The sequence below is a fragment of the Camellia sinensis genome, chromosome 8, assembly GCF_055761805.1.
Source record: "Camellia sinensis isolate YWXY chromosome 8, ASM5576180v1, whole genome shotgun sequence".
Taxonomy (NCBI): domain Eukaryota; kingdom Viridiplantae; phylum Streptophyta; class Magnoliopsida; order Ericales; family Theaceae; genus Camellia; species Camellia sinensis.
The window spans coordinates 127833322-127977500 of NC_138968.1; the positions used below are offsets into that span (position 1 = coordinate 127833322).

General features: G+C 35.6%; 4 protein-coding genes, 1 long non-coding RNA gene and 2 pseudogenes across 25 annotated transcripts; 5 read left to right on the top strand and 2 right to left on the bottom strand.

Moving 5' to 3' along the window:
• Positions 1-16976: 16976 nt before the first annotated feature.
• On the bottom strand, positions 16977-17549 carry LOC145798037 (protein FAR1-RELATED SEQUENCE 6 pseudogene; annotated as a pseudogene).
• A 129-nt stretch (positions 17550-17678) lies between these two features.
• Positions 17679-18521, bottom strand: LOC114293728 (protein FAR-RED IMPAIRED RESPONSE 1-like). The gene is made up of 2 exons (XM_028237851.2): positions 18476-18521; positions 17679-18340 (listed from the first exon to the last, which is right to left on the bottom strand). Exons 1-2 carry the CDS (start codon positions 18519-18521, stop codon positions 17679-17681), a joined length of 708 nt encoding a protein of 235 aa, XP_028093652.2.
• A 28164-nt stretch (positions 18522-46685) lies between these two features.
• LOC145798038 (G-type lectin S-receptor-like serine/threonine-protein kinase At5g35370 pseudogene) lies at positions 46686-51386 on the top strand (annotated as a pseudogene).
• Positions 51387-54018: 2632 nt separating this feature from the next.
• Positions 54019-65999, top strand: LOC114293715 (isopentenyl-diphosphate Delta-isomerase I). The gene is made up of 6 exons (XM_028237840.2): positions 54019-54409; positions 59807-59862; positions 60526-60617; positions 64311-64413; positions 64513-64650; positions 65461-65999. The coding sequence occupies exons 1-6, from the start codon at positions 54162-54164 to the stop codon at positions 65712-65714; spliced, it is 891 nt and encodes a 296-aa protein (XP_028093641.2). The 5' UTR covers positions 54019-54161; the 3' UTR covers positions 65715-65999.
• A 1211-nt stretch (positions 66000-67210) lies between these two features.
• Positions 67211-84992, top strand: ABCI13 (non-intrinsic ABC protein 11). Of its 3 annotated transcripts, none has more exons than XM_028237836.2 (11): positions 67211-67866; positions 68003-68503; positions 71282-71410; positions 72312-72407; positions 72674-72751; positions 72868-72929; positions 73080-73155; positions 73807-73914; positions 83717-83892; positions 83982-84066; positions 84440-84992. In XM_028237836.2, the coding sequence occupies exons 2-11, from the start codon at positions 68300-68302 to the stop codon at positions 84476-84478; spliced, it is 1053 nt and encodes a 350-aa protein (XP_028093637.2). In that variant the 5' UTR covers positions 67211-67866; positions 68003-68299; the 3' UTR covers positions 84479-84992. The 3 variants fall into 3 exon arrangements, with proteins under 3 accessions (XP_028093637.2, XP_028093638.2, XP_028093639.2); XM_028237837.2 differs by having other exon boundaries at positions 67667-67866; positions 68278-68503; XM_028237838.2 differs by having other exon boundaries at positions 67708-67866; positions 68365-68503.
• LOC145797109 (uncharacterized) lies at positions 79656-79978 on the top strand. Its single transcript, XR_014338190.1, has 2 exons — positions 79656-79756; positions 79799-79978. It is a non-coding gene; the product is annotated as an uncharacterized LOC145797109 (long non-coding RNA).
• A 35391-nt stretch (positions 84993-120383) lies between the features above and the next one.
• On the top strand, positions 120384-136118 carry LOC114293717 (protein NARROW LEAF 1). Of its 19 annotated transcripts, none has more exons than XM_082883430.1 (11): positions 122340-123336; positions 123708-123888; positions 124304-124545; positions 128101-128153; positions 128267-128319; positions 129452-129579; positions 130036-130163; positions 130372-130480; positions 134504-134589; positions 134678-134890; positions 135486-136118. In XM_082883430.1, exons 10-11 carry the CDS (start codon positions 134809-134811, stop codon positions 135893-135895), a joined length of 492 nt encoding a protein of 163 aa, XP_082739556.1. In that variant the 5' UTR covers positions 122340-123336; positions 123708-123888; positions 124304-124545; positions 128101-128153; positions 128267-128319; positions 129452-129579; positions 130036-130163; positions 130372-130480; positions 134504-134589; positions 134678-134808; the 3' UTR covers positions 135896-136118. The 19 variants fall into 19 exon arrangements, 18 of the variants coding, with proteins under 18 accessions (XP_082739541.1, XP_082739545.1, XP_082739543.1 ...); XM_082883425.1 differs by having other exon boundaries at positions 122353-123336; positions 135483-136118; XM_082883426.1 differs by lacking the exon at positions 130372-130480 and having other exon boundaries at positions 122353-123336; positions 135483-136118.
• The last annotated feature ends 8061 nt before the right edge of the window (positions 136119-144179 follow it).

Here is a 144179-nt window from a genome sequence, read left to right on the forward strand (position 1 = left end):
ATGCCCTATTAAAAGAAATCCTTTTGCTAAAATAAAAAAGATGTGGGATCCTAAAGATATTTCAACTCTGCCAAATTCTAACTTTTACGGACCCAAGAAAATATGCGTACCAATAGAAAAATCAAATATTTTTAGGTGTGTTTCAAGACGAAATCCAGTAACGATAGATGGTATATCGACAGTGCATGCTCAAGGCACATAATCGGAAATAAAGCTGTGTTCGCCACATTTCAATCAAAGGATGGCGAATATGTAACCTTCGATGACAATAGTAAAGGAAAAATCATTGGTATAAGTAGTATTGGTAAAAATCCTTCTTCTATTATAGAAAATGTTTTACTTGTTGCAGGTTTAAAACATAACTTGCTTAGCATTAGTCAATTATGTGATAACGGTAATAGAATTATTTTTGATAAACTTACTGTACAATTGAGCAAACCAAAGATAATAAAATGTTGTTTGTAGGACATAGATATAAGAATGTATATGTGTTTGATTTGCATAATTTGTCTTCTCATTTTGATGTAAAATGTTTATCTGCAATAAATGAAATTAGTTGGTTATGGCATAGAAGATTAGCACATGCTCATTTAGATTTAATTGCAAAACTTTCAAAAAATGAGTTAGTCATTGATTTGCCTAAAATTAGTATTGAAAAGGACAAACTTTGTGATACCTGCCAACTTGGAAAACAAACTAGAATTTCTTTTAAATCCAAAAATATCGTTTCAACTACTAGATAGCTTCAACTCTTGCATATTGATTTATTCGGACCATCTAGAACATTAGGTTTAGGAGGAAAATCGTATTATCTTATTTGTGTTGATGATTATACTAGATATATATGGGTATTATTTTTAGCACACAAAAATGAAACTTTTTATAATTTCTCAAAACTATGTAAAAAAATTTAAAATGAAAAAACTCTTAATATTTGTAGTATCAGAAATGATCATGGTAGAGAATTTGAAAATGATGATTTTATTATGTTTCGTGATGACTTAGGAATAGATCATAATTTCTAAGCCTGTAACAATCCCGACCTGTGATTAACTATTAAACCATGATTAAGAAAGCTTAATAAGTAATTAAGAGAAAATCATGTGTTAATCGTATGTGTATTGCATTATTTGTGTTTATATCTGTCCGCGTAGTAATATTTGTTTGTGTTTCTGTTTTGTTCTGTGAATTGAAGGCCTTATCGGTATCCGATCACGAAATTGAGTTGGTTTCTGTGTTAGTTAGAATTTTTAAAATTTTATTGTAGGTTTCATTGAAATTCGATACGGAACCAAATAATTATAATAAAGTAATCCCAATTAGTTATTTTTAACTCAAGTTAATTAAGCTTTATTAATTGAGCCTATAAAAGGCATATATATCACTTCAACTCATCTTTTCTTCATCTTTGGGACTCCAAAAACGTGAGTGAGAGAGAGACCAAGAGAGAATTAAGCTCAAGCTATGGGAATTGCTAGGAATTGAGAGATTCAACTTAGAGACTCAAGGATCAAGCCTTTTGAGCCTAAATTGGAGAGCTTAGGTAAGAATCCAACCTTTAAGCTATAGGATTGTGACAAAAAGAACATGGATTCAAGAGAATTGGAAGATTTCATACAAGAATTAAACTTGGATGATAGAATTAAACAAGATTCATACATGCATGCTCATTTTCTTGCATTTTGAGTTTAATTGTTAAGGATTCTCACATGCATGTATCAAGCCTACCTTAGTTTTGAGAATTCATCTTGTTTTCCATCAATTTACCTTATGTGGACATTATTTCGAAGCTTTAAAGTCAATAAATTATATACATTATTTGTTTTCAACATTTTAAGTTTGATTTTGCTCAATTGGCATGCTTTTGGGCCTTGATTTTGGGTAGTGGTTTTGAATTCATGTTATTTTGCAAGTTTACAAATGATGTCCTAAGTGTTTGGCCCAAAAGAACTTGTTTTACAACTTTGAATTTGAGTTTTGAGCTTGGGAGCAAATCTGGAAATTCCAGAATCCTGCTCCTCCACTCGAGCAACAGAACCTGCGCTCGAGCGACCACCCTTTGTTTTGCATTTCCACTCGAGCAACCAAAATTTGGCTCGAGCATAAATTCCATGCTCCTAGAAGTTTTCATGTTTTGCAGGCTGCTCGAGTGACAAGAGTTGCGCTCAAGCAAAGACCTCAGTCCCACACTCGAGCGACCATCGAACGGAAAATTCGCACAACTAGTACTTTTGTAGAGTTTACAGACCGCTTGAGCGAAGAAATTTGCGCTCGAGCAACCACTTATATTTTTTAGCCTCCGCTTGAGCGAAAGAAGTTGCACTCAAGCGAAGGTCCTATTTTCAGCAAATTTTGCTAAGCGTTTCAAAGTGCATTTTGGCATCCTCATTGCATCCTAGGCATTCCTAGGCCATAATTAATACCTATTAATGAGGATAAAACTTAGAAACACACTAAGAACGAAAAGAATTAAGTTCAATGCCTTTCAAGCGCGTATTTTAATGTGTATCTGTTACGTTTGTGTAGGTCATGCGCCATATGCTATTTGATTTGTCTGTTCTATCCGTTCTGCTAGTAGAGCCCTCTGTGAGTAATAACTTTGTAAATCTATGTTTACGTTTACGTATTTTCTTATATGATATGATATGATATGACAATAAATGCTCTGTTTTCTGTCATGTTATGTTCTGAATCATTGAATGATTATTGAAAAGTATTCGTGGCATCCTTAGCACAAGGCCCTTGCTCGGGGATAACAATACCGTGGTCTATGAGCAGAAGGCTCTTGCCTAGGGGTAATAATACCATGTTCTCATGGGCCTTGCCCGAGGGTAACAATACCGTGGCTTAAGCATGTTATCTGTTCCCAGTACCGAAGGTACCGTTATGGAACTAGTCAAGTATGACCCTTAATGCTCTGTATTTGATCTGTTAGCGCTTATGGATGTACTATGTATGATTAAACATGAATTCTGATTTCCATATAAGAATATGTATCTGTTTCTGATATGAACTATGTTTTCTGAATTTGATATAGGACATCATTCTTTTAACCCTTTACTCTGTTATTCTTCACTGGACTTCCGCTCACTATTTATATTATGTATGTAAGTGACCAGGCCTAAGCTGCTGCCAGGAGAGTTTTGGGTCAACCAGCCACTGTGCCTCCTGGGGAGGTTCTAATTTGAAAAGTCAAGTTTTGTGAACCATGTCAAGGATGTTTTGTTATTTTGTTTTTGTTTATCTGTACGCTGGGCTAAGTCCCTTATGATACTACCTGTATAGTGATGCAAGACTTAATGAAGTTTGACGTCACTTATGTATGTATATATTTCAATTTTTTTGAAATTTATGTTCCATGTATGTCTACACAACTCAATGGACTATGTATAATTCATATGTTTGCTTCTGCAGCCCCTTATTATGTCATAATATGTTCAGAGGCCTTTGGTAATCCAAGGATTACTGGCCGGTTATGACGCTAAACCTATAGGGGTGGGTTTGGGTCGTGACAGAGTGGTATCAAAGCACGTGTTCTACCGCACACACAAGTCCATATGAGCTATAGGATGTCCTAGAAAAGAACTAGGGGCATTCCATCTGCATGTGTGAGTGTGTGAACTATGAGAACATACATGAACTAAACTGAACTGATGTGAAAACATATAAAGCAAATTGACACAAAAAACAAGACTATTATGCCTATGTTTATTATTGTCCTGTTTACTTATAGCAATGAAAAATACAAGAAGTGACGATGCAAGTAAATCTTTTGAGGCTCGAATGAGTCGAATAGAACAAATGCTCGCAACCCTAATCTAAGTAATGATACAGTAGCAAAGACAACAACCTCTGTCTCCTCCGCATCCTCCGGTCCAAGTTGAACTGGATAACAATGATATTATAAATGTCACTCAGAAGTTCATAAAGATGAAGCCACTGATTTTCTTGGGTGGTATTGAACCCTTAAAGGCAGAAACATGGTTGCTAGAATGGAGAAACTATTTGAAGTATTTCCTTGCTCCGAAACATAAAAAGTTCTTTTGGCCACCTACACTTTAAAAGATGAAGCACAAAGATAGTGGTTATTAATCTGAAATAACAATGGGAACATGACATGGACTCAATTTAACGAGATCTTCTATGACAAGTACTTTCCTTAGTGCTTCCGGAACCGAAAGGTTTTTGAATTTCATGAACCGAAGTAAGGCAAGATGTCTGTAGCTGAATATGAGGCTAAGTTTACTGAGTTAGCCATATTTGCTCCTCATGTGGTCGATACTGATTATAAAAAGGCTTAGAAATTCGAAGGGGGATTGGATCTAGACGTGTTTAATAGAGTAGGCATTTTGAAATTACCTACATACATAGAGGTACTTGACAGAGCATTGATGACAGAAGCCACTCTAGCAACAATGAAACAAGCCAAAGCACCAACAACAGAATGGAGAAGCAAAAGACTTGGATCTAATTTTCAAAAGGGTCGTTCATCCTTTACAAACAAAAAGCAAAACACTGGATCATCAAGCAATTCAAGTCAAAGTAGTGGATCTATGCTAGTCTATTCTGATTATGGAAGGAGACGTAAAGGCATGTATTACCGTGCCTCAAGTGCATGTTTTCGGTGTGGCAAGACTAGCCACATGATTAGAGATTGTCCAATGAGATCTGACGATGCTAACCGACCTGCGACAATTTCAGTCGGATCCGCTCCTGCACCAAGATCAAATATAAGAACCAATACCGGGAGAGAAACTCTGAAGCAAGGCCGCATGTTTGCATTAGTGCCTAGTGATGTACAGAACACCGAGTCAGTGGTGTCAAGTATGATCTCTATTTGTGCTCAACGTGCCTATGTATTGATAGATTTTGATTCTACGCATTCTTTTGTGTCGCATGCCTTTTCTCGAAAATTAAATCGACCCTTAGAACCATTGAATTATTTGCTATCTGTATCTACACCATTTGGAGGCTGTATGTTATGTGCTTATATGTATCTTGCGTGTGACATTATGGTTGGGGATATGTTATTATATGCTGAGTTGTTACTGTTGGAAATTACTCATTTTGATTGTATTCTAGGTATGGATTGGTTGACAAAATACTTTGCCACCATTGATTGTGTAAGTAAATCTTTCGTGTTTCGACCACTCGGTATGCTTGAGTTTATCTTTATTGGAAATGGGGTAGTTCCTCCGCTGTACTTGATTTCATTTATGAAAGCCAGAAAGATGTTAAGAAAAGGGTGTTGGGGCAACTTATGTTATGTATTGACTATATCTTCGGATAATAGTAATGTGGAAACTATTCCCGTAGTCTGTGAATTTCCTAATGTATTTCCTAATGACCTACCTGGAAAGTTAATTGATAGGGAAATTGAATTCACCATTGATGTAGTATCCGGGACACAACCAATTTCTAAGGCCCCTTACAGAATGTCAATCTCTAAATTGAAAGAATTGAAAGTTCAACTTCAAGAATTGCTAGACAAGAAATTCGTCTGACCAAGCACTTCACTTTAGGGTGCTTCAGTTTTGTTTGTTAAGAAAAAAGATAGGTCCTTAAGGTTATGTATAGATTACCGGGAATTGAATAGAGTAACTATTAAGAATAAATATCCATTTCCTCGAATAGATGATTTGTTTGACCAACTCCAGGGAGCCCAAGTACTTTCCAAAATTGACCTTAGATCGGCCTATCATCAATTGAAGGTTAAGGCAGAAGACATTGAGAAAAACTGTTTTCCAGACTAGATGCGGGCACTATGAATTTTTAGTAATGCTATTTGGGATAACGAATGCACCTGCGGCTTTTATGGACCTAATGAATAGGGTTTTCAAACAATTTCTTGACGAATTTATCGTTGTATTTATTGATGATATACTGATTTACTCCAAAAGCAGGAAAGAACATGAAAATCATCTGAGAATTACCTTACAAATCCTGAGAGAAAAGAAATTGTATGCAAAACTTTCCAATTGTGAATTTTGGCTTGACAGTGTAACATTTTTGGGACATATAATCAACAACAATGGCATATCAGTAGACCCTCAGAACATTGAAGCCATTGTAGATTGGCCAAGACCAACCAATGTGTCAGAAATTAGAAGCTTTTTAGGACTTGTTGGCTACTACCACAGATTTGTGAAAAATTTCTCAAAACTTGCCATGCCATTGACATAGTTGACTCGGAAAAATACACCGTTCGATTAGAATGATCAAAGGGAGTTTGTCTTCCAAGAGTTAAAGACCAAGTTAGTAACTGCACCAATTTTGACTTTGCCAAATGGTACTAATGGGTTTCAAGTTTACAGTGATGCTTCGTACAAAGGTTTGGGGTGTGTGTTGATGCAAAATGGGAAAATGATTGCTTATGCTTCTCGGCAACTTCGACCACATGAAAATAATTATCCAACCCAGGACCTTGAACTTGCAGCTGTGGTTTTTTGCTTTTAAAATCTGGCGTCATTATTTGCATGGTACAACTTGTGAGGTGTATACTAACCATAAGAGTTTGAAATATTTCTTTATGCAGAAAAAATTGAACATGAGACATAGACGGTGGCTTGAATTAATAAAAGACTATGATATGCAGGTTCTATATCATCTAGGAAAGGCAAATACAGTTGCAGATGTTTTGAGCCGAAAATCCATTGCCAATTTGTCATATTTGCTCACCGGACAGAAAGAATTGTTATGTGGCTTGGAAAGAGATGGAATCGAAATTGTGTTGCGTGAACAATGTAGAGTCTTAGCCGCTGTTTCTGCCCAGCTTGCAATTATTAAAGAGATTAGAGAGAAATAACTGCAACATGCATTTCTGAAGAAAATTGTAGATGAAATTGACTCAAAACCGAGGCCGGGATTTGCATTTGACAATAATGTGTTGAAATTTCAGAACCAACTTTGTGTATCAGAATGTTTTGATTTGAGGAAACGAATTATGGCCAAAGCTCACAATTCAAAATTTGTTATGCATCCGGGTAATATGAAAATGTACAAAGATTTAAAGCAAAACTTCTGGTGGCCTGGCATGAAGAAAAGTATTGATGACTATGTGGCTAGATGCTTGCATTGTCAACAAGTTAAAGCAGAACATCAACGACCCGCTGGATTATTTCAGCCACTTCCAATACTGGAATAGAAATGGGAGCATTTTACCAAAGATTTCATCATGGGATTGCCTCGCTCTGCTCGAGGTATGGACTCTATTTGGGTTAAATCTGTACATTTCTTACCTGTCAAGACTTTTTATAATGCGGATAAATTGGCTAACATGTTGAATGAGATTGTGAGATTACACGATGTGCCAGTGTCTATTGCATCTGACAGAGATCCTAAGTTCACTTCAAGATTCTGGCAGAGTCTACAGCAAGCTTTGGAAACTGAGTTAAGACTAAGCAGTGCATATCACCCACAGACAGATGGTCAATCAGAAAGACCAGTACAGACTTTGGAAGATATGCCTAGAATGTATGTCTTAGATTTCTAAGGCAATTGGGAAACCTACTTACCATTGGCCGAATTTGTATATAACAACAACTATCACTCAAGTATTGGGATGGCTCCTTATGAAGCTCTGTATGGTAGAAAATACCGTTCTTCGATCTATTGGGCCAAGGTAGGTGATAGACCTTTGTTGGGATCGGAACTTGTGTAAAAAATAGCAGAAAATATGAAATTGATTCAACAAAAATTAAAAACTGCACAAAGTCGCCAAAAGAGTTATGTAGATGTCCGAAGAAGAGACAGAGAATTTGAAGTCGGGGATCACGTATTTATCAAAGTAACTCCTATGAAAGGGAAAACATGGTTTGGTGTAAAGGTCAAGTTAGCACCGAGATATGTTGGGCCATGTGAAATCCTCGAAAAAATTAACCTGGTGACGTATCGGAGAGCCTTATCACAAGTCATAGAACATATGCGCAATGTTTTCCACGTTTCAATGCTCTGAGACTATTTGAGGGACCCATTGCGTGTTATTGAGCCGACACATGTACTTTTGAAGGATGACAACACGTATGAAGAACAACCAATCCAAATTATTAACCGGAGAATCAAAAGATTGAGAAATAAGGAAATTCCATTGCTGAAGGTTGATTGGCAAAACCACGGAGGGACTTATGCGACTTGGAAGACCGAAGAAGACATGATGAAGAAATATCCTGACCTATTCCCTCTGGACCCGATATTCTTGTAGATGGAAGGTAATTCGAGTTTGGAATGGGGGAAGACTATAACAACCCCGACCTGTGATTAACTGTTAAACCATGATTAAGAAAGCTTAATAAGTAATTAAGAGAAAATCATGTGTTAATCGCATGTGTATTGCATTATTTGTGCTTATATCTGTCCACATAGGAATTTCTGTTTGTATTTCTGTTTTGTTCTGTGAATTGAAGGCCTTATCGGCATTCGATCACGAAATTAAGTTAGTTTCTGTTTTAGTTAGAATTTTTAGAATTTTATGGTAGGTTTCAATGAAATTTGATACGGAACCAAATAATTAGAATAAAATAATCCCAATTAGTTACCTTTAACTCAAGTTAATTACGCTTCATTAATTGAGCCTATATAAGGCATATATATCACTTCAACTCATCTTTTCTTCATCTTTGGGACTCTAAAAATATGAGTGAGACAGAGACCAAGAGAGAATTAAGCTCAAGCTATGAGAATTACTAGGTATTGAGCGATTGAACTTAGAGACTCAAGGATCAAGCCTTTTGAGCCTAAATTGGAGAGCTTAGGCAAGAATCCAACCTTTAAGCTATAGGATTGTGACAAAAAGAACATGGATTCAAGAGAATTGGAAGATTTAATACAAGAATTAAACTTGGATGATAGAATTAAACAAGATTCATGCATGAATGCACATTTTCTTACATTTTGAATTTAATTGTAAAGGATTCTCACATGCATGTATCAATCCTACCTTAGTTTTGAGAATTCATCTTGTTTTCCATCAATTTACCTTATGTGGACATGATTTGGAAGCTTTAAAGTCAAGCAATTATATACATGATTTGTTTTCAACATTTTAAGTTTGATTTTGCTCAATTGGCATGCTTTTGGGCCTTGATTTTGCGAAGTGGTTTTGAATTCATGTTGTTTTGCAAGTTCACAAGTCATGTCTTAAGTGTTTGGCCTAAAAGAACTTGTTTTACAGCTTTGAATTTGAGTTTTGAGCTTTGGAGCAAATCTGAAAATTCTGAAATTTTGCTCTTCCGCTCGAGCGATAGAAGCTGCGCTTGAGTGATCATCATTTGTTTTGCACTTTCGCTCGAGTGACCAAAAGTTGGCTCGTGCGTAAATTGCATGCTTCCAGAAGTTTTCATGTTTTGCAGATCGCTCGAGCAACAAGTGTTGTGCTCGAGCGAAGACATCAATCTTATGCTTAAGCGACCGTTGAACGAAAAATTCACACAACCAGTACTTTTGCAGAGTTTACAGACCATTTGTGCGAAGAAAGTAGCGCTCGAGCGACCACTCATATTTTTGAGCCTCCGCTCAAGCGAAAGAAGTTGCGCTTGAGCGCAGGTCCTGTTTTCAGCAAATTTTGCTTAGTGTTTCAAAGTGTATTTTGGCATCCTCATTGCATCCTAGGCATTCCTAGGCCATAATTAAGACCTATTAATGAGGGTAAAATTTAGAAACACACTACGAACGAAAAGAATTAAGTTCAGTGCCTTCCAAGTGTGTGTTTCAATTTGTATCTGTTATGTTTGTGTAGGTCACATGCCATAAGCTATTTGATTTGTCTGTTTTATCCATTCTGCAAGTGGAGCCCTCTGTGAGTAATATCTTTGTAAAGCTGTGCTTACATTTAAGTATTTTCTTGTATGATATGATATGACAAGAAATGTTCTGTTTTCTGACTTGTTATGTTCTAAATCAACGAATGATTATTGAAAAGTATTCGTGACATCCTTAACACAAGGCCCTTGCACGGGGGTAACAATACCGTAGTCTATGAGCACAAGGCCCTTGCCTAGGGGTAATAATACCATGGTCTCATGGCCCTCGCCTGGGGATAACAATACTGTGGCTTAAGCATGTTATCTGTTCCCGATACCGGAGGTTTTTTTATGGGACATCATTCATTTAACCATTTACTCTGTTATTCTTCACTGGACTTCCGCTCACTATTTATATTATGTATGTAGGTGACCGAGCCTAATCTGCTGCTAGGAGGGTTTTGGGTCAACCAGCCATTGTGCCTCCCAGGGAGGGTTTTGGGTCAACCAGCCACTGTCAATGATGTTTTGTTATTTTATTTTTGTTTATCTGTACGCTGGGCTAAGTCCCTTATGATATTACCTGTATAATGATGCAAGACTTAAGGAAGTTTGTCATTACTTATGTATGTATATATTTCAATTTTTTTGAAATTTCTGTTCCATGTATGTCTACATAGCTCAATGGACTATGTATAATTTACATGTTTGCTTCTGCAGCCCCTTATTATGTTATAATCTGTTTAGAGGCCTTTGGTAATCCAAGGATTACTGGTCGGTTACAACGCTAAACCTATAGAGGCGCGTTTGGGTCGTAACATAGCCCCTAGGATTCCTCAACAAAATGATGCAGTTGAAAGAAAAAATAGAACTCTTGAAGAAATGGCCCGTACTATGCTTTGTGAGAATTATCTACCTAAATGTTTTTGGACTGAAGTCATTTATACTACATGTTATGTTGTAAACCATGCCATGATTAGACTTATTCTTAAGAAAATCCCTTATAAACTTTGGAAAGGTAGAAAATCTAATATTAGTCACTTGCGTGCTTTTGGTTATAAATGCTTTGTATTGAATAACAATAAAGATAACTTAGAAAAATTTGATACTAAATCAGATAAAACTGTATTTTTTGGTTATTCAAATTCTAGTAAAGCTTATAGAGTATTTAATAAAAGAACTTTACTTGTTGAAGAATTTATACACGTTGCCTTTTATGAATCTAACAACTTTGTTTCCAAGAATCTTGTAAGTGGTGATACTGCAGAAACACATCCAAGAATAGAGAGCATTTACATAACAAATAAAGAAAATCCATCTCCTGAACAAAAAGAAGAAATAACAATGAATAATCTTTAAGAGGAATATGCTTGTCCAGAAAACAAATAAAATTTACTAAAGGAGTGGAAGTATGCTCATGGCCACCCTAAAGACTTTATCATAGGTGATACAGCGGAAGGTATAAAAGCTCGTTCCTTTATTAGAAATGTTTGTAGTAATTTAGTATTTGTTTCACAAATTGAACCAAAGTCGTTTTTAGAAGCTGAAAAAGATAAAATTTGAATTTTAGCAATCCAAGAAGAATAAAACCAATTTGAAAGAAATGAAGTTTGGTTTTTAACCTCTTGGCCTAAGAATCATCCAGTTATTGGTACAAAATGGGCTTTTCGAAATAAAATGGATGAATCCAGAGTTGTTACTAGAAATAAAGCTAGATTGGTAGCCCAATGTTATAATCAAGAAGAAGGTATTGATTTTGATGAAACTTTTGCATCGGTTGTTAGACTTGAAACTATTAAAATATTACTTGCTTTTGCATGTTTTAAATATTTTAAATTATATCAAATGGATGTTAAAATTGCTTTTTTAAATAGGTACATTCTGGAGGAAGTTTATGTTGAACAACCTCCCAGTTTTGAAAATCATAAATACCTGAATCATGTTTTCAAACTCTTAAAGGCTTTATATGGTTTAAAACAAGCTCTTAGATTATGGTATGAAAGATTGAGTAATTTTCTACTTGACAAAGGTTTTTTTCAAGGAAAAATAGAAACAACTCTTTTTATAAAAACCAAAAAGAATGATATGCTAATTGTTTAAATTTATGTTGATGATATTATTTTCGGTACTACTAATAAAAATTTGTGCAAATAGTTTGCTAAAGATATGTCGGGTGAATTTGAAATGAGTTTGATGGGGGAGTTAAATTACTTCCTTAGTCTACAAATTAAATAAACCAATGATGGGATCCATTTAAATCAAACAAAATATATTAAGGATCTACTCAAAAGGTTTGAAATGGAATCATCAAAGCCTGCAGCAACTCCAATGAGCATATCAATAAAAATCAACAAAGATGAGCAAAGTAAACCTGTAGATAAAAAAAAATATCAAGGTACGATTGGTTCCTTACTCTATCTTACTACAAATAGACCCGATATAATGTTTAGTGTTTGTATGTGTGCACGTTTTCAATCTGCACCTAAAGAGTCACACATCACCGCAGTGAAATGTATTTTCAAATAGAAAAATGTTTCCCACCCCCTCAAAATAAGACCCCCTCAATCCCCTCTGAGCTGGATAGCACGTGATGGGTCACGTGACATACAAAGCCAACGCCCCTCCTCTTTCAGAATTCAAAAACATTTTTGAACGGGAAAATATAGCTCGATGACAATGGCGATCGAGAGGCAGAATGACTCCTGAACTCGACAGACAGCTCCCCCTCACTCGACGGATAGCTCTAACTCCCAACTCCGAAGGCCGACTCCCTCAGCTCCTCCCTTTCACTCCGATGTCCTTGACTGCGACGCCCGATGCCCGACGCACTCTCTCTCTCCCTCCCTTTCCATCTCATTCGACGGACCCCCTCCTCCCCTTCATGCCCCGACGACAGGTCCTACTCTGTCCTCCCAAGTCCCGACTGCCTCTATTTCAATTTGGTGTATATATATATATATATATGTTGATTTTGCCCTAATTTTGCCAATTTCAAAAATTTCAGAAATTGTTATCCCCAAGTTGAGGCAATATATATGTTGTTGATGCCCTAATTTCTACAGATTTGTTCAGATTTCTGAAATCTGTGTAAAAATCTGTGTAAAATCTGAACATATGGATTGAATTTCTGAAATTGAAAATCTGTGTAAAATCTGAACATATGGATTGATGCTTTGATTAACATATATTTTATTATTCTCAATTCCATATTTTATTATTATGTAAAATCTGTGTAAAAATAAAATTTCTGAAATTGAAATTTGTTGAATCAAATTTCTGAAATTTCTGAAATCAACATCTTCTTAGAGATGTAATGGGTAACATTATAGGCTTCTTCCCAGTGGAGGTATAACTTCTTCCTAGTGGGTTTAATGTTCTTTGAGTCTTACCATGAGTTATTGGGGAGGTATAACTTCTTCTTAGAGCAGCAACATGATGTTTGTTCTCTTGAAAACACAGGAATTTGAGTTATGATTAGAGATGTAATGGGTAGTATTATAGGCTTGAGGTTGCCATTAAGAGAATTTTCATCTTTCTTGGAATGCCTCAAAGAAGCCATATTGCATCTTTCAGTAGAAATATAGAATCATTAAGCCATATTGCATCTTTCAGTAGAAACCTTAAACTCCAAATTGCTCATGGGTATAAGTGCCATCTAAAATGTTAAGAGTGGCAGTGATTCTTAGCAAATAAATGTGTTTTTATTTCAATATGGGTAACTTTCTAGTAGTACTGTACCAAATCTTGTTCTTCTGTCTAAGATAAGACATATAGTCCTAGTTTTGTCTGAGGTCGACATTTCTTTATTACTATACACAAATTTCTTATTTCCATTTTCTGTTGGGTTTGACTTACCCATAATCTCTTAATGAATTGAATTCAGATTTTTGGAAGTTGCAAAGTGATGTGTCAAATGATGGCTGAATTATGTGTCTGTTAAATGCTAAATTATAAATTTTATTCTTATAGTGGTTTAGATATTACGATAATAACTAGTTTTGTTCTGTAAACAAAGTTGTTTAACTCTTCTATTTACTTAATGGAGTTTGACTTGGATTTATGAAATCTGCTAATCGCACACTGAGTTATATGGACTTGGTTTGAAGTATTGGTTGCCAACTTGCCAGTGTGTATATAGCTCACTGTAAGTGAAATGAGTTCAAACAGTGTAAGTGAAATGAGTTCAAATTCAAACTGTACGTGAAATGAGTTTGAACTCATTTGAATTTGGAAAATGAATTTGAACTTGAAATTGAACTCATTTGTCAAATTGAGTTCAAATTCAAACTGACAGTGTTTGAACTCATACAAGGTGTCAATGTTCAAATTTCACTTACAATTCAAAAATGTAACTAGCCCAATGCACATAAAATGTAACTTGTATGAGTTCAAATTCAAACTGACAGTGTTTGAATTTTCACTTTTTGATCCAATTTCAGACTATTCCCATATGAGACTATTGAGTTCACTTTTTGATTCAATTTTCAGTTAATGAGGATAACTTGTTATTACAGATGTCAAATTCAACTGTCAACGCCAGTAGCTCAGATCGGTTGATGTACTTCAACAAAAATTGTCCTACATGTAAGAAAAAGGCCATGATTCAAATTTCTAAGACCGATCGAAACAAAAACGAGCTATTCTACTCTTGTAATGGTTGTGATATTTTCATTGGATGGTGTGCGCCTATGAATTTAGAATGTGGAGATTAAGAAATTCCAAGACAAGTAGAAAGAGAACTGCTAAGATCTATGACGGAACAAGTTCGAGCTATGTGCGAACAACAAAGATCTATGACGGAACAAGTTCGGAACAACTTCGAGCTATGACCGAACAACAAAGATCTATGACGGAACAATTTACCTTTGTTAGTGCAAAGATGCAAAAACTAGAATTTGTGATGTTTTTCTTGCTTGTAATTGGCGTGTTATTACTTATGAAGATGTAATGCTAGGTAGAAGTAGAAGTAGAAGCAGATTGAACTATGTTTTGTTGTGGAATGGAATATGTATTGTTGAATATGTTTTGTGGAATGGAATATGTTTTGTTGTGAATTGTTGAATTTTTTAGTGGAAGGGAAATGACCCACTGAATTGTTGAATTGTCATTGTTGAATTGTTGAATTGTTGAATGAAGATGTGGAATGAAGATGTGGTACTGTGGAATTGTTGTGGAATGAAGATGTGTTATTATGGAATTGTTGTGGAATGAAGATGTGAACCATGAACAGGTTTTAAACCATGAACTGAACCATGACCCATGACAGATTTTAAACCATGTTAGATTTTAAACAGGTTGGTTGTGGAATGAAGATGTTGTGGAATTGTTGTGGAATCAAGATGTTGAGCATGAACCATGACAGATTTTTTACAGATTTGAACCATGATTTGAACCATAAACAGATTTGAACCATGAACAGACATATTTTGGCAACCATGATTTGAACCATAAGCAGACATATTTTGGCAACCATGATTTGAACCATAAACAGATTTTTACAGATTTGAACCATAAACAGATTTTAAACAGCATGAACCATGAACCAGATTTGAGATTTGAGCATGATCCATGAACCATCATTTACAGAACCATGAACCAGATTTGACATTTGAGCATGAACCATGAACCATGAACCAGATTTTTACACAGATTTCAGATTTTACACAGATTTTTACAGATTTGACAAATTTTTTCAGATTTTACACAGATTTTTACAGATTTGAACCATGAACTGAAAAAATGATATTTTGGCTAAAATCATTTTTCTTACAGATTTCTTAAACCATGAACTGTCAACAGAGATTCTGCATGAACTCTCAAAAAATCATGCTCAAACACTAACAAAATGCTCAAACACTGTCAAAATAGCAAAATGAAACAGATTTTTTTACAGAATTTTTTAAACCATCAACTGTGAACTGAAAATGCTGAAAGACAGATTGTCAAAATAAACCATGAACTCAATAACCAATCTTGCAAATTCATACACAACATGCGTTACACATGTAACATGGGACTTAACATAATAAGTTTCAATCTCAAAAACAAAATGTCAATGTTCAATAAACTAGTCAAACATTTTTACAATCTCCATCATTCATTCACACTGTGCAATGTCCATCATTCATTCCCGGTATGCATGCATTAGAACCCGATGGGGTTAGAGATCCAGATCCAAAAAATTGAGTTGGAGCACTCATCAAACTTCTCGGTGTGCCGCTTACAAAGTTCGATGGGATAAGAGATGTGCCTCCAATAGCATTTACGACCTGTCATAATTGAAGTAAAAAAATACATGTTACAAAATATTTGTAAATGAAAATAAAAAATGAATGTAAAGTCGTCTTATGCACACATACCGGTGCATACACACTATTTTTCATGCTAGCCATAAAAGGATAATATGATGTATAAGCTTGAGCTTGAGCTTGAGCTTGAACTTGAGCTTCAACTTCAGCTTGAGCTTGAGCTTCAAATTGAAGAACCTTAGCAGCCTATATTGGTTCAAGAGTTTGTAAAAATGTAGTTGAAAAGAGTTTGTTAAAAAAATAAAAAACAAGTTCAATTTAATATACAAGTTCAATTCAATATACAATTTACCTTTGCTTTTGTTTGTTTTTTTGCCGTTGCCTTGAATCGATTCACTATTTGATCTACTTTGGCAACCTTTCGTTTCGTTACTGGATGGCCCCTTCGCCGAACAACCAAAGGACTAACCACCTTCCTCGTACTAGCACTGGATGTACATCCGGTGGCAATTGGACTTTTTGTAGAAGATGGTATCCTATTAGTAGAAGGTGGTAAATTACTCCCATCACCCGATTCGTCGTGCATGACTCTATCCTTTATTTCATCCAATGCACGGTCTATAATTTTAATTTTCCCTTCCGAATTACTAGCAAGTTGTATAATGGCGATCAATTTCTTGTTCATCCTCTCATAACAACTTGTATTGAAATCATCCACAAAGCCAGTGTACGTGGCTTTGATGCATGTGTACTCTCGAACCAAATCTTTTCTCCAACGTGGCAAAATGTACTTACTTGGCACCTCATTTATGCACCTTCTCACAAGCACCGCGAGTGAGTGAGCACACATAATCCCTCTAAACTGAAACAACCGACACATACACTGAACTTCACATTCAATTGCATTAAAATACACAACAAAGTCTACATGCTTCATCTTGTCACAAACTACCATCGCTTCTTGGACATTATATGTACAAATTGCTCCCTCCTATTTGACAATCAAGGCTTGACAGTACACTAATCTCTTCAACTCTCCTTGAACTTCTTTGAATTTTGCATTGGTGTAGGCTTGTTGAAATTGCTTCTCAAAGCCATATGTAGTTAGACAATCAAACAATTTGTGTCGAGACTTGAAGTCTGATTTCTTCTCTTTCTCTACCTTACTTCTCAACGCATTGTCATATTGTTCAACAAATTGTTTTAATGTAGTCTTCGGGTTGACATATCCATTAAAAAAAGCATTCATGCTTTCACTTCGTTGTGTTGTTGACATGCCAGCCCAAAAAATGTCTTTAACATATACAGGAACCCATCGATGCCGCTCATGATATAGTACCCCCAACCACTCATTATCATAAAGATTGAATTTAGTAAGCATCTCTTCCCATTTTTCCTCAAATTCATCTCTTGTCAAACAATCATAAATTGCATTTTGCATAGCCAACTTCATGGGTTCATACTGAGCATATCCTTTCAACTTCTCTGGTATTTTCTTCATTACATGCCATAAGCACCATCGATGCCGGGCCTGTGGAAAGACAATTTCTATAGCATTTTGCATAGCTCTGCACTGATCAGTTATGATAGCTTTTGGAGGTTTATTTGACATGCAACTTAACCACGACTTGAATAGCCAAACAAATGTGTCGGTGTCTTCACCAGATAACAATCCACAACCAAGCAAAATAGACTATCCATGGTGATTGACTCCTACAAATTGAGCAAATGGCATGTCATATTTGTTCGTCAGATAAGTTGTGTCAAATGAAACAACATCTCCAAATGATTCATACATAGCCCGACTCCTTGCATCAGCCCAAAACAAGTTTCTAATGCGAAACTCCTCATCAACATCGATCACATAAAAGAATTTCTCACTATGTGCTTGCATCCTTATAAAATAACTTTGAAGTGATTCGGCATCACCTTCACCAAGCCTTAATCTTCTAGCTTTATTAATGTAATTCCTTGCATCTCGCTCATCAAATGTCAATGACTCGTATCCCCCCACTTCAACAACCATTGAATGATAGTTCCTAGACACCCCAATCCCTGCTTGATCATTGATTTCTAATCTTCTCTTCATAGGAGTACGAATTTTCTTATTCATTGCAAAATGACGAGAGACGGTGGGAATCAAATCATGATTATGCTCAAGGTTAACTGTGGTTAACATGTATGTCCCATTCTTTTGTAGAGTACCTCGTACCCTTGCTTTGCAACCAATTTTTGTGGACAAAGATGGCTTCAAAGGGTTCACTTCTGATTTCTTTTTTCTCTCCCCCGCTCGAGAACATTCAATTGCAAAGTTTTTTAATTCGCCATCATCTCCAAAATGTTGTGCTCTATGAGCTATAGAAAAGCCAACATGCTTAACATATGTGGCATAAAATGTGTACACTTCTTCCTTTGAGCTAAAACACATACCCTTCTTCGGTTCTTCAACTTGTTTTTGAGGGGGTCAGAAATCAGATTCAACTTGTTCACCCTCATTTACTGAAGGATTGTCACCACCATTTGAATCAACCTCCATTCTACGAGAATCAAAAATGAAATTCAAATAGAATGATTTTAGAATAATAATTTTATAAAATCAAACATCAGCTAATAAACTGTAGAAACTGTTGAAATAAACCATCAAACAAATTCAAACATCTGTGATGTCTAAAACTAATCACAGATGTTTATAAGATAAAACATTAGCTAAAATATTATAAAACTAATAATAAAATTATTAAACTAATCAAACATCTAATAATAAACTTTGTTGAACACATCTGTGATGATTGAAACATTGATCTAATAATAAACTTTCAAACATCTAATCAAACATCTGTGATGATTGAAACTTTGATCTAATAATAAACTTTCAAAATCTTATAATCATCACAGATGTTTGATTATAAAACTAATCAAACATCAGCTAAAATATTATAAAACAAATTGTATTTCAATCAAACATTTGTGAAGACAGACATCTGTTATCAAATACAATGTTTGATTGAAATTATCAAACATCTATTATGAAACTTTGAAGTTTTCCACTGCTTTTTGTCAAACAAAGTTTTCCACTGTTATGAAATTATCAAACAAAGTTTTCCACTGCTTTTTGTCACAATTTCATAGTTTTTTGTCTCTAAGTACTGTTATATGTTTAAAAAGTAGTAGGACCAAGCTTGGTACATTCTAATCTTTCCTACATTATCTCACTCATATAGAAATCTAAAGCTCTCTTTACCTTGACTTTGCAATTATCTCTTTCACTTGAAGGTAAATGAAGAATTTAAAAAGAAAAATTTAACAACCCAAACAAGATTGCACAATCACAAGAACCCTACAAAGAGTAAGTTTCTCTGTTTGTAATTGAAAAGTAAAAAAAATAAAAAAATAAAAATGAAACAAGAATCCTACTCTAAATTATGCATAGATGAAGCTCTGGGCAATATATTTATCAGTAGATTCAAAATTTCTGAGTTATAATCCTAGCATTGATGCTATCATAGATATCATTAGAACTGTCCGTTTTTTCTCTGTATACTTTGCACCTTCTGTAATGTCCAAAAAGTTAATGACTACAGTAAAAAAATTTGATAATCACAAAGAAATTCTCTGTTTCAATGTTTCAATAAATATCGGCCAAAACAAACTGATAACATGCAGGAATGTCATAATTTGGGGTTATGAACAGATTTTATACAGAACTCCAAATTATGAGCATCAACCATGACAGTTTCAGCATAGTTGATGTAGATAGAGAGAGAGAGAGGGAGAATCAGGGGTTTTCGAGTAACATTACCTGACAAAATGCTATGGTCGACGGAGAGCTATGGTCGACGGAGGAGAGCTATGGGGGACGCACGATGGAAGGGAAGAGAGAAGACGTTCCCGCTTTTTTTTTTCTGTTTTTGTTTTCAGTATTTTTCTTGTCTTTCAGGTGCGTATATAACACCTTTTTCATTGTGCAATTCTTCTTCAGATGACTTTATCAGGTGCCACCTCAGAGGGGGTCGAGGGGGTCTTCAATTGAGGGGGTCTGTATCGGAATTGTTTCAAATATCTTGTCAGCACTCCAAATTTGGGATTATGGTATCCTAAGGAAAGTACCTTTAAACTTTTTGATTACTCAAATGCCAACTTTACAGGATGTAAACTTGACCAAAAAAGCACTAGTGGCACTTGTCATTTTCTTGGACACTCTCTCACTTCTTGGTTTTGCAAAAAACAAAACTCAGTGGCTCTGTCAATTGCTGAAGCATAACACATTTTCGTCGCTGGGTGTTGTACACAATTGCTTTGGATGAAATAACAACTTTAAATTTTGGACTTCACTATGATCATATCCAATAAAATGTGATAACACAAGTGCCATTAACTTTTAAAAAAATCCTATTCAGCACTCACACACTAAACACGTTGAAATAATGCATCATTTTCTAAGAGATCATGTACTCAAACGTGACATTGAACTTGAATTTATGCCTACAAATCGTATGTTAAATACTCCTACATAATAATTATATATAATAAATAAATAAAAACTTTTTTTTTTATAAATCCTCCATCTCTTTCTTTGCTCTTCCATTCTTCGTCTTGCTCTCACTCTTGCTCTCTGTTTCTTTCTCTGTTTTCCTATCTCTCTCTCTCTCTCTCATCCTATCTCGCTTTCTCGCATCATCCAACTCCGACTCCATCACCACCATCATCCATCACTTTCATCACCACCATCATCCACCCAAATCCCTTATTGATCCACCAAGATCCATCACTGCTCTACACAAAACCTTCATCACCGATCTTCAACATCATTTTCGATTCATCAAGGTCAATTACCGATCCATCACCGATCTACAAAAATTCATCACCGATCTACAAACATTCATCCCCGATCTTCTCAATTTGTTCTGATCATCAACATCATCGCCGATCAACATGCTAAAATTATTTTTGCACTATGTGATATTTTTTATATGGTTATATGTGCTTCAAACTCTCTTGTATTTAATAACAATTGCTTCTACCTGGTATGAAGAAATTATTTTTATTTGTATTTTCTCTTTTTATGCTAGTGCACTCGGTGTAATTGTTTATGGTTGAATCTTCATGACCCTTGGTATTATAAATTACTAATTTGTTTCTTATAATTTGTGTAATTTTTAGTGCATTAATGTAAAGGGAGACTCATATTATGTAATATTTTGAGATTAAAATAATTATAATAAATAATAAAAAAAAAACACAATCTTAAGAGGGCGTTTGTATATTCTATGCATAATTTTAGGGGGAGTATTTATGGTTATCATCTAATTGTTTCTTACTCCTTATCTGCATTAAAAAAAAATTATATAGAAAAGACAAACAATTTTTTCAAAGAGAAATGCTTACAATTTTATTTCAAAATAAGAAACTATTGCTCTATTACATGTACAGTTCGAGAAGGCTTTACAGTTTTTTTGCATTTCACTTCTCTCAACAACCTTTCATGAGCCTCCTTTACATGCCTCTCTCTATTTTTGACTTCTGTGAGTCTTGACACTATAACCGTTGCATGATATTACATCATATTGTCCAACTGAGAATTTTTCTTCACTAGATCTCTCTTCTCCTGACGATTATTAGCTAGTTGTTGTTTTAAAAAGCTCACATTGTCTTTAAATTGCTGATTCTCTTGTATTCTTTCTTGTAGTCGTCGAGCCATATTGGACACTGTAAGAACTTAAATTTTTAGACAACTAATTAGTTTATTAATAATAATATTAAGTCAATCAATAGTGATTATTGAACTATTAAATTATAATGTTAATAGCACCATAATTAATTCCAATATTAAATTCTTTTAAATAAAATTATTTATCTTACTGTGATTAAATTTCTGTATCAAAATACAATTGTGAAAACTAAATGGATTAAATTAATAAATAAGCTAGTTAGAATTTAGTAGGAAGAAAACCATCTAGTTAAAAATAATAATATAATAATAATAATAATAATAATAATAATAATAATAATAAAAAATAAATAAATAAATAAATAAATAAATAGGGATCAAATTGCAAGAAAAGTAGCTGATTGCCACTTCTTTTCCTCTGCTGCTCTAATGCATGCAAGGCATGCTTGTTTCCCAAGTTCACACCCTACATCCCTAAGAAAACAAGCATGGCATAGGATGGAATTCCAAGCCAATAGAATTTTTTTTGCTAAAGAAAGGAAATAATAAAATAAAACAAAATGATGCTCCCATATTCCCTACATAAGGGACCTCACCATCAGCCATATACACACACACGGCTGTGAGAGAAAAGAAAGAGTGGAGAGGAAAAAGAGAGTAGAAAAGAGAAGAGAAAGAAAGGAAAAAAAAGAAAAGAGAGGGTACTTGGTGAATACCAATTTCAACTTAGTTTGAGAAGTGTTTGCAAAAGCTCTTAAGGTAAGAATACATCACGTCTATCCTCCCTTAGATACATCTAACTGAATTTATATAATTTATATATGCAAGACTAAGCATGGTTAAGTCATATATAGAAAAATAGTACCATGGATGTTTAAAACTTTGATAGGATGAGGGTTTTATTATGTTATAATTTCATATTCCTTCTTGCAAAAATAGATATATGGCCTAGCTACTGTTTTTATGTTCAATATTCTCCATTATTGAAATTATCTTGCAATAGAGTAAAATGAGATGAGAATGGCTTCCCTTAACTTGAAACTTAGATTCTTCCTCACTGTTTCAGACTTTATCGGGTGAAAAGAGGGCTCTAATAAATTAAAAATAATTGATGTTAAAAATTTGTGTATACTGGAAGTATATATAGATGTTATACACTGTGTAAAATTTTTATAAAATCATCGGACACCATTTTCTTACCGAAACAAATATTTTCCCTAAGCGTCGCTTACAACACAGCAGAAGCAGTGGCTTCAAACAGGTCCTATTTTCTTTACAAATGGTGTTTTTCTGCCCGACAACTTGGAATAGTTAGTGTGTGGGTGATTTTCTGACCACACTGCCCAACTCAGTATTCAGCTAGAGAACACTGGCAGAATAGATGACACCTGGCTAACCTGTAACAGAAAGAGAAGACTCCGGCGGTGGTTTGTCCACCCGGGGGCACTCCGACGATCAAGTCAGTATATCTCTCAAAGATAATCAATAGTGCTAATCTCACTAGACAAAATATATATTGCGTACCTTAGACCTACGGGGGTGCCTCTCTTTTATAGCTAACTCAATCCTTGTCCCAACAGGAGCCTAGCTCTAATGGACTTAGGATTACTATCAATCTTGGACTCCCAGTAAGATTAGGATAAAACTCCCTAAGAGTCTTATCCTTTCCCAACTATAGTCTTCCCCTTTTCTAGGACTCTTGTGCATTATCCGCTTATCTCGGATTCCGATATCTTCGGAGGTAACCTCGGCCTCGCCGAGATAACCTCGGCGTCATGTCCAGAACACGTGGCACCTCAGCCAACACGTCGGTGTCACCTTAGCCACGTGTTGGTATTCAGAAAATATATCCCCACAACTGCCCCCTAGGTTCTATTACCTCGGCATTCTGAGGTGATGGAACCTATATCAGTACCTCATGCTAGTACATCGGTTTAATCCGAGATCATTATCATAGGCCGACATGTCTTCTTAGAGATCAAGAATTCCAATGAACTCCTTCACGCGTATGAGCTGTCATACACCACAATTCAACTGTTTCGGCTACGTGTCCTTTTCTTATTAGACCATACTTGGCACGTGCTCCGTAATCGTCTCACACATACGTGCGCCGTCTGACGCTCATGTTGTCCCAGGCGTATTAATTGTCTTCTTTTGCCGCCGTTTCAAGTTTTTGACAAAACTTGTTTCCCTCTTTCGTTTTTTTCACTTTTCATTCGATTCCATTGCTTTTTCTCTCTCTAGCTCTTGAATACGCCATTGTTCCAAACCTTAAGCTCTGCAACTGCCTTCATTCCTCATTCTGGTGAAACTTCCGTCGTTCTGTTACTTCTGTAACTAGTGTCTGACTTCGGCGATCCTTACACCGGCTTCTTTTCTTCAGTGAGTTTACTATTCCTTTCGTTTTCAATTTTTTGATGCTTTCTATCACTTGCTGCCATTACTGCATTTGTTCAAACTTTTAACTTGTGAATCATACATCTGAATGTGTTTTTTCCACGATTTTGCCCTTGCCCATATCTTGAACACACGCACTGTTTCACCACTTCCCTGTACTTTTGCCACTGTTCTTGGCCCTATACTTCTTGTATTCTTTATGCTCTTGATAGACCATCTCTGTTCTTGATTCTGAAACTCGCTCTTGTTTCTGTGTTTTGTGTCTTTTCCAGATTTGTGCCTTCAATCTTTGTTTCCATAGACTTAGGTTTGGGATTTGTCTGTAGAACCTATAATTTAGGAAAAACTGAAACGAGCTCCCTCTAGATCCATACAAAAACCCTTACCAAAGTGTTCTTTTAGGTTTTTGGCCGAGGTCCTTTAAACCTTCAAAAATACTTCTTCCTGAAATCTGATATCCCCATTTAAGCCGACATCATGGGTATGTGGAAACATAGGGTAAACACCCCATCCAAACTAGATTTCTTTGGAAAAGAGTTTGAAATCCCAGCCGACGTCCATCTGAGGTTGCCTGGGGATGATGACTCCATCATGCCTACTGATGACTCCATGCCTTTCCCTGTGGTAGCCTTCATTGAGTGTGGACTTCGGCTCCCACTCAACATCCTTTTCCATGAAATACTTCATTATTACAAGTTAAACCCAATGCAACTTTCCATCAATTCCTATCGAACCATCAATGGTATCATAGCCTTAGCCAAACAAGAAAACGCTAGGATCACATTAGCCGACATCCAATATTGCTATACTATGTGTGGCCTTAAAAAAGACACGGGCTACGTTTACTACCTCAAGCCGAGGTCCACTGAATACAAAATCGTTACCGACCTCCCTGACTCCAACAAGGGAGCTAGGGACGATTATTTCATTACTTCAGGGAACTGGGAGTTCGCCCCAGATGAAGACCTCCATCTCTTCCCTCTCCTTCGATCAGTCTTTGTAGAGAGCAATGGTAAGAGCCCTGCATTCATACCTACTTGTTTTTTAAAGTCTTTTATACTTTATCTATTTCTTAATGTTTGTTTTTCTTACAGCTGTTCCTAAGCCACCAAAAAACTTTCGCCAATCCTTCATTCCCAGCAAGGATTTGAAGAAACTCTTGGACCTGCCTGTCACGCCCCACTTTTTATTACTCGAAGTCATTACCAAGTTCATTAACTTAATTCAATTTCAGAGATAACATGCGAAAATAAACTCAAATGTTCAACTAAAAGGAGTGAACAATAACTCTCTCTTTCGAATACTAATTAGATACAACATGAGAATAATGAATAAATTGCCCTCAGGCTTACAACATTGAATAATCAAATGAAGGGTGCAACCCTTTTTCAAGTATGGCGTTCCGCCTACAACAAAGAGGCCCCGTGGCCAACAAATAAGACGATCCAAATCTTGTAGTACATCCTGCTAAACACCTGAAAAAGATTCAACAACGTGGGATGAACATATAGTCCAGTAGGGATCTCAACATGATCCTCAACAATAACAACTTACAGATAGCTATGATCATGAATGCTCAATCGCATACTAGAATAGTAATGTGACAGTTTATACAAAATATAAATATATATGTTGAACCTTTCTTGAAAACAACCATTTCATTCAATGCTATAAATGATTCATCTTTCTTTTCCTTTCATTAAACCTTGTTCCCAATCTTTCATAACATTAACAATTCCTTAGGGATTAAATTCACTAAGCCCACTACCCTCTTCCATTTTCCACGCATACTATAGATATGCCTTTTCAGAACATGTTTCTAAAGTGTGCGGTCTCCTTCACGTTACCAAAAGACAAAAAGGCATTTTGGTTCATTTCCATTTCAATCATAACTATACATGCATATCTTTGTAAAAATATAAATTTACAACCCACCAACATGTATACAATCAACCAATGGAGTAACTCGGTCCTCCGAACTGTAACCAATCAAATCCACGATATTTTCAGTTACAACGAAACAACATCAATCCCACTTCGCTCTACTAGCTATGTGCGTAGTAAACCAAAGATACACCTTTCACAACAACAAGCCAGTTTACCAGGAGCTAGCTGGAGGGGTATGGTACCTTCGATTATTAGCGCAGACAGTTCTCTAGGCGCTATCTGGAAGGTCACGGTACCTTTGATTATTAGCGCAGGGTATAACACCGCCAACCAAATGCAACAAGGCACAACCAACATGTATAACACGTATACATAAACCATCCAGATGCAAACAATGTGTTAAAGTATATGAACACATACTACCTCTTCCCGAGCAAGCATATATATATAATGTATCTCAACAATTCATCACATACGATGTTCCATTAACAATGGTATAATGCAAACACGACAATTCAACACCACCATGTCATCCTCCACCGATGACCAAGGACAGAACCTCTAGATGCAAATAATTAATACATCTATTAAGGACTCAATTACTATGAGACCACAAACCCAACAACAACATTAACAATAGTAGTTAAAGCTACGATTCCCCACGAGTGTGTGTTCAACACTCAAGATACAACATTTCAATGTTTATACTTATTTCAGAAAATATCTTTCCCATTTCACAAAACGAATTTCCACTTCCTTTTTGCTTTCACAAAACTAACTTCACCTCTTTTGTTTCCACAAAACCGATCTCATTCCTTTTTGTTTTCACAAAACCAAATCCATGGATAATAGAACTATGATTCATTTTAATCCATTACATTTTTTTCCAAAGCCATTCCAAACTAATTACGCAATTTAAGTCGAAATCCTTAAATTAGGGTTTTCCTCCCTCTTTCTCAATATTGACCAAAAAGGCTCAATCAACTACAATTCACAACCATGACCTCATTTAAGACCCAAAATACATATGTGTTTGCCCAAAGATCAAAACCCCTCTTTTTAATTCATTAGGTCTAATAAAAAAAAATGAGGGTTCCCTCTCCTTTCAACAACAACATGCTAATTAACACTCCAATTAGCCCAATCCACAACTAATGATAATAAACCCAAATTCAACAACCAACCCAAGGTACAACCTCATGATTTTCAACAAATCCAGCATGATTTCATTTTCATGCAATACAAAAATTACCACATGTCTATTTATAGACAGAGTATTGAAAAAGCACAAGGAGAATCCCTACCTCAAATGGAGAACTCAAATAGAGAAGATGATCCGAAATCAAAGTGCTCCAAATCTCAAACTTCTTGGATCACAACGAAGTCCTCGACGATCAACACGCTTCTTACAAAGGCCCAAGGTGAGGAAAACACTCTAGCTAGATCAATCCTAAGAGAGAAGTTAGGTTTTAGAGTGAAGTGCTCTCCAATCGAGGTTTTGAAAAAGTAAGAGAGAGAAAGGAAATCAAAAAGTGATCAAAAAAGTGATTTCACGGACTGATATAAAAACAGGTCCGCTCGAGCGTACAACACCCCGCTCGAGTGTCAGACACAGGTTCACGCTCAAGCGTCCAAAGATCCGCTCGAGCGCCGGATGCACTCTCCCAGAATTTTCTACAGACGACCAAGATGCTGAGAGAAGGAAATTCACGCTCGAGCGTCCAAACTGTCGCTCGAGCGGAAAGGCAACAACAAAAGCCCGCTCGAGCGTCAAATCACCGCTCGAACGGAGAGACCAAAACCTGGGCAAAGATTCAAAGCTTTAAAACACAGCCAACTTATTCCCAACTTGCCTAACACAACCCAAGGCTCTACAACAAAGAGTAAGGGATCAAAATGAGGATAAGACATCAACTAATCTACGGAACCAAGTCCGGATTACCGTTTCATAACAACAGGGAATACCGGGATCGCTATACTGCCAGTCCATAAACGAACAGTGCCTCTGTTTCTCAATTTTATTCCAACATACAAATAAGCTCTGCCCAACGTCCCTAGGAGGAAGAAGAAAAGCCTTTCTCCACCCTCTGCCACAACGCCACAAACTGCGTCCATATCTCGGACAGACCAAGGGTCAACCTCTGATCCAGCTGAGCAACCGTCAACCTCGGCTCCATACTTGATTCCAATATCCCAACGAAAACGTCGGCGACGACTTGTTCTTACTGCCGAGATGGGTCGCCCAAAACCAGTTGCTAAAGACCTTCTAGCCAACATTCCAACTGATGTTGATGCTCAATCAACACAAGCCCTGCCTCCACCGAAGCTGAAAAGAATAAAAAAAGCTCAGCCAAAGGCTAAGGTTACTCAAATTGAGTCTGAGGATGCTTTGCCAATCTACAAGTTGGCTGAGAGTAACAAATCTCAACCCTCTACTAGGAAGAGGTGCTCTGAGGCCCAACCATCTGAATCGCCAAAATAAAAAAAGTCGAGGTCATCTTCTACAACGACCTCGGGGTCTAAGAAGCCTGCTGCCCCCTGGGCCCCCGAAATTACTTTGGAAGATAAGCCAGTCATGGCCAATGATAGCGCCGAGGATATCAATGTCGGCGTTGCCCTCAATACTGCTCTACTTCTCCCGGGCGATCTTAACCGAAACGCCGGGTTGAGCGAGTATGAAAATTACGCTCTGATGTTTCAACATCCTGTTCAAGTAAGTGTCTTTCATCTGACACTTTTTTCTTTCTTTCTCATACTTAGAAATTTTCTATTAACTTTTTTTTTTGTTCAATTTCAGGCCATCCAGTATGCCCATTCTTTCTCTGTTCAATCTTTCAAAAATTGAGAGAAGTTGGCCGAGATGAAGAGGGAGTTCTCTTCTCTTCAAAAGGCCAACAAAAGCCTTCAATCGAAAATGAAGAAGTTGGAGGACCAAGCCGAGGCCGCCATCAAGGTCCAAACCGATGTCGAAGAAAAGGCTGAATTTGTAGAGGCCATCAAGAAGGTCTCTGAGGCCCAAAAAAGAGAGGCCGAGAAAAAAATAGAACATGCCCAAAAAGAGCTTCAAGAGGCCTTGGCCATGAAAGAAGCCGAAATCAAGGATGCCGATGAGAAGGCATATGCTCAGGGCATGGCCGACGTTACGGAGGCATACGAAAAGCAAGTGAAGGAGGCATGCAACAAGGGTTTCACCCTTGGTTGGATGTCCCTTCTAAAAAAGCTTAATGTCCCTGAGGATTCGCTTTTGAGAAACGCCGACGCCATTTCTCTTCCATTCCCTCCGACTCTAACTCTTGCTCAATCTAATGATGAATCTGATTCTGAGGATGAGGTCGAGGAGGAAGTTTTAGTGCAGAAGTCCAAAGATGCTGCTGGGGCCAAGTCCCCTCCTCAAAATGAGCAAGTCCTAGACTTGACTCAAGATGAAGAGGGTAATGAGGTCCTCACAGATGCTGCTCCTGAGAGGGTTTCAACCGACGTCCCCCTCGTCGACAAGAGTATTGATGAAACCTTGCAAGAGATTGATGCTGAGCTTGCGGCGGATAAGGCGGCCGAGGTGGCTTCTCAACAGTCTTCCGAGGTCCTAACCCAACTTACTGCCGATGCTGAGGAATCTTAGTTTTCATGTCTTTTTGTTTCTTGTATTTCAAATTTTGTTTTTGAGATAATGTAAGATCTTTGTATGGCCGATGTGCCCTCTTTTTGTTGAATGCTAATACAACTTTCCTTCACTAAGTGCTTGTACCTTTGTCTTCTTTTGACTGTTTTTGCGTGATTCTATAGTTAAAATATTCTGCATGTCTTTAACATACTCTTCCTTCTTTGTGCAATCTTCTTGGGGTGACACATCTTGGATAGACAAACTTCTCGGTTTAACTTAGCTTGTAAACTTTTAACAAGTGTTGAACATCATATTGGTTACACTCAACTTGTAAATTGCTACAAATTTCAACAAGTGTTAAACAATGATTTCGGTTTAACTTCAACTTGTAAATTGTCCACGAATTTCAACAAGTGTTAAAAAATGATCTCGGTTTAACTTCAACTTGTAAATTATCCACAAATTTCAACAAGTGTTAAACAATGATTTCGGTTTAACTTCAACTTGTAAATTGTTCATAAATTTCAACAAGTGTTAAACAATGATTTCGATTTAACTACAACTTGTAAATTGTTCACAAATTTCAAGAAGTGTTAAACAATGATTTCGGTTTAATTTCAACTTGTAAATTGTCCACAAATTTCAACAAGTGTTAAACAATGATCTCAGTTTAACTTCAACTTGTAAATTGTCCACAAATTTCAACAAGTGTTAAACAATGATTTCGCCTCAACAAGTGTTAAACAATGATTTCGCCTCTATCTGCCCCCTCATGTGAACCTGAGTTCCACTTGGGTTCTCATTATTTATGCATTCCAAAAACAACATTATGTATCTTTATCAGTCACAAGTGTTGAAGAATCTTGTTAAAATTTTATTTATGACGTCGGCAAAAAACAAGTCAAATCTCAATGATAGAAAAATTTCAGGTTACAAGTGTTCCAGGGTCTTGGCAATGCTTTGTGTAGACACCCCATTTTTGACTGTCCTCAAGACTTGGACGTAACCATTGGAACACTTGGTGATTACCCTTGTTTGTGTTCAAGACTTGGACGTCACGTGTAGACACCCCATTTGTAGCTTGTTTGCTTTTGTCTAAGTCTTCGGCCTTGTCAAAAATGGGTCGTCTCTGGGCTTTGACACTCACTCTCGTCATTTTTATGACTCTCGAGTTCTGTCAAAGAGGGGCAACTATAAACACCCCATTTTTGACCGTCCTTAAGACTTGGACGTCACCGTTTGAACAACCGGTGATCATCCTTGTTTGTGTTCGTTTGGAGTTCCCGGAGGTCTCAGCTACGCGCCCTACCTCGGGATCTCTCGACTCGACGGTGTTGTGTCTGGTCTTGCACCAAACACTTGTGTTTTGCCTTGGAGGGGCAGGGAATGCCTTGTGAGGCATCTCCACACATCACCGGCCACGGCTTGAGGCCACCGGCCAGTGATTTTATGCCACCGGCAATGTATTTTGCCGGTCGACACTATTGATAGCCGGTCGGCATTGTGTTTGGTCGGCCGGCCACTTTTTTTGATCAATCGACTACTTTTCCTAGCCGAGGCCTTTTCTTGAGGGAGCTTGACCCTTTTGAACCTTTTTAGCTTCTCTAAGAAACTTGACCTTTTTTAGCTTCTCCAAGAAACTTGACCTTTTTGGACCTTTTTTTTAGCTTCTCCAAGAAGCTTGACCTTTTTTAGCTTCTCCAAGAAGCTTGACCTTTTTTAGCTTCTCCAAGAAGTTTGACCTTTTTTAGCTTCTCCAAGAAGCTTGACCCCTTTTTTAAAGCTTCTTGAAGAAGCTTGAACCTCTTGCCCCTTTGCCTAGCTTCTCTAAGAAGCTTGGCCCTTTTGATCCAAGCTTCTAAAAGAAGCTTGGCCCTTTTGCTCAAAGCTTCCAATAGAAGCTTGAACCCTTTGCTCCAAGCTTCTAAGAGAAGCTTGAACCCTTGTCTAGCTTCTCCAAGAAGCTTGACCCCTTTGCCTAGCTTCTCCAAGAAGCTTGGCCCTTTTGCTCCAAGCTTCTAAGAGAAGCTTGACCCCCTTGACCCTTTTTTTTTGCTTAGCTTCTCTTAGAAGCTTCAAGCCTCCATCTTCTCTATAAATAGAGAGCCTATCTTTCCATTCAAGGGGTTGGAGGAATTTGTCTAAGACAAAAACCATACACTTCCCTCCATATCTCTACATCCCAAGCTCCAAACTCCATTGTTCTTGCTCCATTACACACCACCTCCTATCCTAACACCTCCACCACCACCCTAAGGATCTTGGAGGCCATTTTCAGAGGCTAAAGGAGCTGGTTTTGGTCCAAAAAAGAGGCTGTTTTGCTGAGCTACAAGGGTGAGCACACTTTACCCTCTTTTATCCCCGTTTTTGCGCACCATTTTAGCCTATCTTGATTTCGGATTTGGGCTTTGTGTATAACATAAAAAAGTTCTGATTTTTTGTGTTTAAGATACTTCATTAAGACCGCTTTTGTGTTTGGGGTCGTTTACCCCCTCTTAGGCCTTGTTTGGCCCCATTTTGTGCTATTTTTGGTGAGTTTCGGGACCACCTTGTTTGGGCCTCATCACCACTGAAATCTTGAGGGATTTCAGTGGTGAGGATGGTGGTTTAAGGTCCTAAGAAGGAGAGGGCCATCCCCTCTCCTTATTGTCTTCATTACTTGCATTTTTGGCCTTACAAAGGGGCCTATGTTTGCACACTTCTTTGGCTCAGTTCAGGCATTTTTCAGTGGGTTTTAGGACCCTTAGAACTCATTTTCAGAGTTGATTTGGTCTTGCTAAATGTCTATCTTGCATGTGCTTAATAACTCCTTGCATGGCCCTCTAAAGTAACTCATCATTTTTGCATGCCATGGTTGCATATCAGTGGTTATTTGGGCCTATTTTCATATGTTTTATTCACTGATTTTTGATGGTTTGGTGAGATTCCATATGCTTCACATACTTGTCATGTAAACCATGTTTGCTAGCCTATGTTGTATGTTGTTTTTGGCCAAGCATGCTAGATTATTTTGGCTACATTTCATACATGTTTTAGCATTATTTTGGGCTGCATAGGGACTATTCGGGGCTGGTCTCATCATTCGAGCATCGCTTTGCATGTTTATAGTATATTGCATTTCACTAGTTTTAGTGCTTGAGTCCTTAACAATGCATTACATGAGTGTTTGCATGCTTTTGAGTCATTTTGGAGTCATTTGGCAAGCCATTTCAGATCTGGAACATGCACCATCGTATGCCATATTCCCTCTTTGCCATGCTTTGGTAGAGTTGCATTTTTGTGCCTTAAGCTTGGTTAATGCATTGTGCATGTATTCCATGTATTTTGTTGCCTCACTTGCATCATTATGGCCACTGTTTTGGGCCTAGTATAGGGCTGCCCAAATTAGTTTAAGCCCACTCTTTACATGTTGTTACATGTCTTACACTTTGCATGCTTTGATTGTATCATGTCTTGCATGTCCACTAGCTTGCATGCTTGTTCATTGCTTGCTTGTTTGCATTGCCATGTTGCATACTAGCTCACATGCCTAGGATGCATTGCATTGGCATGCATGCTTGGCCTCTTGACTTGAGCATGATAGAGGATTAAGCTCATTGTTTGTTCATGTGCATTTCATTCCACATTGAAAATGCACACTTGGTTTCTTGGGCCATCACGCATTGAAATGCGCGATTGGTGGTCCAAGAATCGAGTACCATCCCCCTTTGAGTCATAAATATGATAAGGGATGTGGTGGTGCACACATTGCTTTGAAAATGCATTGCCATGCCTTGTCTGTCCTCTGCTGCTGTCAAACAGGTTTCTGCAAGAACTTTCTGCCGACCGGCAGTGTTTAGTGCCGACCGGCAAATAGTGTTGGCCGATGAATCAATTTTGTGGCCGGTAATCATTTCCCTTGGCCGGTGGCCATTCCCCTCAGCCGGTGGTGTTCCACAGTGTGCAGAGAGCATATCCTGGGATTTGTACAATTTTCAGAGGAGCAGAGCAGGGAAAACAAAGGCAAACTTGTGCATGGCATTGGATTTCTGAGCAAACCCGAGCACGCGCGCATTGGATCCTCTTCCCGAGGCCTTTACTGCTTTCCATAGTTTAGTTAATTTATTAATTAATTAAGTGGTCTGTAATAATTAATTTGTATATTCTTTTGGTCCCTCCAAGCGAGGGTAAATTTGTAATAAGTGTGGGTGAGTGTGTGCATGTCTTCCAACCCCCACTTCTTTCTCCATTTTACTTACCTGCTTATAATGGTTAATAATAGGTCATGTTTAATTTAGCATACCTTATGCTATGCATGCGTGCATCATTCATCAGTATTGCATGCACCGGGCTCGGTACATCATGCTAACTGCATTTGTACTACAATTCCAAATTGAATACGTGCATCAATTGATTGCATTTCACATGCCATGTTAGCCGAGCCTGCTCCAAATTGCACCCTGTATGTGTTGCATTAGTCAAATTGACATGAACTAGGACCATGCACATTGGCTAATTAGTTTATTGTTTTGGCATGGAGTACTATGTAAGTATTTTAATGCTTTAGCATATCGCATGCGTGTGAATGCTACCATGACAGTATGCTTACCATGTGGCTAGATGCTTATGTGTTAAACTATTTGAATGCCTGTGGGTGAAGGTTGGCTTGTCTGAGTTGGAAAAACTCGTTGAAATCCGTATTCTAGCCTACTTGCGAGTAGCAAATTCCAAAATGTTTTTTCAAAACAAACGGATATGCAATGCTTATTTCCAAATTAGGCAATCTAGTCTATACTTGTCTGCTGTGCGCATAACATAGTAATTCTAGGCTAATAACTGGAATAAGAACACATAACGTTTTCAAAAACGGATATCACGGTTAGTAGAGGCCGATCTTCGGATCGGGTGAGAGGGGGTGCTCATAGCTGACCTTCCCCAATCGTACCCTAGCTCCCGAGCCGAGACAACTCCAGTGATGACGGACATGTGGCCTTCGGCACCGAGTCAGGGTTTCCTAAATTCTCCCATTTTAAAATATTTAGGTGGCGACTCTGTATCTGGCAAAGCAGTCCATGTTTGGCACTTCTTTTCAAAAAATCTGTTTTCTCAAAACGATTTGCCAGATTTGGACTCTTTGGTTCAAGATTAAGAACCGCGACACAAATCGAGTCCGAACTGTAGTAGCGGGGCCCCTCGCGGGCGCGTCTACACTTTGCCCTCATGATCTTCAAGCCGATATGCCCCATTGCCCAATACTGAGGTGATTCGGTAGGGTCCTTCCCAGTTTGGGCCAAGTTTGCCTTCTCTAGGATCCTTCTTGTTACCGACGAATTTCCTTAGGGCTAGGTCGCCGACTTGAAACTCTCTTGGATTAACCTTCTTGTTATAAGCTTTTGCAAGTTGCTGCCGGTATGCTACGAGCTGCATTGCAGCTTTCTCTCTTCTTTCTTCGAAAAGATCCAGATCTCGGGCTAAGAGTACATCATTAGTCCCGTTCTCTACTCCCTGGGTTCTGATCCTAGGGATGTCGATCTCCAGTGAAATGACTGATTCTGTGCCATAAGCCATGGCAGAGGGGGATTCCCCCGTTAATCTTCTCGGCGTAGTCCGATATGCCCAGAGTACATTGGGCAATTCGTCTACCCACTTTCCTTTCGCTACCTGTAGCCTTTTCTTTATCCCATCAAGAATTACTTTGTTAGATGCTTCTGCTTGTCCATTGTTTTGTGGAAAGCTTGGGGTTGAAAAGTAGTTCTTGATCTTGAACTTTGCACAGAAGTTCTTGATTAGCTTACTGTCAAATTGAGTTCCATTGTCTGCAACAATTACTCTTGGAATCCCAAACCTGGTGATAATGTTTTTCCAAATGAAGTTCTTCACGTCCACATCTCGGATCTTGGCAAGAGGTTCAGCTTCTATCCATTTAGTGAAGTAGTCCGTTGCTACCAGCAAGTACTTTCTTTGTCCAATTGCTTGGGGTAATTGCCCAACAAGATCCATGCCCCATTGGACAAATGGCCAAGGACTGGATACAAGGTTCAGGTCAGCAGCTGACTGGTGTATCAAAGGTGCAAACCTTTGGCATTGTTCACACTTCTTTACGTAGGCTTCTGCATCTTTTTGCATGTAAGGCCACCAATACCCCTGGGTAATGGCCCTGTGAGCTAGTGATCTATCCCCAATGTGGCTTCCACAAATTCCTTCATGAATTTCATATAAAAAATCGTCAACCTGCAAAGGGTGTACGCACCTTAAAAGGGATCCGGTGAAGGATCTTCTGTAGAGGTGTCCTTCTGCCGTTAGACTGAATCTTGCCGACTTCAATATGATCTTGTGTACTTCCTTGTGATCGTTTGGCAGCTTTCCTTCTTTCAGGAATGCAACAATTGCGTACATCCAGCTTGGTTCCATGTCCACGCATATTGCTTCATGCTCTATAGATAGTGGCTCGACACTCAGGCCTGACAAATAGTCGATCATTATTGTCCTTACTTTTTCAGGTTGTACTGCACTAGCTAGGTAGGCCAACGCATCGGCGTGGCTGTTATCATCTCGACTTACCTGAAGTAGTCGGCAGTTCTTAAACAAGGCTGACAACTTGATGACCTCCTTTGCGTAGGCCGACATTCGTTCATCTCGGGCTGCAAACTCGCCTGTTGTCTGGTTTACTATCAGTTGTGAATCACAAAAAACGATTATTTCATCTGCTTGTACTGCTGCTGCCAGCTTCAGCCCTACAATGAGTGCTTCGTATTCTGCTTCGTTGTTTGAGGCTTTGAACCCCAAACGATTGGACTGTTCCACTATCTGTCCATCTGGAGATATAAGCACTACTCCTGCCCCGCTCCCTGTCGGTTTGAACTCCCATCAACGAACAGTCGAAAGGAGTCGCCAATATAAATGCTGTAGGGTCTGAGTTTTTCCTTTTTTCCTTGTTCTTTCGCCTTTGACTGAGTTTCTCCTTGCTTGGTTGGACATCGTTCATCCTGGCTCAACGGAGCCCGATGTTCGATGGATTCTGGCGTGAACTCGGCCACGAAGTTGGCTAGAACCTAGCCTTTAATTGCTGCCCTTGGCTTGTACTCCAGGTCATACTGGCCTAGGGTGACTACCCACCTGGCTATTCTTCCTATCAGGTCTCCTTGTTGCAGTAACGATTTCAAGAGGTGCTCTGTTAGCACCACAATTTTATGGGCCTGAAAGTAATGGTTCAACTTCTTTGAAGCCATCACTAAAGTTAGTGCTAATTTCTCTAAGGGTAGATACCTCGTTTCTGCATCGGCTACGGTTTTGCTGACATAGTAAACAACCCTTTGCTCCCCTTTTTCTTCTCGGATTAGTACTGCACTTATCGTATGTTCTGAAACAGCTAAGTACAGGAACAACTCCTCCCCAGGTTCTGGATTTGAAAGAACTGGAGTTGTGGTCAAGTACTTCTTCAGGTCGACCAAAGCAGCTTCGCATTCTTCGGTCCACAGGAAGTCTGTGGCTTTCTTCACCAAGTTGAAGAAAGGTCTACACTTATCTGAGCTTCTGATGATAAAACTGTTTAGGGCTGCGGCCCTTCCAGTTAGCATCTGCACCTGTTTTGCCGACGTCGGGCTCTTCAACTCTAGGATGGCCTTGATCTGGTCTGGGCTGGCCTCGATGCCCCTTCTGGTCACCAGGTATCCTAGAAACTTACCAGATCCAACTCCAAATGCACACTTCGATGCATTAAGTTGGAGCCGACATGCTTTAAGGATTTCAAAGACTGTTTTTAGATTGGTGAGATGACCCTCAGGCTCCTTGGTCTTAACGACCATGTCGTCGATGTAGACTTTTACTGTTCAGCCAATCAGGTGTTTGAACATTTTGGTTACCAGCCTTTGGTAAGTTGCTCCTGTGTTTTTCAACCCGAAAGGCATTACTCTGTAACAGTACAGGCCTTTTGGGGTGATGAGCGCGGTCTTCTCTTCATCTAGGGGGTACATGGCTATCTGGTGGTACCCCCTGTAGGCGTCTAGGAAGCTCATTCTTCCATGCCCTGAAGTGGCATCTATTAGCTGGTCAATCTTGGGTAGAGGAAAGCTGTCTTTGGGACAGGCTTTGTTGAGGCTGGTAAAGTCTACGTAGACCCTCCATTTACCGTTCTTCTTCTTTACCACCACTGTATTGGATAGCCATGTCAGGTAGTGAACTTCTCTAATGGCCCTGGCCTCCAAAAGTCTGTTTATTTCTTCCTCTACTGCTTCAACATGCATCAACGTCAGTCTTCTGGCTCGTTAAATTATAGGTTTGGCCGATCTGTCAACATTCAGTTTGTGGCAAGTGACCTCGGGGTCAATGCCAGGCATTTCGTAAAGTGTCCAAGCAAACACCTCAATATTTGCTTTAAAAAAGTTTCCAACTCTTTTTCCTCTTCTTCGGCTAAGCCCGAGCCAAGAAGAAAGAAGCATTCTTCATCCCCATCCTGGACGAGGATTTTCTTTAGTGCCTCTTCGCTCTTCTCGGCTGGCTCCTTGCCGACGTCTTCTAGGACTTCCACGTCCTCATCTTTAATTTCTACTTTTTCTAGCTCTCGTATGTTGCAGGTAGATTTCATTGCTGCCATGGAGCAATTCTTCGTCTGTAGCTGATCGCTTCTGACTTCCTCTATCCCATGCTCTGTTGGGAATCGCAATAGTTGATGCATTATTGAGGGGACTGCCCCCATTGCATGCAACCAAGGCCTTCCCAAGATGATGTTGTAAGGAGAGGGTGTGTCGATGATGGTGAATTCTGTTTTGATCTTCTTGGTGCCAGCCTGCACCTTCAGGCTTACTGTTCCCAGTGGCCATGTCGGCGTTCCATTGAACCCAACCATTAGGCCATTGGATTGTTCCATATCATCTGGGTGAAGGCCGAGCTCCTTGTAACATCGGACGTACATGATGTCACAAGAGCTGCATTGGTTAATCAAGATGTGTTTCACTTGGCACTCCCCAACCTGGAGGGATACTACCAGGGCATCATTGTGCGGATGCTGGACCATCTCTAGGTCGGCTTCAGTAAAGGTTATCATTGGTCCCTGGCACTCTTCTGCCCGATGTCTTTTCTTCCCGACTTGGTAGACATGTTGTAGGTGTTTTACGTTCTGGGTCTCTCCTTGGATTTCGTTTTCGTTGACCTTCGAGTGGATTAAGTTGATTATCCGAGGTCCTCCTGCCTGCGGCTGCTATGCTGGGGGAGGTGGGGCTACTGGTGCCTGAGGCAATCTTGCCCGTTCTTCCCTTGTCCTGGTCTCATCGACAAGGTCTCCCAGATGTCCTTATCTCACCAGGTCTTCCAAATGTGTTTTTAGGGCTCTACAACCCTGAGTTGTATGCCCATCTTCATTGTGGTAGGCACAATGCCTGCCAATGTTTCTTCCCATGAACTCTCCTGGAGTCCTCTCTGGCGTTCTGAAATAGGGCTAGTTCCGAATTTGATCCAAGACTTTGTGAATTGGGATTCAGAACACAGTTGTTACTGCCTGTGTGGCCCTTAGTTCTACTTCTTGTTTGCTCGATCCATTGTTACCTCAACCTCGCTTCGGCGAGCCATTTCCTTTTTCTTGTTTTATCTCCTTAGCCCCTGACGTGTCTTCTTCGGCTCTAGCTTACTTCTCGATTCTCGCCATGAGCTCTTCCGTACTTTTTGGCAATGTCTTTGCCAAAGACTTTCGTAGTGGATAGTTGTCTTTCAGGCCGTTCTTGAAAGATACGACCGCCACCTCTTGATTACATTCGGGTATTCGATTGAACACCTTATAGTATCTTTTTGCATAGGCCCTAAGGCCTTCATCCTTGCTGATCTTCAGAGCCATCAATGCGTCCACCCTTAATGGCTGCAGTTTGTTTGTCACGAACCTGGCAACAAACATCTCGGCCAGGCCTTTCCAAGTCTTCACGCTTCCCTTCGGTAGTTTGTGGAACCAATCTGATGCAATCTCCCCGAAGGATGAGGGGAACACTTTGCAGAGCAACGGCTCGTTCCCACTATACAATGCCATTGAGTTCAAATATAGACCAACGTGGAAGTTGGGGTCTGACTTACCATCGTATATTCGAAACCTCGGCATACTGAATCGCTTCGGTGCCTCAAATCTGTCTAATTCCACCGAGAATGGTGTCCTCGGCTTATCTGGGGAGGTTACCTTGGCTTCGGCATTCTGTTGCTTCCTCTTAAGATAATCTCTTAAGTCTTCTTTGCTCCGCCCAGGAGCTCGGCTATCTTTCGACTTCAGTCTTTTCGGTACACTACTCTCGGCCTCGTGGTAAGCCCTTTTCGACCCTTCTCCATGAGTTGTGTCGAAGCACAGCGCCTGCCCCTGAACATGTCGATGTCCTTTGGGGTCTGCCTCCTTTGTGCGATGCGTCCTCCGTGATTCATCTCTTCTTGATTCTCTTCGTCCGACCTCCCTAGAAGGTCGGTGAGAGTATCTCTCGCTCCCGTTGTGCTGAGGGGCTACAGGGATCGTTTTCTGCCCTCCCTTCTGGGCATTAGCCGCTGGAATCGGCGTGTCCTGCAGTGGGAACGGTGGCTGCATGACGTTATTTTGCATCATGAAATTCACGACCGACTGCAGGTCTGCCAATTTGTTTGCCATCTCTTTTACCTTTTCGTCCCTTCGCAGGCACCTATCCTTCCAAACCTGGAGGTCGTCCTCGTTGTAGTATCCACTTTGGTTTGGTTTCTATGGTGCGTCGCCAATCTGGCCGACGTTTTTCACTCCGTGATTCTGGTCACGAGTTTTTGCGTTGCATTCATCTCCTGTGATATCAAGGTCAATAGGTCTCCCACTCCCAGTAGAAGTGTCGTCCCCAATCTTTTCCTTATGTCCGTTACTGGCCATCTATTCTACTTTCTTTTCCACAGATGACGCCAAATTGTGTGGGTGATTTTCTGACCACACTGTCCAACTCAGTATTCAGCTGGAGAACACTGGCAGAATAGATGACACTTGGCTAACCTGTAACAGAAAGAGAAGACTCCGGCGGTGGTTCGTCCACCCGGGAGTACTCCGACGATCAAGTCAGTATATCTCTCAAAGATAATCAATAGTGCTAATCTCACTAGACAGAATATATATTGTGTACCTTAGACCCACGGGGGTGCCTCTCTTTTATAGCTAACTCAATCCTTGTCCCAACAAGAGCCTAGCTCTAATGGACTTAGGATTACTATCAATCTTGGACTCCCAGTAGGATTAGGATAAAACTCCCTAAGAGTCTTATCCTTTCCCAACTGTAGTCTTTCCCTTTTCTAGGACTCTTGTGCATTATTCGCTTATCTCGGATTCCGATTTCTACAGAGGTAACCTCGGCCTCGCCGAGATAACCTTGGCGTCATGTCCAGAACACGTGGCACCTCGGCTGACACGTCGGCGTCACCTTAGCCACGTGTTGGTATTGAGAAAATATTTCCCCACAGTTAAATATAAGAGTTATCATTCATTTGCCACCGATTTCACAAAAAATGGATAAGTTTAAAAGGAGAAATTGTAATTTTACTAAAATGCGACCGAATCTGTCCAGTTTTTTAGAAAAATTATTTGACCATCTTCCATTGATTTTCAGTCTTCGAATCCTTCTGGAAATATGTTCTAAACTAAAAAATTTGGCAAATCATTCTAACCATGCCTCTTTTTGACACCGTTTGAGGACCCTTCTTATTTTTCAAACACAGAACACCTGTGCTGGAGGTTAAAGTAACTCATTGTCCAGAAAACCAGTTTTCTTCCAAAAATTATTTCTCTATTTTAAAATCGTTTTTAGCCCTGGTATTCTTCTCAAAATATTTTCCTAACTCGATGAACTAGAACCAGTTAAAATATTATAATGGTTGAACTTCATTTGGTATGGGTTTCATATTTTTTTTGTCTGATCATACAATGTTGAAAGAAGAAGTGTGTGAATTCTTAAGAAATCTTGTGATGATTCCTAAGACATTCTATCACATTTATTTTGGTTGCCATATATAAGTTTTTTGTGCTATATAAATTTTATGTCACTGTGGTTCTCGAACTAAAACTCACACATGCATAAAAATGTGAATTCAACGAAGTAAAGAAACACGAAATTGAACCGATGATACATATAAAATTTAAAAGTGATGGGGTGAGCCCAGTTTAGAATCTTGCGCAAGTGAGTTGCGAACCCTAACATGGCACGGGAAGGTATTTCGGCTCTTATCGGTGTAGGCGATATAAAGTTGGTGGTGCGGGTGTCATAACATAAACCGTTCCCTTGGAGCAGACTGTGATGTCATGACTCAGGTATGTAACCCTGGTGCGTGGGCATCATTGGTAGTTACAGCAAGTAACATTTGAATATTTGACCAAGGGGGAGTCAGAATTGCCCATGGCCATTGCTTGGTGGTTGAGTGGAAATAGTGCTCCGCGGGGAGTTACTTAAACTTATCTAATAAACCAAATCTATGTGAATTTAAAAGAAAAGTTGACATTTTTTTCTTATGATGAAATACTGTTTCCGCTTGCCATTGTTCTTATTATCTATTGTTATTACTTCAACTGATAGCATTCATGTTATACTTATTAAATGTTGCTTGTTATTATGTTAACTACACAGTATTCATTAATTGTGAGTTTTATTATCGGGGTGGATATTTTCGGGTTGTAGTATCTTATTGAGCTCGTCGCTCATTGGCATTCCCATTGCCCTGGCGTTTTATGCTAGGTACCGAAGAAACCGAAGGAAACACCGAAGTGTTTGAAGGCAACATTCAACCCTGGTTAGCTTGAAGCGTGCCAAAATTCCATGAACCATTTTTTTGAGTTTTCTAGTTTTTCTCTTGTCTTTTTATATTTGTGTACTAAGACAAAGTTTTAAGTTTGATAGGAGTTGTAATTTAAGAAATTTTAGTTTCCGTGTTGTTAATTAATGGATGGTGGTAAATTTGGTGGCAACATTGATGAAGATTCTTAATTAAGAAAATTAATTTTAACTTTTAAACCCTATCATGATGTCCTCAAATTTTGGGGCGTCACAGACACTACAGTCATCATTTGTGTACTAAGAGCCATAGTGTTATTAATAACATCGATATCACTACGATTACCAAAAACACTAGGACTCTCATTTACTAGAATCCTGTGCGACTGCACTATAGGTAACCTCTCATTTGCCTGAATTGCAGGCATCTCATGCATGTCTGAACCATTGACAGCTAAGGTAAAGAATGACATGATTACACAAGAAGTATAACAAAATTTTCTCTAACAACAGTTGACGATTTCACATCTCTGTCTATCATCTTCGTCACTTTTTATACACTCTACAAATCTAATACTCAATGCATATCTGCTCAAATATTTTGTTTGTCAACATTTTTGGCGTTGCTGCACCATTTTTCAAGAGAAGCTACAAAATCCCAACAATGTTCACGAAAAAACATAAGAACCATTATTATATTTTTGTCTGATTACACCATGTTTGTTTGATTTTTGTTTCGGTCTCCAAAAATTTTTCTTCTTTATGAACACTTCATTTCTACATATTTTATTTTGATGATGTCAAAGAGGGAGAAAAAATGTGAATTTGAAAATATGAATTTGAATTGTTATGCATGTGCTTTAATTATCCAATATCTTGTTGATTTTAATTTTATGTCAAATACATGCATGTATTGCCATCATAAAAAAAAGGGAGATTGTTAATCATGTTGTTTAATTTTGATGATGTCTAAAATATTAATTGATAAATTATGATTTTTTATACATAGTTTATATTATTTGACACAAAATTTTATCTGTTTAAACTATATGTTATATTTGTTATAAATATTATTTAATTTTACTATTTACATTCTTAAAAATTCAGCTGATCACTATTCATGTTTTGACAAATTTAATATTAATTGGTTGTATTATTTAATATTGATTGATTATATTATTTTGACAAATTTGATGAGTTGTCTTCTTTTGACAATTTTGATATATCCCCATGAAATAGTTGGTTATTTTTATATATTTAAAATGTCTATAACCATTACCAAAATTTTAAAAGGGGTATATATTTTTATGTCTAATATAAATATTTTTTAAAAGAGATTTTACTATACATACAAATATTTTAATATAAAAAAAAAAAATTACTATGCAATCACTGTGAACTTTTTGTTTCTTATGTGAAATGTTTTAAAATCAGCTATTACTATTTATTAATAGCAACTCATAGTCTATTATTCAAACCTAGTTGTGCTTGATTTATTTTTTGAAAATGGAAAAGCACCAACAACCAGCTGCTATTTTTTTTTTTTTTTTTGAAAAGATAAAACCGCATATTGAGCATGCCCCAGCTGTAAACCCACGTGAAGGGACTCCAAAGTCAAAAGAGGAGCATCCCTCTTCCAACAGGTATAGATTTTTGTGTATAAATAGAAGCGTTTTGTGTAGAGAAAAATGGAGAACTTGAAGAGAAAAAATTTTGTTTGATCCAAAATTGTGATTGTATTTTTTACTCTGCTCTTTCACTCTCAGATCTAAGTGTTATCTTTATTATTACACTTTCATATCTATTTCTTTGTGAGAGAATTATTGTAAGAGAGGGTTGAAGTACTTTTTATCTTTATTCATTATTTTGTGAGAGAATTTTGTAAGAGTGAGACTTTTATTGTTGAGTAAAGTTCAACAAATAAGAGTAAGATCTGTGTAAAATCCACAAGCTTGGTGAAACTTTGGTGGTGTATTGATTTATTTTGATAGTAAAAATTTCTCAAGGAAGTTTCTTAGGGAGTGGACGTAGGCCCGGCGTACCGAACCACTATAAATCTCAGCGTTTGATTTTTTCTCCCTAGCTCTCTTACTTTTATATTGATAATTATTGTTCGGTTTTTTATTTTTTAAAATTTGAATATTGTGTTAATTATTTTTTAATATTACAAAAAATATTTTTAACAACCCGATTCACCCCCCTCTTGGGTTGCGTACCTGGGATAACAGGGACTATCGCCATCATGCTTCCACTTATTGTTGTTGAATTTTGACCATTGTCCTTGTTCCACAACATTTTCTTTAACCTACATGATATGGTTTCCCGACTTCTTGTCAAAACCACGATTGTCCTTCTCAATTTTGAGCCGCACTATCAGTTCCTCCAATTTCATCTCCTTACACTTATGTTTCAGATAATTCTTGAATTCTTTCCAAGATGGTGGCAATTTTTCAATAATTGCTGCTACTTGGAAAGATTCACTGAGAATCACCCCTTCCGCATGTATGTCATGGAAAATTAATTGGAGATCTTGAACCTGACTAATAACTGTCTTGGAATCCATTATTTTAAAATCCAAAAAACGCCAACAAATTTCTTTGTACCAGAATCCTCTGTTTTATATTTTAGATCTAGAGATTCCAACAATTCTTTTGCGGTGCTTTTGGCACTATACACATTGTACAGTGTGTTGTTCAACACATTGAGGATACAATTTCGACACAAAAAATCACCATGCTTCCATGCATCAACTGTGGCAACCACTTGCCGGTTAGTTACTCCCTCGTTTAGTGTCGAAGTTTTTTTATGAGTGAAACGAGCCAAATTCAATGTTGTAAGATAAAACATCTTCTTTTGTTGCCATATTTTAAAATCATTTCCATTAAATTTTTCTGCTTTCTCCCCATGATTTACCAGTATTGCCGAAGTCATCACTGGCACAATGAGTATGGGGGTCGGAGTAAGAACAGTCTCAGTACTATTTGTTTTAGTAGTCATATTTCTGACAAAATAATAAAGTACCAATCACAAATTTATACAGAATATAACTTACAAGCAAAATATATAGAAAAATATTTTGTAACAAAATTCCAATGATAAAAATATATGACTACTATGTTATCAAAGAAATAATTAAACAGTATATTACTACTAGTTAAGAAATACTATTTAATTTCCTGAAACAAAATATCCGTCTGTCTAATACACAAATTTAAAAAAAAAAAAAACAGAACTCTACTTTAATATTGTTGTTCCCAGTGGTTGTGTGCCTGTGTAAATGAAACGTATAAATAAAATAAACAACAAAATAAAAATAAATAATCCAAAAAATAATTAACTAGATTAAATTCTGAATTAATTGCTTATAGAAATTTTAAGTCGAGGCTTGTGTTCGATACAATCTCCTTAAAGTAGATTTCACCCTCGCTCTGGTGTTTCAAGAATTACTGGCATCCACTTCCCAGGATGCAATGATTACTACTTGATTTGCAGCACTACAAAATCAAGTCTGGCGAACCAAACAATGTTGTAGCTCTGTCTTTCTTTTTCTAGAAACTAAATGGTAGATAAATATAGGAGCACAGAAGGACGAATAGAAGAGAAAAAAGGAAGAGACCTTTGGAAAATTCGATGAAATGAATTGTAGGAATGGCAGGCTATTTATAGCCAAACATGTACCTGTTCCGATTGGGTTTAGTGGCTGTTCGGAAATGGCCAGAAAGGCGCAACCGGAATAGCACCGTTTCGGAAATGAGGTAACTGGGAATTCAAAATTTGAAAAATCGAATTTAAATTTTGGCACAGAATTTGAATTATTTCCATAAGGAAACAAAATTTCCTGCAAGAATTTTTGAAAAAATTCGAACGAATTTTATCCAAAAAATTAAAGTTAGGACCCAACCCACAATCTACACCCGCACTCGGCCGGACGATGGCTTGCGTGTGGTGGTTTTTGGGCCAAGCCTACTTTGTCCATAACTCCTCTCTTTACAAAAACTTGGGGTGCCCCTTGGGGCCCATCCCAAATATAGCAAGTTAGAGTATATATACTCATATAAATCCTTAAGTCTTTCTTATGTGGGACAAACGCATTTCACAAATGTATAGAAAACCCACTTAAAGCCATTTCCATCAACCCGAAAATGCATGTTGAATTCTCATTCATCCGAAAATAGTTTTGAGCAACCAAATATACGATATTATTCACTACGCAACATTAAACATGAACTCAATTAGAAACGTTAAAAATAACATTTGGATTCCACCTTAATTAGTGTTCAAAATTAGTAAAAAATAAGATATTACAAAGTCATTTTCCAACAATTTCATGACATTTGTACAAAAATAAGAGAGAAAGGGTAAATTGGACTTGTTTGTGATATCGAGTTGATAGAATAACACAATGGACAAGGAGCACTTACATAGAAGACGACTATGGGATTTTTTATGGATTCAAATTTTGATGAATATGGGATTTTTGTATATATTCATAGGGACTTTGCAAGTGCCATTTTATGTTTTAAAGATTTGATGCATTGCATATATTTGTATAGAAAATTGTATTTATAGAGATAGAAGACAATTCTTCACACCTTTTTTAAAAAAAATGTTGTTAAATTTTTTTATCTCCTTATTTTGCCAATATAATCGAACTTTACTTAAATTTTCTTGGTAATTTCTATGAAGTAGGTTGATGAATCAAATGATTATAGAGATCAACAAAGATGTCTCATACATTTAGGGTTTATATGGGCACTGACGGAGTTAGAAATTCAAAAAGTAAGGGGTACACATGAATCAAAATATTAAATTTTATTTTTCCTATAACAAGTAGTAATGGGATATTATTAAACTTATGCACTTTTTATTTATTTTTTGTCAATCGGTAAGATATAATATTATAATTATCATGAGACTTACATCAATATGACGTGATTCATCAATCCATAATCAATAATTAAATTCTATTAACCCAACATTAGGGACAAACAAACAACTAATAAGTTCAACTCTATGAACTCAACTAATAAAAAAGAATAGCCAACTCAACAAATTTTATAATGAAAAATAAATCATCAATTGATTCAACACTTACTTTGACTTGTTAGTTAAAAGTGTACAAAAATGAGGAAGAGAATATAATAAAACATTTTAAAAATTTTAAAAATATAAAAAAATTTACATGATTTAAAGAGAGATATTATTATAATTTTATTAGAGATAAATAATATATAATTTTTATGTATAGAGATAATGGTCAAGTTATCAAAACTTTAAGGGCATGTGCCACTGGCCCTTCGTTGTCTCCACCACTATAGATGAGATACGAACAGGTGGTAAAGAACGAACAAATGATGAGAGAGAGAGAGAGAGAGAGAGAGAGAGAGAGAGAGAATATGAGAGAAAAATGACAAGAGACGTGAGCTTAAGCGGATGAAAGGCAAAATTATCTATACTATATATATTAAGTAAAGAGAAATTTTTAACTCCAAATCTGGTAGGAGTTCTAATTTTTTAATCTAAATTTTTTAATTTTTTTATTTAAAAAAAAAATTTAGCATTTATTAACTTTTCTCAACTCCAAGTTTTACTTTCATAATAGTATTTTAATACAGTAAGAACAAGCATAAAATTTTTTTTGAAATCCAACACATGTGAATTCCTTGAAAAGTCCCAACATATATGATTATTATCTCTCATAATAACACTTTAATGTATTAAGAACAAGCATAAAAAAAAATTTTGAAAAGTCCAACACATATGATTATTATCAAAATATTAAACTTTAATATAATATAATAAAAAAATGACATTTAATTCCTTGAAAAATCTAACACATATGATTATTATCAAAATATTAAATTTTAATATAATATAAAAAATGAAAAAAAGAAGGCATTTAAAAAAAAGATATTTAAAAATCGCAATTCACATATATAGATAATTATAAACACAATCCGTGCATAGCACGGGTGATATGCTAGTAAAAAAGAAAATAAAAGGATCAAAATGATGGATTATGAGGATAAAAAAAAACGGTGGTGCTATATATATTAATTAATGTATTAATTAATAGATCAACGTTAGTTATGATATTATTATTAATCCCATTTATTAATCATATTACAAATATTAAAAACTTCTTAAATTATGTCAAATTATTAATTGGTACACTAATTAGCGCACTAATTAATGCATATAGCATTATTCTAAAAAAAAGAGAAATGTTATGAATCTCAAATATTTTACCAAACCGCTCACAGAATCACCTAAATTCACATGTGTATAGGTCTCACACCTATATAAGAGATTTAATAAAATATTTGATAAAGTATTTATGGTCCATAGCATAATTCTAAAAAAATGTCAAATGAGACGAATCTGCATGTATCACTAAAAAGAGTTGTAGTATGAACGCTTTTTCGTAATTAAAATCTAAAACGTATATCTTTAAAGACGCAATAAATACTTAGGGTCTCGTTTGTTTGGAAAGTTAGAGGGGAGATTGGGATAGGTAGTGAGGTGAGACCCATTAATATTATGTTTGTTTTGAGAGATGGGAAGAGAATTGATAGTGAACTTCGAATTGGGATGGGCCTCCCTAAGGGAATTCGGATGAGCCTCTAGGACTTGGTATTAGAAAAATAATCTGACGGATTAGAAATTTTTTATTTTTATTTTATTTTTTACATGTCGGGCATTTTTTTTTGAACATTAATATTTAATTTTTTGTATTTTTGGTTAAGTAAAAATCATTATTTTATTTGTTTTATTTTTTTTTGAAAATTTTTTATTTTATTTTTATTTTTTAAATTTTTTTTACATGTTGGGTATTTTTTTAAAAACATTAATGTCTAAAGTTTTTGTATTTTTTTATTTGTTTTATTGTTTTATATTTATTTTATATAAAAATAATTTAACAATTCATATACTAACAACTATCATCAAAACAAATATAATTTTACTTAATCTTGTCACTATTAATCTCTTCACTATCAATCCTTTCTATTTTACTTCTGAAAACAAATGGACCCAAGATTGTCTAATTTTGGGGAGGGTAAAGGATAGGGTGACCGACATTGGCTATAGTGGAAGATAGATGGTCGGTGGTGGAGTTAAGGGAGGAGGAAGAGGCTTGCGAAGAGAAGGAGAAAGCGAGATAGGGAGGGGTAAAAATGAAAAAAAAAAATTTAGCCTGCGTTTGGTTGTGTTTTGTAAATGTGATTTGAGAGTATGAGTTGTATTTTGAGTTTGTGTGTTGTAGAATTATGATTTGAGTGTAGAAAATTTGTTTGATAAAGAGTTTTGAAAATAGTTTTGGAAAAGAGGTTTGATTTGAGTGGGGAATTGTTGATGTGACATTTGATATGTGATACAAAAATTTACAACTCATAACTAAACATACAATTCAAAATTATTTTAAAGCACATAAAAAATTTAAAAATTTTCAGAAAATATTTTTCCCGATTATATAAATGAATTGCAAAAAAAAATAAAAAAATCTGTACAGCAGAGGACATCCGGGCGGAAGACCCGATGGACATCCGGACGGTCTTCCCTGAGGCAAAAAAATCACAAAAAAGGCTGCTGATGCACAGGGCTCTCGGCAGAGATTTTGAAAATTGATTCCAAACACTCAATCAAACATCATACTGAAACACACCTGTAGAATTACATTTTCAATTCACAACCAAACAGAGCCTTATAAATTCCTATATTGCAATTAATTCTACAGTTTCTATTGTTATAGTAATTAAAAAATGGGAAAATCGGTCTAAGGTCCCTATCCAACTTTTAGTAATGGATTAGGTCCACAATCTGTTCTTTTGTAGTCTAAGGTCCCTCACCCCATTCCTTCTCTCTTTCTACTCACTTTCTCTCTCTACATGGGCTCTCTGTTTCTGCTTCACATTCAAATAATGGTCAGCAAACAAACTTCTATTTGTGTGTCATTCACATGGCATCCAATGCTATCACTTGGTCTGCTAATCGTGATGCTCCCATTTCGAATTCAGGAAAGATGAGTCTAATCCTTGATGGGATTTCAATTACCGATCAAGATGGCGCTTTTAGATGGTCAACTGCGCCATTGAAGGCGTCGGTGTCCGCTCTTCTTGATTCGAGTATACAGAGCTAAAGGATGCAACTGATAACTTCAACACTCAGATTGGATCAGGTGGGTTTGGTGCAGTATACAAGGGTACTCTCCCAGATAAATCTCTAGTTGCGGTAAAGAAGATCACTAATTTAGGCATTCAAGGGATGAAGGATTTCTGCACTGAGATTGCAATTATAGGAAATATTCATCATGTCAATTTGGTCAAGTTGAGAGGCTTTTGTGCTCAAGGGAGAGAACGATTGTTGGTTTATGAGAATATGAATCGTGGCTCCTTAGACCGAACCCTCTTTGGTAATGGACCAGTTTTAGAATGGCAAGAAAGGGTTGAAATAGCGCTTGGAACTGCACGTGGGCTTGCATACTTGCACAGTGGGTGCCAACAGAAGATCATCCATTGTGATGTCAAGCCGGAGAACATACTCTTGCATGACCAATTCCCGGCAAAAATCTCTGATTTTGGGCTTTCAAAACTTCTAGGCCCTGAACAGTCTGGTCTATTCACAACAATGAGAGGTACTCGTGGCTATCTTGCTCCTGAATGGCTTACTAGCTCTGCAATCTCAGACAAAACCGATGTTTATAGTTTTGGAATGGTATTGCTTGAAATTGTGAGTGGAAGAAAAAACTGCTCAATACGAACACAAAGCCATAGTATTGATGATGATACTAGTGGTGGTGGCTACTCATCATCTTCACCAGGACCGCCACAACTTGTTTATTTCCCACTCTTTGCACTGGAAATGCACGAGCAAGGAAAGTACTTGGAAGTTGCTGATCTGAGGCTAGAGGGGCGGGTCACTAATGAAGAAGTGGAGAAGTTGGTGCGTGTGGCTTTGTGTTGTGTCCACGAAGAGCCAGCACTTAGACCGAATATGGTTAGTGTTGTTGGCATGTTGGAATGTGAGATACCTGTGGGTCAGCCAAGGCTGGAGTCTTTGAACTTTTTGCGCTTTTATGGGCGTCGATTAAGTTTTAAGATGCATGTGGATTTTTTTGTTTTATCTTTACTGTGGTAGTTGCTAATCAAGATGTTAGTGAATTGAACTGAATTTTCTCTGGGTTGATCCAGAGAAATTCTCTGGTTTGAACTGAATTTTCTCTGGGTTGATCCAGAGAAATTCTCTGGTTTGGATTGAACTAGTCCTCAAGTGTTGTCCAGAGAAATTTGGCATTTTCTCTATGAATTTTCTCTGGTTTGGAAATCATGTTTTTTGAATATTTAGTATGTATAAAGGTGTAATGATGTCATGTTGAGAATTGAATTCATTTTATAACCCATAGATTTCTTCTCTCAGTGCTCTAATTCATTTGAATTCTTTTTTCTTTTTTTTTCGTTGATTAAAATTTCTTTACAAAGTTGCTCATTTTATTCCCCCAAAACGAAAACCACATGTGATTTAAGGCAATTATTGACAAGATATTCCAGTGTTTAAATCACCAGAAAATACTCTGATTTGCACCATTTTTGGGAATTGGATGAGACATTTGCAAAACATAGAAAATCAAAAAAATTGAACAAATCAGAGAAATTTCAAATTTCTCTGGATGGAAATTTCTCTGGGTTGAAATTTCTCTGGATAGATTTTCTCTGGACTTGCAGAAATTTTTCAAAAAATATTACAAACCAGAGAAATTCTCAATTGTTATTTTTAATAAACCAAAGAAATTCTCAATTGATATTTCAATAACAAACTAGAGAAATACTCAGATTTTTCAAGAGTTTCTCTGGTTCTGGTAAGTTGCCATTGTTATCCCATTCTAATGTTGCTTACATATTACAATGTGAAATTTTTCCAGTTGAATTCAGTTGAAGAATGTTGCTTACCTAATGAATCACAATGATTTGGATGTGAGTGAGAAGAAAAGTAGAGAAACTTATCCAGAGAAATTTGGTCCAGAGAAATTTCTCTGAGCCAGAATTTCTCTGACCAATTTTCTCTGCACTGAAATTTCTCTGGACCAATTTTCTCTGCACTGAAATTTCTCTGGACCAAATTTCTCTGGACCAATTTTCTCTGGACTGAAATTTCTCTGGACTGAAATTTCTCTGGATCAAGGTTGAGGGACCTTAGATATTATGAAAATATTGTTGAGGGACCTTAGACATTATGAAAATATTTGGTGTCCTTTATGCTATAAAATCATAATACCAGGGACCTTAAAAAAAAAACCCCATAAAAAATATCCATTATTATTATTATTAGGGAAAAAAAAAACACTAGGTTTGATCTTGGAAATAAAATTAACCCTAGAGATTTTAATTTTATTGATTCAAATCATAATTTTTTGATTTGTTTTCAATCTAAATAGTTTGTCTATTTTCGTTAAGTAAAATTATCTGAAAAAGTATTTTAGTCGTTAACTAAAAATGTTATTTTAGCCTTTTTTATGTACAATTGAATTTAATAGCTAAAATATAAATTTTCATTTAATTTTACTTAACAAAAATAGACAAAGAATTTAAATTGAAAACAAACTAAAAGATTATGATTTAAGTTGACAAAATTAAAAATATTACCCAAAAAAAAAATCCTAAGATTTTAATTTTGCCAATTTAAATTTTAATATTTTTGATTTATTTTCAATCTAAATCATTTGGCTATTTTTGTAAACTAAAATTGACAAAAAATAATATTTAGTCATTAAACGTAATGTAAAAATATACAAAATATCTAAATTACCCATTTTCATTGAGTTTAATAATTAAAATATATATTTTTTCATTAATTTTATTTAATAAAAATAGACAAATGGTTCAGATTGAAAATAAATTAAAAATTAAAATTTTAAATTGATAAAATTAAAAATTTAGAATTAATTTTATTGTAAGAGTCAATCCTTTTTATATATATATATATATTAGTTTTTATTCATATTTGTTTTTGTTAACAGAGTCAAATTCTAATTTTTTTGGCTGTAATTTTTCATTACTCCTTATTTTATTTTTCGTTATCCCAAGATATTAGTTTATTTAAAAAAATTAATGACTAAAATAATATGAATTTTTTTTTTTATTTTTCTCTTCTTTTAAATTTATAAAAAAATTATAATTATGACAATTAATATTTTTTTAAAAGGTCAAAGGGTAATTTTAAAAAGTTAGTAATTTTAAAATGTAATAATTATACTATAAAAAAATTGAATTTTTTAAAAAATTAATATTTTTTAAAAAATTGAATTCTCATTTGGGAATTATTCAAAATAATAATAAAAAATTTACGTACAAATCTTAATAAGTAAATTATTGTTCTATAAATCTTGTGAGAATTAATGGTATTTTTTATCAAATACTATTAAAAAAATTTACTAATTATTAATTTTAAACTACTTATAGTTCTATAAATCTTGTGAGAATTAATGGTATTTTTTATCAAATACTATTAAAAAAATTTACTAATTATTAATTTTAAACTATAGTTTAAAATTTTTGTCACAAAACATGATACTAATGATATGTTTTAGCAACAATTTAAAAAAATTATCATAAAAAAATTATTAAGTTTCAACTTTCAATAATAGTTTAAAAAATTTTTACAAAAATATTGCCAATTATAAATTTTAGTGATAATTAATAAAAATTATGACAAAAAAATTATTAATTATTAATGATATATATATAAAAATTATTTTTGTTAATTATTAAGATTTATTTTCAATAGTGTTTCATTAAAAAAAAAAAAATTTGCTAAAATGAGCGAACAAGTATTACAAACAAAAAGAGGAATAAAAGCAAGAGAGAAGAGTTTTGTTGATTTGATGATGGCGGAAAAACCAGTGAAGCTCTTGCCAAAATGTCGTTGTTAAGCTCTCAATTAACTACCCTCTCCACCAGACTCTCCTCCTCCTCCTCTCTCAGATCTCACTTCACTTATTCAACTACTACTACTCTTCTCTCAAACCCTCTCACTCTCAGATTCCGCCGCCGCAGCTTCTCGCTTCGCCGCCGGTATTCCTCCTCTGCCGCCACCACCACCATGGGTGTCGCTGCCACCGATGCAAGCATGGACGCTGTCCAGAGGCGTCTCATGTTTGAAGACGAGTAAGTAACTTCTCTCCGCTCATAGATAAGCGTGATTTGCGAGTGTTGTTTTTCCGATGTGCTTTTGTTCTTTCTATTGTTTGCCTGCTGAGAAAATTCAAGAAACGAAACACAATTCCAATTTCTTAAATTTTTAGTCTGGTTTTTTTGGGTAACGATAAAAGATACTTGTGTCCGTCACGTTTCCTCCTCACCGTCCAAATTTACCACTTTTAGGCCTTGTTTGGATTAGTTATCTAGATTGCCATTTATTATGTATTCATGTTGTGTTTTTTTTCCTTTCATAATTGAAATTATGATCCTGGCCCCTCTCAATGTTAAAAATTGGTCAATTTCGTCAGATATGTCTTCGGTAGTGTAATCTGGTTAATAAAATTTTTGCAATCAAACAAGGGATTGTGAATCTATGGACTAACTATCCCAATCCAATGCTATAATCCTACTAATCAACCATCACCTCAGGGTCGTCTGTTTGATTAGTAGAATTAATAGTGATTAGTAGAATTAATAGTGAGGGGATTAACAATCATGAGATTAGTGTGAGGTTGGTTATTTGGATTAGTGAGATATATAATTTCCTCTTGTCCACGTTTGTTTTGTAGTATATATGAAATATATAATCTCAATTTTTGCGTTAATTAGTTGTATGAATTAAAAAATTTGCCAATTTTGTTGGATAGAATGATTGTTGAAATCTAATCCGAATAATTAAATTTACAACTAAACAATGGAATGTGAGTACCATGAATTAATAATCCCAATTCTATACTATAATCCTTCCAATCAAGCATGTCCATAGAGACAGATTTTTCTCAGCTGTTGGATTGTTGCGGTTATAATTGGTTGAAGAAGAATAACAAGTATGTATATTCTTGCAATTGATTTATATAGAACAATGGTTAAAAAGTGATTTAATTCCTTTACAAGATTGCTAAATTCAGAGTCTCACATGGGTGGGTTCACATTGTGAGAGTCAGATGGGTCCTGCATGTGAATCAAATGTGAATTTGCTTAACATGTTGATTGCTCTAAAAACAAGAGTTTTAAGAAAGAAAGAAGGAAAGAAAAAAAACATTAATTACAAATCTGATGGCCTGAGTTTGTAAGGTCTTCTTTAACAATGAGTTAGTAAACATGGTTTTGGTTTCCTCAAGATGAAAATGGTAAATATTTTGGAGGCGTGTCCCTTTCTTGTGTTTCACCTTCCTCAAACGGAAAGTTAAAATGGTAGTGATTCTACTTCAACTATGATGTGAATTCAAAATAGGAAACTTAACTTTTTTGACTATTAAGGCCTCGTTTGGCAAGTGGTGATTTTAGCTAGAAAGTCAATAAGTCACTAAAAAAATTAAAAAGTGAACAACCTATACCAAAAAGTCAAAGATTCTCTTTTCTCTCTACTTTTTTTGCATATCTTTTTGTAAAAAACCAAAAAAGTCATTCCAAATATACTAATTTTTTATACATCATATTTTAGTCAAAAAGTTACTAAAAAAACATGTTCCCAAACGAGGCCTAAGATTATTATAGACTTAACTTTTTTGACTATTAAGATTATTCTAGACATAATAAAACTCATATATATGCAATGACTTATTTAATGGCTTGACCCAAAATAAAGCCATGGGCGACCCTTATAGCTCGTGTTCAAGAAATTATGAAATTACTAAAACACCATTAACTACTAAAAACACTACCATGGACATTTCTTTTTGGATAAAAAAGGCTTGTTCACGATGGGACTCTTAGACTTTGTTTTGGGCTTCCAAAGCCTATCATACTTGTTTAGCCATCCAATAAATGTTGCGTCAGATGGTGATTATTATGAAATCATGGTATTTGCAATTAGTATTGAATATAGAAATTAGAGTACATAGAATCTTTTTATTTTTAGTATTATGTATATAATCTGTGATTGTGTCAATCACCGATTTAATATTGTTTCCTTATTTATATCGTTTTCTAAATTATATAATGAATCTATTATATATGCATTGCCTCTGCCTTATTTATGGGTAAGTTAAATAATTTTTTTCATTCTTTTTGGTATTAGAGCTGGGTTAAGTGCCTAGTAATTTTGCTAAGATACGGGAGAGGAAAATAAGAGATTTTAATCAAGTAAAGTGCATCAAGCGTGAGGATTCTAAGGTATTGGTGAAGGATGATGAGATTAAGGAAAGATGGAAGAATTATTTTGAGAAACTGTTAAATGAGGAATATGGAAGTACGACAATAGGGGAAGAAATAATCAATAATACGATAAACCAAGACTATAGGTTCTATCGCAGGATTAGGAACTTTGAAGTGGAGATTGCACTTAAGAAGATGAAATCAAATAAGGCTTTAGGACCTGATGATATCCCTATTAAAGTTTGGAAGTGTTTGGGTAAAAAGGGAGTTGCTTGGTTGACTAGGTTGTTTAGCAAAATTTTGTTGACTAGGAACATGCCAGATGAGTGGAGGAAGAGTATTTTAGTGCCAATCTATAAGAATAAAGGTGATGTCCAGAATTGTAACAACTATAGAGGAATTAAGCTAATGTGTCATATAATGAAAGTGTGGGAGAGGGTGATGGAACGCCGATTGTGAGACATAACAGAGGTGTCAGAGAATCAATTTGGGTTTATGCCTGGTAGGTCAACAATGGAAGCGATCTATCTTTTGAGGAGAGTAATAGAAAAGTATAAATAAAAGAAAAGAGACATTCATATGGTGTTTATCGACCTTGAGAAAGCATATGACAGAGTGCCCCGAGATATAATATGGTGGGCGTTAGAGAAAAAAGGGGTGACAAAAGGCTACATTGACGTGATTAGGGACATGTATGAAGGGGTGGTGACCACTATTAGATCGCCAGCTAGAGAAACAAATGAATTTCCTATCACTGTAGGGTTACACCAAGGATCTACCTTAAGTCCTTATCTTTTTGCTTTAGTTATGGACGAGTTGACGATAAATATTCAGGATGACGTGCCATGGTGTATTCTTTTTGCAGACGATATTGTGTTAGTGGATGAGACTAGGGAAGGAGTTAACACAAAGTTGGAGATTTGGAGAAAAACTCTTGAATCTAAAGGATTTCAGATAAGCAGAACTAAGACAGAGTACATGGAGTGTAAATTTAGTAACAGTAACAATGAAAGCAGAGGAGAAGTGAAGATTGAGAACCAAGAACTGCCTAAGAGTGAACATTTTCGTTATTTAGGGTCGATTATCACAACAACGGGAGAGATTGATGCAGATATGGCCTATAGGATTAAGGCTGGATGGTGTAAGTGGAGAAGTGCGTCTGGGGTATTGTGCGATAAACGAATACCCACTAGACTAAAAGGTAAGTTTTATAGAACGGCTATTAGACCAGCTATGTTGTATGTGACGGAGTGTTGGGCAACCAAGAAACAACATGTAGATAAGATGAGTGTGGCTGAGATGAGGATGCTAAGGTGGATGTGTGGTAAGACTAGACAGGATAGGATTAGGAATGAGTGTATTCGGGAATGGGTGGGAGTAGCACTGATAGAAGATAAGTTGAGAGAGAATCGTTTGAGATGGTTTGGTCATATTCAACGGAGACCAACAGAGGCAGTAGTGAAGAGATGCGATGTTGTAACGGTAGATGGAAGTGTTAGGGGACGGGGTAGGCCTAGATTAACGTTGACTAGCGTTATAAATAGAGATATGAATCTACTTAATTTGACTAATGAAATGGCCTTTGATAGGGCCGCGTGGAGAAGAAGGATTCATGTAGCCGACCCCATTTGATGGGACTTAAGGCTTGGTTTGGTTTGGTTTGGTTTGGCGGGCGACAGCCTTGCCTTGGCTGCCCGTTGGACCTCAACTCATTCCACTGTCATATTTTCTTGCAGTATCACTTCGTGGTGATCTTTTCCTCTATCTACTAGTTTATTCCTATCCCAAATATCTCTATCATATTTTTTTTTTTTACTTACAATTCATTTTTTTGTATGTCTCTGTTCTACTTTGTTTTTCCCTCTCTTTTAACCTCAAATAGGTTTATATCTTCAAACTTATTTGAGTTTGAGGGGGGTATTGTACCTATATCATGGTGAGCATGGTGATATACCATGTGAACCACCTAAGCCGCCTCCTCTGGCGCACAACCCAAGTCGCCCCCTTGGCGCACAACTAAAGCTGCCCCTTCTAGCGCACCACCAAAGCTGCCCCCTGGTTCACTTTCTAATAAGTCGCTCTTTGGCGCACTCAGTCATCTGTTGCTATCATCATTCAGCACCACGTCATAAGTTATGGATGTGTCACGCTTGTTGGTTCAACATCCAGTTCTCTACATCAGTCTGGCATGACCCCTTTAAACTGTCCCAACATTGATTCCGGTTAGTTCAACAGTCCAGCAAGACCCCGTAAATTGTTCTAACATTGATTTCGATTAGTTCCTACAATAGTCCAGCATGACCTTAAACTGTCCCGACATTAGTTCCTACTAGTTTCTACAACGATTCGGCATGACCATAAACTATCTCCCGGCATTAGCTCCGGCCTCTGATACTGACTAGGGTCTTTTTGGTTGTTTCTTGGCCATAGATTCTTCGGCAGCTCTTCTAGGGCAGTTCAGTCCCTGTTTTTTTTCCTTTTCTAGGGTGTGCTAATGTATTAAGCACTTTTTTGGTCTTTTTTATTTAGTGATCTATTAGATTTGTTCGGTAGCATTTATTTGGACTAGCCGTTGAGTTTTTTCTGACTTCTTCCAATTATCCATTAGCAAATTGCGATTGTTGAATATCTTCACATCAACTTGAGGGGGCGTGTTAAATATAGAAATAGAGTACATAGAATCTTTTTATTTTTTTCATATTATGTATATAATTTGTGATTGTGTCAATCATTGATTTAGTATTGTTTCCTCATTTATATCGTTTCCTAAATTGTATCATGAATCTATTATATATACATGGCCTCTACCTCATTCATGGGTAAGCCAAATAATTCTTTTCATTCTTTTATTATATATACTAGAATTGATAACCTTTTCAACAGGAATGATGGAAATTAGACTACGGTGTATGTTTGTGGGAATTTCGTTGTCATGATTTTGTTTCAGTTTCAGTTTCAGTTTCAGTTTCATGCTTGTCTTTTTATTTTTATTTTTATTTTTATTTTTCAGGCTAGAAAATAAGATATAAATTGATGCTTTGTGTCTGTTTATTATTTAGTCGTGAAAGTATCACATATTGAATTTAGTTTTTTTTTTTAGACATTATCCATGAAAATACTTACGATGCACTGAAAAGGTTTTTAAATTTGTTTCTTCTATGCATTATTAAAAATAAGTGATTAGTCTGGATACAACTTTTTTTTTCTCAAATGACATTATTTGCTTCCTTGGTTTTGATAAAAGATCATCCACCCCAACTTTTGTAGATGTATTTTGGTGGATGAGAATGATCGTGTTGTTGGTCATGACACCAAATACAACTGTAAGTATATTTCCTTTCGGTATCTTACTTGGGAGAATATTTTGTACTTTGTAGTGTTTTGTAAGATACATATTCGCTTTTACACTGATTTTTTATTATGTTGTCATCTCATACTGCAATACAACTTACTATTTTATCTCTCTTGAAGAACATCATATTTAGGTTTTGTTTGGGAAGTGGTTTTTTGGATAATATACAAGGTAAAAAAAACTGAAGTGTTTGAGAATGGCTTTTTGGATTTTTACGGAAAAATGTGCAAAAAAGTAGAGAGAATGGGAAGGCATTTTTGTCTTTTTTTGGCTAAAAACCTTACTTCCTAAACGCACCCGTATTGGATAATGGTGTCTCATTTGTCATTTGACATGTTACGTTTATTCAAGAAGGTGCTGTCATTAAATATTCTCCTCATGGTAATTCAAGAAGGTGCTTATAACTTTGAGCTTAACAATTGTAATAGGAAAGAAATTATTAATTCCTTTTGGCACTCTTTAAATTTTATCTGTCTTACTAGAAGCAGAGGAAGAGAGGGGAAAGAGTTTGTAATCTTAGAGCTAGGTGCTATTTTTTATCAGCATGGAATCACTAAATTTTTATGTATGTAGATTACAGTAGCATGATTTTTTTATCCTCATTTTCATTGTTGAATTGTTTTATAAAACACAGGCCACTTGATGGAGAAGATTGAATCCGAAAATTTGCTGCATAGAGCATTCAGTGTATTTTTGTTTAACTCAAAATATGAGTTACTTCTTCAGGTACATGTTATTAAGAAAAAAATGACCATTGATGGTATTGCACAGCATATGTGTGATGTTGGAATGTAATTGGCTATATGAGCTTATTTTCATTGCAAGTGATTTGTTTGGATATATTGTGAATTGATTTAGGAGAGGGACAAATTTGATTTTGGAGAGGTTTACATGTAAGACTAAGATGTTATCATTTATGTAGGAGATTTACCCTTCATTAGCAAGCAAGAGAAATTAAAATCAGCAGGAAGTCTACATCTAGCATCCCTGAGTGTGGGAAAATGTGCTAGAGGAGGAGTATCTTCATTAAATAAATATTAGCATGTTGAGCTCCTCTTCTTATCTTGGTAAATAAGTAGTGGGTAGTGGTGTAGAACCAGAAGACAAAGCGGCACAAATATCACTCTAGGGTTTTCTAAAAGTCTCTCAATCAACTATTCATTCATTCAAAAGGTAATCATTTCTGTTGCACAATCTTTATATATATATATATTTATATACATCTAGCATGACTAATAAGGAAATTAAAGAAAAATGAGTAAGAAAGAAATTGGAAACAAATTTTGAAAACTATATCTCCTAGAAATTGTAGGTTTCCAATTGACGCCTCTTGCACTTAAAATAGGTCTTCATTCCTTTCCTTTCTTGATCCTCATCATTTCTCCCCAGCTGAAAATGGTTCTTCTCCAAAGAGTAAAGAGTAAGGTATTGCTCAAAAAATGTGGAGTCAAGATGACTAAACTCATCCATGGTGATCCATGTATCATCAGTGGCTGGGCAATTCTTCCATCGTACAAGATAGCGACAATAACCACCATTGGAAGAACCAACATCTTTAGTGTCAAGGACCTCCTCAATCTGATCAAGATGAAATTGCGAAGGTTGTGGAGGATGAGGTACAGAAACTAGCACTGATAGAGAAGGAAAACATGTAGGCAAACTTGCTAACAAAGTGGCAGGCTCAAAAGTGCCTTGGTAAGGAAACAAATCGTCAATACTAGATCTCCTAAATATTCTAGGTTTCCAATTGACGATTCTTGCGCCTAAAATATGTCTTCGTTCCTTTCCTTACTTGATCTTCATCAGGTAGTTTCTTCTTATTACTGTTTTTATCCAAAAAAAAAAAAGAAGAAAAAAAAAAAGCAGAAAGGTCAGGATAGAAGCAGATGGATAATCATTTAGAAGTTTGCCTATGTAGCTTGCTGAAAACCCAACGAATTCAATTTGATGGAGGAAACGGGCGTATTCTGATCATGGTTAAATCTTGCAAAATCTGTTATCTTTGTTCAGTAACTTTACTAATCCACTTGAGTATGGGAATTGAGAATTGAATGAGGCTGATTCACATGGCAGATCTTTAGTGCTACCATGAAATAGTTATTCTTTTCCAATTGACCCTTGACTGGGTTACATTCGGCTTGCATGTGGGTAACTTAATCTTTCCATTCTTGCGACAAAATTTTCTTAGCAATGATGAAATCGGCTGTGCGGGGCACTTGTCAGCTCAAAAATATCAAACAGTTATGTCTATGTCATGATCTTGGACCATGGTTAGTGATGTGTAGTTGTTTGTGCTTTTCTCAAGTACCAAGTTGTCTTGATTTATATATTTTTTTTAATCAACTAATTGATATCCTCAGAGCTTTGCTGTGATCTTATGAATAATGTCTGCCATATTATTTAAGGCTCTTGCTAGTGATGATCTTTTTGTGACTCAATTATAAACTACAGATCACAATTGGGGGGGGGGGGGGGGGGGTTGTCTTACTTTTTCTCATGATGAACTAGAATCTTCCTGTCACATTTGGCATTGACCATTATGTAAAACTAACATTTTTAACGTTGGTCTTTGCTCCCGCTCTAAAAAAAAAAAAAAAAGACATTGGTCTTTGCAGTCTCACTAGGTGTATCCCAATGGAAACTTCCGCACTTCAATTTGGTGGTGGACTTTAAGATATTCATAAAGCAGCGAAAAGAAGAAGACAAAATTGAAAAAAAAAAAGAAAAAAGAAAAAACTAATATATATATTGTAGAAAATCTGATTTTGGTAAGAGTTTTTGGAATTTGCAACAAAGTAGGTTCAAATCTCAAGCTATGGGGCTTCAAATTAATGCTTAAAAGAAGAGAGAGAATAAGAATAAGGAAATAGATTTGGAATTTTTTTAATCTTCAGTAGCTTTCCCTGAACTATCTATTTCCATTTTCAATATATATCATTAGTTTTTCAACTTAATTGGTGTCTAAGTGAGTTACTCGAAGCTTAAACTTGTGTGAGAAAACATTCCTTTAGTGAAAAAGATGCAGTTATGATGGCATGACTTTAATAAATTTGAGAACTAAAAGCCAAACACAATCTTGCTTAAGAAGATGGTGGTTCACCCTTTGGGAACTCATTCTATCCGAGCATTTATGAAAATGAGGCCTGAGACAACTATTCTTATCTTGTCGGTACAGTAAAAATGTGTAGGCATTCAGGAACTGTGGATTGTGGAAAGCCAAAGTTTAGGTCATATGTGTTGAGTTGAGTTTTCTCCCCCCCCCCCCCCCCCCCTCTCTATGTAATGATCTTAACACTGTGTTTGGATTGAGTGATTTGGAGAGAAAAGAAAAGAAATAGAGAGAAATGTATTTCTCTTCCTTGTTTGGTTATCTTAAGTGGAGAGAAATGGGGAGAAATAGAGAGAAATGGAGAGAAACTCATTTCTCTCATAACCCTTATTTTCAATCTTCCCAAAAGTGGAGAGATTGGGAGAGAAAAGAAATCCACAAATGTTTATATTTTCATAATACCAATTTTACCCCTGTAAAAATAAAAGAAATAAAATGATTGAAAATATAAAAAGGTTATTTTGGTAATATAACATAAAATAATTTCTTTTCTTTTCTCTTAATGAAATCTAACCAAACAAGAAGGAGAGAAATCACAATCATTTCTTTTCTTTTATTTCTTACTTACCCAAACAAAAAGGAGAAAAATTACAATCATTTCTTTTCTTTTCTTTTCTCTTATTACTTAAGTAATCATTTCTTTTCTTTTCTCTCCTAAGTTACCAAACATAGCGTAAGAATGTTTAAATTTTTCATTTGAGTCTTGATCAATTATTCCAAGTCATTGGGAACTGTCATCTGTGATATTGCAAATATGATGGATTTGATGTACAAGCATAGAATGGTGATGGTGATGCTTATATTTATGTGATCAGACTGACAATCACACCAGGAGGGAGTAACAGGAAAAGTTTCTACACTTGGCAAGACTAGCAACTTGCAACATGTTCCTCAGTTAAATGTTTTCAGTATTATCTCTATTATACCTCTACTTGGGTCAGATCTATCATCATCAATTTGTTTTTAGATCAATATTAAAGATTTTGCATTACTGGGGAAAAAAAAAAGGATTGGAGAAAAAATTCAGCAATTGCTAACCAATAATCAGGGATGAGATATCCTCTTTCTTCTCCCATACTAGAAGTGCATCTTCTTGATCCCTAGTCTTTGTCTTGAAAATATTTCCTTTCTATTTTAGAGTACGTATTTAAGGTTACGACCTTAACTTTTTGTTTACCTTCTTTGATACTGATTATCTTCTGGACAACCATTATTGAAAGTTTTGTTCGTAGATAGAATTTTGTTATTTTCTTCTTTTTGGTCTTTATTAGTATAATATTTATGTTTTGTAACATCTGTTGTATGAGCAGCAAAGGTCCGCAACAAAGGTAACATTCCCTCTGGTGTGGACAAACACTTGCTGCAGCCATCCACTCTACAGAGAATCCGAGCTTATTGAAGAGAATGCCCTTGGTATACCTCTTTCTATATATATACACATATTGACCAATGGAGGACTGTTTGACTCTCATCCGGCAGGACTCATCAACTTTCATTTTTAACACTTGCTAGGGGTAAGAAATGCTGCACAAAGGAAGCTTTTGGATGAACTGGGTATTCCTGCTGAGGATGTGCCGGTTGATAAGTTCACCCCACTGGGACGCATGCTTTACAAGGCACCATCCGATGGAAAGTGGGGAGAGCATGAACGTAATGACTCTTGCTTTTCATTAATCTGAACCTCAACGTGTTTTATCTGCTGCTCAACATAGTTTCAAGTTGCACTAATGTAAAACCAGCAGCAATAGTTTTCCCTAGGACTGCAAATGAACCAAGCTGTTCGCGAGCTTAGCTCGGCTTGGCTTGATTTTTAGGCTCATTTAATAAATGCCAACCTTGAGCCCAAATAAGATAAATATTTATTTAAAGCTTGGCTCGTTAATTATTTATTGAAATATTAGGATAAATGTAACTAATAGCCAAAAAAATTCATTAGATAGGATAAATGTAAATATTTATTTAAAGCTTGTTTATATAATGTAAATAATAGCCACCAAAAAAAAAAAAAAAAATCATTATCGAGCTTCGAGCCGAGGTCAAGAGCTCGAGCCTTGCAAAGCTCGGTTTTTTGCAGCCCTAGTTTTCCCACTTTTGTCGTAGACTATTTCTTTTTATGGTAGCTCGTAAACATGGCTGCGCAGTTTCTTTTTGGTGTTACATCTGCCATGACTCGATTTCATCATGTAATATATAACATAAGAGAGCTGATCATGAAATTAGGGTTAATTTTCTAATGAAAAATTCTGAACATATATAAAATTCATACAAAAAAACTTGACAAGAATGATGTGGCAATGCCATTATTATAAATAAAACCATCTTCGATGGCATTTTTGTTTCGAAGTGAAAGGTTCACAATGATCTATATCACTATGTATGAATTTTTTGTTTATATAACATTCCTCTTTTCTAATATATTCTACATACTTTGATGTTGAACCCCCTTTTATTTACTGGCAGTTGACTACCTACTCTTCATTGTCCGGGACGTTAACGTGCATCCAAACCCCGATGAAGTTGCCGACATCAAATATGTGAATCGGGATCAATTGAAAGAACTGTTGAGAAAAACAGATGCTGGTGAGGAGGGTTTGAAGCTGTCCCCATGGTTCAGGTTAGTTGTCGAAAACTTCTTGTTCAAGTGGTGGGACCATGTGGAGAAAGGGACCATCCAGGAAGCAGTTGACATGAAAACAATTCATAAATTGACCTGAAATTGGCCGTCTCGACCTGTCAGTTACAGTTGGACCATGGTACAGTTGCTTCAATCAATAAATTTGAACTGCAGTTCAGGAAAAAGTTGATTTGCATATATGTTTTATCGGTTGCCATTACCAGATTTCTCGTGTTCTTGCCCAAACAAAGTGCCAGTGTTTGCTTTGTCAAATTTTCAGTTTTATTATTCGTGACTGAGAACTCAATAAAAAAATTTATTATCATATATATATATATATGTATATATGTGTGTGTGTGTGATTCTAAGACGATTTTGACCATCAGTCTGGTTTTGTTTTGATTTGGTTTTGGATAAATATATTTTACTGATGTATCTTGCTATAATAAAAAGTACAGAACAATCATTTGTAGAAAAACTATGAGAGAGTAACTAGACTAGTCTCTTTTCTTTTATGCAATCTCTATTTGGAGCTTTTTAACTTTATAAAGGAGGTAGTAATGAGTATACAATAGGAAAAATAACAATTTAGCATAGAAGGGTAATAAAAATATTTACAAATAGGTGATACACTAAAAATTTGGATTAAAATGGTTTTTCAGCTGTTTACTAACATGATATTTTGGCCCCATTTGAGGAGTGAGGTTTGTAATTAAAAAGTCACTATAAATTGTTATATAATACGATTTATTTTTATAAAAAGTCAAAAAGTTAATTAAAATAATCAATTTTTAAACCAATTTTCTAAATTATATATATTTTTGGATTTGTCCAATTTGTCAAACTCAAACTAAGGAATAAAAGGGGTTGTAATAAGACTTTTTATTAGGTGTAATGTCTTAGTTTTGACATTTGTAATAAAATAAAAAAAAATGAAGCATATTCAATATGGTGTCTCATAGTGTGTAGTGTATGTTACTTTAATTGATGAAATCAAGAATACAGTAGAAATGGAAATACTAGAGAAGTGAATTATTAAAAATTATTACCTAAGTTTGTAATTTATGTCTAGCTTTCTGATAAAAAGAAACACAACTTGATGCTAATTTTTTTTCACTTTGTCTCCCATAAACCTTTTAGGACTGGTTTAAAAACTTGGTTATTTTAATTAATATTTTTTAATAAGTTGGTCTAGATGGTGGTTTGTTATTGGCTAGAAGTATAATCATGTGGTGCTTCCAGACTAACCAATAATTTTTCTTGGAATGATTTTTAATTTTTTTTAGTGAGAAAAAAATAAAATAATTATGATTTAGACGTGACATTACGTCTTATTGACTATTTAAATATTTTTTTTTGTCTTTATTAACTATTTTATCCAAAAACTTGCATGCCAAACACCCTCTTAATTCTGATGAAAAAAAAAAACACCCCCTTAATATTATATTTTTTGTATTTTAGCTTTTGGGTATTTTTCACCAGAGAATTTGAGGACAATTTCCAATTGGATTTATTATTAAATTTTAGATTTTTCACTAGATTTTGGATTTAGTATTAAATTTTTTTTAGATGGATTTTCATTTATTTTTAATGAACTTTTTTTTTTTTTTTTTCATATTTTGGTCATTTTTTTAATACACAGCTCGTTTGAAAAGTTGACTATTTTAATTATTTTTTTTACTCTTTAATTATTTTAATTTGGTTAAAAAAATTGTGTTTGGAAAGTTGATTGCCTTTTTTTTTGTAATTAATTTGATTGTTGTGAAGAAAAAAAAATTATGATTTAAATGTAATATTTTATTTTATTAACTATTTTAGAATATATCTTTATTAACTATTTTAACTTCCAATTCTTTTCCCAAACAAAACCACTAAAAAAATAAAATAAATTGACTAAAATATAAGAATTCATTTAAAAAAAATAAAAAAGTAAAATAAAAATCACTAAAAAAAAACATCGAAAACCAGTTTTTAAAAAATCAAATCAAACAAAACAAAACCTAAAATTTGACGAATGCGAAAAATGAGCAAAACGTGCAGGGTCTACAGTGTAAATTAACCAATTTTGACGATTATACCACGCTCCATTCTCTCTCTCGCGTCGTTTTAACCGATCTTATAGGAGAAAAAATTGAAGTTGTGAACAGAGTCGAAACGATCTGCTTCAACTACGACCATCGACAATCAGAAACAGTCTCCGGCGGCTCTGCCGCCTTCGCCGCCGTTGCAGTGTAATCGACGCTGGGCCTCAGGTGTCGCATTTTGCCTAATTTTCCATTTGATTTTCCATTTCAAAAGTTTTGAATTCGTAAAAAACAAGATTTCAGCAATGCAATTTTTTTTTTTTTTTTTTTTTTTTTTTTTTTCTATCATTGGTTTTTCAAACAGAGAGAAAATTGCGTTTTGAAAGTCGAAGAATATACAGGAGGGGACGAATATTCTCATTTGAACAACCCACAAATCAAATTGCTACAGCAACATAAACAATCTCCACTCTCCTCTCGATATTGCTCGCTCTTGTTTTTGATTATCGTTTATCAGTCTTTGTATGATTGTGGGTCCACATCCCCACCACCCATTTTTTGAATATCGAAGTTTTGTGCTGAGATTTGATTGATGTTCATGCTTGTGAACCCTCAAAATCGAAAATTTTGACTGCCCAGAAAGCAAATTGGGCGGAAAAGAATGGTGTCTTTAATGGGTTCTGTGTTGTTCCCTACTCTGAATACGTGGAATGGTTCTTCTTCTAGCTCCTCCAGATTTTTAGTTTCTGGTAGAAGGGTGTATAGTGATGCTTCTTCTTCTGGGCATAGTATGATTGCTTGTGCTTGTATGGCACCCCCGCGGAACTTGAGGGCAGCCGATGGATTTTCTGCCTCCAAATTCAATGTAAATATTTCGTCTTGATTTCTTTCCTGTGATTTCTGCATTCAAATTATTCCATTAATCAATTTTTAGCTGCTTGTTCTTGCTCATTTTTTGTTTGTTTGCTTGTTATTTTCTCTCAATCTGTTTCTATTTATTGTACTGGATTTGCAGGTAATTTACTGAATTAGTACTTGTTGGAGTCATAGTGATGTAAAAATATCGAAAGTTATAGTTTTAAATCATTCTTGTAATCAGTTTGCTGGAATTATCAATTTAAATCTGTGTTTTATTTTGTTCTCTCTATTCAATGTGTAAAATGCTTGATGAGTGGAGAAAAAGTGTTTTAGTACCTATTTATAACAATAAAATAGATATGCAAAATTACAACAATAATAGAGTTATTAAGTTAATGCGTCATACAATGAAAATTGTGGAAGAGAGTGATTGAGTATCATTTGAAGGTTACAATAATAGTGTTAGAGAGTAAGTTTGGATTTATGCCCGGTAGATCAGCTATGGAGGTGTGACATATTTACTAAGAAGATTAATAGAAGAAAACAAAGAGAAAATGCAGGATCTATATATGGTTTTAATAGATTTAGAAAATTCTTATCATAGAATGTCTAGAGATATAATGTTGGGATTTGGAAAAATAAAATGTATGACCAAAGGTGTATATTGATGCGATAAGAGACGTATAGGATGAAGTTATAACTACAATTAGATCACATGTAAGAAAACTAGTGAATTTACAATTGTTGTAGGGCTGCATTGCATTGAGGGTCAACTTTGAGTCCTTATCTATTTGCCTTAGTATAAGAAGCACTTACATTTCTAAGAAGGTAATGTGTCATGTCCAACACCAACACGACATGACACTCATTAGACATTTCCCAACATTTAGACACGCGTTAAAAGTTTGAATAAAATAGCTTGGAATCTAATGATAAAACAAAAAACAATGTAAATTTCCATCTATTCTCTTTCTTAAGACTTTAAAAATTATTATTTTGACTTAAATATTTATATATGTAACATGTAATAATTATTTATCCTTATATATGACATATAATAAATTAATAAATTTATAAAATTATATATTTTTCATATGTTCCGCACGTGTCATGTCCTACATATTTTGAAAAATTGTGTGTCGGCTTGTTCGTATCGTGTCACGTGTCTGTGCTTCTTAGTCCTTAGTCATGGATATTATTCTAATGGATGAAGCTAAGGAAGGAATTAACACTCAACTAGAAATCTGGAGAAAAGTACTGGAGTCAAAAGGGTTTAAATTAATAGAAATAAAACTGAATATATAGAATGCAATTTTAGTGATAGTAGAAGTAGAAATAACGAAGAAGTGAAAATTGAAAATCAAGAGATAACAAGTATGCAACATTTTCATTACCTAAGTTAATTATTAATAAAGACATGTGATCTATGGAATAAACGTAGGTTGGCTAAGTGTCTCTGACATATAATGTAATTGATGAATATTAACAAAATTGAAAAGGAAAATCTTATGCTAAGAAGCATGGACACAGACACACCGATTCGGCAATTTTTAAATAAATGCAGTACACGACATGTGGGGGACATGCACAAAATATATTGTTTTATATATTTATTATGTTATATTACATATATGAATATGTCATTTAAAAACAATAATAAAAAAACAACAACATAGTGCTAATTTTTGTAAATTGACATTAATTTTCTTTTATCTTTGTACCTTAGGTAATTTTGTTCAAATCTATAATTAGTTTCATGTGTGTCCAAATGATGGACATGTGTGTCCCAAATGTTTGAAGAGTGTTTGAATCTAGTTATTTCTTTTTTTACATAATAGGACTCATTTGGACGAGTGTCCAACATGTGTTGCCACCTTCTTAAAAGTGTTCATGCTTTATAGATCTTATGGAATAATTATAGGGCCAATGATGCTTTACGAGACAAAATGTTGGACAACTAAGAAACAACACGTTCATAAAATGAGTATAGCTAAATAGATGTGTGGTAAGATTAGAAAGATAGAATTAGAAATGAATATATTCGTGAAATAGAAGGAGTAGTACCACCAATTGAAGATAAGTTGAGAGAGAACAAACTAAGATGGTTTGGTCATGTACAACAAAGACCTATAGATGCAACAGTAAGGAAGTGTAATATGATCACTGTAAATGGAAATGTTAGGGAATGGGGGAGACCTAAACTAACATGGGATGTAGTAGTAAAAAAAAAATGAATCTATGTAATTTAATTGAGCATTTAGCCATTGATAGAGCAAAATGGCGAAAAAGGGATTCATGTAACCAACCCTACTTGAGTGTGACACAAGGCTTGGTTTGGTTTGTTTTGACATGCATTTTCACTGTCAAATTAATGTAAATCTGTCCTTTATATTAGCTTCTTGTGGTTTTTCATATTATTGTTGGATTTTTTTTTCCTCTCTCCGAAGTATCCTTCGATGGGTATGTTATATTATTATTATCTTAGTTTAGTTTGGATTTTGTGAGCAGTATGTTGCATTGGTTTGTCTGTCTGATAGTGTTAGAAGTTGTTATTCTAATGACAAATTCGTTTGGAATTTACTTCAGATTCCTTGAGTTTTAAGCCCTGTTTTGGTGCTTTTGTGTTTTTGGTTAAGAGGGAATAGCCTCATTGTCTTATACTTGTTATTTATCCTTAATTATTTGTCATCTTACTGAGCAAAATAGATGAATAATCTATAGAAATGAAAAGAAAAATATTTTGGAATCTTTGATGATCATGTCTTTGCTTGTATGTTGTTACCAGGATTCACGGAACCTAGAGAACTTGAACGTAGATCAGGAACTTGAGGGTGAATCTGATGTTCTAATTGAATGTAAAGATGTCTACAAGTCATTTGGTGAGAAGCACATCTTGAAAGGTGTTAGCTTCAAGGTAAATTCTGTTTGATTTTCATTGATGAATTTGTGTGGATACTTACATATATGGAGCTTTGAGGAAGCGTTCTTTCACTGGAATAGAAGTTTCTGAAGTGTGACAGTAAGATTTCATATTTCAAAATGCTTTCTACAAATTGTTCATACATTATTGAATAGCCAACCCTAATAAGTATTGGTTGTAGTACTCACGGAAGTTTTGCGACAAACATTTTCTGGTGAAGAAAAAAGTACAAATCATTTGTTTTAGATGTGGTTCTGTACTATGGTTTGTGATTAGTGGTGCATGTCATCTACAATTTTTTATTTCCTTGGTGGACAATCTCATGATCTCTCGTTTCACAAAAAAACAAACTTATGCATGATTTGTTGTTGTTTTGGTGAAAATGTTTGTGTTGAGCACAACTTCTAATAGTGTTTAGTATGAAAATAGCCAATACATATACCCATGCATGATTTGTTATTTTGGCGCAGAGGGTTAATAGGATCCAAGCAGACCAACTTGTTTAAGACCTTCTTCCCTCATAAAAATGTCAAGATACATGTTCTAATGATGTTTAAAGCTAATGTAACTTGCACCCATGTTAAAAAACAACAAAACAACACCCAAATAGTACACATTAATGTGTGTTTGGGAGGGGAAAGATTGGGTACACACCTAACCTTTGGCATAGTGCACAAAGTGGTTACTCCGAGACTTGAACCCATAACCTCAAGGTTATTAGGTCAAGTTTTTACCATTGAACCAATGGTCACCCCTAACTTGCACCCATGTTGCATCTTAAATATTATTTAGAAGAATTGGTCGAATCTACTTGTTTCTCTATGCATTTAGCGTTTCCTTGAATTTCATAAATATGTTACATATTTTTTAATATTTTTTTTTACTCCTTATATAGATTAGGCATGGGGAAGCTGTTGGAATAATTGGGCCCTCTGGCACTGGTAAATCTACTATTTTAAAGATCATGGCTGGGCTTCTTACTCCAGACAAGGTATTTACCTCAGCACGTTTTTCATATTGGTTATATATTTTACCCATACCAAAAAGTCAAAGATTCTCTTTTCTCTCTACTTTTTGCACATCTTTTCGTAAAAAGCCAAAATGTCATCCCAAACATACTAGTTTTTTTTAGCTCATATTTTAGCCAAATAGCCAAAAAGTTATTAAATTAGCCTGTTCCCAAACGAGGCCTTAATAAAGCACCTCTCGAATTTTCTTACATAGACAATTTTTCATTTTTATTTTTTTAATGAGCAGGGCGAGGTTTTCATTCGAGGAAGAAGAAGACATGGTTTAATCAGCGATGATGAGATATCTGGCCTTCGAATTGGCATGGTAAATTGTAATTGACTTACACATCTTAGTTTTGTTGGCTTACCTTGTTGATAATAATCTCAAACTTTATTTTTAATTACTGTCATTATTTATATGTGTATTCTTTTGAGTAACAGGTGTTTCAGAGTGCAGCACTTTTTGATTCTTTAACTGTTCGCGAAAATGTCGGTTTCCTTTTGTAAGAGACTGTCTAAATTGTTTTATTCAAATTTGATGCAACCTTTACAATATTCTTCCTAAATCTAGGTGTAGTTTTCTGTTTTATATTTCTCCCTTGTAAAAAGACCAACACATCTAAAATCTTGACCAATTTTCTTGTTTTTCACAGGTATGAGAATTCCAGCATGTCTGAGAATCAAATCGCTACCCTTGTTTCACAAACTTTGGCTGCTGTTGGATTGAAGGTACAGTTTATATCAGCATAATTATATGATTTTATGACTTTACATATTTACCCTAGTCTCTTATGTATAATTTGGTTTAATGACATCTAGACTTAAAATACCATAGCTCTCAACCGGTATGGAGTTTGGAAAGAAGTATATAATGTCATACCATGATCATTTTAGTTTGCTTAAAACATTTAATATAATGGCTTATGTACAAACATACACAAGTGTATGGCTAAGCTAGTATTAAAATATTTTTTCTGTTAAAACTTAATGTAGAGTCTGTAGTAGTATGCTTTTGAATGGTTTACTATTTAGTTGAAGAAGATGGAATAGTTGAGTGCTTGGTGCCTGCATATTGCCCTTATGGAAATAGTGCAACTGTAACTCAGATTGTTCTAGCCATCTCAATGCTGTTGAAGTATCACACACCTGGATTTGAAGTATTAAACTAAGCTTGACCACCTTCTTCACCTGTGAACAGTTAAAGCAGCAAGTGACTGCGAGCTCAAACTCGAACCTGCCACAATAGTAAAGGAGCAAAGGAAATAAACAATTAAAAAAAAAAAAGAACAAAAAGAAAAATGGAAAACAACAGAATCTTTATGAGGCAACCTATCACTTTGATTTTATAATGCAATGAAACTTAACTAAAGTTTTGGGCAGGGAGTTGAGGATCGATTACCTTCCGAGTTGTCAGGTGGAATGAAGAAAAGAGTTGCACTAGCTCGCTCCATAATTTTTGACACCACAAAGGATGTAATTGAGCCAGAGGTATGTGTTTTAGCTGCAATCCCCATGATTTTGTTATTTGATTTAAGGAGAGATCATTTATATTTAACCCAGTATAGAGGATGGGAAGAAGAACTCGTGAATTCCTAGGCCACTGGGTTAACCCCAGTGGTTTATTTGCATGTAGATTGTTGGCTGTTCATGTATTGAAAATTGGCTGAGAATTCTATCTGCTTACATTTTTAATGAAGTTGCTCAAACTTTGGTTGTTGATTGTGAAGCTTCATAGTTTAGTGTGGTTATTTCTGTGAAAAATAGTTCACTCTCTTGTCTTGTCATCCTTTTTTGGAAAAAAAATGGGGGATGGGGAAGGGGTTTGGTGGTTGCCCCTGAAAATTCAAACGCTATGGAATTAAGAATTAATAAGTATTTATTGTGCCAAGGAAAAACTCGAATTTTCATTTATTGGTATGTTCACCTTGGTTTTCAGAGGTCAAATTAGACTATAAGAAACAGTTTCAACATTGCCTCTGGTACACCTGGATGTGTTTTTGTTCCACTCCTCATTGGCAATTAGAATTGTGCATACAGTCTTTCATACACACTTAGGGGTGGCCATTGTACACACTTCTAGTTTGGCCCTTGTAGTTGTCACACATTTTGTGTTTGCATGTGAAGTACGCATTTGGATGGCCATGGCCATAGTTCTCAATTTCAGTTTCTTTTACAGTCTTTCTTGTTGATCGCTTTGCTGCATATCTTGTAGCTCTACAGAGACTGATGGAAAAATATTCAATTTCAATTGCTAGAAGTTGAGCAATAGTACTTAGTTTGGTTTGATCCAGACATATATGCTTCATTAGTGCTGAGTGATGTTTTAAGGAGATTTTTAATTTGGTTTTGCTTTCACGAGTTCCTGCAGATTCATAGATGCTATGGGAGGTCAAGCAATCAAATATTGAGTTTTTTGGGGAGGTAGTCAATGTGAGAAAGTGATTGAGTTTGTTGGGTTTGAGGAAGTTGAAGAAGATTCAACTCTTGAGGGTGATAGAGGACAGCCTTAGAGGTCCTCAAAATACAAACTGTGTTGCAGGGGAAGGCTGTGAATCTGGTGATTAAGATGGATTAAAAAGAATATCAATGGTAAGACAGAAGAGAAGGGCATGAATTAGTTGAAGTAGGAGAATTGGGAAGACAAGAGAAGAAAAAAGGATACTAGAGAAAGCCCAAGCATTGCATTTAGGTTTTGGGTATTCAAACCTAAATCTGAGTTTTTGTCTTCAACATACCAAACCAAACCTTAAGCCCCATCAAATAGGATCGGTTACATTAATCATTCTTCCTTATTCGACTCTATCCAAGGCCATATCGTTAGTTAAATTAAGGAGATTCATATCTTTATTTACTACACTATCCCACGTCAATCTAGGTTTGCCCCTTCCCCTAATACTTTCATCTATCGTCATTGTATCGCATCTCTTCAGTACTGCCTTTGTTGGTCTTTGTTGTATATGATCAAACCATCTCAATCTATTCTCCCTCAATTTATCTTCTATCGGCACTACTCCTACCTATTTTTGAATATACTCATTTCTAACTCTGTCTTTTCTAGTCTTGCCACATATCTATCTTGGCATCCTCATCTCAGTAACACTCATCTTATCTACATGTTGTTTCTTGGTTGCCTAACATTCCGTACCATATAATATCGTTGGTTTAATAGCCGTTTTATAGAACTTCCCTTTTAATCTAGTGGGTACTTGTTTATCGCACAGTATCGTAGACGCACTCCTCTACTTAAGCCACCCCGCCTTAATTCTATGGACCACATCCGCTCCAATCTTCCTAGCTGTTGTGATAATTGATCCTAAATAACGAAGATGTTCACTCTTAGGTAGTGCTTGGTCCTCAATCTTCACTTCTCCTCTACTTTGATTGTTTTTGTCTTCAACAATATAACAAAATTGTGGGTGTGCTACTAGCAATAGTAGAAGAAACCAAATTTTCCTATAACCATTATAAGTTTTAAAAACTAGCAAATTGACAATCAAACACTAATATAGAATGATAATTCAATTGCTTCAACAATCAAGCACTAATTCAGAAATTAAGGAAGAGAATGCTACTTATTTGTATTGTCTAAAGAATAATTTTATAGTGATGACTAACACGGATATGTTTACATAGTGGTGATTATGAATTTATGATTTTTGTATAGCTCATGGCAAGACATCAATGTCTTGGGACGTGTTTAGAGGCTAGACACGCCTCTTCGTGACGTGCCTCCATCGTGTCTAGACAGAGAAAAGTTATACAAAAATGGGACATGACATGTGCTATATCCCATACATATCACGTATCCAGGCAGTTCATGTTTGACATGTGTTGGACATGGCTACAACAACTAAGTTGAAGTGCATGTGCTTCATAGTTAGAGAGTGACTCAAACCCAGTTGAACACTTGGAAGCAAAATTAGACCTTATTTGAACAACCATTTTGAACAGTTTAAATTGACAAGAAGGTAACATAGGATCTTGAGCAAAGTGATTTGCAACCATGATTGGGGGGCCTTCAGGCCTCATTTGCTGTATGTAGACGATACTATCTTTTTTTGCTTCTAGGGAGGAATTAGAGGTAGTTAATTTGCTTACAGTTTTGAGAGTCTTTGAGATTGTTTCAGGACTTTAGGGTAATGTTAATATGAGTAACATTGTGGGCATTAATTTTCAATCAAATAGAATACAAAGGCTGGCGGGGATTTTAGGGTGTTCTATTGAGTATCTTCCATTCAAGTACTAGGGGTTACCCTTGGGAAATAATCCTAGGGCGGAGTCTTTTGGGGCACTAGTGTTAGAGAAGATTGGTAAGAGATTGGAGGCGAGGAAAAGCAGAAATTATCATGTTGGTCAGGAAGACCACATGGCCTTGTGCCCATCCCATGGTATCTTCTCATTTCTCCGACATTTCCTTGTTTTTAGGGCCATGCAATTATTTAGGTTCCCATTATTGGTCGGGCACCTGGCCCACATTTTGGAAATTTCATAAGACAACATAATTACTTGTGGAAAAGAGCTTTGCTTTCTAGAGGAGGTAGCTACACTTTAGTGCAGTCTGTTTTGTGGAGTATTCCAATTTATTCTGTCTTTGTTTAAGATTCCAGTTGCGGTAACAAATAAAATTGAGAAAATGATTAGTGATTTCTTATGGTTATGGATGAAGGGGAAAATAATCATTTGGTGAATTGTGTGATAGTTTCTCTCCCTATAGATAAAAGGGAACTGGTTGTAGGAAACATTGTGACAAGGAACATTGCTCTTTTAGGGAAGTGGTTATGAAGATTTCTTATTGAGTGTAATTCTTTATGAAATTCCATCATTAAGCAGGCAATTTACCAATATCAATTTTAAAATCCGTTCCTAACCACCGGTTTAACCCGAAAATGAACCAATTCATTCCTTGCATTCTTGAATCATCTAACCTCAGGTTGTAAATGTATTTAAAGTAATCATAGACTAGTCTCATGCAGTTGATTTCTCAGATCATTATTTGTACCTGTACTAGCATGAAAACACACAGATGCAAGTATTGTATACAGAATATGAATACATATGCCCAAGAAGTTTACCATAGATGTATATTCAACAATCTACAATGTCATCCTGTCACCCAACTTCGGATTGCTAACCAAAAGCAAGCTGATGATATTCTCTCTCTTCTCTGCCCTACAGCTGCAGCTGCTCTTTAGGTTTTTTAAAGTTTGATGTATATTATGCAATTTGGTAAACTTAACTTCCTTCATATACATGTGGAAGCCTTATCATAATTACATAAAAGCCCTCAAGGCTTTCTCCTAGTTTCACAAAGATTGTCTTATAACATAAATTTCACTAAGATTTTCTCATAATTATAAGGGTAAACTACCAATAGGTCCTAATAGTTGAACTTAACTCCCGTGGAGTCCTATTAAAAGTTAATCCTAGTAAAATCGTCGCTAACAATAATTTTTTGTGACGCTTTTTTGCCTATGTCGCTAAAAATTGACAATTAGTGACTTTTTTTGTTAGGATTACAATTAATGACTCTTTATGTAACGAATTTTTCAAATTGTCACTGAAAGTTGAAAATTAGTGATATTTTTTTGTGACGATTTTTTAAATTATCACTAAAAATTATAATTAGTGACATTTTTTGTAACAAAATTATCAAACTGTCGCTGAAAATTAATAATTAGTGACGTTTTTTAGTAGTTTTTGATGAAAAATATCGTTAATTATCATAGGACTTATTGGACAATAAGTCCACCTATTAGGACCTACATGTAAGTCCCCCTAATTATAATTATGCCATCATCTTTTATTATCTGACAGAGAGAATTTTATATATAAACACAAGCTTCAGCAATTAAACCAAAACATTGTTTAATCTGCATCCGAACACATACACAAATACACACAAATATTCCTAAAAATCGGGCTCTCACATTTGTTTAATGTTCTCATATGAATGTATGTTTATGTTTGTGTACGTCACAAGTATGATCATAGGATTAGGCTAATCATTTTAAAAATTTTAAAAGGATAAAAGACAATTTTTGTCCTTAAAGTATGCATTCTTTGTCATTTTAGTCCCTCAAGTTTCAATTTTGTCATTTTGGTCCTCAAAATTATCAATTTAGTCCCATCTCTAACTTTTGTTTACATTGATAACGGGAAAAGTATTTTATCTTTGGATAAAAGATAGTTTTAGTCCCTATACTATGCGTTTTGTCATTTTAGCCCCTCAAGTTTTAAAATTTGTCATTTTGGTCCTCAAAATCATCAATTGGAGCTAGGACCAAATTGACCCAAATTGATAACTTTGAGGACCAAAATGACAAACTTAAAACTTGAGGGACAAAACTGACAAGAAACACATATTTTAGGGGTTAAAGCTGCCTTTTATCTATGTTCCCGTTATCAATTTAGACGGACGTTAGAGATAGAACCAAATTGACTCAAATTGACAACTTGGAGGATCAAAATGACAAAATTAAAACTTGAGGGACTAAAATGAAAAACAACGCATTCTTTAGGGACGAAAACTGTTTTTATCCTTTTTAAAATTTGCAGCGTTTCTACCTGTTTCCCGTTGTACGGCATCATTATATATCACTGTTGTGTATATATATATTCTCTTCCTCCATACACTAAGACCCCAAACTTAACAGTGTTCTGTATAACTTCTTCCATCGTGGAAAGCTCTTGACTTCTTGCATATATTGAATTTATAATCTTTTTGGGATATGTTATGTCACTTCCAAGCTGAACCTCAGCAGCTGTATAGATGAACCACCACATCAGAATTGTCTGCCCAATCCTTCTGTCTCTTTGTTTATTTTTTCTGCACTAAGGAAAATTCATTGATAAAGCCTGAAGGGACTTTGAGAGAGTTCTCACATGGAAAGGTCTGTGTGCATTACCAGCCAAAACCACAATGTGAATGACAAAATCATAATATCCTAGTCTTGACCGATGCATAGCATCTCGTTAATCTGCTCGACACCAGTGAACAAAAAGAAAAGGTTACGAAAAAAATTGAACGAAATATAAATTCCTTTTTCCTGATAATCATAGCAATATGTGGCTCTCTCCCTCACCCTGATTTTGTTTGTTAGAGGGAACAAGTTTGGAATAGGAATATCGAAGCCATGTATCACTCCATTTGGATCGTGGAGTGAGAAAATAAATGATTTGTAGAAAAATTTAATGTATAAAGAGAAATAGAGAATTGTATAGATATTGATTGTATTATTGATTGTTGTATTTTGTGTTTACAATGAGTCCTATATATAGAAGATTTAAAGGAGGTAGGTATGTAGTAGGTGGAGTAGTAGGTGGAGAGGAGGTGGTAGTGGTGTAGTGGGTTAGGTTTAGTGGAGTAGGTGAGGTGGTAGTGGTGTAGTGGGTTAGGTTTAGTGGAGTAGGTTTAAGTGGGTGTAGTGGGTTAGGTTTAGTGGAGTAGGTTCAAGTGGGTGAAGTAGATGATAAATTTTAACAGCCTCCCGCAAACTCAAGGGGGATAGGAACTAGCCAACTTGAGTTTGGAGAGAGTTACAAAACAAGAAAATACATAAAAATAAAAGAGGATAGGTGACACTGTATGGTCGTGTCAGACCATTGGTGAAGACACTGGATGGTGGTGTCATAACGTTGTAGAGGACACTGTATGGTGGTGTCATAATGGTGTAGAGGACACTGGATGGCGGTGTCAGACCGCTGTAGAAGACAGTTTATGGGGTCATGTCGGACCGTTGTAGAAGACAGTTTATGGGGTCATGTCGGACCGTTGTAGCAGACAATGTGGTGACAGTTGTTGTGACAGTTTACGGAGTCTTGCTGGACCCTTGTAGAAACTAACCGGAATCAATGTCGGGACAGTTTACAGAGTCTTGTCGGACCCTTGTAGAAACTAACCGGAATCAATGTCGGGACAGTTTACAGAGTCTTGTCGGACCCTTGTAGAAACTAACCGGAATCTATGTCGGGACAGTTTACAGAGTCTTGTCAGACCCTTGTAGAAACTAACCGGAATCTATGTCGGGACAGTTTACAGAGTCTTGTCGGACCCATAAAGGAGCTAACCGGAATTAATGTTGGGACAGTTTATAGGGTCATGTCGGACCGATGTAGAAGACACTGTATGAGTGTGTATATAGGCTGCCCAAAAGATATACATGTAGATATATATATCGAGCCCGCAAAAGTCGCGCCCTCAAAAGGCGCGCCCACTTTATCAAAAGATGTGCCCGACAGAAATCATCGAGCGGCGAGCCATCAAAAGGCGCGCCAGACACGCGGCGATGCACGTGACCGACAGAACGCGTGTCGGCCTCTTCGTCAGGGTCTTTATAAACCGAAGCGGAGGCTGAGGCTTGGAAGCATAACAAACCAGTTGAAACCTTTGCATTCTCAGAGAGCTTGTCTCGAAGAGCTGCAAATCTTGAAACACTCTGTAACCAACCTTGTCTGACAGTACCAATCGGTAATCGCTGCTTCTCTGAAACACTTAGCAACCCAAAAACATGGCCTCTTCTTCCCGTCCAGCTACCCAGAACATGGCCTCTTCTTCCCGAGGTCTGCTTACTCTCTTTCCCGACCTCAACGAGTCCACAAGAGAGATAACCGGTGCGGTTGCCCTTGAACCTCAACCAAACGCCCCTGAGTTTGCTCCGTTGACCTTTCCTATGCGGTCTGTGGAGCAAAGAATGGCAGCGCAATCAGATATTGAGGCGAATCAGTATACTTTGAAGTCATGTGTGGAAACCATGACTGCGGTCACAAACTTGTCGCACCGGCTGCAGAGTAGGACAAATGAGGTGCAGCAGTTAAACGCCCAACTGGCTCTGCTCCAACGCATGTATAAGGATGCGCGAGCAGAGATAAGTGTGCTAAAGGCGGAAAATAAGGAACTGAAGCGGAAGGCCACCGTTATGTTCCGATTTGGAGGTCCGCCATATGCTGCAGTGGAGGAGCAGGGAGTAGTGATCGTGCCCAGTGGAGTGGGTGCGGGAAACACAGAGGCAGCACCGGCAAGGGCCGCCCAGGACGGAGGCAAGAAAAAGCGACCCGCAGCAGAGTAGAGAAGCAAAATCCCGCCTGTGGATGTGGTTGTTTTGTGTGTGTGTGTGTGTGTTTTTTTTTTTTTTTTTTTGTTTTGTTTTTTTTTTGTTTTGTTTTGTTTTTTTTTTGGTGTAAAATGCTGATCGGGGTTGATCCCCGGCATGAAGAAATGACAAGTTTGTAAAATGTTTTTTTTTTTTTTTTTTTTTTTTTTTTTTTTTTTTTTGGGAGTGTTGTGTTGAAAAAATAAAAATAAAATGAAAGAAAACAAGGGAGAAAGAAAATAGATAAAAAAAATATGTATAGATGGATTATATGAAAAATATCAGGGTGATTGTTTCAAAAATAAAGTGGGGGTATGTAAAAAGGAGGAAAAGTGATTTGGAAAAAATAAATAAAAAATAAGTGATTTTAAAATCAAATGGAGGAGAGTTTGAGTAATAGAATATAATAAAAAGATATATATATATATATATATATATATATATATATATATATAAAGTAAAGAAGGTGGGGAACAACATGATAAGGGTGTATTTTAAAATGATAAATAAAAGAAAGTTGAAGACAACATGATACCGGTGTGTATGGATGTGATAATGAGAGTGAAACAAACTTGGTGAGTGTGATTAAATAAATAAAAGAAGAATGGGTGTGCTTTCCTTAGTGCTCCTCTCTCTGCCTTCAAAGTCGAGATTGGTCTCTCCAAACGAAGGCTCAACATTCAAATCATTGTAGTCCTCTGAAAAGGTTCTAACCATGTGCCACAAAATTGGCCCCACCATTATTTGCCTGATAGATAGATGGCTGGAAGCCCTTGACAACACCAGCACCACATATGGACAAATGCATACACATACAATCACAGCGCTGGCACCACCGATGAGTATGGTGGATAGCCTCCTGTGGGCCATCTCTAACACCTCATCATCTCTATAACCAGATACTGATATTAAACAGAATGTTAATATAAATATCAGCAGCCCATAATCGTATCTTGCTTTCATTCTTGGAAAAAATCTTATGAATGTCACTACTGCAGCTAGTATGAAGACGAAAAAGCCCAAGTAGTATGGGCTCACATATTTCTCCAGAAAAACTAGCAATTCGATGAGCTCCAACGCCAAGAGTACTAGCAAGCAGTGTTGCAAAACCCCTATTTACACCCCTTCCAAGTGTTGCACCCACAGAGAAGTCAAAGACAACAACAATAGTAAGAACAGCCCACATTGCAGAGACACCAAAACCATCATAGAGAGGGTCACAGTAGTAGAACTAAAAGGTTGAGAAGGTGGTTGATCTTTGTATGTAGAGAAGTCGCCTCTGGTGGCGGCGAACTGGAAGCTATATGTATTGATAGAGATGACAGCGGAATAGGTTGAGGTCCGGCGGGCGGCTAAGGTGAGGTTGCCGCCCGCCGGGGAAGCGAAAATACTAGGTTCTAAACCTGCTCTGATACCATGTAGAAAAATTTAATGTATAAAGAGAAATAGAGAATTGTATAGATATTGATTGTATTATTGATTGTTGTATTTTGTGTTTACAATGAGTCCTATATATAGAAGATTTAAAGGAGGTAGGTATGTAGTAGGTGGAGTAGTAGGTGGAGAGGAGGTGGTAGTGGTGTAGTGGGTTAGGTTTAGTGGAGTAGGTGAGGTGGTAGTGGTGTAGTGGGTTAGGTTTAGTGGAGTAGGTTTAAGTGGGTGTAGTGGGTTAGGTTTAGTGGAGTAGGTTCAAGTGGGTGAAGTAGGTGATAAATTTTAACATGATTATAGTCTGATCTATGTGAGAAAAGAAAAGAAAAGAAATGGTTGTGTTTTCTCACTATTATGTTTGGATGAGTAAGAAAGGAAAACATGTGAAATAGGGATATGGGTGAGATTTCTTTTTCTTCCCTCATTTTATGGGCAATCTTGGTATTTTAAAAAATATATAGGCAATCAATTGGTTTCTCACCGAATCTCACCATTTTCGGAGAAAAATGAAAGTGGCATAATATCAGAGTTCTCTTTTTGTCCATTTCTTGAATAATTTCTAAACCAAATATGAGAAAGAGTTATGTTTCTCATCGTTTCTCATCTAATCACTCCATCCAAACGGGCTGGTAAGGCTAGGAGTAAACATGTCCACAATAATGTTCACAAATTTTATGTGGTGACTGGTGAGTAATATACATCATATGTTTCTTCAACCATTGATTTAACTGTAAATTGTTGACCTGACAGTACTCTGCACTCCTGAACAGGTGCTCTTGTATGATGAACCAACGGCTGGACTCGATCCAATTGCATCTACTGTAGTTGAAGACCTCATCCGCTCTGTTCATTTGAAAGGTGAAGATGCACTTGGGAAGCCTGGAAAGATTGCATCGTATGTTGTTGTAACTCACCAACATAGTACCATTAGGAGAGCTGTTGACAGGTACTGCTTCTTCCAAACACTTTGGATCTTGGAGTGTTTGAAGTCACATTTTGATTGACCTAAACAGAACTTCATTTTTCTATTTCTAGGTTGTTATTTCTGTATGAGGGAAAGGTTGTATGGCAGGGAATGACTCATGAATTCACCACATCAAGTAATCCGATAGTTCAACAGGTAATGGCTTTAATTCTTAAACATGGAAATTTGTATTTTGACATTTGTTTTTTTATGTTTCAAATATTGTTGGGAACAAAGAACAACTCTTCATTGTGTAGTAACTTGTAACTGTATCAAGCGGATGATTTTTTGGTAATATAAACATATTTCTCCAAATGTTGTTTACATTCTGAAAGGTTGGTCTGCTCATTGAAGTTTTTGGGAATTTGACTTCTAACACAGGCAGGCTCGTTTTGAGTTGTCATTGTTGGTTTATTTTGGTCGTCTACATTTGTTTTAGAATTAGCAAGATTGTTTAAAGCTTCCTGAATAGTCTTGATTGTGATGGGCTAACCTTATTCTCTCTCATCCTTTTCCATTATATTTTCAGTTTGCGTCTGGCAGCTTGGATGGGCCAATTAAATATTAGCATACACACTCTGGTGGTATTTTTTTAACTCAATGCTTGTTTTTTGAGTCTTGGCTACTTACGGAGTTTTCAGAGAGAGAGAGAGAGATGGTCTGAAAGGATCAGATGTAGCATGCAAACTTGGGGATCCTGGAGCTGATGTGTAAACTTCTTGGTCCAAAGCTATGCTGTACAAGTTCAATCTCATAGCAGCTATGAATAAAACGAGTCTGCTTCGAAAATTATATCATAGAGCGTAACTGCTGGCAATACTTAATTCATTTGTCGAGTTTTTGTTGTCACTACTCATGCCCTATTATAGGCAAGCATATTGTAACGATAATTGTGTAACATAAAACTGATCGCGGTCTTCATTTCTATTTTGAACGAGGTTTTCTAATGCTTTTGGTGCATCTCTTTTGTCTTAGAAAGAATTGCTTGTTGAAGTAGGTGTGGTTAATGAGATGTCAAGAACAATACTAGGTTGATCTAGTTAGAAGCTTGCAAAAGGACAATACAGAGTTCTTTATTCGTATATAGTCTCCTGGCTGTTAATGATCATTGTTTGTCTGCAATTTACCAAAGTTATTGAATTGATTTTGGGGAACTTTGAGAGAGCCTTGGAAAGTCCTATAATTGGTGTTGTGGATACTGATAGAAGTTTTTGATGCATGAGGATGAAGAAACCATCCATGCCTTGCAGGAATTCCTGGTAATGGCGGTGGAGGTCTTGTTAGAGATTTGAATGGCTGTATGATTTTTGCTTATGCTCAATCTTGTGTTCACTGCTTTAATATGGTGGCAGAGACTACAGGTTTTATGTATAAGCTTCAATTTTGTATGTCCAAAGATCATCTTAAAATAGTTGTATTGGACAGTTTTGGTGGGTTTCCTTAACGGTGATTGTTCATCTATGTAGTTTGTTTGCCCTATTGTTATTGTTGTGAGGTATTTTATATTTGCTGTATAGTCAAGACTATCATAAGGGATTCTTTAACGAAAGTGGAGGCCTTTAGGTTGATGAAAGAGTGGGTGGTGGTTTACCAATGATCACAGGTGGTTGTGGTGATTTTTTGAGAAGGTAACCACTGAATGATTCGTCTCAATTATTGTATGCGCTCTCTCTTTATTTTGATATTTAAATATATTTTGAGATGATTTATTCTGGGGCGAATTACATTAACCGCTCTTATAATTTGGGACTCGTGTCACTTTGGTTCTTGACTTTTTAATTGTAACACATTTGACCTGAATTTTGAATCTTATTCCAAATAAGGACAATTGAAGATACCATTACTTAATTTTAAGGGTAAAATTGTCAATTTGATAAAATATAAACTAATTTGATAAAAATAAATGTCAAAAAAATATTTTTAAAATTATTTTTATCTACCAAAGATAAAATTATGTAAAATTAATAAATTTTTTAGACATTTATTTATTTATTTTACCAAATTAATGTTATTATGTATTTGGATAATGATCATGTAATGGGTGGTTGTTAGAATTTTAATATGTAATTGATATATTTAATATATGAAATGTTTTTACTTTTGGATTTTTTGATTTAATAATGATATCAAAGTTGTAAGCATATTTCACTTTTGAAAAAATAGAAACTAATTTAATGAAAATAAGAACAACCACCAATTACTTTATCATCATCCAAACACATAATAAAAATTAATTTGGTAAAATAAATAAATGTCTAAAAGATTTATTAATTTTATATAATTTTATTTTAAGTGGGTAGAAATAATTTTTAAAAATATGAAAATATTTTTTTGACATTTATTTTTATCAAATTAGTTTATATTTTATCAAATTGACAATTTTACCTTTGAAATTAAGCAATGGTATCTTTAATTGTACTTATTTAAAACAAGATTTAAAATTCAGAATCAAACACGTTACAATTGAAAAATTAAATATCAAAATAACACAAGTCCCAACCAAAAAGGGCGTCAATGGAATTCACCATTTACTCTATGCATTCAGCTATGGATGCTCATTCCTTGTATTCAACTATGGCTTATTTTGGGAAGACGGTAAAAAATGATTTTTTTGACTTTTAACCAAGTTTTTGGCTTTTTTAGACAAATGATTTGGGAAGTTGGTAAAAAATGACTTTTGACTTTTTTGATTAATCTTTGTTTATGATGTCAAATCATAATAAAATAACCAAACTATCTTCATTTATTTAAAATATTTACGACTTCACCTATGTAACACATTTTGACTTATGAGGGTAAAATTGTAATTTCACCGTTGGCTAAAAACCAACTTCCCAAATGAAAAAAAAGATAAAAAAGTCAACTTTTAACTTTTGCTATAAACAAAAAAAGTGACTTTTAGTCAACTTCCCAAAATAGCCCTATATAATATTCGGTGTGTTTGGTCCACCTCGGTGACTGCGAAGCTTGTTGGGTAAGTTAATTTTTTCTGATTCTCTCTCATTGATTGTATTTAATAATCACATATAATTTTCAAAAAAAAAAAAGTTAAGTTTGGCATATACAAAATAATTTATTTTTTTATTTTTTTATCTTTTTTTATCACATCACCTTTCTATTTTTTTATATATATTTTTTAAAAAGATAAAAAAATATACTTATTTAGGTTATCTTAAACAACCGCAAAATATATCAGAAGCCTAAAGTCTTATGAGCTTAGCATTCAAACTCAATCCTCCTCCCTCTCAATCATAAATTATGTTCTTATGTGGTTGGGCTATGTCGATCACAATGAGTGGCGATTATGTTTGGCAAAATTTTAGAATTATGATGTGAAAATAGAATTGTATTTTGAGTTTGTAAATTTTAAAATTATGATTCGAGTGTGAAAAATTTATTTGGTTATAAATTTTGAAAAGAATTTGAATTTAATGATGTGACATGTGATATTGAAAAGTGAATGTGAAATTAATTTTCTAAATTTATAACCAAACAACACATTCAAATTAAGGAGTATGATTAAACTTTAAAAACTCTGCCAAACAGAGTCTATGTTGTGGTGAGTTCTCTCTCTGATATGTAAATCAATATATAGAGAGATCTGTAAATCAAAATACATATATATATATATATGCGTATATGTAATGTATCACTGTAGATTTGAATTCTTTTTTCTTTATTTTCGTTCCTCCAGTGTTTGTCTCACGGATTTTCGGTGGCTGCGTTGGGTGTGTTTTGGTGAAAAGTATATGTGCAAAATTTAAGGGTTATAATCGGAACAAGTGGTGTATAGAATGAGATAAATAATATTTAATCAAATTCAAAAGTATGGACATTGAGAACTACCCTACACTGAGATAAATAAATGTATAGAAATGAAATTTTTCTATATATGCGTGAGAGCTGACCCACGTATATAGTAGTTTTTTTTTTTTGAAGGGATTTTTTTTTCAAAAAATAATTTAATTTTTTTTTACACTTTTTGTTTTTTGTCAATCCATATGAGAGCAATTATAATTATTGGAAATATTACATTATCAATTATCACAATACTTAGAAAGTTAACAAAACTTAACTATAATGTGAAGAAATAAACATCACCACAAAGTGTGTCAAATTCTAAGGGGGGCAAGCTGCCCCAGTGGTAAGGGCGCACACGTGACTGTGTGGGTAAGGCACACGGTCACGGGTTCGATTCCTTACTGGGTGAGTGCTTGCAGCAGTTTGAAAGGGGTACACGGCTTCCCCCGGGCTACTTACCCCGCAGGATTAGTCCTGGCTTTCCGAAAAACTAGAGGGTTGGGGATACCTGCGTTATCAAAAAAAAAAGTGTATCAAATTCTTTTCCATAGGAGTTGAACTCGGAACCTCACACTACAAAAGATGTTACACAACTATTAGGCCAAATGTCGTGATTAATCTTACTTAATTAGATAGATTAAAAAAGTAAAATATTTAGAAAAAAAAAAGTCTAAAATGATTTTTTAAAAAATTGACTTTTTGTTATTATTTTTGGTTTTAATGATTGATTTATTTATTTAATTTATTTTTTGCTTTATAGATTTGTCTACATAAGGTGGACTGAAATTTTTTTTAAACATAATTTAAAAAAAATTACTAAAAGTAAAATTTTTTATAAAAAGTATGTCAAACACACCTTATTTGGTTACGATTTTAGATTATAATTTATTTGACTTTGAGTTCATCTAATAAAAAGAGATGAAAAAGAAAAGAGACGAGATTTTCGTAAGTTACAATTTATGGCTTTTTAGGTTTTTTTGAACCTATAAATACATATGGCCAAAAGAGTTTTATCTCTTTTGCCTTAATTATAATCGTGTTTGGTTTGGTTTTGTTTTCAAAAACTTTGTTTTAGAAATATTTTTTAGAAAGTTAAAAATTAGTTTGGTGAAAAAAATATAAAAAATCAAAATACTTTTCAATATAATTTTATCTTTTGGGAGGCCAAAAAAATCAAAAATATCTTTTTGATTTTATTTTTATCAATCTAGTTGGTATTTTTTTTTAAAAAAAAAAAAAACTGATTTAAAAAAAAAATTAAGAAAAAAAAAAAAACCAAACATGGCCTATGACTTTTGGGAGCATCTTGAATATTTGTACAATAAAAAAGTTAGGTGATGATTTATTTAACTAAATATGGTCAATTTATTTTACATATTATGAAAAGTTACATAAAAGTAATTTATAACTTACTTTAAATCTTTCAAATTAATAATTGGGCAAATTACAGAAATGGTCCCTATAGTTTACCCGTTGTTTCATTTTGGTCCATGTACTTCTAAATGCATCAATTTTGCCCTTGCAGTTTGGTTTTTGGCTCGATATGGTCCAATAGTTAACAGTCGTTGGGCTTTTGGATGAAAATCCCACGCGTGCCTTGCACGTACGGGACTTGCAAGGGCAAGGTTGTCATTTTGACACCTCTACCCATTTTTCTGCCCGAATATGCAACCCTGATGATCTGTGTAAACAAATAGGGGATTAGGGTTAGGAAAGGGGTTAAGAAAGGGATATAACAAATTGGTGAGAGCTGAGGCTTGAATTCAAAGGTGTCTGAGGGAAATCTAATAAGTGAATCGAATCCATTAAAGTAAAAAAGCAACAAGCCAAGTCGATGGCTTTGAGAGATGCTTCGTCTAAGAGCCCTCAATACGATATTTGACTTTTTTGACAAACATTTGTTGTTTATGTGTATTGTCGTCTTCATTTTGGTCCATGTACTTCATAGTGGTTAAATGGTGATTTATGTATACGTATAGGTTATTTTTATTTAGATTCACCTTTGTTTGTTTGTTGTTTGTTGTTATTGTTGTTGTTGATGTTTTATTTATTTATTTTATTATTATTATTTTTTTTTTGGAGTAATCTGAGATTCACCTTTCTATATGTTGGTTTCTTTGTTTTGTTCCCTTTTTTGTTGACATTGGTTCCCACACGAATAGACATGCACATGGGGAAAAGTAATAAACTCCTGACAAATTTTGATTAATTTATTTTTTATTTAATCTCACAGATCCTGATGGTGATTACTTCACTTTAAAAATGCATCATGGGGAACATTTGTATGTAATCCAAATAGGTTATATATGAGAGGGGGGGGGGAAGAAACATACTTTGACTACTGCAAAGCTAATTACATTAGTATGTTATACATAGAGGATTTGGTGGAGAAATTGGATTGTACTGGAAGCATGTCAGTCAATGTAAAGAATGACAATGAGTTGATGGGTATACTAAAATTCTTGAATAGAAGTAGGCACATTGATTTCTATTTGGAACAGTATCCTATAACACAGCCTAGTTCAATAGTGATTGATGACATTGATGAGTTGTTTGGAGGTGAAGATGAGTTTCATAGGTATATGGATGTAGTAGAAACTCAATTCCAAAAGGATGGTGGTGGAGAAGCGGAGTTAGAGCAAGGTAAGGGTGTAGCAGAAGTTGATGATTTGTTTGATAGTGGATATGATGAAGATTCTCAGACAGAGTCCACAGATTTGAAGGAATATGATGATAGTGAATATGACATGCTATTTGAAACTCATGTGGATAGGAATGTGGAATGGGGTGGTTTAATGAAGGATAATGTCATTGATGAAGTAGGTACTCATGAAGCACAAGTTGAAGAGAGATGGGAGGATGAGTCAGCTTCAGATGAGCTAAGAAGCATTGATTCATCAACTAAAAGTGAGGATAATGGAAAGAAGAAAGAAAAGTACCCTCAATTTAATATGCATACAGATATGGTTGAGCCCCAATTTAAAGTTAGGATGTTGTTTGGGACTTCCAAAATCTTTAAAGATGCTATCAGACAACATGCTATAAAGACTAGAAAAGCAATCAAGTTTGTCAAAAATGACAGCCTTAGGGTGAGAGCCAGCTGTAAGCCTCCATGCCAGTGGGTCCTTTTTGCCTCTAAAGTTCAAGGGGAAAATAGTTTTCAAATAAAAACCTAGCACCCCACACACAACTATGGCCGAGCTTTCCATAATAGACAAGTCAATTCCACTTGGTTGTCCAAATAGGACAAGGAGACACTTAAGACCGACCCTACATGGCCCTTGTCTTCTTTCCAAAAAGCTGTGCAGCTGGACCACAAAGTTGGGGTGTCAAAGAGTCAAGTTTATAGGGCCAAAAGGAAAGCACAAGAGTTGATTGAGGGCAACCATGAGGAATAATATGCAAAGCTGTGGGATTATTGTGAAGAAATTAGAAGATCAAATCTTGGGTCAACCATTATTATGCAGGTTCATGAGATTCAACCAGAGGATGAGGATGATGTAGGGAAGTCCAGATTTGAAAGGATTTACATATGTTTGGGGACTTCTAAGAAAGGCTTCATTGCAAGTTGCTGGCCATATATTGGAGTGGATGCTTGCCATTTGAGAGGTCCTTACAATGGCCAGTTGCTTCAATCTGTGGCCATTGATGGTAACATAACACTTTTCTAGTGGCTTTTGCTGTAGTGGAAGGGGAAACAAAATCCTCATGTGTCACGACCCCGACCCGCCCCTAGTAGGATGGTGCCGTGATGGCCAGTAATCCGAGATTACTGAAGGCCACTTACAAAATTCACACACAATCAGAGTATAAATATATGGGGCTAACATGTGCGGAAGCAATAATTTACAATACAAGTGGTCCATAAGAGCAGTGCATAAGTGAAATGAATGGCATACATCTTTACATAGCTTTACAACTTTAATACAAATAAAATGAAGTGCAAAAATACATCTTAACAAAAAGGCTTCACAAGCTGACATAAACAAAATACATGAGATACAACTAAAAGCATAATCTTCAGGATTGCCGACATCCTCATTGCCGACATAACATACATGCAAAACACACATCTCGGCGTAGCCGACTTCATGCTTGTTACCTACATATATACATAGGGAGGGTGAGCTTGGATACTCAGTGAATGGTACAAGTAATAAAGGGGTTAAATGAATGATACCCGAGATCTTTTCAAAACAATACATAATATATCCTTGTCAAAACCATACATAACATAGCTTAGCTTGGCTTGAAATAAAACATCAATCGAACCTTGGTCTTTCAAAACTTACTTACTTACTTAACATACGTCAACTTAAAACGTGGGGTGATGACATCCCGGGAAAAACAAAAGCATAACCTCGGCATCGAGCACACCCGTTCATAGTCCGTCGGTGGCCGATATCTAACAAGGGTGCTACTTAGGCTTAACGTCTCCTAGCACGAAAGAACGGTGCTACCTAGGCTTAAAGTCCCCTAGCACGAAAGGACTATGCTACATAGGCTTAAAGTCCCCTAGCACGGAAGGACTTGTGCCACAAATGCTTAAAGTCCCCTGGCACGTACGGACTATGTTACCTAGGCTTAACGTCTCCTAATACGAAAGGACGGCGCTACTTAGGCTTAACGTCACCTAACACGAAAGGACGGCGTTACTTAGGCTTAACGTCCCCTAACACGAAAGGACGGTTCCAAGAATGTCATCCAAAACAAAGCTTATACTTGATACATAAAATAGGGATATCATTCATGCTTAACAAATACTTTTATCAAAACAAGGCAAAGCTTTATCAAAACCTTATAACATAGCTTTATTAAAAATACCACTCACATAGTTCCTGGGACGTCGGGATCAGGGCAAGGGTCCAAGTCCTACAAACACATGACAAAGCATATTGAATGTACTTCTCAAAACAAGTCTTACATACATGCAAATGATCTCGGAAAAACATGTTGGAAGTCAAAACACTGTTTTACATGTCAGGAAGACATGCTGGGTACCAACCAGGTCTTTGCCAAGGTCCCACACCTTCTAGCCGAGGTGTGGCTACCTAGGCTTCGGCGCGCGGCTGCATGCCGAGGTATGCACAAGACAAACTAAAGGAGTAAGTGATCATGCAAGGTAGGCCAAGGTGAGATATGATGCTTGGCCTAAGTGTGAGGTCTCGGTAAGGGTGATCTCGGCGACTACACCTCGGGAAGTGAGGTCTGGAGATCTGGGTTTCCACCCGTGAAGAACATGAAGAACATGAACATGAAGATCATGAAGAACATGAATGCTAAAATCATAACTTCTTTATTACAAAATCTGGGATTTCATGCTATGAGTTCGAAAACATGGACCTGGGTACCCATACTTGTAAATCATGTAAAAACAAACACAAAAACATGGATCTAGGCATGAGCTTTCGGATCAAAACATGACTTTTCTTAAAGAATACATGAATACCATTTTTCTCTTTCTAAAACCAAACTTCAAAGCAATGCATGGCTTACAAATCATATTCAATCATGTAATGCAATAGCATGAACATGAAGAATGACAAGAGCAGATCAATAATCTAACCTTAGAACACGGATCTAACGGTTCGATCTCTAGGGATCAAGCTTGGAAATCTACTCTCCCTCAAGGACTCCTCTCCCTCTTCTAGAGCTTCTCTCTCTTCTTCAAAACAAAGATATAGAAATGATAGGTTTTCTCTCTCTATCGGCTGACTTAACACTCAGCTCGGACACGTGGCAACGGCTGGTTGGTTCTCCTAAAAAAGGTGATAGATTGACAAGACAAGACTATGACAAAGTGTATCTAACAAGCTACTCGGTAAGGCACTCCGACAAGTGATGACATCGGCTAACAACAAGACTTCGGCAACTAAGGTGACAATGACCTCGGCTAGGAAGGACAACACTTGACTAAGCTGTGCCACACCTTGGCCTAGATGTGCTACACCTCGGTCTAGGTCATACCACTCTAGGACAAGATCACTTAGGTGCAAAGGTAACATCTCGGCCTAGATAATACACATCTCGGCCTTGGTGATGAACACCTCGGTCTAGATAGTGACATCTCGGCCAATATGTCAAGGCGAAGGTGGAGGTCAAACAAAGTGGTTCCAAGATAATTCTAGACTGAAGATGACCCCGGCTTGGAATGATCTAGGCTTAACATAGCAGGGAAGGGACAAAGCATATACAAAACACTTAGGCAAATCACATAAACACAAAACAAGACATGGACCTTACTTAGGCAAAACAAGCCATAAACATGCAAATGCAAGCTTAACGAGTCATAATCATACAAATGCTCATGAACATGACTAAGACATGAATGTGGGTTGTTACATCATGGAAGTGATTTTTGGAGATACTACAAGAAGATCTAAGGATAGGCAACCACAAAGGGTTCACAGTCATATCTGATAAACAAAAGGTAAAGGTTTTGGTATTCTTTAACCTAATTTAATTAGTCTTTTGTGGATAACCTATATTACTTGATTTTGGCTTGGCTTTTAATAATTATTGTTTTTGTTTTTGTTTTTTTGTTTTTCATTTATTTTTGTCATAGGGACTGATTCCAGCAGTTGTAGAGGTGCTTCCATATGCTGAGCACAGATTCTGTATTAGGCATTTCTATAACAACTTTAAAGACAACTTCAAGGGCATCCATTTAAAAGAAATTTTGTTTTATGCAGCCAAAGCCACATATGTGCAAAGGTTTCAATACCATATGGAAGAGATGAAGAAGACAGATGAAGAAGCTTTCACATAGTTGGCAAACAAACCACCTTGCTTCTGGAGCAGGTCCCATTTTACAACAAATAGCAAATATGATGAGTTAGACAATAACATATGTGAGAGTTTCAACAGTTTGATTCTAGATGCAAGAGGTAAGACTATTTTGCCACTGCTTGAGGATATTAGATGCATTTTGATGAAGAAGATGCAAATAAGAAGAGAAAAAATGAGGGCATATGAGGGTCCTATATGTCGAGAAGAGGAAATTGGATGCATGCAATTGCATTGAAATTTGGTCAGGGGAACAAAAGTACCAGATCAACTGCTTCAATGGACAACAATTTGAGCTTGATCTAGAAGATAGCACCTATTCATGCAGAAAATGGGCGTTAACTGGTATCCCATGTTGTCATGCAATAACAGTCATCTATGATAAACATGAGTATCCTGAAGAATATATGGCACACTTGTTCAAGAAAGAGACTTATATGGACTCTTATGAGCTAGTAATCTACCCCATCAATGGATCTGAAACGTGGCCTAAGTCAGTGTTAGATGCACCACTGCCCCCTAGAGTCAAAAAACAACCAAAGAGGCCAAATAAATTGAGGAGGAGAGAGGCAGATGAACCCAAAAATCCCTACAAGTTGTAGAGAAAACACACTACAACCACATGTGCCACATGTGGTCAGCTTGGACATAATAAAAGAAGTTGTAAAGGTCAACCAGTCAAAGGCAATGCTATAAAGGCAAACTTACCTGTAAGTAAAGTTATTGTCAATTTATTTCACTCTTACATTGCAATTTGTATGAGGCATTGATTGATTAATTACGTTACATTTCGCCATGTTTGAAGGTGAGGAATAATAATAGTTCAAGCTAAGTTGAAATACCTCCAATGGGTACTGAGCAAAACATAGCAAGGAGGACTAAGGCAAAGGTTGCTGCTGCAAAAGGTAATGGTAGCCAACCAAACATAGGCACCAAGGCAAAGACAACAAATGCAAGACCTATTGGCAATCAATCAAGCATAAGCACTAGGGCAAAGACAACAGCTGCAAGATTTAGCGCTAGTTAACCAAGCATGGCCACCAAGGCAAGGGCAACAGCTGCAAAAGGTTTTAGCAGTCAACCAAGCATGGCTAAAAAGGAAAAGACAGCACATGTAAGAGCCAGTGGCAGTCAATAAACCATGGCTAACAAGGCAAATGCAAGGCCAACACCACCACCTAGATTTAGTTGCATTTCCATAACTCAGTCATCAACATTTGCACCTACAGACTCATTCATGTTTAGGGGAAGAAGATTTGTGTCCTTGTCTCCACAGAAACAAGCTTTATAGCAATTCTGATTTTGACCCGACCCTTGTTGTATCTTGGACTTGGGTTTGATGGTTTCATATTGTTGTTTACATCTTGTTTCCCTTGTATCTCCTTAAGTGTGGCTTTTGGATATTAGTTTCCAAACTCTTGTTGCCCAGAAGTGCCGCTCGAACGGGCTTTGTGAACTCTCAGTACTTTTGCAGATCTACAAAACTACTAGGAGGATGTATTCTATGCTCGAGCGAGTTGGCGCTCGAGCAGTACTTTATTGCGCTCGAGCATTGGTCTATGGTTTGCAAAACTACTGGATGCATGTATTCTGCGCTGGAGCGGTAATGCCCTTTGGTTTGTGTTTTGGCGCTCTGTAGACACCCCATTTTTGACCGTCCCTAAGACTTGGACGTCATCATTTGAACACTCGATGATCATCTATGCTCGTGTTCGTTTTGAGTTCCCGAAGGTCTCGGCTGCGCGCCTCGCCTAAGATCTCTTAACTCGTCTGTTTTGTGCTTGGTTGTGGACCAAGAACTTGTGCTTTTACTTCTGAGGAAAGGGGGATGGCTTGTTGGCCATCCCCACACCCCATCGGTTATGGAATGATGCAATCAGCCTTGTTTCTTTGCCATCGGCCATAAATTTTGGCCGGTCGACACTTTTGTTGGTCGATCGGCACTTATTTTGGTCGATCGGTCATATTTTCTAGCCGAGTCCTTTTCTTTGCCTTTTTTAGGCATTGTGCATGCCAGTTGTACAAGCTGGTGAGCATAGATTATCCTCTCTATACATGTGTATGGAGGGATTTGAACCAAAACTTAGCTTCTCTAAGAAGCTTTGAATTTGATTTCCTATAAAAGGGGAGCCTCCCCTCCCTTTCCAGAGGTTCAGCAAAATTGATATAGAAGATATATATATATCTCTCTCTCTATATCTCCATCTCTCTATATATTTGTGTGTGTGTTTGTGACCTAAAGTGTGTTTTTGTTCATACTTTTGCACTAGAGCACCTAGTAGAATACGTTCCTTTGGTTGCTGAGGCACTAGGAAGTTGGTTTCAGAGTTCTTGGGTTGGTTTTGATCCAAGGGAGTGGCTGGAGTTGTGTTCTTGAAGATGTTCTTCAAGGGTGAGCAACTAACCTTTTGTTTCCTCATTTTGGCTTAAGCTTTTAGACCTATTTGCATCTTGTTTCAATCTTAACTATAAACTGAAAAAATTTCTGTTTTTATATGCTTAACATGATTGTTTAAGGTCTCTTTTGGGTTGAGGGTTGTCTACCCCCTCTTAGGCCTTGTTTGGCATTATTTTGGGTCATCCTTTTTGGCCTTTGTTCTTGCTTTGGCTTAACCTTTCTACCACTGAAATCCAGAGGATTTTCAGTGGTGGAAAGGTGGTTTTAGAGTCTTGTATAGGAGAGGGACACCCCTCTCTCCTTGTGTCTCATTTGTTTGTGTTAATGGCTTGTAATGGTAGCATGTTTGCTTAACATGTTTTTGCTTCATTTCAGCAAGTATTTGGTGTTATTTGGTCATGCTATACCTCTGTTTTAAGTTGGTTTGATAGCCTCTTACATGCATCATGCACTTGTTTAGCAATCCTCTTATTTGCCTTAACATGCACCTTGCATTTAGACCATCATGCTTGCACACTTTGGCTCAACTCAAAGGAACTTTTAGTCATATTTCAGCATGCTAAAACTCTGTTTCATATTGTTTTGATCATACATACATTGCTTTGTATAGCTACTATACATCCTAGCTTGTTAGCTTCGAGTGTCCAAGCCATTAGCATGCACTACTCAGACCTTTTTCATGATTTGGCATCATCTCATATGTGATTTCAGTCTATGTAGTGTAGCCATACACTTGCATTTGTCGTCCTTTCAAAGCCTTGAAGAGTTGATGTTTTATGCCTCATGATTGGATCATTGTGCATGCCATCATATTTAGGTCTTTAAGATGCCATCTCAGTGGGTTTTTGGGCTTATTTTAACATAATGTAACTCTGTTTTTCATTGTTTAAGTCATGCCATGCTTGGTCGTAATAGGTGTAGTGTAACACCCCTTTGTAGCCTTACATGCTTCATGTTTTGTGCTCACCTTTCTAACATGTTTTGGCCTCATTTCATGCATGTTCTAGCCTTGTCTTGGTCTGCCTTGGGACTGTTTTAAGTCACCTTGGTCCTTTGGGGCTCACTTGTTATGGCCATAGTGTAAACCACTTTGCTAGCCTTAAGCCTTGAGCTTTATTGCATGCTATGCTTGCGTTGTTTGGTTGATTTGGCATCATTCCTAATATCATTTCAGAGCTCATCTCATTGCCGCATTATCGTGTTTGTTACTTCTTGCTCATGCTTGAGAGTTGTATCCTTACACCTAAGTGATAGGCCATTACATTCGCATACTTATTGTGCATCTCATTCCATCATTTCTTGGCACATCAGCCACTGTTTTGGTGTGGCCGAGGCCTATCCATTTTCAGTATAAGTCCATGGATCATGCGGTTTGTGTATTGTTGTATGCTTATCGCATTGCATGTTGTTGCATACTTATTGTTGGTATCATTGTTGCATGCCTATCACATTGTATGTTTGCATATCTAGGTTGCATAGTCGTGTTGCATACTTATTGTATATCATGTTGTTTACATGTTAGGTTGCATTGCATTGCATTTGTCATGCTCATGTTACATTGCCTTGCATTTCCATGTTGCATTGTACTTGGTTACATGCATTGCATTGTGTTTGGTTTGGGGTGTCAAACCAAACACGAGGAACGAGGAACGTTCGTACTTGAAGTGACGAAACGTGCCTCAATCCTCGGTCGTCGACGCTCTTGATCAAGCATGATAGAGTTCTAGGCATTCATATGTTTTTGTTGCATTCATTCCACATTGATTTGCACACTTGGCTCCCTTTGGCCATCATGCATTGAAATGCGCGATTGATGGTCCGAGGGTCGAGAACCACACTCCCTTGAGTTCATGACATGATAGGAAGGGTGGTTGTGTATACATTGCCTTGAAAATGCATTGCCATGCTCTGTTTGTCCTCTGCTGCAGCAAAACAGCATTCTGCAGGAAGATATGGCCGGCCGGCCATCTTCAGTGGCGATTGACTAAACATTGTTGGCCGAGATCCTCGCAAATGGTCGATGACCAATTCCACATGGCCGATGTTCCTATATTTTGGCCGGTGACATCCCACAGTGCTCAGGGAGTGGTTCGGAAGCATTCTTGGGACTTGTGCAGTTTTCAGAGGTGTAAAACAGTGCAAACAGAGGCAACATGTGGCATGGCAACGGGTTTCCGAGCGAGGCGATCGAGCATGCATCATTCAATCATTCCGAGGCGGAGCGGCGGCGGCCTCTTTAGTTTCATAGCTTAGTTAATTTGTTTAAATTAGTTAAGGGTTTTGTAATATTTAATTAGCTAGGGTAGTTGATCAATTATTCGGTTTGTATTATTTATTCAGACCCTCCGTCGAGAGGGCAAATTTTGTAATAAGTGTGCATGAGTGTGTGAATGTTTTCCAATCCTACGTCTTTCTCCCTTTTACTTACTTGCTTTCAATGGTTAGTTGTAGGTCATGTTTCAATTAGCATCCTTATGCTCGCATGTTTGCATCATTGATTTGTATTGCATGCACCAGGCTCGGCGCATCATGCTAACTGCATAGTATTTCAATTCTGTCACGACCCAAACCCGCCCCTATAGGTTTAGCACCGTAACCGGCCAGTAATCCGTGATTACCGAAGGCCTGCTTAACAGTCAAACAATAATACAGAGTACAGGGGCATGACGGAAGCCAAAACAGTAAATGGACAATGTCCAATGAGTTGTGACAGTCTGTATACCAAAAAGACTTTTCATATAGATTCACATTCAGAAACAAAACAGTATGTACAATATACACAATCATTCAAGACAGGGACTTAATCTCTATTAGAACAGTACAGTATAGTAACATTCAGTCTATACGGTAATTACAAAACAGATACAAAAAGGGGGAACTAAAACACCCCAAAAGCCCTAGCTTGACAGGCTCGGAACCTCGCAGTGAGGCACAATGGTTGGCTTTGACAAAAGGGAGTCTAACCCACGCTCCTAGCTCCGGTCTGGTGCCTGTACACCTACATATATATATGAGCAGTGAGCTAAAGCCCAGTGAATAACATAATGTGTAAAGAGGTTAAGAATAAATGTCCTTTCAATATTGAAAACAGTTAATTGATTCAGTGTATCAGTCATTCAGTCATAACAGTCATATGTGGTACATCCATTAGCAGAACAGTACAGCAAACAGTAGGTCTTGAAAGACCGAACAGTCAATGATGGCCATCAGTAATGGTTCCAAACATGGCAACCGACAGAGATCTCTGTAACAGTAGCAGTAACAGTAACAGTAACAGTAGTTGCTAAGGATGCCACAATACAGTTCAGAATAGAGGACAAACATTCATTCAGGTAATAGTAAGCAGTTCAGAAAACAGTTCAGTTGATCATTCAGAAAATATTCATTTTTGAACATAACTTTACAACATTGTTACTCACAGAGTTCTGGGCTACAGATAAGCTAAACCGTGTCTCCAGATGCCAACCCTACACAGGTACAGAGTGAACACACACTAAGCTACATAGTTGGAAAAAAATAGTAACTTGATCCCTATCTAGACTCGGTGTGGTTCTACATCAATATCCTCATTAAGATGCCTTAAACTAGGCCTAGGGATGCCTAGGATGACATGATGATGCAAAGATGCACTTTAAAAACATTTTCAGGATTTTCAAAAAACAGAGGTGCCGCTCGAGCGTGGGTTTTCCCGCTCGAGCGGGCATGCAAACAAAAGGGTACGCTCGAGCGTAAACTTTCCCGCTCGAGCGGACTGAAAAAGTATTGGGTGTGCGAAAATCACGCTCGATTGGGCGCTCGATACCCGCTCGAGCGTGTGACACAAGTCCTGGCTCGAGCGTCCAATACCCCGTTCGAGCGGACTGTAAAATAGTGTAAAGTACTGGAAGCATGATTTTCCCGCTCGAGCGCCAGTAACCCCGCTCGAGCGGAAGTCCAATTCTAGAAATTCCAGATTCGAATCTCAAGCTCAAAACTAAGTTTCAATATACCAAATTCGATCCTTTTGGGCTAATTTTCTGGAAAATACTTCAAAACCCATAGTATAACATGTTTCAAAGATCAATTTGAGAAATCAAAGCCCAAAGGTAGTTCAATTAAATCCAATTTCGAACCAATTTTCATGAACATGATTTCAATTGAACATGCATGGATTTAAACCAATTCAAAGCTTCAAACACTTGTTCAAATGAGCCGATTCATCCAAAAACAAGATGAAATCATGGACTATAACAATAATATGAACATGCATGTGGAATTCCATGGACAAACACCTCAAAACTCAAGCATGGCAACATGCATGCATGAATTAAGCGACAATACAACATTATAAGCCATGTCTTGGCTCTAACCATTAACAATCCTCTAAAACATGCTAGAAGTAACTCAAATCAAACACAAGAAGGTAAAAGCTCTACTTTATGTCTTGAATTAAAGGTCTAGAAGCCCAATTATGAACTTAACTTCCAAATCCCCTAAGCCTCCAAGCAAAATCAAGATGAAAACAAGTTGAACTCACTTCTCTCACTCTCCCTCACTCTGTAGCCGGTTATACACTCAACAAGGCTGATGAAATGTACAAAATAGAATGAGGGCAAGTCTCAAATGTTCCATGTAGTGGGCCACTAAGTGGCATTTTGGCAAATAAGTCCAACCAATGCAATTTAGTTTAATCATACCAAATCACATTTCGATTAAACACACCATAAAATCATATAAATCTCAATTAGCATAAAACACTAATCAATTTCCGGTTCGGCCGCCGATAAGGCCTTCAATTTGCAGTTTAAAGCATACTACATAAACAGGTAATTTTAACAGTCAACAGATAGGTATGCACTTAAACAGATACACTTAATCAATTAGTTTAGTGATTTCAGTTGATTCAGTCAATTATCATAATCAGTCTCGGTTTAACAGTAATCAGTGGCGAGGGTTGTCACAGTCTCCCCTCCTTATAAAGAGTTTGGTCCTCCAAACTCGAATTACCTTCATTTTGGAAGAAAACAGGATTCAGTGAGAACAAGTCAGGATATCTCTTGGCCATGTCATCTTCCCTTTCCCAAGTGGCATACACGCCACCATAGTTCTGCCAGTCAACTTTCACTAACGGAATCTCTTTGTTTCTCAACTTCTTGATCCGTCTATTCACAATCTGTATAGGCCGTTCTTCATAAGTGTAGTCATCACTCAGCACTACACGAGTAGGCTCAATCACGTGGAAAGGATCCCGAAGGTATTCCCTCAACATTGAAATATGGAACACGTTATGCATATGCTCCATTTTAGGAGGAAACGCTACTTGATATGCCACCGGATTGATTTTCTCAATAATCTCATATGGTCCGACATATCTCGGCGCTAACTTACCCTTGACTCCAAAACGAGTCTGGCCTTTCATTGGTGTCACTTTCATAAAAACGTGATCACCTACTTCATACTGTCTGTCTCGCCTTCGGACATCCACATAACTTTTCTGTCGGCTCTGTGCGGTTTTCAGTCTCTGTTGGATCAGTTTTACTTTTTCTGTGGTTTTATAGACAATCTCGGGCCCAAGCAAAGGCCCATCTCCAACTTCTGGCCAGCAAATTGGAGATCTATATTTTCTGCCATACAAAGCCTCGAAAGGCACCATACCAATACTCGAATGGAAGCTGTTGTTGTAGGCAAATTCAGCTAATGGTAGATGACTTTTCCAATTTCCCTGGAAATCAAGAACACACATCCGTAGTAAACCCTCTAGAGTCTGGATGGTTCTTTCTGACTAGCCATCTGTCCGAGGATGGTATGCACTACTCAATCTCAGTTCAATACCCAATGCAGTTTGTAAGCTTTGCCAGAATCTCGATGTAAATTTCGAGTCCCTGTCAGAAACAATGGACACAGGCACTCCATGCAATCTAACAATTTCATCAATGTAGAGTATAGCCAGTTTGTCCGCATTATAAATTGTTTTGATAGGTAAGAAATAAGCAGATTTAGTCAGTCTATCAACAATAACCCAAATTGAATCCATACCTTTACTGGAGCGAGGTAAACCAACAATAAAATCCATGGTAATATGTTCCCATTTCCACTCCGGTATCAGTAAGGGTTGCAATAAGCCTGCGGGTCGTTGATGTTCGGCTTTAACTTGCTAGCAATGAAGGCATTTTGACACAAAATCAGTAATTTCTTTCTTCATTCCGGGCCACCAGAAATTCAACTTCAAGTCTTGATACATTTTCGTATTTTCTGGATGGATAGATAGTTTCGAACTGTGGCCCTCTTGCAGAACTCTTCTTTTCAGTTTAGAATCATTCGGTACACATAATCTTCCCTGGAATTTCAACACGTTGTTCTCAAATTGGAAATCCGGCCTCGGTTTGGATTCTCGTTCTTCGATGATCTTCTTCAAGAAGTCATCATGTTGCTGTTTCTCTTTAATCTCTTCAATCAGTGCCGGTTGGGCAGAAATAGTAGCTATTGTCCCACCTTGTTCTCGCAAAACAATCTCAATTTCGGATTTCTCAAGGTCACAAAGCAACTCTTTCTGTCCGGTGAGTAAACAAGCTAAGTTTCCAATCGATTTCTGACTCAGTGCATCGGCAACGGTGTTAGCTTTCCCCGGATGATACAAAATCTATAGGTCATAATCTTTTATCAGTTCTAACCATCTCCGCTGCCTCATATTCAGTTCTTTCTGTGTTAAGAAGTATTTCAAACTCTCGTGGTTTGTATACACCTCACATGTCGCCCCATAAAGGTAGTGACGCCAGATTTTTAGTGCGAACACTACTGCAGTAAGTTCTAAGTCATGGGTCGGGTAGTTCTTTTCATGCGGTCTCAGTTGTTGGGAAGCATAGGCAATAACTCTCCCATTCTGCATTAAAACACATCCCAATCCCTTATGAGAAGCATCACTAAAAATGGTAAAACCATTCATACCTGAAGGCAGGGTAAGAACCGATGCAGTCACAAGTCGAGTTTTCAACTCTTGGAATGCTGATTCCCTTTGGTCAGTCCAGTCAAATGATATCCCTTTTTATGTCAGTTAAGTCAATGGTAAGGCAATTTTGGAGAAGTCTTTGACAAATCTTCTGTTGTGACGCCCCACTCCCCGGTCGTTAAATACACTAAGATAGCCTAAAAAAAAAATACAAGTTTTGCTCCCAAAAATAATAACTACAAAATCGTCTCCAAATGGTATAATATCCTCCAAATATTCTATCGCACAATTATCTCCAAAATAAACAATGTTACATCTATCTCCAAATTTAATAATTACAGTGGTGGGTCCCAAATCTTTATATTAATAAATCTTTTTAATCTCAATTTTGAGCTCCACTAAAATCTGCTCCGCACCTGAAAAATAAATTAATTCGGGAAGTATACAATACGACAGAAATACAAGGCTCGGACACAGAATAAACTCACAGGAATCCAACAATTTATGACATTAAATCAACGATACGATAATCAAACAATTTACCAAATTGCACAACAAATCAACTATAATTTATCTAGGACCAAATACTCGATCCTACTCAGTACATGACCAGTGAATAAATTTATTTATTCACCCACCTCACCCAAGCTCCATGCTTATCCGGGCATTTTGGTGTAAATAATTAATAAGATTCACTTGATCCATGTACGGAGTATTTCCATGTCATTCAGTCAGACAAATCACCATTTTAATACTGAAATATTTGTAGAAAATTTTACCAAATGATCAGAATATCAACGATTCGACAACAAATGATTTTACCACAATAATCAAATAGATTACAAATTAAGGATAATTTAAAATAAGAGAACTCTTTGCAAAGAGATTTAAATAGAGCATATTGTATACAACCCGAATTTACCTCAAAATAATTAATTCCATCACCATAAATTTGAAATTGCTCCATGGATCTCTAAAATAATTCTGATCTCCTGTAAAATTACTAACTCTCATATCTAAACTTAATATTTCTACTATACACAATTTATGAGAGGGGAGAGCTGAATGAAGGAAGGATTGTGAAGAGCTCCTCTCACTCTGCTGATTTATAGAGGAATAAAGGAGAGAAAGAAAAGATTAAAAAATCAAAAGTAAATGGAATGATGAAGTGATGGAATGGTGGGTTTGGTATGCCATGTCAAAGAACTGTGGGTTGCCCACGGTTTTGTCTTTTCTTTTTTTCTTTTTTTTTATTTCTTTTTCCACGTGATGGGGAATTGTGGGGAAAATTAATTTATTATTATATCTGAATAAATAACAATATGATAGATATAAAAGGGATGAGATAAATACAAATAAATAATTTACAATTAGATTCTTATCTAAAAATCTCACCCTTAAATTATCATAATAAACCACCAATACCACTCACTAAATATTAATACTTCAAAAATACGGGGTGTCACATCTGTAATACCCGGCTAATCCCAAAAAGCTTCGGACTTCTGTAACATTTGTTGGTCTAGGCCAATTTACTACTGCCTCAACTTTCTGCGGATCAACTGAAATTCCATCCTTGCTAATAACATGTCCCAAAAACATAATATGATCAAGCCAAAATTCACATTTAGACAGTTTAGCATACAGTTTCTGTTCTCTTAGGGTCTATAGGGCAAGTCTCAGATGATGTTCATGTTCTTCTCTACTTTTAGAATAAATCAGAATGTCGTCTATAAATACAACAATAAAGTCATCGAGGAATGGTTTAAAAATTCTATTCATAAGGTCTATAAATGTAGCAGGTGCATTGGTAACTCCGAAAGGCATAACTAGGAATTCGTAATGTCCATACCTCGTTCGAAAAGCAGTTTTGTCAATGTCCTCTGGTTTAACTTTCAGCTGATGATATCCGGATCTGAGATCAATCTTAGAGAACACTTGAGCACCCTGTAACTGATCAAATAAGTCATCAATACGCGACAATGGATATTTATTTTTCACAGTTACCTTGTTCAGTTCACGGTAGTCGATGCAAAGTCTTAGTGAGCTATCCTTCTTTTTCATAAATAAGACAGGTGCGCCCCATGGCGAAGTACTGGGCCTGATGAACTTCTTATCTAATAGTTCTTGCAGTTGCACTTTCAATTCTTTCACTTCAGTCGGAGCCATTCGGTAAGGAGCTTTAGATACTGGCTGTGTACCCGAAATTACGTCAACGGTGAACTCAATCTCCCTATCAATCAAATCCCCTGGCAGATCATCTGGAAATACATCTGGGAATTCTCTGACTATAGGAATACTGTTCACATCAGTTTTAACATCAGTAGGCACAGTCAATACAGAACACAGATATCCCTTACACCCCTTCTTAATCAATTTACAAGCTTTCATAGATGAAATCAAATATGGGGGAGGTACTACTCCCACTCCATTAAACACAAATTCAGGCAAACCAGGTGGACGGAAAACTACCTGTTTCGTTACATAGTCTATGGTAGTATGATATTTCGTTAACCAGTCCATCCCCAATATTACGTCAAAATGGTCAATATTCAATGGCAGTAAATCAATATACAGATGCATATCCCCAATAATAATTTCACATGCAGGGTACAAATAAGCACAAGTCACAGATCCCCCAACAGATGAAGATACAACTAACGAGTAGTTCATGGGTTCTAATGGTCTATTCAACTTTCGCGAAAAAGCATGCGATACATATGAATGTGTAGACCCTGAATCAATCAGTACATAAGCATTTTGGGTACAAATAGAGAGGATACTTGACACGACAGTCTCGGTATTTTGTACGTCTCCCGGTACGAGTGCGAACACTCGGCCTTGCCTCATAGGCTCTTTCCCAGTAGCTTGAGGGTTAGGTTTTGGTGGAGTAGTTGATGCTGCGCCGCTGGTTGCAGCTTTACTATTGCCCTGAGGAGCAGAGGGGCAATCTTTTACCATGTGGCCCACTTTGCCACACCTGTAACAAGCACCGGATAATTTATAACAAACTCCCTTATGGTTCTTACCACATTCGGAGCAGGGCGGTATAGAACGGCTCCCTTGACTAGAACTAGTCGTTGACCCTGAGTTTTGCTTTTTGTTCAGTGGGTTGTTTCTGCCTTTCGTGAATTTAAAACCCCGTTTCTTCCCATGCCACTCCGTTGCGGGTGTTTCAATCTGTTTCAAAGCTTCGATATTTGCTTTGGCCATAATGGCTCGGTCAAGAACATCTACATATTTCAGTAATTTTAGTACATTGATCCTGTTCAGTATTTCTACATTGAGGCCACCTTCAAACTTCTTGGCCTTCTTGTAGTCGGTGTCCACCATGTGTGGTGCATAACGGGCAAGTTCTGTAAATTTGGATTTATACTCAGCTACCGACATGGTACCTTGTTTCAATTATTCAAATTCAGTCACTTTTATGTCCCTGACACACTGTGGGAAGTATTTCTCGAAGAAGGCTCCCTTAAACTGAGCCCAATCCATAGCAGTATTGGTGTCACGGACTAGCATCCACCACCTTCTAGCTTCTTCTTGTAAGGTGAAGGTAGCTAGCAACACTTTATGTGCTTTAGAGCACGAAAACACTTCAAACAATTTTTCAGTCTCAAGAATCCAAGCTTCAGCTTTTAAGGGTTCAAGGCCTCCCTGAAAGGATGGCGGTTTCATCATACTAAATTTCTGTGTCAGAGCTATTATGTCATCATTAACAGGTGGCTCTGGCTATACTGGAGGAGGTGGGGGCTGGCGGTTCTGTTGTTGCTCTAATCTTTCAGTCAGTAATTCCACCATTCTCTCCAACCTCGCCATTTTTGCCTCAGAGGATTCAGTTTCATCAATATTTCTTGCGTTGTCCATCTCACTATAGGCAGCTATAACAATTATAAACATAGACAGTTGCATACTTAGGCAGATTATCACATTAACAGTTATATTCATGTCTTAGCCACACACACTTATCATGCTCATGTAATGCCCTAATCACTTTTCTAGGACATCATATAGCTCATTTGGACACGTGTGTGCGGTATAACTCGTGGTTAAGTATCGCTTTGATACCACTCTGTCACGACGCAAACCCGCCCCTATGGGTTTAGCACCGTAACTGGCCAGTAATCCGTGATTACTGAAGGCCTGCTTAACAGTCAAACAATAATACAGAGTACAGGGGCATGGCGGAAGCCAAAACAGTAAATGGACAATGTCCAATGAGCTGTGACAGTCTGTATGCCAAAAAGACTTTTCATATAGATTCACATTCAGAAACAAAACAGTATGTACAATATATACAATCATTCAAGACAGGGACTTAATCTCTATTAGAACAGTACAGTACAGTAACATTCAGTCTATACGATAATTACAAAATAGATACAAAAAGGGAGAACTAAAACACCCCAAAAGCCCTAGCTTGACAGGCTCGGAACCTCGCAGTGAGGCACAATGGTTGGCTTTGACAAAAGGGAGTCTAACCCACGCTCCTAGCTCCGGTCTGGTGCCTGTACACCTACATATATATATGAGCAGTGAGTTAAAGCCCAGTGAATAACATAATGTGTAAAGAGGTTAAGAATAAATGTCCTTTCAATATTGAAAACAGTTAATTGATTCAGTGTATCAGTCATTCAGTCATAACAGTCATATGTGGTACATCCATTAGCAGAACAGTACAGTAAACAGTAGGTCATGAAAGACCGAACAGTCAATGATGGCCATCAGTAATGGTTCCAAACATGGGAACCGACAGAGATCTCTATAACAGTAGCAGTAACAGTAACAGTAACAGTAACAGTAGTTACTAAGGATGCCACAATACAGTTCAGAATAGAGGACAAACATTCATTCAGGTAATAGTAAGCAGTTCAGAAAACAGTTCAGTTGATCATTCAGAAAATATTCATTTTCGAACATATCTTTACAACATTGTTACTCACAGAGTTATGGGCTACAGATAAGCTAGAGCGCGTCTCCGGATGCCAACCCTAAATAGGTACAGAGTGAACACACACTAAGCTACACAGTTGGGAAAAATAGTAACTTGATCCCTATTTAGACTCGGTGTGGTTCTACATCAATATCCTCATTAAGATGCCTTAAACTAGGCCTAGGAATGCCTAGGATGAAATGAGGATGCAAAGATGCACTTTAAAAACATTTTCAGGATTTTCAGAAAACAGAGGTCCCGCTCGAGCGTGGGTTTCCCCGCTCGAGCGGACTGAAAAAGTACTGGGTGTGTGGAAATCACGCTCGATTGGGCGCTCGATACCCGCTTGAGCGTGTGACACAAGTCCTCACTCGAGCGTCCAATACCCCGCTCGAGCGGACTGTAAAACAGTGTAAAGTACTGGAAACACGATTTTCCCGCTTGAGCGCCAGTAGCCCCGCGCGAGCGGAAGTCCAAATTCTGGAAATTCTAGATTCAAACCTCAAGCTCAAAACCAAGATTCAATGTACCAAATTCGATCCTTTTGGGCTGATTTTCTGGAAAATACTTCAAAACCCATAGTATAACATGTTTCAAAGATCAATTTGAGAAATCAAAGCCCAAAGGTAGTTCAATTAAATCCAATTTCGAACCAATTTTCATGAACATGATTTCAATTGAACATACATGGATTTAAACCAATTCAAAGCTTCAAACACTTGCTCAAATGAGCCAATTCATCCAAAAACAAGATGAAATCATGGACTATAACAATAATATGAACATGCATGTGGAATTCCATGGACAAACACCTCAAAACTCAAGAATGGCAACATGCATGCATGAATTAAGCTACAATACAACATTATAAGCCATGTCTTGGCTCTAACCTTTAACAATCCTCTAAAACATGCTAGAAGTAACTCAAATCAAACACAAGAAGGTAAAAGCTCTACCTTATGTCTTGAATTAAAGGTCTAGAAGCCTAATTATGCAGTTAATTTCCAAATCCCCTAAGCCTCCAAGAAAAATCAAGATGAAAACAAGTTGAACTCACTTCTCACACTCTCCCTCACTCTGTAGCCGGTTATACACTCAACAAGGCTGATGAAATGTACAAAATAGAATGAGGGCAAGTCTCAAATGTTCCAGGTAGTGGTCCACTAAGTGGCATTTTGGCAAATAAGTCCAACCAATGCAATTTAGTTTATTTTAATTTAGTTTAATCATACCAAATCACGTTTTGATTAAATACACCATAAAATCATATCAATCTCAATTAGCATAAAACACTAATCAATTTCCGGTTCGGCCGCCGATAAGGCCTTCAATTTGCAGTTTAAATCATACTACATAAACAGGTAATTTTAACAGTCAACAGATAGGTATGCACTTAAACAGATACACTTAATCAATCAGTTCAGTGATTTCAGTTAATTCAGTCAATTATCATAATCAGTCTCGGTTTAACAGTAATCAGTGGCGAGGGTTATCACAAATTCCAACTTGAATACGTATATTGAGTTGTCGCATTTCACATGCCATTCTTAGATTGGCCGAGTTTATTCTAGTTGCATTTTTGCATGTGTTGCATTAGCCATCTTAACATGAATTAGGATCATGCATTTGATTACTAACTAGCTATTGTTTTGGCTCGGAGTACTAGGTAAGCGTTTACGCTTTAGCATACCGCATGTGTGTAAGTGTTGCCATGATAGCATGCTTGCCATGAGGCTATTTGCTTATGTGATATAACTGCCTGAATGCCTGTAGGTGAAGGTTGGACTACCTGAATTGGAACAATTCATTGAATGCGAGTTTTAAGCCTACTCTGCGGGGTGGCAAAAATCATGTTTTCTAAGCCCACCCGAGGGTGGCAAATCCACGTCTTAGCCTACTTGCGAGTAGCACCATCAAACCATTTTCGAATAAACAAACATGAAATGTTTTGTTCCAATTTAGGTGATCCGGTCTATACTTGTGCATTGTGCGCATCACATAGTAATTTTAGGCTAATAACCGGAATAAGAACGCATATGTTTTCAAAACAAAATATCATGCTTAGTACAGGCTGATCTTCGATCGGGCGAGCGGGGGTGCTCAATGCATGACCTTCCCCTCTCGTACCCAAGTTCCCGAACCGAGGTAACTTTGGTGATGACGAACACGTGGCCTTAGGCAACGAGTCAGGATTTCCTAAATTCTCCCAAAATAAAATATTTAGGTGGTGACTCTGTATCTGGCAAAGCAGTCCATGTTTGGCACTTCTTTCTTAAAATCAGATTTCCAAAACGATTTGCCGGATTTGGACTCTTTGGTGATTTATCAGTCTTGGATTGCACTTTGCGAGATCAGATTAAGAACTGTGACATTTGAGTCCGAATTGTAGTAAGCCCAAATGAACAAAACGGGATCCCCCCCCGGGACGTTCGGGCGCGTCTACATGCTCGAGCGTCATTTCTTATGCTCGAGCAGAATAACTTTTTGTGTCTGGTGCTCGAGTGTCACTTCTTGCGCTCGAGCGGACTGTGCGTATATCAGTTTGCGAAAATGTCTTTTTACACACTTTTTCAAATCTATTTCTCTCAAAAACCCTAAAGTTGAGACCCTCTCTCTCTAAAACTTACATTCTCTCTACTTTTTCACCTAGATTTAGTGATCTCTCCACCCTTGTGCCTTTGTTAAAAAGATAGAGCACGTCATGGGCTCTCTTTTCATCTGAACAAAAATGGGTTTCAGTGTCTTTAAAGTCTCTCCTTTGCTTTGCTTGTCTTTTCACCTTGAGGTAGGGACTTTCTACACTCTTCTATGAGTTTTAACTTGGTTATTTGTTGATAGGTAAGAAATGTTGAGACTTGTTGTGATCTTGGACAAACCTAGAGTTTGCGTTAAAATCAAAATAGGGGTTTTTCGAATTAACATGATGGAAATGGTTATGCGAGTAGATATGAGCTTATGTTGTGTTAAGTTGGTTGATTTTGGTATTTGGCATGAGATTGGGAAAAATAGGAGGTTTTGCCCTACTAAAATTCTTGAATAATTATTTTGTACAAATTATAAAATTGGTGTTGCGAATATGAAATTGGATGGATAATTATATAAATGGTGGAATTAGATATGCATTATCTCGCACTTATGGAAATTTGGATAATTTATCTATTGCAAATATTGCATATCTGTTTAGAAATATCTGTTTTGGGCTATCGGTGGAGGATAGCCATGATTGTTGTAGAAATTGCATGTGGATTAGGCGAATTGAAACTAATCTCTTAGCCATTATCATTGAATATGATTATGATGTGTATACATTGTACATGTATGATGCTTGGGAGGAGAAAGGGAATGCACTTCATGTTTGGAAGAAGAAATGGAATGGACTTTATTAAACTAAGTTGGCCCATGTGTCCAGGGTGAAAGTCTCGAAAACCACGTGTATACATAAGTGCTGATTCCCGCGGACGAAATTTTCATAAAATGACAAGTGAATGTATTTGTATGATAATTGTATTGGTTGGAGACCTGTGAGGTGTATCCTCTGTTTGATTGGTTAAATGTAGTAGGAAATAAATTGAGATGTAAGTTAGGTATAACATGGTGTTGGAAAAGGTTGTAAAGGACCTGTCATTTGGGAATTGAACATGTGCATCATACTTATATCTTTGTTAATACTCATATATTGTGTTAGATTGTTTCTACTGGGTTTTGGCTCACCCTACTTGGGAAACTATTTTCAGGTGCTGGTGATATGCCTCCTCCGAGGACTTAGCTTGGGGGGGCTAAGGAGCTGAAGGCTCTATTTTGTTGTTTTGTATTTAGTAGTTATACAAGCCTAGTGCTTTATTTGTATTGAGTTTCTGACTCGTTTTGTTGTAACCAAGCATTGTCTTGGAAAGTTGTAAGCCCGTAGGACATTGATTTCGTTGATTATTTAGTTTGGTGCCATATGCTATAGATTCAGTGTAGAGCTTATGAATGTGTGATGCATGTGCCCCTTTTGTAAATTGACTCTAATTAATGAAAGCCTAATACTCTGTTTATGTCATTTTGTATTAGTCTTTATTGTTAAATTATTGTATTATTTTCGGGGCATTACAAGCTACAACTAGTACAACCAATAACAAGAATGCAAATTAGTTGCAGTCAAGGACAAGGCCCAATTGTCTTTTGTACATGAACTGCTATGACCTACTGTTTTTTGCTAGGGTTAACAATGTTGATCAATTTTTTGTAGTTACACTTTTTGACTAGATGTGCTCATCATTTTGCTGGTTTGTAATCACTTTTGTTAATCAACTATTGTATTTATTTTGTCTTTTGTTGGTAAACCTCGTCTTTTGTTGGTGAACAATGTGATTGCCTTTTGTTGTTTAATGAATGAATATTGACCAAGTGTCTTTGTTTTATTCTTGTTGCCTTTTGGTATTGTCTTGTTTTGTTGTTGGAAATGCCAGTCAATATTACCAAATCACAACACATTATACATTTGTATGTAATCTAATTGCAGTCTAACATTGATCACAAAGCTCACAAAATTCAATACATAATCTTCAAATAGCATTGTAATTCACAAAAATACAAAACCCATTTCATTTCAGCCATTCATACAACATTACACATGGTTATCATTGCATATGCTATTCTGGCATTGTTCACAAAACTAACACAATCCAAATTCAAAACATTAAAACATGAAACTCCTACATCTGCAATTCTCATTCTCATTATGTCGAATTATTGTCATTGTTGCTACCAGCAACTTCTCCATCTTGTTTTGTTGTGAGGTAGCACCACAAGAAAAATATCCATGACATCACTACAAAGATCAGCAGCTTCCTTTCTCTTCCTCTATGCAATCAGACCTGGTCTTTAATGACCCAAATTCTTCTAAGTAATCCATTAATCACCTCTTGAACTCGGGCACCAGAAGGAGGATCAACCCATATGAAGAACCCACAAGCACCCATAATATGCATTTATCAAACAACAAAAAATTCAATCGAGAATGATTCAACAGAGGATACATATATGTATATGTATTTTCACTTACTCCATATCTGCATTTATTAAACCATAGTTATAATGCCCCAAAAAAATTAGGTAGGGTATATTTATTTATACAACAAACCCACCAGATAGACAAACACATATATATAGCTAACTATTCTATATATCCATTTCCATTTAATCCCAAATGCCAAATACATGTTGTTCACATCTCAATGCCCCAGTTCCAATCCCAAGCATGCATTTTACAACAAGTATGAAATGGAACCCAAACAGATAATAAGTGCCCTACAGGCTTATGAATTTATCCAAGAAAATTCTTGGTTACACAAAATGGAGTTTCAACTCAACACAAATACAGCCCTGGGCTTACATTCAATAAATAACCATAAAACAAAAACGAAGCCTCAGCTCCGAGTCCTCCCAGTTAGTGCCTTGGCGGAGGCATAACACCTATACCTGAAATGGTTTTCCTTATAGGGTGAGCCACAACCCAGTAGAGATATACTACACAACATATGGACTATGACAAGACTAAAGAGGAGTTTACTCATGCCATACTCATAATAAAACAGTTTATGTCTCTTTTTATAAAGCATGCAATGCTGAGATGCAACAATAGATATAAGATCATTTCCATTTTAAACCATATCTGTTACATGAATACAAACTCTGTGAATCTTTATGTGAGTGTTTGCAAGTAGGCCCTAATACACTACTACTGTCATTTTTACCAGTAAATTAGAAGGCTTGACATCTAACCACGCAGCTCTACACCCCTATCCAGATTCACCAAGTATTCATTTTTTCGCAAACAGATACATTTCCAAACATTTCTAAAAAACAGATACATTTCCAATGAAATGAATGTAATGCAATTTCCAATGCAACAAATGAGGAATGTGGTTCAATTTACCTAAGTCTCATGCATTTCTACAACAATCATGGCTATCATCCACCGATAGCCCAAAACAGATATTTCTAAACAGATATTTAAACAATTAAATTCCAAAAATTTTGATAAGTACAATCCATTCCACATCTCATCAAATATGAACAACTACACTAGTTTTCATAACACAATCACGTTCGGTAACCTCTTAAGGTCCATTTCTAACCGTGTGGGTTTTATTCCAATAGATACATTAAGCAAAATAATACTGTTAATGCCCAAGAAAATATCATTTTCTTTCCAAACTCATTCTCTAAACATTATTTAACTATGACATTCTATTTTGATTAAAAGCCCCAAAATTTAAACATAATTCCTTTGTTTTCTTTAAAAATGCTCTTTTGGTCGCAAACCAATAAAAATTTCAGAACCGATTGAGTCGAAGTCCGTTTTTGTTCAAATTTAAAAAATAGAAAAAATAGCTCTTTCATAACGTTACAAACATATTCCAAGTTCACACTTTCGCAATTTGGGCATCAACTCTTTATTTTTCTCAAAATTTCTCTTTTAAGCAAATAAATTACAAATTTTTCAAAAAATTTAATTAAATTATATACAACTCTAAGCTCCATGTAATCAAGTAAAAGTGCATAAAGAAGTGTAGGAAAAATCCCTAGCTCAAGCCAAGAAGCTTTCAAAATTTTTGACAACAGAAATTAAATCTGTTCGGAGCCAAACGACGCCTTTTCCGCCCTCTACGTTTTGATCCAAAGCATTAGGGGTCAAAAATGACTTACACTAGATCAAACCCATGAAAAAAACAACTTGGAACCCCTTTTTCTTCTTTCCTTACGGCAAGAACTCCAAGAACTCCCAAAACTAAGTAAAAAAATCTATTTGGTCACTTTTATAGATATTTCTCTATATATTTTTTTTTAAACTAAACAAATATCTAACCATATATATATATATATATACACCTACACACACACACACACACACACACACACACATATATACACCTATACACACACACACACATATATATATCAATTAAAATACATTTCAACATCTTTAATGACAAAAGTAAATATAATATTTTCTTACCACAAAATATATTTCGTTTAATGGTACATTCCATAAATATTCACAACTCTTTTATGATAATCAAATAATAATAATACTAAAACCACAACAATATTACATGGTTACTAACGGGTCACGATTCAATCAATTGGGTCCAAAATGGATGGAGTTTAATAATTTAAAGTAAAACCCCAACTGAGATTAAAGTATAAATTCAATTTGATTCAACTCGTTACAACATTCCCTCCTTAAGGAATTTCGTCCTCGAAATTTAAACTAGATAACCTCACTGAATCAAAATCAATTACAACTGTAGAAAGACAATCATGGCATGATAGCACAACCTCCCAATTAAGCATAAGAAATTCACCATATTTTATAACATATACAATGTGCATACTAATATCAAAATAACATTTGTATTACAACTTTCAAACATCGATAAAAAGATCTGAATACTGCTCACGGACTTCAGCCTCACATTCCCAAGTTGCCTCCTCAACCTCGTGGTGTCTCCATAACACTTTTACCAAGGGAATTGTCTTGCCACGCAAGACCTCATCCCGAGTGTCTAAGATTCTCACTAGTCTCTCCTCATAAGAGACATCCTCGTTCATCTCTAACTCAGTCCAATCCAACACGTGTGATGGATCGGGCTCATATTTCCGAAGCATAGAAATATGAAAAACATCATGAACTCCAGATAGTGGTGGCGGCAAAGCTAACTGATTAAAGTATAAATTCAATTTGATTCAACTCGTTACAACAAAAAAATTCAAAAAGAGCATGATTGAACAAAGAAAAAAGATATATATATATATATATTAACTTACTCCATAACGGGGACAACCTAGAAATCTTCTTGAAGGATTATTCTCAATCCAAGATGTGCATACTCGAGCCCTCAACCCACATTGGCAGCAGATTGATTCCATTTTCTTTCTCTCCTCTTCTTCGTCTTGCCCTCAACCTACATACGTAATATATTATGTACATATATCTATATATCAATTGCAAAATTGGGGAAAATGGGTAGGGGGTGTCGAAATGACAACCTTGCCCTTGTAAGTCCCTTATGTGCAAGGCACGCATGGGCTTTCTATCCAAAAGTCGAACGGTTGTTAACTATTGGACCATATCGAGCCAAAAACCAAACTGCAGGAGCAAAATTGATGCATTTAAAATTGCAGGGATCAAAATGAAACCATGGGTAAACTATAGGGACCATTTTTGTAATTTACCCTAATTGGATCTTCTCTAGTTGGGATATTTAATTGGACAATCCAATCCGATCCACTATGAGCCCATTGTGGATCCGTCTTGATGGTCAAAATCATTTATTTTGTTGAGTTGTATGAGGAGATTATGTATACCAATTAGGTTGATCGGATAATGGAAGTTACTCGATTGGATCACATTTGTTTGAAAAATAACTAATGGATTACTTTCAAAATTATTAAAGGATTTGGATCCTCACTAGTTGGGTTATGAAACTAGACTATAGGTCTATTTGGGGGCCGTCTCGATCACCAAAACCATTAATTTTGTAGAGCTTTCTGAGGAGATTATATATACCAAAAGGGCAATCGGACAACGGGAGCCACTCAATCGGATCACATTTGTTTCAACAAATGGATTACTTTCAAAATTATATAGTCCATTAATTATTTTTTCAATAAATATGATCTTATTAAGTGATTCTCGATATTCGATCGACTTGATAACGTTAAAAAATAAGCTCGTGATGGACCAGATTGAATCATCCGATTTAACATGAACATCCAAATCCAACCCTTAATAATGAAAAATTTAAAAAAAGGGGTTTTTTTTGTTAAGAATGAATTAAATGATGGTAATTACTCCCATTATCATAGAAAGTAGACAAAGATATTAAATATATTGTATTATATTTTTTTTCTAATGTGACTACAATACCCATTTATGCATTCATCTTCATTTTATTTATTTTTTATTTTTTCTTATTCATTCACCTCCCACCCACCCCATGTATTTTCAAATTAATTAATCAAATAGATATTCAAATATTATTTATAATTTTAAAATATTTTATATTCATCTAAAAATTTATATTTTATTTACATTTTTCATTAAAATGATTCATAATATTATTAATTACAAATGACTTGTTACATTTTTGTCGAATTTTTCATAACATAACTATTATAGTCTGTAACTTTTACTTTATTGATGAAAATCATACACGTTTTTTTCTTAAATTTTATCAAAATCATAAATTAAGGATGAATCATTTTGAAGAGAAATATATATAAAATTTTAATTTTAGATCAAAATAAAATATCTAAAATTTATATATGATAATTAAATATTCATTTGATTAAATAATTTGAAAATACACGGGGAAAGGTGAACGGATAAAAAAAATAACAATAAAAAGATAAAATAAAGAAATATATAAAGAATAAAACTATATGCACCAATTAGTATATCAATTAGTGTACTAACGGATAGTATAACATAATTTTAGAGATTTTGGGTCTTTGTAGTTTGTATAATGGGTGAGATTCAAAATTTTAAAATAATAATACCATAATATATGCTGGTACACTAATTAGTATACCAATTAGTATTGTAGTCACGTTAGGAAATTTTTTTATTTAATATAATACATATAATATCTTTGTTTACTTTCTATGATAGTGAGAGTAATTAACCCTATTTAATGCATTTTCAACAACACTCATAATTTTTTTTAAAAAAAAAATCAATTAATTGTAATATTTTTAAAAAATTGTAAATAAATAATAAACTTTATACAAATTAATAATTAAAAATATTAATTTTTTTATGATTTTATAATAATTTTTTAATAAGTACTGACAAGTAATTTCCCTTCAAAAAAAAAAGTGATTTAGTGAATAAATCTATATCTATATATTATATAAGTTAAAGGGTGTTTTCGTGAGAAGCATTGTGAGAATTCTAAAATCTCATAATAAATTTATAGATTTATTGAATTAAAAAATAAATTAAAAAAGTAATATTGGCTAATCCATTAAAATAATAGTTTTCAAAATATTAATAATTCTATAATTTATAGTTTTCAAAATAAAAGATTAAAAAAAATAAAATCTATATCTTTCCAATCTGATCCTCTCCTACTGATTTTCATTTTTTTTAAAAAAATTAAAACTTGTTTCTAACTATATTACTATATTATTCATACAATATATAACTACTCTCAAATCTTTAAAATTCATGATAACAATTAAGACTTTTAAAAATATTTTGATTTAATTACACACATTTTATTTTTGGGAGATTTATTAGAAAATTATTTCTCAAGTGTTTGTATCTTAATTAGTTCATGAGATATTCTTGTATTCCAGTAAGTCCAACATTTGATCTAACAAATCCTAATTCTCATATTTTAAGTATTTTATGAACATTTTTACCTTTACAAATATTTTTTGAACGGTTAACAATTTGGTAATGTGAACATTCATATTTTGCGATGTGAATATTCACATTGACGTGTAAATGTTCACATTGATAGTATGAACATTCACATTGATAATGTAAACATTCATATTGACAATGTGAACATTCACATTGACGGCGTGAACATTTACATTACGGAACATTCGCACTACAAATGTGAATATTATTAGAGATATTTTGATAACTATATCACTCATAAGACTTATTAGAATAAAAGAAAATAATGTGAATTAAATGGAGCATAAGTATGTGAAATGGGATTTATGAAAAAGTGCCCCTTAATTTTTTTTTATACACTTTTTTTTTTTTGATTTGTTTTGTACACTTATATGTATTAATATTTATGCCTGAATTATAAATTTTTTAACACATGTGATGGGTGCAAAAAGAAATTAGGTGCGTACAATTATAAGCACCCTTCCTATTAGCCACAATCATTGATTTTGTTTATAAAAAAAAAAAATAATAATAATATCTCATCAATTTAATTCTTTAGTTAATGGATTTTCACACTACCAAAAGACAATTTTGTTAGTGTTTTTTATAATAGTAAATTCATTCCACAAATAATTAATTATTTTTAAAATATTAAATCATTTTACATGAAAATTTGTATTAAATAAAAATTTAATAAAATTTAACAAAATGATTTGTTTTGAGACTTCACGTCTTTGATCAAGTTCTATACTCACTACAACAAAAAGCATTTTTGGCGACGTTTTTTAGCAACCAAATTGAATTTAGTTGCCAATTGTGTGTTTTTGGCGACAATATACGTGTTGGAAGCCAAAAAATACACTATTAGCAACAAATATCTCAATTGGTCGCCAAAAATGGTTGGCGCCAATTTAATTTTTTGCGCGGGAGCGCTAAAAATGTTTTGGCGACCAAATTAATATATGGCGACGAAATTGTTTGTCGCCAATTGTGACTTTTTGGCGACGAAATTAAAATAGTCGCTGAAAGGTAATGATATTTATGACAACATAATGATTTCCGTCGCCAATAAATATTTTGTTAAAACAACGTCGTTTTGAAGCTGTCTTTTTTTTTTATTATTTTTTTTAATGACCTGAATAAACAAGATTGACCTAATATTCATCTCATTTTATAGCCTGAAACGGCACAGCAGAAGACAAAGAGGTATGTCTTCTCTCCCTCTTCTTCGTCTCTCTCTCCTTCTCCCTCTCCCTCTCACTCTCACTCGCTCTCTTACTCTCTCACACTGTCTCATCTTCCTCTCTTTCTTCTTTATCATCAATTTCATTCTCTTGTTCGGCATGGCAGAACACAACACAACATTGATATTGGGACTGATTTTTCCCTCACTCTCTCACACTCTCTCATCTTCATCCTTTTCTTCTTTGTCATCAACCTAATTTTTCAGACTGATATTCTGATTTTTCGGACTGATATTGTGATTTTCGGGACTGGTATATTCTGAATTTCGGACTGATTTTGGAATTGATTTTTGGATTTTGGGACTGATATTCTGATTTTGTATTTTTTGGGGACTGATATTATAATTTTGGGACTGATTTTGGGGCTGATATTTTGATTTTGGGACTGATTTTGGCGTCGCATTTTCAAAAAGTGGAGCAGCAGAGGTATTCTATGCAAGTGAAACAGGAAAATGGATATGTATATGTTTCTCTATTTGAGTACTCTGTTGCTTTTTTGTTTTTCTTTCTTTTCAATTGAACACTTCAGTAGTTGAGGGTGTTAGATTATTTCACAGTATGTAAAGCGGGAATGATTTGGGACACTATTTTCATGAGGGCAATGCACGATCTCAAGGCTGCTGAGATAGTGCTATTTTGGAAATGGTATGGCTACAGAGGTTGAGCCTGATGAGGTGAGGTACAATGTTTTAGAAATTGAACAAATTTGATGTCATGTTACAAAGTTTTGATGCTTAGTTAGGAGATATCTTTCCCTTGAAGGGTCTTTTGAGGCACTAATCTCCAACGAAGGAGGCTTTTTTGGCATGATCCGTGGCACATGGAAAGAGCTTAAGAATGGATTATTTGATAAGAATAGGAAATATATTTCCCCAACTTCTGTTGTATGATCAAAGAGGCATGGAGTCAGTGGGTTATCTTCTCATCCACTGTAAGGTGGCTAGGATGGTATGGTTTTTGTAATGAGATTGATTGTCTTTCCTTGGGTTTACTGAAATACTATTTTAGACTTCCTCAAATACTTTGGGAAATATTGGATCATATTTGCCTTGTTTATGTTGGTATGCAAATAAAATATATTAGGTGAAGATAAAGAACTGATATGTAGATTAAGAAGAGTTTTTTTATTTATTATTCTTTTACATGGTTGGGTCATGGAGAGCTTTTTTGATTTTGTAATAAGAAGGATACATTGGTATGGATTTTTATTATTTTTATTTTCTATAAGTTGTGTATACTTGGGACAATATCTCTTTTTGGTGCCTTCAATAATGAAGTGGCTTGTAAAATAAAGAAAAAATGTTCATGTCAGATCATAGGTCTATATCCAACCAAGTCTGACTTGCAACCTTAATTTTTAATTAAGGACTTTATTGTAATAGTGAGTTTAATTCTCTTTGTTGCATTTTATTTAATGGATCATGTGTAATATTTAGGTGAACTTGTGTTGGTATACTAAGTTTTTGCCAAGAAATTGATTGTTTTTCTTCTTAGGATATTGGGGTATGTATCTCATTGGTTTCCAATTGGGCAGCTATCTGTTTTTTGGTAACTCTGACCAAGTGTTGAGATCCAATAAATGAGCAATGATTCTATCTCTTTTGTTTTGGTATATATCTTTATCATTGGAGTCTTTGTCATCTCATTATCTTTTGTTGTCATGTTAATTGATCTTTATTTTTATTTTTTCTAAATGAGACATGTTATTAACTATGCTTCTGGACAGGGATGTGGAAAGAGTTTCACGCAGAATGGTAGGGCATATTGCTCTGTTTACTTTTGTAATAAATGGACCATTTTTTTTAGAACGAAGTTATTCTTTGGAAGAAAAGAAGAAAAACTTATTCACCCTCCCCCCCCCCCCAAAAAAAAAAGAAAAGAAAAGAAGAGAAACTCAATTCTCATTTATAAATATAAAATTTTATTAAAACTAATAGACAATTCTATTGCAGTGCAATGCAATGCAGCTTATGTTACTTTTGTATTAGCTCAAAATCTCCAGGTTATTCTCATTTTTTCTTTCTGCTAATAACTTCTCAAATATGATGGTTTTATCTGTTCTGCAACTTGTTGAGAAACAAGCATATTTGATGGTTTTGCCTTTGTTGACTTGTATATCCGGTGTCAACGATTCACTGTGTTTGTTTGTTTATCTAGAAGCTAATTTGACTGATTGGGATTGCTTTCCTTTGCGTGTTATTAGCCTTTTGGTTTTATATTTGAATATATGTTGAATTAATCATTGAAATAAAATTCTTATGAAGTAATAAACCTTAGAATTATTATTTTTAATTAGTTTTTTGGTGAAAGTTTAATGCCCTAAACCTCTCTATTATAAATTTATAGATTTTATTTATAGAAGTCAATGTTTAGGTGAGAAGCAATAAGGCTTTATGATGCTGGACAACCGGTGAGAATAGAACAACTAAAAGAAAATAAAAGAAAGGCCATACAAAATAAAAGAAGGAAAAAGATTGAGATCTACAATTTACCCACAATGATTGGCAAGTTATGTGTCAATTTTTCAATGAATAAATAAGTCCCAAATTATGCTATGAAATTCGTCCGTGGGATATCAACCAAGTATGTCCATTTTGATTTTCTATACTTTGAGTTCTAGCTATTAAAATATCTTTTCATTTTCCAAGTCTGTTACATGTAAGTTGAAATGCCGACCGTTTGCTCGCTTATGGTGGGATGAAATTGTATCAACAGTAGGGACAAGAGCAGAACCTCACAAACGGGTTTTAACACTTACTCTCTTTCTCGAGCATTGTATAATTAATCTCTTGATCAAAACATCGACCAACTTGAGATTTAAATTATTTTGTTTTTGTAGGCTATGCTTCATCCAGAGCAAGACTGGGTATTAACAGTCCGTGAAAACGCAAGGTTACAAGGGTTCCCTGACTAGTACAAATTTTGGGGGCCTGTTAAGGAAAGGTATCAATAGCAAGTCTTTTTTACTTTTTGCAAGTTTAATTAATTCAGACACAAGAATTGCTTTGGTAATAATTCTATTTAAATTTGGTTGGGTTTATACTCAACTCTTAAGTGCTTTTGTGTACTGAAGGCTAGGAGGGTAATAAAGTTCAAGTGCTGTTAATAGTTCTCGCCATTTTTCTTTGGACTCCACCTAAATTTTTTGAATGTTATTTTTTTGAACACACACTTTAATTCTAATTCTACTCTTTCCTAATAATTATCAATATTAAGAGATGAGGGTCCAAAAGAAAAAAGGTCTGAGGCAAATAGCAGCACTCTAAATTGTTTCCTTGGTGTCTAATATTTGTCTATTTCCATCTAATTTGTAGGTATATACAAGTAGGGAATGCTGTTGCATTTCCAGTATCCATGGCATTCGGAAGTATGTTGGCAAACGGAAGCCAAGGAGTCTCAAATAATGAACCCTTGACAACAACTGATCTGAAATTCCCTCCGAGTCTTGCACAATTGTCTACGTGAATAGCATTGGATTAATTATCCATTCTTAAAGTGAGTTCAATCTTGGCAAAATTCTTTCTTAACAATCTTGTTGAAGAAAATTTTAAACTCACATTGAGTAGTAGACCATTCTTAAAAACCATATATGGTCATTGTAGCTTGTAATTCAAATTTCCATTTTCTTCTTGTATTATCTTGAAAAATATCTGGTTAAGTACATTGAAAGATATGTAACCTTAAGTTAACTTCTTTTCAATAGAGCCCAGCTTCCTAACATCAATTTTCTATCAAAACTAATGATTTATAGTGCTTGTTTTTTTTTTTTTTTTGGGAGCAAGGCTACGCGGTGCTCAAAGGATAATGATTATTATGAATCGATGTCTTTTCCCTGAGCAAATGAGGGATTATAGAACAATAAAAAATATATGAAGCCAGACTTATTTTTAGCTTTTTCTTTTGGGCCTAGACCCATTTATGTTTGCAGAGTACTGGTGGACCAGGCACTGGAAGTGATATTGGGCTGTTTGCGAGGTTCTGTTGTGGGCCCTTTCTCGATCCATATTTCCTCACACGACCCATCATGCTGATTGATGATTATGGCCCAACCCAAAATACTATGGTGGACCTCGGCTTGTCCATAGCAATCTGTTCCCTCTAATGCTGTCAAATGGACTGTTTCGTTCTAGGTCACTTCATCCACAATCTCGAGTGAGTGCTTTTATTTATATGCATAGTTAAACAAGTATGCTGACTGAAGTTATGTATATTGATTGATCCATCAATGTCTAATTGTGTTCTTGCTGGGAAATTAGGATCCAGTGAGTGTTTATACTTTTATGCATAGTTGAACAAGTAAGGTGACCGACGGAACTTGTTTTGATTGATCTATCATTGCCTAGTTATGTTCTTGACTTCTTGCTGGGGGATTAGGATACTTTTCAATATGCTTTCATGTGAATTATGTGGTGATATCGTGGCGTTGTGTATATAAAGCATTTTGGTTTTTGCACTCTAATAATGCCATTATCTATAAATTACTTTGTTGATTGAGTTCTCTTTGTATGGCCTTGGACTGTCAAAATTTTCCCCGTCTATCATGTTATGTATAGAAAAATTCACAGATATTTTAATGTGACATATTATAAAAAAATGTTTCATATGTGGTGCACCCACTTAATTGTGTTTGTATTATGAAGCTACAATTTTAAAATTTAGTGTTGAGGTTTGAAAGTTCTGAAATATCCTTTTTCACATATGATTTTGTCATTAGAAAGCATCTTTAGGTTGGAAGAGAAAATTTAGCTCTTGTTAAAATAATTGGAGTGGGCTCTACCAATAATTAGTTAAATGAATGTAGTAAATTTAAGAGAATACCCCCAAACATGCTAGATAAAAGAATATTAAGAACAAACGATGTTAAAAGGCCCCAAACATGCTAGGTAAAATTGTAAAACACAAGACTTAAAAGGCTCGTTCAGGAGTCGAAATTGTGAAATGACCACCGAAATCACTAAAACATGGCACAGACAGCTTGTTCAAGTCTAAATAGACTTGTAGGAACAAACAGGACCTCAATTGGATCTCCGGTTAAAAAATTAGAAGGAAAATTGTAAAACACAAGACTTAAAAGGCCCGTTCGGGGGCCGAAATTTCGAAATGACCACCGAAACCATCGAAAACTTGGCACGAACAGCTTTTTCAAGCCTAAATAGACTTGTAGGAACAAACGAGACCTCGATTGGATTTCCGGTTCAAAAATTAGAAGGAAAAATGTAAAACAAAAGACTTAAAAGGCCCGTTCGGGGGCCGAAATTTCAAAATGACCACTGAAACCACCGAAACTTGGCACAGACAGCCTTTTCAAGCCTAAATAGACTTGTAAGAACAAATGGGACCTCTATTGGATCTCCGGTTAGAAAATTAGAAGGAAAATTGTAAATCACAAGACTTAAAAGGCCCGTTCGAGGGCCGAAATTGCGAAATGACCACCAAAACCACCAAAACTTGGCACAGACAGCTTGTTCAAACTTAAATAGCCTTGTAGGAACAAACAGGACGTCGATTGGATTTCTGGTTAGAAAATTACAAGAAAAAATGTAAAACACAAGACTTAAAAGGCCCGTTCGGGGGCCGAAAGTGCGAAATGACCACTAAAACCACCGAAACTTGGCACAGACAGCTTGTTCAAGCCGAAATAGACTTGTAGGAACAAATAGGACCTCGATTGGATCTCCGGTTAGAAAATTAGAAAGAAAATTGTAAAACACAAAATTTAAAGGCCCGTTCGGGGGCTGAAATTTCGAAATGACCACTGAAACCACCAAAACTTGGCACGGATAGCTTGTTCAAGCCTAAATAGACTTGTAGGAACAAACGGGACCTCGATTGGATTTTCAGTTAAAAAATTAGAAGGAAAAATGTAAAACACAAGACTTAAAAGGCCCGTTTGGGAGCTGAAATTTCGAAATGACTGCTGAAACCACCGAAACTTGGCACAGACAGCCTTTTCAAGCCTAAATAGACTTGTAGGAACAAACGGGACCTCTATTGGATCTCCGGTTAGAAAATTAGAAGGAAAATTGTAAAACATAAGACTTAAAAGGCCTGTTCGGGGGCTGAAATTGCGAAATGACCACCGAAACCACCAAAACTTGGCATGGACAGCTTGTTCATACCTAAATAGACTTGTAGGAACAAACGGGACCTCGATTGGATTTCCGGTTAGAAAATTACAAGAAAAAATGTAAAACACAAGACTTAAAAGGCCCGTTCGAGGGCCGAAATTGCAAAATGACTACTGAAACCACCGAAACTTGGCATGGACAACTTGTTCAAGCCTAAATAGACTTGTATGAGCAAACAACACCCGATTAGACTTCCCGTTACAAAATTAAAATCAAAATTGTGAAATTCATATCGAGGTTTTTTTTTTTTTTTTTTTTGGTCAATCTAATATTGTTTTTTCTTTTTTCATGTGACAAATTGGCAATGGTGGAAAACAGTTCAGGCTACATCAGAAGATTTGATTTTGTGTTTTTGGAAATATTTTGATATAGGATTTTGGTAAATGATTTACGGATTAAATGTTTAGCATCAAAATATTTGGTTTTATATTTTAAAAAATATTTTGACATAGGATTTGGTAATGTATTTATGGGTTTAATGTTAGTAGTTTGTAAGTACTTTGGTATGCATGTTTTAGATTGTCAGAGAATTGTAATTTTGTTTATTGGGATTTTTCATAGTTATTAATTTTGAATTAGTATGAATGTCTTGCACAAGTGTATTATTATTTACATTACATTTGTGTATATATTGTGCACAGAAAAAAAGGTGTTCTGAATTATTTTCAACAGGAAAATTATTAAAATCAAAATTTGTACACTGAATTTTTAGTGACAGGTGATATTTTGGTCACTGTTAATATATTTGGCAACAACATATTGTTTTTGTCGCTAAAAGTTAGTGGTTATTCCAAGAACTTTTAGCAACCAAAACTTACTCGTCGCTAAAAATGTAATTTTTAGCGACCAAATTAATTTTGTCGTTAAATAGTACTTTTGGCAACGCATTTATTTGTTGCTAAAACTACATAGCCTATCCAAATTTTAACCTTTTAGCGACAAATTGTAATTTTATAGCGACAAAATATATGATTTTTGGTGACCAATTTTGCTTGTCGCTAAATGTCTACATGCGGTGACAATTTTTGATTTTGTCGCCAATACTTTTAGTGATAGGGCTTTGGCGACAAATTGTATATTTGTCGACGATTCTTTTGGCGACGAAATTTGTACTTTTGGCGACCAATTTTTAGGTCGCCAAATGTGTTTTTTGTTGTAGTGACTAAAAATAAAATTTATGAACTAACTTAATTTGGTCTTAAGTAATTTTTTCAGATGTAAATATAATTTAATAATAGACATATTTTAAGAATAAATATATAATTTCATAATTGAAGTTTTAAAATATCTATATAATAAGGCACAAAGATTTTTAAAAATATATTAGAGACAATTGTCCTACTAGAACATTTCCATGATTATGATTCATTTGTCTATTTAAATAAATGGCTGAGATAACTCCTTAAATATATATCAATATATATCTGCACTTACTTTCCGCCCAAAGACTGAGCTTCCTACTTACCCACGTCTTCTCACCTTCCCGCTTGCCCACGTCTCCTCTCCCTTTATCTTTATCCCTCTTCCTTTTCTGTTCTCACCCACCCCATTTCCTTTTTATCTCTTTGTGATCTGCAAGCTATGGAACTCTCTCAAGCTCTGTAACGAAACGATCTGAGCTCTCTAACACAGGTATGTAAATATCTCTCTCTCTCTCTCTATCCTCTCTCTCTCTGTAATTGGTCATCCCTCTCCCTTCTCTGTTCTCACCCATCATATTCCCTCTTTATCTCTACTCTCTCAAGCTCTGTAACGATCTGCAATCTATCAAACGATCTGAGCTCTCCAACACATGTATGTAAGTATCTCTCTCTGTCCTCTCTCTCTCTCTCTCTCCGCCTAATACTGATTTTGTCGATTTGATGTTACTGGTTAGCGGATTTGCACTTGTGGTTTGCTTCCAATTTGAAAGATTGTTTGATATCCTATATTCCCAATTTATACTGCTGAGTTGTTAGTGTTTGGGTTGTCAGGGTAGTAGTAGTATTCATTAAATGCTCTTTTATCTCTCAATGCATGTCATTGGTTTCTATGCAGTGTGTGTGTGATCTTCCCTTCTTTATTTGGTAAGCATTTCTATATCCAAAAACTATGCTCTTTTTTTGTTTCTATATCCAAAAATTTAATGATGAGCTTATCTGAGAAGTTTGACCCAAAATTATCCAAACCCGATAGCAGAATGGTTTTGTTTGGATCACAATTAAAGACACAAATCCTTCCTCTGCACCCTCTCTGTTTTTCTTTTCCCACTGAATTTCTAAATCACTGGTTTATATGTATATCAAAATGAGGAATTGTCAGTTGGGTTTCTCCTTCGGGTTATTGCTATCTTTCAGGAAGAAGAAATCTCAATTTGGGTCTGCAAATTACGGCCTACAAAACTCAAACATTCCTAGATTGGGTCTCTCTTTGCAATGAAATGGAGTTTTTGGGGTATTATATTTGAGTGCCTGAATATGAGGACAACCCATATATTGGAGAGTTGCTTTATTCAGAGTTGTTGTGATGTTTTGAGGTTCTCTGTTGCAAAAAAAGAAAAATGGGTTTTGTGCCATTTTCTTTATTTTCACAGAAGAGATAATGGAGAAGACATGGGAGTAAAGTCCCTTATCATATTTGTAACTATTCTAAAATAAAACATTTGCTTTTTCATATGTTTGTTTTGAAGTGTATGAGGAAAGAAGCACCACCACCTTTTTTAAATTTTCTAATTTTAATTAACTGTGTTTTTTTGTAGTTTTATCTATGATTTGTTGTGATGTTTCAGTTCTTTTGGTGTTTTCAGTTCAATTTTATTTGGACAATCATTCTCTTTCTCAATTTGGTTTATTTCCTGTCTTTGTTGATGTTGTATGGCGACTGTGGTTTTAGTAATTGAGAGTGCAGAAGGCTGAGTCTAACATTGTGCTTAATTTGTCACCTGAAAACAGCCAGAATGGAAAGTTCAGCTATGGTTATGCAAGCTCTCCTGGAAAAAGGTCTACAATGGAAGATTTTTATGAGACAAGAATCGATGGTGTGGATGGAGAGATAGTTGGTCTCTTTGGAGTTTTTGATGGTGTGTATTTCTCTTTCTCTCTGCCATCCACATAACCTTTGGTTTCCTTGAAGAAATAATGTTATTGATGCATAGTAGACTATGTTTGCTATATGTGAATAATTATAAGTTATATTTGATATTGAAGTACTGATAAAGGATTCTACATACAGTTCCTCATGCAAATATGTCTCTATCTCTGTTCGTCTGTTGTCTGTTCTCTCTTTCTCTCTCAATGATTGAATAAATGGATTACTTTTATAAAAAAATGTTTCTGGTGGTTGCATAAGCATTCACCTATTGGCTTGTGATCAATTTAAATACTGCATCGGTTCAGGAGTTTTTGTTGATGTTGTATGGCGACTGTGGTTTTAGTAATTGAAGGAATTTATACTTCTTTGCAATGTTATAGTTCTTTCCGAAAAATGAGAGTGCAGAAGACTGAGTCTAACATTGTGCTTAATTTGTCACCTGAAGATAGTCAGAATGGAAAGTTCAGCTATGGTTATGCAAGCCTGGAAAAAGGTCTATAATGGAAGATTTTTATGAGACAAGAATTGATGGTGTGGATGGAGAGATAGTTGGTCTCTTTGGAGTTTTTGATGGTGTGTATTTCTCTCTCTCTCTGCTATCCACATAACCTTTGGTTTCCTTGAAGAAATAATGTTATTGATGCATAGTAGACTATGTTTGCTAAATGTGAATAATTATAAGTTATATTTGTTTTTCAACATGAATGATTATGGCTTCATCATAGAAAGGTCAATTTTTGCACTTTTAATAGCCATTCATTTTTTTTTTTTTTTTGTGTAGATGTTTCCCCAGTTTCATTTTGTTGAAGTATTATAATTGCAGTTAACAACTAGAGTAATTAGTTGGTACCATTCACATCCTCACATCACTATTCTTCCTTCCCATGTTGGTAAGTGTCAATTAACAACGTAATGTTTTATGTGAATATCTAAACGTTTCTAAATATAAAATGTGTTGGTTGAACATTTCAACGCTTTCATTCATTCTTCATTTTTGGGGCTTGATTTGAAACCTTTTCTTTTTAATTTTCTGCCAGTAGTTCTATTATTGGCTACTTAAATAAGTGTAGACACCCCATTTTTGACCGTCCTCAAGACTTGGACGTCACCGTTTGAACACTCGTGATTATCCATGTTTGTGTTCGTTTGGAGTTCCCGGAGGTCTTGGCTCGCGCGCCTTGCCTCAGGATCTCCGAACTCGACTGTTTAGTGTCTGGTTTTGCACCAAACACTTGCATTTTGCCTTGGAAGGGCAGGGAATGCCTTGTGAGGCATCCCCATACACCACCGGCAGTGGCTAGAGGCCACCGGCTGGTTTTTGCTGCCACCGGCAATATACACTATTTGCTGCCGGTCAGCACTATTTGCTGCCGGTCAGCACTATTTAGTGCCGGTCGGCACTCTTTTTTGTCAAAATGGCATCTTTGGCCGGCCGACTACTGTGCATCTGCTTTTGCAGATATTTTAAGACAGCTGTCTTGCTTTTGGCTCCCCTCCATACACGTGTATGGAGGGATCTCCCTCTTATGAAGCTTGTCTTGTAAGCTTTACAAGACAAGAAGTTCTATAAAGAGAGGGGCTCTCTCTTGTTGCAAGGGTTAGACACTTGGGATATTTTAGAGAGCTTAGACAGCCATTTTTAGAGTTTGAGTTATAGGGTTAGGGTTTGATACACATTATCTCTCTCTTTTTCCCTCTTGTGTGTGTTAAAGTGTGTTTGTGTCTTACTATTGCACACAAACACATAGTGTTTCACCTTCCTATAGCTACTGAGGTTCTAAAGGACTGGTTTTAGTGTTTTGGTGTTGGATTCAAGCCAAAGAGGGCCATTGGAGCACCATTGTTGAAGAAGTCTTCAAGGGTAACAATTTTGACTTTATATTCCCCTTTTTTGCATTGATTTTCTACCTATCTTAGAGCTGTTTTCGTGCTTATTGTATAACACAAAAAAGTTCTGTTTTTTAGTCCTCTTGATTGTTTATGAAGAGTGTTTTGTGGTTTGAGGGTGTTTGACCCCTCTTAGGCCTTGAAAGGCCCCATTTTGTGCTATTTTGTGCTAGTTTCGAGACTTTGGTGTTTGGGCCTCTTCACCACTGAAATCTTGAGGGATTTCAGTGGTGGAGATGGTGCCTTGAAGTCTCCAAAAGGAGAGGGCCACCCCCTCTCCTTGTTGTCCTTAAAAGGACCATTTTTGGCCTCTTGAGGGAGCACCTAGCTAAGTTTCATGTTGACCATGCCTTAGCTATTTTTTTGTGCTTAATATGTCATATTATGCCTCTGTTTTTTTGTTGGTTTTGGTGCACAATGCATGCTTAGCATACCTACCATGTAATGCCATAATATTGCCTTAATATGCCTTAGGTTGTTAGCCTTTGTTCAAGCATGTTTTAGGCTTAGTCTTGTGAAGGTTTTGTGTATACTTTGCTTAGGTCTGTCCATGGTTGTTTGGGTCGGATTTGGCATGCATCATATAGCCCCTTTGCATTTTGGCTTGTTGGCCTTAAGTGTGTGAGTGTGTAGCATGCCATTCTTGCCTTGATTTAGTGGTTTGGAACCATCTACCATGTCATTTCAGTCCCATTTGCATGCCTATATGTTTACCTTGGACGCATCTTTAATGCTTTGAAAGCTTGTGTAGTATGCTCCATGTTTTGGCCATTGTGCATGCCTTTGAACTTAAGTCATTTGGATGCCATCTAAGTAATCCTTAGGCCTTGTCTTAATGTCCTAAAACTCTGTTTTTGGTCAATAAGTTCATGCCATGTTTGGTCTTGCTAAGTGTAGTTCAATACTCCATTGGTTTGCTTTGAGCACTTAGGCCATTTGTTGCATGCTTGGCTTGATTTATTGCTTGGTTTGGCACCATGTTTTAACATGATTTTTAATGCTTATGTTGCATGCTAATCGTCCATGATATCCTTCTTTCAAATGTGTTTGAGAGTTGTCCAATTTGTGCCTAAGTGTTGCCCTTTAACATGTGCATGTGTGTATGTGTTTTGGTCCCTTGTTTTGGTCACTTTGGCCGCTGTTTTGGGCCCATTTAGAGCTGCCCAAATCATGTTTAAGCCCACATTTTCATTGTTTGGCATTGCCTCATGTTTGCTTGTATGCTTGCATAAATGTCTTGCCATGCCATGTTGCATCCTTAGCTTGCATGCCTAGGTTGCATTGCATCTTGCATGCATGCCTTGTTCCTTGACTTGATGATAGGAATTGGGCCTTGATTTGTGTGTTTGGTTTGCATTTCATTTGACATGAAAGTTGCATACTTGATTCTTTGGGCCATCATGCATGGAAATGTGTGATTGGTGGTCCGAGAATCGAGACACATGCCCCTTTGAGTCACAAACATGATAAGGGACATGAATGGTGCATATATGCTTTGAATTGTGCTGCCATGCTTTGCCTTGCCCTCTGTTGCTGTCAATTGCAGATTCTGCAGGAACACTTTGCCGACCAGCAGTGTCAAGTGCCGACCGGCAATCCCTTCTCTGCCGACAGCTTCATTTTGTGCCGATGGCCATAACACACTGCCGGTGACAGTTCCATCCAGCCGGTGGCACTCCTCAGTGTCCAAGGAACCAGTTCTGAGATTTTGGCAGCCTCCAGAGGAGTAAAGGAAGGAAAACAGAGGCAGCCTATGCATGGCGGTGCGTTTCCGAGCAGGACCGAGCATGCATTGCATCGAGCTCTCCTCCCGAGGCGGTTTACTGCTTTTCCTAGATTAATTAATTTGCTTAGTTGATTAGGCAATTTGTAATATTTAATTAGCTTGCGTAGTTAATTAATTTGTAATATTTATTCGGTCCCTCCGAGCGAGGGCAAATCTGTAATAAGTGTGTGTGAGTGGAGTGTATGTCTTCCAATCCCCATTTCTTTCTTCCCTTTTACTTACTTGCTTTGATGGTTAGTATTAGGGCATCTTTAAAATTAGCATACCTTGTGCTATGCATGCGTGCATCATGCATTTGTATTGCATGCATTAGGCTCGGTACATCACACTAACTGCATTTGTACTTCAATTCCAAATTGAATACGTGCATCAAATTGATCGCATTTTCACATGCCATGTTTAGGTTAGCCGAGCCTGTCTAGATTGCATTTTTGCATGCGATGCATTATCCATTCTTAACATGAACTAGGACATGCATGTTTGCTAACTAGTTTACTGTTTTGGCACGGAGTACGATATAAGTATTTATGCTTTAGCATCCCGCATGCGTGTGAGTGTTGCCATGATAGTATGCCTGCCATGCGGCTAAGTGCTTATGTGTTAAACTGTTTTAATGCCTGTGGGTGAAGGTTGGATTGTTTGAGTTGGAAAAACTCGTTGAAATCCGTATTTTAGCCTACTTGCGAGTAGCAAATTCCAAAGCGCTTTTCAAAACCAAGCGGATATGCAATGCTTATTTCCAAATTAGGCAGTCTAGTCTATACTTGTTTGTTGCGCGCATAACATAGTGATTCTAGGCTAATAACCGGAATAAGAACACATAACGTTTTTTTAAAATCGGATATCATGGTTAGTAGAGGCCGGTCTTCGGATCGGGCGAAAGGGGGTGCTCATAGCTGACCTTCCCCGATCGTACCCAAGCTCCCGAGCTAAGATAACTTTGGTGATGACGGACATGTGGCCTTTGGCACCGAGTCAAGGTTTCCTAAATTCCCCCATAAAAAATATTTAGGTGGCGACTCTGTATCTGGCAAAGCAGTCCATGTTTGGCACTTCTTTTCAAAAATCTGTTTCTCAAAATGATTTGCCGGATTTGGACTCTTTGGTTCAGATTAAGAACCGTGACAATTTGAGAGTCCGAGCTGTAGTGACCCCACAAATGAACAGAACGGGACTCATCCTCCCGGGGCGTTCGGGGACGTCTACAATAAGATCTGCTAAATCTTTATGTTTTCTTCAGATGTGCAGACGCAAGCCATGTATCAACTTCTAGATTCTGGATTCATTGGACTGATATTTTCATGTTTTAGTGAAGATGTGCATAAGGTTTGTGGTAGTTACTGACAAGTCAAAAGGAAATTTTATAAAAATACGTGGAAGCATGGTTATTTTTAAAACAGTCTGGGATTTTCAGGTTGGAAGAATCCAAGTTATTGCTTTCCAGTCCTTGGATGGCAAGCAGAATCATATGTTGAGAGCACTTCCTCTGAGAGGTTCCATTTTTTAACTGAATCGACAGTTGGGTTTTCTTGAGCTGTCCATTTCATGGGTTTGTGCTGCTGGGTTTTCTGGTTTGGGTTCATTCTGTTCTGTGCCTCCAACGAAGTTGTTTTCAGTGATCAAGATGGTATTACCATTGTTCTCTTTGTTCTTTCCTTTTTTATTGCATTTCTGGTCACTTAATAGACATGAAATTATCAGTTCTGTGGTCTTGACTCTTATTAGTTCTATCCTTATATGGGTTTAACTCCATTTTTACTATCAATCCCCTCTGTCATATAAACATGTATCATAACCATTGAATTATGCTTTCATCAGCCTCTTATATGTATATATTGGTGCTTTCCTTATTGTATCAGTGCTATTGCCTACACTATAAAATTGGGATTGGGTTGGGTGGTGGACATTGAATTGATGAAGTGTGGGGTCCACATATGAAATGAATCTGAGCTATTGATGTGAAATTCTGGATATTTTCTGGGTTTTTATGTCTACGTCTGTAGCATTACTGTAATGTAATATATTAAAAATGCTTCTTTGCCTTTGTATGTTCAATTTATTGCTCTATGATTCTGACTTTCTTTACCCATTTTCCCAACTGCATTTTCCTGACAGCAAGTTTGTCTATTTGGCGAAATGATTATTAATGTTTCTTTCCATTTGCTTTACATGATGTTAAGATCTCATTCTGATTTCGGGTATATTTTTGTTACTTGTAGTAGCAGTGCGAGAACAGAGAGCTGCTTCTGCAACAGCGGTTGGCTCGACAGTTGATGATTCTTCACCCCCCGACATAGTTCTCCCAAAGGACAAAGTCGAACCTCTTGGTCTTCACATCCAGCATATCCCTCTGGAAGATGGAGCAGTTGGCCCAGACAAGAATTCATCACCAACTGAAACCGAGTTTCCTTCAGAAGACAAGGTCAAGATGGGTCCAAGTGTTGAACACCAGTTCATTCCGAGCTTCAATGGCTGGTCTCCTCTGCACCAAAACAACAAACAGGACAGGGCTGCATCTGAGAATCTCTCTGCGTTGAGAGCTGCCCCCGATGAGGGTATTGTTGTTTCGCTGCAGTTGGGTGACAATGAGCCCCCTAAGAGAAGGCGCTCAGATCCCCTGACAGGTACATGAAAGGGAAAATGAGTTTTAGCTTGGAGTGGTAAATCTGAGGGTCCATTTGGATAGTTGTGAAAATCTTTTGAGTTCAAAGCACAACGGTTCAGCTTATTGTATGGATGGTATGCTGTGTTGTTGTAACTTTCTTACTATTGACTGATACAAATGTACCAGGAGTGTTGCTTGTTTAAGTTGCAGTGAATTAATAGTTGGACTGTAAATTATTTTAGCAATTTAATTCAGTCCAACCAAACCATGTTGTCCTTTTGAGATTTATATGTGCTGAATGCATACTAATATGCAGTGTGATCTATTTCAACCATGAGATTAAACATGCTCATTTATTCAAACCATTCATGAAATTTTCATAAACCCTTATAATTAATATTATTTTTGGGATTTATGCATCTGCATAAATTTATAGGGCCACAGTTGTCAATTTACAAAATCGTCGTTAATCCATATAATTTATAGTATTTACAAGAAAAATTAATATTTTGGGTTCTCAAAACATATTTTAAATATTAAGGTGTAGGTACAGAGATGGATTTTTTTTTTTTTTGAAATAAAAAGATATTGATGAGGTAATGAGATGGAAGTTTGGGCAAATACATGTTTGAAGACATGTTATTGACACATCTTCTGTAAAGCATATATATTCTGGAAAGTTTCGATCCACTTTTTTTTTTTATAAAGTTTTAACTCACTCTTTTGGCGTATGATAATATAATGTTTGTTTTTCTTATGTAGTTAGAATTTGATTGGCAACAGTAACACTAACTGGTGTGCATTTTAATTTTAATTTCTTTTAAATTGCAGAGTATTGGCTGGTGTGCATTATTTGATATTTAATTTTTTTTTTTTCATATTTGATTTGTTTGGAATTGTAGAGTGTAGTCTATTAAATATATTTTTATAATTACATTTTAATCTTAAATTTAAATAGTGTTACGATTACAATTATATTATAATCCTAACATTATTTACACCGTGCCTTCATGTACAAACATACGCTAGTAAATAAATATGCCAAAAATGTAAAAATATTCATAATATATTTATTGATTTAAAAAAAAAGTGTGTTAAGTGATCACAGATTGGGTATGATGAAGATAATTCTTCAAGAATTTAATTGTTGGCATAAAAATTGATCTTAATCTAACTTTTAAATTACTTTTAATGTTTAATGTCATTACTATCTCTCAAATTAAATCCTAATATTCAAAACCTAAGAAATTATAATATAATTTAAACATAAAATTTAAATTGATCATTACTAACTATTTATATTAATTGATTGATCAAAATTGTAAATCAGTTCCAAAAATGGTTAGAATAATACCCATATTTTAGGTTGACTTAGATAGTTTTTTCACACATAAATACACTTAATTATTCATCTAATAATTTTAAATATAAATATAAAATTCTATCAAAGTTTTAATTTTTTTAATAACTATGCATAAACATGTACATATTTATTATTTTATTAAAAAAATTACTAACATATATTTATTCACTAATTTAATAAATAAATGAGTTAAGTAGTTCATGTTTAGGTATAGACTAAGACAATTCTCGAATGATTAGATCATGGGCAAATTAAGATAAATGTTGAGTCAATTAAACAACACAACTATAAATTCTCAAGTTAACTCTTATATATTTTATTATAAAAAATACTAATATATATTTATTCACAGTTTAATAAATATATGTGTTAAGTGGTTCATACTTAGACATAAACTAAGACAATTCTCTAATAAATAGGTCATGGCCAAGTTGAGATAAATGTTGAGTTAATTAGATTATTTCACTTTTAGTGTCTAGCACAACTATAAATTCTCAATAATTTAAAATATAAATATAAAATTTTATCAAAGTTTTAATTTTTTTTAATAACTATGCATAAACATGTACATATTTATTATTTTATCATAAAACTACTAACATATATTTATTTATTTATTTAATAAATAAATGAGTTAAGTGGTTCATATTTAGCCATAAATAATTTTCTAATGATTATGTCATGGCCAAGTTCAGATAAATGTTGAGTCAATTAAATTATGTCACTTTTAGTGTCTAACACAACTATAAATGTTCAAGTCAACTCTTATATATTTTATTATAAAACATACTAACATATATTTATTCACATATTTAATAAGTAAATGAGTTAAGTGGTTCATGCTTAGGCATAAACTAAGACAATTCTCTAATAATTAGGTCATGGCCAAGTTGAGATAAATGTTGAATCAATTAGATTATGTCACTTTCAGTGTCTAGTATAACTATAAATCCTTAATAATTTTAAATTTTAATTTTTTTAATAACTATGCATAAACGTGTACATATTTATTATTTTATTATAAAAAATACTAACATATATTTATTCACCAATTTAATAAATAAATGAGTTAAATGGTACATGCTTAGGTATAGACTAATATAATTCTCTAATGATTAGGTCATAGCCAAGTTGAGATAAATGTTGAGTTGATTAGATTATGTCACTTTTAGTATTTAGTACAACTATAAATCTTCAAGCCAACTTTTATTCTTTTGTATTCGTGAATTATAGCATAGGATAAACTATAATTTTATGCCTAAGTAGACATATTTTTAAACTTTTACAAAACAGACAATGGATAGTTAATAAATTAACAAATGTAATTTATTATATGATTAGGCTATTTCTAACATAAAATAAACTAAATTACAAAATTTATAAGACAAAATACATTTATATTTCATCGTAAAAATAGTTTTTTTTAAGTTTATTGCACTTTTTTAAAAACACATTTTATCATAGTCTATTTATTTCTTATAAATAAATTTTATATTATTATTTAATTTCAAAATTATTTTTTAATTATTTATTTAAACCCGTGAATAGCACTAGTATTATGATTTATAAAATAACTAGCGTATGCCCGTGCCTAAAAGCACGGTACAAATAATGATGAAATCAAAATGTAATTGAATATAAAATTGTTGGGTTAAAATATAATTTATCCAATTTGTCGCTAAAAATTTGAAGTCAAAATATGAATCAAGGTCTGGTTAATTTTGAAAAGATATATATATATATATAATTTTCAAAAAACTTGAAAATATGTTTAATTGTATATTTTAAAAATAAACATTTCCTAATCAGCTATTTAAAGTATGGCAAGTAACTCGATCATAAACATTTTGGTTTTATTGACAAACTTTATGACTCTAAAGTGTAAACTTCATATCAACACAAAAATTAAAAATAAAAGCATCCTTGCTAAGGGACAACTTCAAAACAAGGGAAAACTAAAATGATACCCAAACTAAAATTGTGCACTGAAAGTAAATGTTGCCCAGAATTGAACCAAAGGCATAAAAAAAACCATTTCATAAAACCCCAAATAAAGATAAACCAAATAAAATAAACCTATAGAAAACACTCATTCATGGAAACCAAAATAAGAGAGAGATGATACCATTAATTGAATTTGTGTTTCTTAATTAGTTATGTCTACCCAAATAACTACTCATCCTTATCCTTCAAAAAAAAACTTTAAAATTCCAAATGATTTATTGAACCCAAAAAACCTCCTCAAACAATTTCTCATCCTTCATCCTTCAAAAAAACCTCCTAATCTAGCAAGGATGCTTGGGATCATACACCATACAATTCAGATTCAAACTTGGGTCATCAAATGAGCTACAATTATCTTTTAGCAACTTGAGCTTGCCAAGAACTGCTAAGTTCAGCTTACAGCCCAACAACTGGAAGGAGATTATGTTACTGTTGAAAATACATTACATGTAAAACAATTCAAGATGTCTGGGGAGGAACCAAAGAAAATAGAAGCAAAGCACAATTTCTTACCATGCATCAACAAAAGGATCATTGACAGCTACAAAATATATGCCTTTGGAACAGGTCCTATTATTTCCAAAATATATGTTTAATTAGCAATGTTCGATTGTGAACATGCTCTAATCAGTAACCTGTTAGGACCTCCAAAATATATGTTTAATCAGCAATGCCTTCCAATAACAGGTCCTAACATTGCTGATAATAGGTCCTATTAATTTTTAACAAACTTCCTATGAGAGCACCCTTCATCCTCAATGTAGTCCGAACCCCACTTTTTTGGCATTCAGATGTCTTTTTCTTACGGTCTTACCAAGGTACAAAGTAATATAGTCAAAGAAAAACTTCCAAACAAAGTAATTCACACGTCTTCTTCTTACATTCATTACATCCACGGGCCATTAAAAAACTTAAATGGAAACAAAGTAGCGAAAGTGTGTAGTAATTTCATATCAATATCATGGGACTTTTATTACTCCCAAACAGACCTCTGTATTAGACCAACTTCTATACACCAAAACTTGCATCAATGTACACTGAAGCAATGACATCGAACACAAACAGATAATTAATCCTATAAAGTTTTACTCATCATCAATTTTGATAACAATAACAATAAAAATTGCAAAACCTAGATCATGAAAAATCGAGAATAGCTTTTGGATATTCTTTGGTGTGAAAGTTTATTAAATGACTCATAAGCTAAATCAACCTATAGCAATTTTTGTTTTGGTTGGCTGGTCAAATGCATAGTTTTCAAAGGTCATAACTTGCATTATTACACCAAAATGAGAACAAAAACCATAGGTTAAACAATCAATATCACATAGTACTAGTTGGTCGTTAATTATTGTAAAATTAAGCAAGAGGGTTCACATTCACATTGTATGATACGAAAGTACAAAATGGTCCACAATGGCTAAAATAAGACACGCCAGGTTGATGATAACTTTACGAGTTGTTATTCAGAGATATAAAATTATTGATTAAAAAAGTAGTAAAAAAATGCAAAGAAGAAAAAAAAGAATTTTGTTGGTTTGGGGTGTCCTAAAAAGTGTACTTTTTATCTTTTTATGAAAAGATGTGCAGAAAAGTAGAGAGGTGATGTGATGAAAAAAATATAAAAAAATAAAAAGATGGATTATATAGTCTATGCCAAACCAGCCCTTAATGTAATATATTTTAGAGCATGTTTACATGTTTTTATATATTTTAATACACCTTTTAGTATTTACCATCTAAACACAATTGTTAGAACCTGAAGAACTAAAAATGCACATCTATGCATATGTTCATGAACTTCATGTTTTTCACCCAAAAGTTTTTTAAATTGGAATTTAAATGGCAAAATACTATCCAAACTCAAATTGATCTTGTGGTGGTATTTCATGAGCCTTTTGTGGATGAAGCAATAAATATTGAAATTCTTAAACATGGATCAAAGAGATTTGTCACTATAGGAAAGACATTCTTTCTCACTGGTTTGAACAGACACTGCCACAAAGAACATCAATTTAAACCTCAAAGACACAGGTTTGAGAGAGGTACCTGAGGGGGTTCGAAGTAAAGATGATGACGGTGGCTGTGGTGGTGGTGATATCCAGAGAATACCTAATTAACAAATCAATTTAAGATTTAGAAAAACAAAAATCAAAATCAAAATAAAATACTGTTACTCTGTTATATGATGGAGGAGGAGGTAGCAATCAAACATGATAAAATGAAGTACACAGTCACCACATTTAATCAGAAAGAGAGAGAATCTATACTATATATTAAGCAAAATGGGGTTTTTAACCCCATGCCTTGTGGGAGTTCTAATCTGCCAATTTAAATTTCTTGATTTTTTTATTTTTAAAAAAAAAAAACTTAGCATTTATTAACTTCTCCCAAACCCCAAGTCTTACCCTCATAATAACACTTTAATGTATTAAAAACAAGCATAAAAAAAATTCTTTGAAATCCAACACATGAATTCCTTGAAAAGTCCCAACACATATAATTATTATCAAAATATTAAATTTTAATATAATATAATAAAAAAAAGAAGACATTTAATTCTTTGAAAAGTTCAACACATATGATTATTATCAAAATATTAAACTTTAATATAATATAAAAAAGGAAAAAAAAGACATTTAAAAATCGCAATTCATATATATAGTTAACTAGCGTATCACCCGTGCTATGCACGGGTTGTGTTTCACCACTTTGTCTTTTTATTTTTTATTTTTTATTTTTTTTATACTATATTAAAATTTCATATTTTGATACTAATCATATGTGTTGGACTCTTCAAGGAATTTTTTTCATGCTTGTTCTTAATGTATTAAAATGTTATTATGAGGGATAATAATCATGTGTTGGATTTTTCAAAGAATTCATATGTACTTCACAATTATTTTTATATATGTGAATTGTGATTTTTAAAAGTCTTTTTTTTATATTATATTAAAGTGTAATATTTTGATAATAATTATATGTGTTGGACTTTGGAGAAATTCATATGTGTTGGACTTTTCAATGATTTTTTTTTTTATGATTGTTTTTAATGTATTAAAGTGTTATTATGAGGGATAATAATCGTGTGTGTTGAGACTTTTCAAGGAATTTATATATGTTGGACTTTTTAAATAATTTTTTTTATACTTGGGGATTGGGAGAAGTTAATAAATGCTAAGGTTTTTTTTTTTAAATAAAAAATTAGAAAATTTAGATTGGGATATCGGAGCTCTCACAAAACTTGGGGGGTTAGAAACCCCATTTTTCTTAATATATATAGATAGATAGATAGATATATCTTTTTATTTTTATTTTTATTTTTGTGTGGTTTCTATTCGGGTATTTTTTTCCAATTTATTTAAGATGGAGTTGTGGGTATCTTTTTTTTTAATTTAATTTAATTTATCTGTGGTTTCCATTTGTTTTTAATTATTATTATTTAGGTAAGTTACGATGTGAGTTAGATATGTAATAGACATGTGAGTTTTATTGATTTAAAAAATGCAAGTTTTAATATTTTTTTTTTGAAAATTTGTGAGAGAGATTAGGAGGGAGAGATTATGAAATATTTTTGTTATTAAATAAATAAATCAGTCAATAATTTTTTTTAATCTATTTTGTAAATTAAAAATCAATAATTTTGGAAAATTGATTAATTTTTCCCATTAAGTGATTTAAAATTTTGATAGATATACATAAAAATAAATACATAATTATATTATTGAATCATAATTCAAATTTAGATGTTATATCTTTTTGAGATTTATAGCTAAATTCTTATCTTTTTTTATTTTTTATTTTTGTGTGTAACCATAATGTATGGGAGAAATTGAAAAGGGTGTTGCAATAATTATGAGAGAAGTCAAAAGGGATTGTGGGTTGGGAGATGTCAATAAATGCTGAGATTGGGTTGGGAGAAGTCAATAAATGCTGAGGTTTTTTTTTTAATCAAAAAATTAGAAAATTAGGATTAGGAGATTGGAGCTCCCACAGGCCTTGGGGTTAAAAAACCCCTTTTGCTTAATATATAGTATAGATTGTAAATATATTAAGGAAAAGTGGGTTTCTAAACCCCAAGCCTTGTGGGAGCTCCAATCTCTCAATATTAATTTTCTAAATTTTTGATTTAAAAAAAAAATCTCGGCATTTATTGATTTGGCCAAAATCCCTGATCATCATTTATTAACTTTTTTCAATCCACATGTCTATATTTATTGATTTGGTCAAAATTCTTGATTAGCATTTAAAATCCCCTCATACAAATAATTATAGATACAGCCCGTGCATAGTTACTGCAGTAGCCTTTTTAATTTCTCCTGTTCACTATGATTAGTGATAAGATTGTTAAATTATTTTTATAAAAAATCTTAAAAAACATTATTTATATATTAAAAAAAAATAAAACAAATATAAATATCTATAATTATCCCGTGCATAGCACGGGTGATAGGCTATCTATACTATATACTATATATTAAGCAAAATGGGATTTTTAACCCCAAGGCATGTGGGAGCTTCAATATCCCAATCTGAATTTTCTATTTTTTTTTATTTTTTATTTAAAAAAAAAACTCAGCATTTATTGATTTGGTCAAAATCCCCTGATCAGCATTTATTAACTTTTTTCAATCCACATGTCTTTTCACATGCCTGCATTTATTGATTTGGTCAAAATTTTCTGATCAGCATTTAAAATCCCCTTATACAAATAATTATAGATACAATCCGTGTATAGTTACTGCAGTACCCTTTTCAACTTCTCCCATACATTATGGTTAGTGATAAGATTGTTAAATTATTTTTATAAAAAATCTTAAAAAACATAATTTATATTTTAAAAAAAATCTAAAATAAATATAAATATCTATAATTATCCCGTGCATAGCACGGGTGATAGGCTAGTAAGAAAATAGTAGAAAAATAGGGGTTTGATAAACGAAC

Bases quoted from the DNA above. Each gene is read 5' to 3' on its own strand.
- LOC114293728 (XM_028237851.2), bottom strand. From the start codon at position 18,521: ATGGAGGTTGATTCAAATGGTGGTGACAATCCTTCAGTAAATGAGG. The intron at 18,341-18,475 runs GTGAACAAGTTG...GCTTTTCTATAG, and splicing joins CAATCCTTCAGTAAATGAGG to CTCATAGAGCACAACATTTT.
- LOC114293717 (XM_082883419.1), top strand. The intron at 130,164-135,482 runs GTGTGTATTTCT...TGTTACTTGTAG, and splicing joins TCTCTTTGGAGTTTTTGATG to TAGCAGTGCGAGAACAGAGA.
- LOC114293715 (XM_028237840.2), top strand. From the start codon at position 54,162: ATGTCGTTGTTAAGCTCTCAATTAACTACCCTCTCCACCAGACTCTCC. The intron at 54,410-59,806 runs GTAAGTAACTTC...CAACTTTTGTAG, and splicing joins CGTCTCATGTTTGAAGACGA to ATGTATTTTGGTGGATGAGA. The intron at 60,618-64,310 runs GTACATGTTATT...TTGTATGAGCAG, and splicing joins AATATGAGTTACTTCTTCAG to CAAAGGTCCGCAACAAAGGT.
- ABCI13 (XM_028237836.2), top strand. From the start codon at position 68,300: ATGGTGTCTTTAATGGGTTCTGTGTTGTTCCCTACTCTGAATACGTGG. The intron at 71,411-72,311 runs GTAAATTCTGTT...CTCCTTATATAG, and splicing joins TGAAAGGTGTTAGCTTCAAG to ATTAGGCATGGGGAAGCTGT. The intron at 72,752-72,867 runs GTAAATTGTAAT...TTTGAGTAACAG, and splicing joins CTGGCCTTCGAATTGGCATG to GTGTTTCAGAGTGCAGCACT.